Genomic DNA, 144,179 nt, shown 5'->3' with positions numbered 1-144,179 from the left:
TCACATCAAACATGGGCTGATCAACCTTCTCTTTTCCTTTTCGTAATACCTACATACCACTATCTGCATTGCTTTGAGAAGATTCTCCTGATCTCAATCTACCTGTCCATGGCGAAGAATGTGAACCACTACTAGAGGACGCTCCAGGTCCACTAATATTTTGTGACTGCTGCTGTGAATTCTGTGCAGCATTACCATTTTGTGTATCTACATCATCAATCACATTTACTGGTTTATACCAACTACTCATCTCATCAAAAACAACATCTCTGCTTACTGTAAACTTACGAGTAGAAGGGTTATAGCATCTATACCCTTTTTGCTGCAGAGAGTAACCAATAAAGATGCACTTCTCAGCTTTTGGATCCAACTTGGATCTTAGGTCATCTGGCACATATACATAGGCAATGCAACCAAGAATTTTCAAATGAGAAATATCTGGTTTCCTACCAGTATACCTCTCCTCTAGAGTCATCCCATGTATTGCTGCAGTGGGAGTCCTGTTCATTATATAGACTGCTGTAGCAACTGCTTCAGCCCAATAAAAATCAGGCAGGTCTTTTTCATTGAGCATGGCACGAGATACCTCTCCAATATGCCTGTTTTTCCTTTCTACAATTCTATTTTGTTGTGGGGTATGACTGCATGAATATTGATGCTTTATGGCATGCTCCTGCAAGAACTTTGCAAACTCATTTGAGAGGTACTCTCCCCCTCCATCTGACCTTAGGCATTTTATTTGCAGGCCTGTTTCTTTTTCAACCATAGCTTTAAGGGTTTTGAAATGCCCAAAAACTTCACTTTTCTTTTTCATAAAATACACCCAAACTTTTTTGCTATAGTCATCAATAAAAGTAATAAAATAATTACAGCCTCCAAGAGATGCAGCTTTAGTAGTCCACACATCAGAGTGGATTAATTCCAATGGCTTCTCACTCTCTTGAACATGTCTAGGAAATGGTTTCCTTGCCTGTTTTCCAAACTGACAGGCTTCACATACCTTATGCATTTCTGCAACCTTGAATTTAGGCAATCCTGCAATAATATTTTGGGCCTGCATTGATTTAAGTCGCTGTATATTAACATGACCAATGCGTTTATGCCAGATATCAATATCTGCAACTACACCGGTCCCATGTGTAAACATTGCTGCACTCAATTCAGGCATGTCTGCATCCAATGTAAACATTGTGCCCTTTTTCTTTTCTTTTGCTATCAAGCAACCTTTATTTTTCATATCCTCAATTAAGCATCCATGAGGATTAAATCTGACCTGCAAGCCTTGCTCAACCATTTGACCAATAGAAACCAGATTCTTGGTGATATTCGGGACATGAAATACATCGGACAGGTATTTCTTTTTCCCATCCTGCATAGACAAATGAATTTTTCCAATCTGCACAATAGGATGTGCAGTATCATCACCAGTCTCCACAAATTCTGATTTTTCCATTTTCCTTGCATCCTCCATCCATTCTGCATGACCTATCATGTGGTTTGATGCACCTGAGTCAATATACCATACATCGTTGCTTTCTTCTGCACTTGTCACAGAATTGTTCATGTGCTGCATCATAAACAAATGCTCATTTCTGTCATCACCCTGTCTACTAGAAGATGCATAATTCCCTTGTTGTAGTTTTCCATTCATGATGTCATTTTGCTTTTTATAGCAGTCTTTAGCCATATGACCCATTTTACCACAATAGTAGCATTCAACATTACTGTTTGCATTTTGGCCTCTTTGCCATCCACCACGACCTCTTTGGCTCCTCCTGCCTCTAGAGTTACCACATCCTCCTCCATAGGACTGGTTTTCTTGAGTTTGTTGCATATTTTGATTTCTACCACAGCCTCCATATCGGCCTCATCTACCTCTACCTCTACCTCTTCCAGCATTTGAGTAGAAGACAGCTTCTTTTGAAGTTCCTCCTGAAGAAGATGCACCACCATTTCTCTGCTCCTCAGAAATTAGAAGAGCAATCAACTCCTCAAAATCAGGAAATCTTTCACGGACAGAAATGGATGTTCGGAACTGTGCATAATCCTTTCCTAGACCATTCAAGGTCACAGAAACTAGATCATCATCTTCCATTGGCAACCCAATGGAAGCAAGTGCATCTGCAATCTTCTTCACCTTCATGTGGTAGTCATTGATGCTCATATTTTCTCTTTGCACATTATGCAACTCTTGCTTGAGCTGCATTTTCCTGGCTTGCGTATTTGTGCTATACATTTTTGACAAAGTATCCCATGCCTCCTTTGGTGTACTTGCATCTTGAATATGCACAATCATAGAGTCTGAAATGCTGATAGACAGCCAATACATAACTTTCCTGGCTCTCTCATGCCATACTTTAAATGCTTGCATTTGCTGTTGATTGGGAACATCAGGAAGAACTGGTTCTTCTTCATTTCCTGCAACAAATTCCCAATATCCTTTTCCCATAAGGAAATTCGTCATTCTAAACTTCCATGCTTGGAAGTTGTTCTTGTCAAGCTTTTCAGTGACAATCTGTGAAAGAGAATCAGACGCCATTATAGAACACTGCAAAAAATTCTGTCACTGCAAAAAACACAGCTTCACCCTCACAAGGGAAAATCTACAAAACTGGCGAAAGTGGTATTTGACCACACAGTCACTTCCTTGTGATGATTTTGCATAAACAGGAACCAAGGATGATTTGTAACTCCCAATGTCTTTGCGCACAAGCATACGATGCAATTTCTACAGTAACTTTTCACCGACCTGTAGAACAGTGGCTGCACAGCATAAAACTGGGCCTTTTCCTGAGTGCGTGCAGAAAACTTCCGCCTCCAAAACAGGCCCCGAAATGGCCTCAAATAAAAAAAAACAAGGTCGCCAAGGGCTAAAGCCCTCTCCCGCAGCATATACTGCCCTCTTGCTTCACCGCGAAGGGCGTCTCAACCTGAGACAATGCACTCCTGCACTTTCCGGCTATGCTACCTGCAGAGATCTGCTCCCAAAATAGAAAATGAAAGCAACACTGCTCCTCTTACCAGAGTACCGCGAGCTTGGCTTGCTTTCTTGAGCTCCTTACCACGAACAAGGCTCTGATACCATATCAAGATTGTGGGAGAGAAGGAAGGAGTCTCACTTGAAGCTTTCTTGCTTGCACAATGGGGGAATACACACAAAGGTGGAGGCTGAAAACAGTTTTCCTCTTCTTAGTTGTGTAAGCCAAAAGAACTCTCATACAAAGAAATAGAAGAACCCTATATATGGGTCTCAAACCAAACTCAACTAACTAAGGTGGCATACTAACTGAGCCACGAACTAGAGTAGATAAGGATAGCTGTCATGTAGCTATTATTCATGGGCGGTGTACCAACCGCATCTGCAACTGACACGTCGGTGACATAAATGCACAACGGTCACCCTGGCATATCAGAGTGGAGCTCGATATCTCAACACTTGGGATAGAGAAGATCTACATCTTCATTTTTCTTTTTTTCTTCTTATTCCCATTCATGATAAGAAGTTTTAGTCTACAGTTGAGATTACAAGAGAGAAAACAAGTAGGCATAAGATACTCTTCTCCATCTCTCTTCTCTCATTCTTCTTCTTCTTCTTTTTCTCTCATCATTGGAATACTTGGTGCTCAAGGCAAATGAGCACCAACATTGGATCATGTTGCTTGGATTATGGAATCAACTCTGAGTCTTCATCAAACTATAATATAGGAAGGTAAGTTGGTTAGTTTACTACACATGAAAGCTAGTCTTATGTTCTTGGCTTTTAGGAATAGAGAGAAGGACACATAGTTAGTTAGAGTGAATTCTCTAGAAGACAAGGTGAGAAATTATCGCCAAAGCGAGTTGCAACTTCTAAAAGAATAGAAGTTCGTCCAAAGTCCCAATTATTGTCATTCAAGACTAGGAAATGAATCTTTACCAAGATTTCTAAGAATGATTGTATGCATAAAATCTATGAAGGATTGGCTTAGAGCACACAAAGTGGATAGGATATCCAAGAGAGAATACTAATTCTAATCTAGGGTCGAGGAAACCCTAAAATATAAAAGGAGTACAAATCCTAGTCCTATTTTTTGGCCTTTATAAGGGAGGAAGGTCTTGGCTGTAATCATTTTATTGATGTGTCCATGCTATAGAAGCTCTATTAGTGTAACTTTATAAGCAACCATTCACTTCTTTTATTGTATCATTCTATCTCCATTGTCAATTAGAGAGAGAGACACATATAGAATGTGTGTGTCTATGTGAGTGAATGAGTGAGAGTTGTGTTGAAGAGTGAGGAACATGGGATCGAGAAGCTCTATATCTTCTTTTTTCTTTTATTATTCTTCTTCCCGTTCGTGGCAAGAGGTTTTAGTCTACAGTCGAGATTACAAGAGAGAAAACAACTAGGCATAAGAGGTTCTTCTCCATCTCAGTTCTCTCATTCTTATTCCTCATCTTCTTCTCTCATCATTGGAATACTTGGTACTCGAGGCAAAGAAGAAACAACATTGGATCATGTTGCTTGAATTATGGAATCAACTCTGAGTCTTCAAGCTTTCAGACTAAAATATGGGAAGTTAAGTTGGTGAGTTTACTATACATGAAAGCTAGTTATATCTTCTCGACTTTTGGGAATAGAGAGAAGTACATGTATTAGTTAAAGTGAAGTCTCTAGAAGACAAGGTGAGAGATTGTGGCCGAATCAAGTTGCAACTTCTAAAGGAATAGGAGTCCATCCAAAATCCCAATAATTGTCATTTGGCGCAGCACTGAGAAATGAATGTTTACCAAAATTTCCAAGTATAATTGTCTGCATAAAATCTATGATTAGTTGCCTAGTGTACTCACCTAAAGATTTTTCCTATCTTAAAAGAACATTCATTTTTATGCTTATAGATTTTTTCAATAATAAATAGCAACACTATTTGATCTAAGGCTTGAAACTATTGCCTCAAAAAATCCAAGTACCCATGATATCATATATGTGTTCACATTATAACAAAATCTCACCCCCTAAAAAAGAATAGGAAACTATGTTTCTCTGAAGTAATCTTACATCAATTCCCAATAATTCTAGTTTTTGCATCATTTTAGTACTCTATGTTGTCATAAACTTGTTATACTTTCCAATTAGTCACAACATGGCACCTTTTAATATCAATGCGCATGTAGGGTGAGTGTCCTTGCAAGATGAAAGCAACTAAACTTGAGCCAAACCAAGGTCATCATAATGTTGTGTTCAAATAAGTCAATGTACTAGTATTTTTCATACAACTTTTAATTGAAAACATACTATCAAACTAGCAAATAAGTATTCTAAACTAATGACTTCTATTATTTTACAATTTTAGTGAGATCAAACTATGCGAGTTGAATAACCTTGCACAAGGGTTGAAGGTTTTGATTGGAATGTAGCTCCAACTCACTACATTGTTAATTATTTCCTTTTGACTTTGTAACATGGACAGATTTCTTCTAGGACCCTTTCTATAACTCTTAGAGGTTTACTTTTCATTGTAAAATTTACATTGAGGATCATTTTTATTTCTAAGATCGAGAATAATTTAGTATGTAAGAGACTCTTTGGATAGTAACGGTCTCAATAGGCATAGTAGGCCCTCTCAATATACCCTGTGTTTTTACCTTTTTATGGAGTTAATAATATAAAAGGTATCTATTACCACTACGTCCTCATCTATTTATTAATTCACATGGTTGTTTTTTTCTCTATGCTTTTACCACAAATACTTGTACATGTAGAAACTGGTGGCCTTTGCATTGCAAGGGATCGTACTTGTAATAAACCATGCTAAAATGAAATTATTGAATCTAAAAGACTAGCAGAAAGCCACAAATTCGTTAAAAGCTAATGAAAGATGTGTATACTACATGTCCGAAGTCTTAGGAATGCCTAGAATAACTCTAGTAGGTTAGAAGGAGACATATGCATGTAAGGTGTTTTGACATGATTGGAAGTATGCATGTCCTTCTTTGTAATAGATATTTGGATGGGCATTTAAAAGTAACAACTAGAGAATGTTTCAGTGCATCTTTATTCTATAGTGAAGAATCTTGATTCTTCAACATATATATATTGCATAGGATGAAACATTTGAGGCGCACTACTTCCCTATAATGTATGACTGAACAATGCTCTTGCTTCTTGCTCCATGTGCATAGAAGGCATATTCATGGTCAGAGAACATGACCTCCTTGTATAGTGGCCCTTGTTTGAGCTCTTGCGATGGGCCAATTATTGCAGTAGGAGCTGCATCATGGAAGAGTGCAATGGAGATTCGTGACATATCTTTATTGACGACAGCACGATGTTCTACACTTTTGTACATTCCATTAGTCAAGATCTGCAAGAGATAGGTGACTTGTCAAGTGTTTAACAAAGGAACCTTGTGAAATCACTACATCAAAGTTAATACAAATCATTTTGGAATATCAATACAAAAAGGCTCTGCTGCTAAAGCTTAAAAGCTCTATTAATAGTTTGCTTATAATAGTGTACATATTTGATGATTAACACTAAAAAAGAATAAGATTTGTCATTCTTACTATCAAAATGCTCCTCATTTAATTAATATCCAAATGAACTTGTAAGTCCATTATTTAGAGTCAGAATGCTATTTTATAGGGCCCTCATTTTTATATTACTAGTTGTGATATTTCATTGTCATGGGTGCCTTTGTACATATTCTCTATGCATGCGTGTGTGTGTGTGTGTGCTTGTTGTATCTACAAGGGACAAGACAAAGATATTACTCCTATAGGCTCTAGGTAGACATACTTAACATACACATGCAAGTATTTGCTTCTATAGGCCTCAAATATGAAAGTTGCATTAGCCTTCAAAAGGGGCTTTATCCTTCTCTTTGTAGTATTAGCATTCAAAAAATTATAGGTTGTCACTATCTAGAACGAGTGCTACTCTATGCTGGTGTTTATATATATCACATATCACAAGAAATTCTTACCATAACTTACACATTATGAGCTCGTGAGTCGTGATGAACATTATAGATAATAGGGGAAATTTCACAAGGGTAAAGACTCCTAAAGAGCCCCCTTGCCCACATGGGAAAATGTGAAAAACTCATCGTGCTCTCTTTGTCTATGTCAGAAGATAAGAAAGAGCAGTGAAGCGATGGGGGTCGAGAGAGAGAGAGAGAGAGAGAGTTGAGACCTCGATCTGGTCGGCGACGTTGCAGACGAAGGAGTGCTTGAGGGTCTCGACGGGGATCCAGCGGCCGGACTGATAGTGCCTCACGTGCAGCCCCACCACCCCCTCCTCCTGCAGGAGCACCGTGGTCCGTCAGGGCGCCGATGTCCGAGTGCTTGTGGAAGCCCGCCGTGAGGTCCGGCTGAGGGCACGCCGGGTAGTAGTTGATGAGCATTTTCTGCACCAAATCAGGCTCCGGCCCCCGCAGAGCCTTCTCGATGAACCCGTCGTCCATCCCCAGGCTCCGCGACATCACCCGCAGCAGCCTCCCCGCCAGCTGCCTCACCTCCCTGCTGTATTCCTCCATCGTCTCCCTGCAGGCAGGCAGGCAGGCAGGTGAAGATCGATAGATATCCGAATAATGCATGTAATTATAAACTTATCCTTGGTAATTTCATGGCTGATGGCATGGCATGGCATTAGCTAGCTAATATTAAGCCCAGTACCTGAAGGAGGGAGGGCTGGCCGGCCAGTGACTGTAGTTTCTGATAGAAGGCGGCTGCAGGAGAAGGTACAAGTAATCTCGCCAGTCCCGCACCTTATCTTCTTCCAGTATGTACTTGCTCCCATAGCCTTGAGTTATGCCCCCGGGCTCAGCAGCATAGCCAGCCTTCTCCTCCACGGGCAAGGCCATGAACTCCCGGGCCACCTCCATCATCCTGTCCATGAGCAGAGGAGGCACGCCGTGGTTCACAATCCGGAAGAACCCCCAGGTCTCGCAGGCTCTCTTCATTTCTGCAACTACCTCCTCCATGTGGGACTCATCCCACCCTCTCAGGTCTATCACAGGGATACTCAGCTTCTCCCCGTCAATTATGTCATGATCAGTACAGCTACTGATATCAGGCGTGACTAGGTCTGAGGCAGAGAACTCTCTCTTGTACTTCTCCGGCACCACCTGGACCCCGTTCTTCACCAGCAGCTCCACAGGCTCGACACCCCACGGCCTGCCTGGAGCTGCAATGGCGATGGGGCCGGTGGGGGGAACTGGTGAGTGGGCAAAGGCAGCCATGATGGATGTAACTAATGTTGCCAAGCTAGCGAGTACAAAGGGCGCGCTAGCGAGTACAAAGGGCGAGGCTCTCTCAGAAGCGAGTCTGCGATATTCTGAATCTGAAGGCTTTATGTAAGCTAACATCACACCTGAATAGTTAAGATATGATGATGGGCTCGTGAGTCATGAGTCATTGACATGTATGTAGTGAAATCCAACAATCTAGCCTGCTTAAATCAAACAAGAAGCATTATTTAGATTTTAGAGGGAAGTATTTGAGAGAGAATCTATTTCAGACGAGTAAAACGTGCCACTCTACCTTTGTCACCTCGTGGTACTAACCCCTCTGTCTCTCTCCAGAACAAGTAAAAAGAGTACCACCAACTTACAGAGTCAAAAGTGGTCTAATAATACAAACCATATATAATTGTAATGTAATAAAAACATTTGAGGCTTATGTCAACTCAAGTCATGAATTGTAATAAACCGATGAGGAATGTGTCACATGCGGATCATGGATTGTAATAAACATTAGAATTTGGAAGGCTATGCCACATGCAAGTCACAACTCAATTTTTTTTAATGTCAAGAAAGTTAAATAAGACCATTTATTAGCAAGTATAATGCCTAAAAAGGTGCCACATGCAACCTACTTTTTTACTTGCTATACATCTAGAAAGTAGAGAAAGTAGTACATATGACATCGCCCTCGTGAGGTGCATGGAAAGAGGGCGGAAAGAATTAGAGCCAAGGTCACTATTGCATTGTTTAGGAATTATAGAAAAGAAAGAGATACAAGCCTTATTGTGCACTCACTTCCTCTCAAATTAATGTAAATGTAGTAGACAATAATATGTAAGTGACATGATAAAAGGAGAAAAACAGTAAAAACCATTGAATGAAAAAAACTGTATAAAAAGATGCACATGCATGTTTCTACGTGTAATAGCCCTCCATTGCAAGCCTTACTTAGATGTAAGAGGTATGTTTATACACTTTTATGTAAATTTTAAGGATTCGATTTAAATACTTTATAAATAGTAACAACAGTAACCCTACGTTCTTATACGAAGATTTCGATACACGTCTCTCATAGCCTTTATGAGTACATTGGCTCAATAATTGGGAGGTTGGGCTTACATGCTACCTTGTTGGCAAAGCTAGTAAAGAGTTAAGGATCTCATGTTCCTTTTAAGGTTTAGAAGCATGAAGTAATATGTAAACATATTAACTAAAAGCAGGATAAAATTGAAATCCTATAGGAGGAATAAGAAGGTAAATAAGAAGATACAACTCCCATAATATAGACAAAATCCAAAATGTTGGATATGGAAGTCCATTGCCTTCTTATGGCATGAAAGAGTTAAATCTCAAGAGGTAACTTATATGTGTTGCTAATAAAGTCAACTACGTGTGAAATTCTAAAAGTAAACTGTCATCATGTTTGGGGTGTAGAACCTTTCTCTTTTCACGAGACATAGACCATCTTTACCAAGCCAAGTGTGTTTACACATAGACGTGTTCATTAGAGTTGATGCACGTCTCGTTATTTTTAGCAATGCAACTCATAAAACTTCTTGCTATTGGTGGCAAGAAGTTTAAATTTAAGGTACACATGAATATAAATTCCAATTTCAACAAGTAACAAAATTTTGAGGTTGAAGTGATACAAAATTTATAAGCTTGTCCACCCTCTTCAGATGGGGATGAGATGGCAAATGAACCTAACATAAACATCCTACACTATGGAAGATGGTTGCAAATTTAGAGATCATATATAGCACAAATACTCTTTAAAGTCCTGGTTATGGAATCATATTTATTGATATATTTTTATTGTGAATTTTGTCTAGTTATTGTATAATCTATGACTTGTCGTGCAAACATGTATGTATGGCACTAGTCTTACTACTATTATATTATTTTTGTTGTAGGTTTGGAAAGCCCCGAACCTCTAGAGGGCTTCCTGAACCTACACCCTTTTCCAAACCTCCCTTTTTCAATCAAAACCCCCTCCCCTTCCCTCTTTCTCACATGTAATCTCTCCTTTTCTCTTCCCCCTCCCCCCTCTCTCTCTCTCACCTCCTTTTTTAAAATTAAAACCCCCTCCCCTCTCTTTCACTTATAATCTCTCTCTTTTTTTTCTTCCTCCTCTTTTTAATTATATTCATCCCCCCTCCCCCCTCTCTCTCTCATGTGAAAAAGACGGAAAGGGATGAAAGAGGAAAGAGAATAGTCTTTTTTAAATTAAACATTTTTCTTCTCCCCTCCCCCCTCTATCTCTCATGTGTAGGGCCTAGGCTCTCTCTCTCTCTCTCTCTCTATGTGTTAGATTAATTTTTTAATATATTTTTAATTAAATATTTTAAAAATATTTTTTAACTTTAAAGTTTTTGTAACATAGTTTTTCACACACTTTGAGAGGGAGGTATAAGAAAAAGAAGAAGGAGAATGATAAAAAGAAGAAAAAGAAAGAGAAAAAGATGGAGAGGGGAGGAAAAGAGAAAAGAGAATAGACTTTCTTACATTAAACTTTTTTTAATATAGCTTTTGACTTAGAGAGAGATAGAAAGGAAACATATAATTTGAAAGAGAGAGAAATTAAGGGGAGAGAAATGAAAAGAGAAAAAAATAGAAAAATAGAGAGAGAAGAAAAAAAATATATATAGAGAAAAGAGAACGAGTGAAAAAAACTTGAAAGAAAAAGAGAGAGGAAAATAAAAATAGGAAGAGAGAGAGAGAGAGAGATACAAAGAGCAAAAGAAAGAAGAGGAGAGGAAGGGAGAGAGAGGGGGAACATAGAGAAAGAGAATTATAGAGAGAGAAAATATAAAATTTAACAGAGAGAGAGAGAAAGAGAGAGAGGAAAAGAAAAATGGAAAGGAGAGGAGAGGGGGAGAGAGAGGCAGAGAGATGAAAAGAAGAAGAGAGAGAGAGAGAGAATTATGGAGAGAGAAAAGATAAAATTTAAAACAAAGTGAAAAGAAAAAAATTTAAAGAGAGAGAAGGAGAAAAAATGACAAAATAGAATAGAGAAGTAAAAGAGAGGAGAGGGACAAATTTTTGAGGTTGAAGTGATACAAAATTAATAAGCTTGTCCACCCTCTTCAGATGGAAATGAGATGGCAAATGAACCTAACATAAACATCCTACACTATGGAAGATGGTTGCAAATTTAGAGATCATATATATATAGCACAAATACTCTTTAAAGTCTTTGTTATGGAATCATATTTATTGATATATTTTTATTGTGAAATTTGTCCATTTATTGTATAATCTATGACTTATCGTGCAAATATGTATGTATGGTACTAGTCTTACTACTACTATATTATTTTTGTTGTAGGTTTGGAAAGCCCTGAACCTCTAGCGGGCTTCCTGAACCTACCCCCTTTTCCAAACCTCCCTTTTTCAATCAAAACCCCCTCCCCTCCCATCTTTCTCACGTGTAATCTCTCCTTTTCTCTTCCTCCTCCCCCTCTTTCTCTCTCTCTCATCTTTTTTTTAAATTAAAACCCCCTCCCCTCTCTTTCACTTCTAATCTCTCTCTTTTTTTTCTTCATTCTCTTTTTAATTAAATTCATCCCCCCTCCCCCCTCTCTCTCTCATGTGAAAAAGACGGAAAGGGATGAAAGAGGAAAGAGAATAGTCTTTTTTAAATTAAACATTTTTCTTCTCCCCCTCCCCCCTCTCTCTCTCATGTGTACGGCCTAGGTTTTGTCTTTCTCTCTCTCCCTCTCTCTCTCAATGTTAGTTAAAACCTTTTAATTTAAACTTTTTAATTGAATATTTTTAAAATCTTTTTTTAATTTAAAGTTTTTTTGGCATAGTTTTTCACACACTTTGAGAGGAAGATAGAACAAAGAGAATGATTAAAAAAAAGAAGAAGAAAGAGAAAAAGACGAAGAGTGGGGGGAAAGAGAAAAGAGAACATTATTTTTTAAATTAAACCATTTTTAATGTAGTTTTTGACTTAGAGAGAGAGAGAAAGAAAGAGAAAATATATAATTTGAAAGAGAGAAAATAATGTGAGAGAAAAGAAAAGAGAGAAAATAGAAAAATAGAGAGAGAAGAAAAAATATATAGAGAGAAAAGAGAGTGAGAGAAAAATACTTGAAAGAGAAAGAGAGAGGGAAAGAAAAATAAGGAGAGAGAGAGAGAGAGAAAGACGGAAAGAGAAAAAGACGGAAAGGGGGGGAAAGAGGAAAGAGACACTACAAGATATAGGCCTTATACCGACGTTAAAAGCAACAAAAATGTAAATAACAAAATTTGCCCCCGTTGTCGCAAAAAGCATCGTTATTGGCGACGCCATAGAATAGTTGGTATTAGCATCAGTATCAGTGTCGCTATTTGTGTCGGTATGATACCGGCGCAAATAGCAACGTTGATAATGACACTCCATGAAGCTAATAACGACGCATGCAGGTAAATTTGCGACACTAATAGCGGTGGTAACAAGGGAAAAAAAGAATTTGTGGCACATATAGCACTGTGTGCTTTATTTGGGCCATACAAAATAGTTTCTGCACTATGTATAATGCTCGTGTAAACAAAAACAAAATATACTTAAATAATAACATTGATACATGAAATAAATACATGATCGCATAATGAAAGCGACTGATACAATCATGACAAGATATTACTACTACATAGAAAATGTCTACACATATTAGGCGACCAAAAAAGAAGGGTGTGTGAGCTCCAGGGATCCAAGGGCGAGCTATATATCCTCGCCATCCGGAAGCTCGTCCCATTGCAAAGGAGCATCGAATGGACTCTGCAAAAAAAGAAAAAATTACACATCAGTCCACCATACAATAATGCATTCTAATTAAACATGGTAACTACGGACAAGAAAGACGAGTGACTTATAGGGCCGTCGCGTCTATCGGTCGATCAATGCAGTGAGATCGTGCCTCTCTGCATATCGAGTCTCAAGGCCAGTCGGATCGCGATTTGTAACGGAGTGCTGCAAAGAAAACAAAATACTAATAGTTAGAAACATGATTTTCAGTACAAAGGACATTACAAAAAAATAAACAAGCAAAACAAAAGAAAAACTTACAAAGTCATCCAAATATGTCCTGTGGCCGCCACTCCCAAGATGATGGACCACTCCGGCCTCGAGTCATGCCCTTGCCACCTCGGACTGCTGACTCCAACGTCCTGGAGAATCTGTAGCCTCCTCCCTCAGTCGGTGCCAGTCATCCGTGTCTAGCCACTCGGGCTTTGTAGCCCCACTCTTGAGTACCTTGCATGCGTCCGATCGCCTGTGTGACATATATGCACGCATGCAGTTCATCATCCAGCCTGTAGAAAATCTATCTGCTCTGGCTGGAACCAGAAGCTCCTCATACAAGGATGCTACTATGTACTCCTTACTCCCCTCTGGTATGTTTTTCCAAAGATCTAAGACGTTGTGCCGAAAAACTTGTTGGCACAACTCTCTCATGCGAGCCATCGCCCTCCTCCCCTCATCATTCATGATGATGACTCCTGACCTATCATCGACAAGATAGACATATCCCTTTGGGGTATGCCTAAGATGGGTCCTCTCGCACCTGGGTCTACGCTCCTGGGCATATCCAGGAGACCCCTGTACATCCGATGTATCAACCGGGGTAGTATCTATCGGTGTAGCACCCATAGGGGTGCCACCTGCAGACGGCTGAGCAAAAGCCGGAGTAATTGGAGTAGACGTTCCCATAGGTGTGACAAATCTTGGAGGTGATGCAACTCCAGTAGAATGACGAGACGGAGACACTGCGTCTGTACATCCACAATAACCACCTGAGCCACGCTCCCTGGAACCACCACGAGAGTGAGGAGTTGCACCTATATCCTATGCCAACCGTGGGCTCATTGCCTCCGTATCTCTACAGCATCCCCCTGACCCTGAAGTACTCCCTCCCTTGGCCCAAGTCTAGAGCGTCGACCTTGTCTGCTCGAAGCTGAAGCATCTGATCGCGCCGAAGTAGATCTAGTCTGCCATGTCTCAGAATCTCACCATCTGATCTGGAGACATGTGCGTGAAGATATCCTACAACTCCTCATCGCTCATCCCTCGACTCATCTTGAAAAGGTCACATGTACAGACAAAAAATGATGTTAGCATAATCAATTTAAATCATACAAAGCATGGTAATATAAATCCTAAAAAATGATCTCACTTGAATGCATATCTTATGTACCCTTATAAGCAATTAGTCAACGAATTGAGTAAGTGGATGCTCCAAGTATGAAGTATCCTATGGTCCCATGTCAATCTCTTGACACAACTCCGCATACACTAGAAGGTCGATAGACATGTCACCACAAAAGGATGAGTCCACCTCGTTCTCAAAGAATTCTTAGACTCCTGTATTTCCATCATTGTTAGCCGATGTTGTCTCTTCTACATGCTCCAAGCTTTCGGTGGCCTCCACCCCTTGTAATATCGACCCCTCTATTTGCATATCGTCCTTGTCTATGCTCAGAGCATCGCTTTGATTATAAACTCTCGCACTTCAAGAAGCTGAAGGTATAACATACCACCATCGAGGTTGTCGGGGATTTGGATAGAAGATTACATGTTCACAAACACGTACAAGAGAGATTAAACTATTGTGACATGTACCATGTCATAATACAATTAACAAACAAAAGCTAGCTCAAGAATTGGGTTGTTTGGCATTGATATCTTTGTGGCTAGAGATCTTTCTATTGATGGATCTTGCAAAATAAGAGAATCTAGAAATGCCTTGCGACTGAGTGCATCGGCAACTACATTCTCTTTTCTAGGCCTATATTTGATTTCAAAATCATACTCTTCCAGCACTTCGATCCATCGGCGTTGCCTCATATTGAGCTCATTCTGGGTGAAGATCCATTTAAGACTCTTGTGGTCCGTCACTAATGAAAATTTGTTACCTAGCAAGTAATGTATCCAAGGTTTGAGAGCATGGATGATAGCCAACAGCTCCAGATCATGAGTAGCATAATTCCTTTCATGGCCCTTCAATTTTCTTGAAGAATATGCTACGGGATGACCTTCTTGTATAAGCACACATCCTAAAGCAAGTGTGCTAGCATCAGTTACCACTTCAAACTCCTTACTAAGATAAGGGAATTTTAGGATGGGTCCTGATACTAAGCTTTGCTTTAGTTTATCAAAGCTGGCCTGTTCGGCAGGTGACCATACAATTGCTACTTGCTTCTTTAGTAGATCAGTCAGAGGTATTGCAATCAAAGCATAATCTTTTATGAAAATCTTGTGCCATCCCGTCAATCCAACAAAGCTACGTATTTCTTTGACAGAAGTTGGTGTTGGCCATTCCAGAACGTCTCTGACCTTAGTTGGGTCTACTGAAATTCCTTCCGCTGATACAATGAATCCCAAATATTCAATCTGTCGCTTGAAAAATGCACACTTCTTCTTCTTGGCATAAAGCTTGTGTGCTCTCATTGTTTCAAGAACAATGCGAAGCTGGGGTTCATGATATTTTTCTTGTTTAGAGTAGACTAGGGTATCATAAAAAAAGACGAGTATGAAGTCATCAAGATAGAGCCTAAAGATATCCTACATTAACCTGTTGAAGGTAGCAGGAGCATTCGTTAGCTCGAATGACATCACTAGTAATTCAAAGTGTCCATACCTTGTGCTGAATGCAGTTTTCAGGATATCTTCTTCCTTGATCCTTATCTGATAATATCCAGATCTGAGATCTATCTTAGAGAAGATCTTCGCACCTTGAAGAGAGTCAAGTAATTCATCTATTCTTGGAATGGGGTATTTATTTTTGAATGTTGATTGATTCAACCCCCTGTAGTCAATACATAGACGAAGCATTCCATCTTTCTTCTTTTGGAACAGCACTGGAGCTCCCCATGGTGAAATGCTAGGACAGATGTAGCCTTGGTCTAACAGTTGCCTGAGTTACTCTTTCAGTTCGATAGCTTCCGGGATGGACATCTTATAGGACCTCTTTGCGACTGGTGCAGCTCCTAGCGCCAGTTTGATTTCACGGTCGACTTCCCTTTGAGGAGGAAGTTCTGTCAGCTCTTCAGGAAATATGTCTGCGTATTCCCTTAACCATGAAGGTTCTTTCCCAAATTCCTGATTCTGATCTAGCTTATTCAGTTTAATCAGATAGACAGGTAGGCCTTTTCTAACTCCTTTTATTATCTATGTTGCTTTTGCCAGCTGTATTTTTGGCTTACCAGCCTCTCCTTGAGTCGTGACGAGTTCCCCTTCAAAATTTCGGAAGGAGACTTGGCCCTTTCCATAGTGGATGTGAGCATCATTGGGTATTAGCCAATCCATTCCGAGTAAACATTCGTGGATACCTAGGTTCATTACCCTGAATTTCACCGAAGTCAGCTTCCCACCCAGTAGGAATTTCACCTTAGCAGTTTGTGAGAGCGGAATTTTCATGCCGAGAAGTGCTTAAAAATAGCTAAAAATTACAAATATCAGGGGAAAAATATTCAACGTCAAAGGCGACGGCTCGATCTAGGACGATTTTAAGCGCCAAAGTGCTTTAAAGGCGCCCGAGCGACACTTGTTGATTTTTCATAAATTTTCAGACTGTCGTGCAGGTTGACAAGAGTTACCGGCCAATGTGGGATGTCGAACCGGATGCCCAGGATTTTTCAGAGCTCAATTCGGAGTCCGGACGGGGAAATGGCCAAGAAACCGGTCAAGATACGAAGAGGTAGACAAAATTTGGCCAAAATGGGCAAGTGACCCTTGGGAGCCCAAAATTAAAATGTAGCATGAAACTTTTGATGAGAGAGAGAGCAAAAAATGTGATGCAAGCGAGGAGGAACAGGGCGCCGATTTTCACGCCATGATGATGGAGAGGCCATCTCCTGCCTGTGAGCAATCATGCCAATTGACATTGGGCCTTCAATCCCCCCCTGGATGCCAATCATTTCGCCGTGCTTCGCTCCTCCAATGGTGATCTCTATGAAGATCTCTGAAATCAGTCTTTCTCTCTCCTCCCTCTCTCTCCCCTAAAGGCAGATTCATGTAGTGAAGAAGAAGAAGAAGAATGGATGACGGATGCTTGTCCAATGAAGACCGGATTGCTCCGTGGTTCAAGAGGAAGGAAGATTGCTGATTGTGGACTATCATGGGCATTAATGGTTGCTGGAAATCAGTCCCGAGATATGGCAAATAAAAACCCGCAACCCGCAAAGAAGGGTAATCTCATTTTTACAAAGGAAATTGATGTTTTATGCCATTTGCTTCATGAATACTTGTTCCCATGGGATGATTATGCATTATAATGTTGTTTGCAATGTCTTCCAACAGTTTATGCTTAGAAAATCAGAAAATCATAAGTGTTGTGGATGAAATTAATAGTGTAAAACCTGTAAAACACGCGAAATATGGGAAATTTGGGTGTTTTTGATATATAAATGGAAAATATAGTAAGACACACCAACTAAATTTCTGTTTTTGCTGCAAATGAACCTAAGGGCCACAACCCATAACTCATTTTGAATTTTCAGTCATTTAATATTGTAAAAAATACAAGAAAAATAGGGAAAATTGGTAAAAATAGGGAAAAAATGGATTTCGTGTGCCGAAAATTAAGGAAAAATAAGATTCATGTTTGTGTATGTATGGAGGGTCTGAAGTATGAGGTTTAGCCTCAGTTCGGCCCTATCTTTACGTTTTAGTGAGTTTTTATTACTTTTCATACAATAAAAACGTGGAAAATGAACCCTAAACCTATGCACCATGCACAATCTAAATGGGTGAGGGGGTAGAGTGTATGAAAGGTATTTAAATGTTGAATGAAATGATAAAAAGATTGTTGGTTTTTATGCATACAATTTATATCGATCGTTAATTTAAATTAAGAACCTAGTAGCATGAGGGTTTCTCGGTGCTAGGTTCATGCAATGCCGCATACGAGCAATAGTCAAATTTATTGAAAGAATGCTTTTGCACTAAACACAAATGCTGATTTTCTTAATTGTTTGAGCACGGAGACATGCACAATTTGCATGAAGCATGAAATGATAAAAGGTATCAGATAATACCTCTTGGATGCATGGCAATTGCTTTCTAGAAGATTGTGACCAACGTTGAGAGAGTAAGGTTGTCCAAGCTGCAGGCTAGGCGTTGGGTCTAGGGGAAAGAAAGTGAGATAAGGTACATTCCTGGATATGAATAATTGGTACCTTGAGTGGAAATATGTGCGCTATTATGTTATATATGTTTAGCGACGCATCGAGAGGCCAATCCCCAAGGTGTAGGAAAGTCGGAGTGAGGTAGCGGCAGTCAGCCGTGGGAGGACCTCCTATGTTTGTACTTCGTGCTATTTGGCAATGTACTGGGACCCCCTTTGAGGAGTGTTAATTGGGTTAGAGTTGGACTACGAGATGTGTACAAGCACAAGATGTTTAGGAAGATGATGTATGTGTCATCCACGCTCCTGGCCGCAAGGCCGTGGGGTTGTTGAGCGCATGATAGAGGTCCGACTAGTGCATGAGCTAGTGCCGGCTCATTTTAGGTCCCATCAGTGGTGCGTCTGCCGGGAGCCGCTTAGAAGTGGCGGTCCTCGAATCCTGGTTGTCTAGGGACCAGTTAGCAGTTTATGCCAAAGGATACTGAGATTGACCCATTATTCATCGATAAGCATCGCCTAGCCGAAATCCAAAAGCAAGAGAGACGAAAGAGCTAGGCGACATGCTGAAATTTTTAGGAGGTATTCCCCTAAGTGTAGCGGTGCTGAACCCTTACAAGGGAGTGGATCTAGTGGTCTTGGTACCACAAGCAGTAAGTTAGGAGAAGGTGGAAGCTCTAGTGCTCCCCATTCTTCCATAAGCCAGTCTACATCAAGTGCGGGAGGTGTAACCCCACCGTCCCCTATTCCTAGTGCAAACCCAATTCTCGTTATGGCGCAGTCTATTGCAATTCCTACAGGAACGACAGATTTTCCAGCTTTAGGTTACCCGCTACCCATTTTTAATGGGCTCGTTGAGGAAGATGCGGAGCTCCATATTAGGGAGTTTCAAAAGCTGATGTTTAACTGTCACATCCAAGAAGAAGGACATTTAATGATGTTCTTCAACATGACTCTCAAAGGAAGAGCTACCATATGGTATCATGGTTTAGAAGCCGAAACCATATTGAATATTGATTCATTTTATGGAGCTTTTCGAAGGGAGTTTGCCCCTGAAAGGGGTGGGCAATATTGGTTGCGTATACTCAACATGACCCGCCAAGAACCACACGAGGATATTCGTGCTTATGCGAAGAAACTAAAAGAGGTTTTCTGTAAGTTGGACACCTCTATTCCTATCCCCGCAGCGGCCCAATTGCAATATTTTCTACATGGTTTGGACTTCAATATTCAGTTGCAGTTGAGTAATTGTCCCTTTGGGGGATATAGATATCGCCGTTACACGAGCACAAGAAGTGGAATCCCGACTACAAGCAGCCTATGCCTCTCGTGGCAATCCGAATATGGGTCTAGCATTGGGAAATAATATGGCGATAGCCGATGGCAGTGGTAGCCAAGGGATAGCGATGGCTAATCCTAATGGGAGAGGAAACATGATGCAGAATGTGCCTTTATTACTAGCTCCCCCTAGCATGTCGATGCCTATGGGGAGTCAATTGGCTCCAAATGGTGGAGGCCAGGCAGTTAATCCTAATACCATGCATGTGGTTCAACAACCAATGCCTAATCGAATTGTTAGGCTGATGGAACTACAGGGTAATGATCAAGGCTACGAGTCGAGCGCTTCCAATGTTATTGGCGAGGTTAAGGACATGATGAAGCATTATACCGACATGATTACGAAGCAGTATTGACAAATAGCCGTTGATGTCAACTTTCTTAAAAAACAACAAAATTTGATAGGAAGTAGATACCCAGATGAGGGTGCACCTTCGAGGTTTAGCTGCAAATGGTGTGGCGGGCAACATTATCCACGAAATTGCCCAAATGTCAAGTGCAATATTTGTGGAAAATCCGGCCATTTAGCAGCCACTTGATGGAGTAAGATTAGTTCCCTCCAGCGAGGTAGTCGACAACCAGGGCCTGTTAATCATCATGTGCAAGGAAATGATTCCCAGTGAGAGGACGAACCTAAACAAATACTTCAACGACAAAAGACTACAATGGAGGAGCTGTCTAGTGGTAGTGGGGTTAGTTTGATTGAGGCTGTGCGTGTTAATGACCTAAAACCTCTAATCTGCGAGATGTCCTTACAAGAGGTCAAAAGGGTAGAGAGGCCGACAAGGATAAGCCTGTCGACAGAAACCCTAAACAGGGCGACAAAAGAATGCAAGTTCTGGACCCTGCCATGGAAGGGGGACCTCTGAAGCCCATGGAGAGTAAAGCCGATGTTAAGAAGGATAATGAACCACTGAGGAAGAAGGTGAAAGTTAAAAAAGAGGCAATAGAGCCGGTTCAGTGACCTAAAGAGCGGATGGTTTGGCGTGAAAAGCGAACTCTACCGAACTGTCATGAATTCGATCTAGCGAGCTCTCTTTGCGAAGTCAAGCCGGATGTGAACCTTTTACAGCTTATTAAGCTTTCCCCAGGAGTACGCAAGGAATTTAGAAAGATCCTGCGTACCGGGTATATCGTAGAACCTTTGGGTATTGCGCGAGTTGGCGATGACTGGTTCGAGCATGCTGAGAAGCATTGCCCAAAGGTTGCAGCCTATGTAGATGGGATATTAGTAGATTATGCCATTGTCGACACAGGATCATTTGTTAACATTATGAGTTCTGAATTGATGGAAAGATTGGGTCTTGCGATCCAGAAAGATACCTCCACAATTCTCAGAATGGCGGATGATAGTTTGAGATAGCCGGAAGGCTGCATTACTAAGGTCCATGTCACAGTTGCAAATGTAGAATGCCTATTGGACTTTAGGGTAATTCGTTTTGCAGGGCGTCCAAGTTACCAAGTATTACTTGGACGACCTTGGATCTTGCAAGCAGAGTGCCAAGTGGATATACCCACCGGTCGATTGATATTCGGCAGAGGTGCCCAGCGCGTGGTGATTGATGCCTATCCTGAGTCCCCCGCAGAGTGAGAGAGCTCCTCTATCTTCCACAGAATTGGAGACATTAGAAGATGTATCCGCCAGTGAGACACCATCGAGTGATGAGTCCAAAGAGGGATCCACCACAAAGGACATCTATCAGATCACTCTGAACGAGCCGATAGAGGCCCAAGATCGTATAAGAGATGCAAATGTTATCGAGCTAGACCTTGGTACGCCTGATGAGTCGTGACCAATCAAATTAGGTTCTATGCTCAGTTCAGCAGAAAGGGAGGACTATGTGTCCCTAATTCAAGAATTCCGTGATATCTTTGCCTGGAGTTATGATGAGCTAAGAGGCATTCCTCCCAGCCTGGCTATTCATACTATTCCTGTAAAAGAGGGCAGTCGTCCTGTACGATAGAAAGTAAGGCGTATGCCTTTCGAATTGAGGGACGAGCTGTTTGAAGAGTTACAGAAGCTTCGGAGAGCGGGTTTGATCTTCCCTGTTCAACACACAGAATGGTGTTCACCAGTTGTGATCAAAAAGAAGAAAAATAATCAAATTCGATTATGTGTAGATTTTAGAGAGCTAAATAAGCAGACAGTTAAGGATTACTACCCGTTGCCATTCATTGACCAGATTTTGGATCAATTAGCGGGTAGGGAGATATATTTGTTTATGGATTGCTTCACAGGATATAACCAGATGGCAATTGCAGAAGAGGACAAGTTGAAAACGACTTTTATTACTGTCTTTGGTACTTTTGCGTACCATGTGATGGCCTTTGGTTTATGCAATGCGCCTGGTTCGTTACAACGAACAACAGATAAGACATTTGGTGATATATCCCCTGAAGAGTTGAAGGTGTTTATTGATGACTTAGGGGCAGCCACCGTGAGAGAAAGGCAGTTGATTATTTTGCGAAGATGTTTTGAGCGGTGTAGGAAATTTTGCATCGCTCTAAACCCACGGAAGTGTGTTTTTGGTGTACCTTATGGGCTACTACTGGGCATGTGGTCAGTTCGGTAGGTATTGCGACAGATCCTGAGAAGGTCAAAGTCATAGTTGCCATGGGTCCACCACGCACTCCGAAAGAAGTTCATAGCTTTCTGTCTTTGGTTGGGTATTACCGTAGATTCATAAACTCCTTGGCAGAAAGAACATTGCCACTTACAAATCTATTGTCCTTTAGCTGTTTGTTTGTATGGAGTGACCCTTGTAAGGTAGCATTCGAGGATGTGAAACAGGAGCTAGTAAAATCTCCTGTTTTAAAAGCACCTAAAAGAGGTGAGGTGTTCTATATATTTTTAGCAGCCACCATGCATAGTATTAGCTGTCTGTTGTTTAGCCCAAATCTGGGAGGAAAAGTGGTATCATCTGATAGCCTTTGCTAGTCGAAAATTGGGCATTTTAGAGATCAATTATACCTACATGGAGAAGTTGTATCTTGCGATGGTCTTTGGGACCAAGAAATTCAGGCATTATATTCTCTATGAGAAAGTTGTGCTTTATACGAAGGCGGAGGGGCTTCAATTATTGATGAATAAGATGCAGCCGCCTGATCGTCTAGCGAAATGGTTAATCACTTTGCAGGAGTTTGATTATGAAATCAGGAGTAAGCCACCAAGGTTACAGGGTATTGTGGAATGTCTTGTGGACTTTGGGGAGCCAAAAGAATCTGTGGCTAAAGGTAGTGACATGAAGTCATTATTTAAGATAGATACGACGTCGATTCCCTCCTGGTATGCTGCAATAACGCATTATTTATCGACATGAGAGGCTGGATCCGAACTATCTAAAGCCGAGAGAAGGAAAATTAAGCAACAGGCATTAAAGTTTGCCTTGATCATAGGTACATTATATTGGCAAGGGGTTGATGACATCTATTGCCGATGTGTGATGCCTGACGAGGTGCCATTCATTTTGGAAGAGTGCCATGATTCCGCTTGCGGAGGTCATTTTGCTAGACGGCTTACAGCACAAAAGGCTTTAAGAGCAGGTTACTGGTGGCCTGCCATTTTCCAGGATGTGTTTGCGTATGTTAAGAGATGTGATATTTGTCAACGACATGATAGTCGAGAGAATAGGAAAAGGCCACTCACCCCTATTATGGCGATACTTCCATTTGAGAAGTGGGGAATAGACTTTGTGGGTCCTATTACTCCGTCATCGACTGCACAAAAGAGGTATATTATTGTAGCAACTGACTACTTCACAAAGTGGTCAGAAGCACGTGCAACAAGGAAAGATGATGCTAAAGAAACTGCTAGTTTCCTTTTAGAGCAGATAATATGCCGTTTTGATCCCCCGAAAGAATTGGTGTCGGACCGTGGAAGCCATTTCCTGAATAAGGTGATCAAAAGCTTGACTGAGACTTGGCAAATCAAGCACAATAAAACGACTCCTTATAATCCGCAAGCAAATGAACAAGTTGAAAGTACTAATAAACAGCTTGTGGGTATCTTGTCTAAGATAGTCTCTGAGAAGAAACGAGACTGGGACAAGAAGCTGTATGTGGCAGTATGGGCATATAATACCACGTTTAAGCGAGCCACTGGCCATACGCCGTTCAAACTAGTTTATGGTGAAGAGTGCATTTTACCCTTAGAAATTGAGTTGCCGACCATTAGATTCGCAATAAACCATTCTTTGGGTAATGAGGACGCCCTAGTAGAGCGATTTACGACCTTAGCACACCTAGATGAAATTAAGTTGCAAAGCCTATTACACCAAGAGGTGGCTAAACGTCGCATGAAACAGTTGCATGACCTAAAAGCGAAGAAGTATACCTTTAAGAAAGGACAACTGGTTTTGTATTATGATGCATGTAGGGAGTTGTTTCCAGGGAAGCTGGAACCTAAATGGGATGGCCCCTACAAGATTGTCAGGTTAGGGAAGAACATGTCTACGGCCCTATTAGCTGATCTACAGGGAGTAGATTTTAAGAATAAGGTTAATCTTAATAAGATTAAACCTTACTATTTCTAAGTATGCTAATACAAAAGAAATGCATTCCAGGTCCATGCTGGGGATGATCTGAGACTTGCAAAAGAGCTTAAAGCTGGTTGATGGGTCGGTTAATCCCTTATTTGGAGCACCCATATCTGGAGCAAAGATACCATTAGGGGAAACTCATCTGGTGGAGCAAAGGGTATAAAGTGATTGAGCAAGAAGACGGAACCTTTGTGTGGGAGATCAAAGTCTTCTGCCATCATTGCTTACGGCTGTTGACAAGTATCCCTGTTGAGTTCAATGAAGAAGGTGGGATGGAGCTGTCAGTTCATCCTCTCAACATGCTAAACTTTGATTACCATAATTACGAATAGAGGAGTTCGCGATGGCCGGCTGTGTAAACCCATTGTGGACGTATACATTATACTTTGACGGAGCGTCCAGGGGCCCTAATAGAAAAGGAAGTGTTGGAGTAGTAATCCGAGATCCCCGATGCAGAGTTACGATGAAGTTAGCTGCTTATCTCGGGGTAGGATTCACTAACAATATGGGGGAGTATAAAGCCTTGATTATGGGATTGTATATTGCCAAGCAAGGTGGTATTCGTCGGTTGTTAGTAAAAGGGGATTCCCAGTTGATCCTGAATCAGCTAGATGGTACATATACCGTGCGGAATCCCATTCTTTGTATGTATCATCGGACTGCGACGACCCTACTAGAGGAGTTTGAGAGAGTGTCTTTTCAGCTGATTCCACGTTACTGGAATCAGTTTGTGGATTCATTAGCAAATCTTGCTTACGAAGAAGACCTCTTCTTTAATTGTGGTCCTAGTATGGATATTGTTATCAATTATGAAACAGGACCCTATCACTTGTGGGGTATGTTATCAGAACATGCGATATATGGCAGACGATGGTTGATATGGGTGATGCAAAGACTGGCCGAGACCAATTTGCCGTTATTATCTGGGACCCATAGGTTAATTAGACAACATATTATGCGTACGCCTCTTGCTATATATGCAGGAGGGATGGGTCATAACCTTATGCATTTAGTTTAGGGCTACGAGCCTGTTTTTCCTCCTTGGAGGGAGCCTATTATTGTATATATGTGCTCTTCTAGGGAAGGATGTGCCAGTACTATCTTGTTTGATCTCGTTAGGCCAAGAGGGCTAGTGTTGCGAGGTTTTGAATGCTTTATTTCATTAGGCCAAGAGGGCCGATCAAGTTTTGTAGTGAAATGTTTTATTTCATTAGGCCAAGAGGGCCAGTTGTCTGTTTAGTGCAGGTGCGGTTAATGGTTTCTTGTTTTAGTTTTGTGCTAGACAAGTTTGACGAAGAGCTTGGGAGGAGCCTTTTGTTGCGTGGAGGCTTCTTGTGGCCCTATCCAGGTGATAACTTTCCTTTATGAGTACTATGGTTGTTATGTTATATGTGTTTGTGTACTTGTTAAGGGGGGTTTTTCGTTTCTTATTGGGGACCGGCGTCCAAGCCATGAAGTCCCAAGTTTTGGTTTAATATGTTTGAGGGAGGTCTGAGTAGTCGTTGCCTCCTGTAAAGACATTGTCAAGCATTGAAAGACCTGCTTTAGAAGGGAGTCCTAGTGACCCTGTTCTGCTAGCCTGCTAGGCAGCCGTTCTAGGAGCTGTTGTTAGTTGTGAGGCCGTTAGAGAAGCCTGCAGAAGACACAATAAAGATGATAAAGGAAAAGAAACCCTGAATATCTTAAAGCTAATAAAAATATACAAAGGTGTGTAAAAAGGGGTTCTAACCCCTATCAGAGAAAAGAAAAGAAAATTTTATAAGCAGTTGATCATCGCCTTGCAAAGGCCTGGTAGGTTCCTGGGGACGAGTCAGACCTGGGGCCGATACCTTGTCTTCCTAGGGGTGGCATCTTGCTGAAAAAAGGAAACAAGGAAAGTTGGAGTGAAAATAAAAGTGAGCATCAGAAAAGGATTAAGTGTCGCCTTGCAAGGGCTTGGTAGGTTCTTAGGTACTGAGACAGGACCTGAGGCCGATGCCCTGTTCTCCTTGGGTCACTACGCTCAGCTCCCTCCTTTTTACATGCCAGAGTATGTTAACAAAATAAAACCCTAACAGAAGAAATGTGTTACAAGAAAATACTTCTTGATCAAGCTATAGGAGTCCTCGCCTAGTAGGAGCTCCTGGTTGTGTTGTCCTTAGTTAGGTAGGTAGTTTAGACCACCACTTAGGGCAACCTCTTTGATAGTTCTTTTTAGTTTGGCCATGTTGGAGCAGTGGGTCAGTGACTAGCTTTGAACTTTTATCAGATTATGCTAGGCCTACTTCTTGTGGATGTCATGCATTGGTTCTGTCAGGGGGTAGGGTAAGCATTATGCTGTGTTTAGTATATATCTACTTTGTATCAGCTTGATGCTTCCTTTGGTTGCTTTGTGCAGATCTATTGTGGGATTCGACGGGCTGAGTCGCCCTATCCCGTGGTCGCCAATGAGAGCAGAATTTTGATGCCGAGAAGTGCTTAAAAATAGCTAAAAATTACGAATATCAAGGGAAAAATATTCAACGTCAAAGGCGGCGGCTCGATCTAGGACGATTTTAAGCGTCAAAGTGCTTTAAAGGTGCCCGAGCGACCCTTGTTGATTTTTCATAATTTTTCAGACTATTGTGCGGGTTGACAAGAGTTACCGACCAATGTGAGATGCTGAGCCGGACACGCAGGATTTTTCAGAGCTCAATTCAGAGTCCGGACGGGGAAATGGCCAAGAAACCGGTCAAGATATGAAGAGGTGGACAAAATTTGGCCAAAATGGGCAAGTGACCCTTGGGAGCCCAAAATTAAAATGTAGCATGAAACTTTTGATGAGAGAGAGAGCAAAAAACGTGATGCAAGCATGGAGGAATAGGATGCCAATTTTCACGCCATGATGATGGAGAGGCCATCTCCTGCCTGTGAGTAATCATTCCAATTGATATTAGGCCTTCAATCCCCCCTGGATGCCAATCATTTCGCCGTGCTTCGCTCCTCCAATGGCGGTCTCTATGAAGATCTCTAAACCTGTTCTTCTCATAGCACCCTAACACTTTGATCCTGTCAGCAAAGATCACCCGTGTCACTTCTTCATAAACATACTTGTTCTGCTTGACTTGCCGATCGCCAACATGCAAGATTGTGTTTGCATGAGCTTCGACAAAGATGAACACCTTCACAATCTTTAAATCCTCCATCCACTTGATTCTCTTCAAGTTGGTCTGAAGGTACGCGAGTCGGTGGTCTGCTACGTAGTATATTCCAGATTCTCCCGTCCATCTCCATTCCGCATACAGGGGTGAAGGATTATAGATGCGGTCCAGAATATTCATCATGCCTAGCCTCTAACGATAATCCGAAGCACGCATTGCAGTCATGAACATGACATGGAACACCAAGAACTTGCTCCATGCTTCGTGACTCTGCAACCCAGCATCCATAAGTGAGTAAAGAAATGCTTTCAACAAAAAACATTGCTATGTTCCACTCACCTTCCCCTGACTATCCCCTTATTCTCTTTATTTTCCTCCATTAAGTTTTCTTGTAATCTTTGAATCTTGTCGGTTCGCTCTGATACCAACTGTAACATATCCGCTTGTTCGCTTGTGGGACACATCTTAGCAGCCCATCGGGAGGAGGGTCTAGAAGACTCCGCCTGGCACTCGCAAGGAATGGCACAAGGTTTGCGATCTAGGTCTTCCCGAGCCTGCCTTGAGCGGAAGTGTCCAGCCGTTCCCACTTGGGATCGACCTGAGGTCAGGGTTCCTTTCCTATCAGCAAAGTCTCTAGGAAGAAGCTAGCGTCGAGCTCCAGATGTACCACTTTGCTTAGGAACAATAGATTCGAAGCGGACTCATGGTGCACTTGGTTCATGGAGAATGGAAAACGAGAGGGATATGAAGCTCAACCTCTCTACCGTACGGCATAGTCCCATTCCTTTCCCCTAAAACAAAATAAACTGGGATTCTACATCTAGTGACACTGGGTCTTCATAGTCTTGTTATCTCGTCATTTGAGAAAAGTTCCCAACTAACCGGGACCACCCTTCCGTAGAACGGACCTAAGTCACATCTACCATAGTTTCCTCAATTTGCTTTAGTTATCTAATTACCTACCACATTATGTATTGACATGCAAAAGTGGCTTCCTTAATTAATCAAATTAATCATGGGCTCCTTCACGCAACTTAGGCACTGGCACAAAAACAATGTAAAGCAGGTTTCTTTATCTCCAATATTTGTTCTCTATTTATCATAATCCTGGAGTACATCCAATATCATGCCCAAAGACTATCCCAACAATATATAGGATTGTTGCTCCAAGTTCCGCCCGTTGACTAGTACATAGGCCTCCAGATCCCATCTCGAGTCATGTTGACCTCTTGTGCGGGATCCCGAGACAAGGGATTTACAGCCAAAGCCTCCCCTGGCACCCAAACATCCTCTCACTCCAAGCAGCACCCACGGAGAGACCTCTGGTGGCAGGTTAGGTCCATATACTTGGTGTGGCTAACAACCCCCTTGGATAGGGCCAGGCAGACAGTCGGAGGTAACTGTTCCTGCCTCTCCCTCCAGGCTTTTAACCTGAAGCATTAAGTGTTTTTTTCCCTGAATTAGTTCCTTGAACAAAGAGATCAAATAATGTACCTAAGTGTACAATCACAAACACTTCGGAGGTCGTTCATATGACCACCAACTACTAAGGTGTGACTCCTTTTGTTTCCGGATGCTCCCAGCATCCGATCCTGGGTCTTTTTCTCGAACACTCCCAGCATCCAATCCTGGATCGTTCGTGACTTGGTGAGATCCCAATAATCTCAATCAAGATTACGCAAGCAAATGTTATTGGTAAGTTAACTTATTTTGACTTACCCTTTTTCCTTGGGTTTTACCTTATGGTATCCTAACCTAACCCAAGCATTAACTGGACAATCAAGGCAACGGACATGCCTTCATTCGCAACCCAATCAAAGGTCTTTTATTCTTCCAATTCTAACCATCCAATTCTAACCAAGTTAACACATGACTCTTCATTTAGGCCTTTAAGATACAGTCTAGATGCATGCGTTTCTTCCATTTCTCTTAGTGTGGCTCTATGCAGAATTTTCCAATCAACCTTATCCATCATGCACATGGTGCGTTTAGTATAGTTGTACATCCTGAATGACCTTTATCTTTCTTCATTCCTGGCAATGAGTACTTATTCTTGATGCACCGGATCACATGTGACTTGTGTATATGAAAGTCTAGGTTTTTGTCCAACGGTGCAAGTGTATCTCATGAACGGAAACTAACATTTCATGTGTTTCTTTTAATCATGATTGCGAAACATGAATTCTAAATGACTATTCATTCACTGAACTGGTTAAAAAGCTATCATTTTATGTGAAAGTAAGGCAATAACCTTATCATTTCTTGTGTGTAAAAGCTATCATTTCATGCATATAAACTTATGCGAATTCGATACTCTACCATTTCATGCATGCAACTTAGCGCTTAGAGTAAACAAAAACCCTAAGACTCGTTCTTGTTCCATCCACGTAGCTAACCCTTTCATCTCTTCCATGAGAAATAATACATAATTAGTTATAATGCTTAAATAACCTGGGTTTGATTCGTGTTCGCAGGGGCATTTATTGGGTTGGTCGCTCCACTCACCTCTCTCGCATTTTCGCCAATGCTTCCCGCGATTTTCTTCTTGGGAGCCATTTCTACTCGAGGTTTGGGTAGTCCGGGCCTTAGCGGCCTTCAGGATGACCGGTTCGGGAGGGAAAGGTCGCGGGAAGGGAATCCTTTGTCGATGAGGGGGTGACTTGTCTCCAACTCTCTTCCTTTCTATTTCTCCTTCTCTCTCTCTCCCTCTCTTCTTTCTCTTCTCTTCTCCTTCTTTCTCTCTCTCCTTCCTCTTCTTCGTCTTTTTCTGCTTCTCTCTTCTCTTCTTCTACCTCTTCTACTTCTTCTTCTCCTTCTTTCTCTTTCCTCTTTCTCTCCTTCCCTTTCTCTCTTCTCTCTCTCCTTCTCCTCTTCTCTCTCTCTGCTCTTCTTTTTCTTCTCTTCTTCTTCTTCTTCTCCCTTCTCTCTCTCCTTCTCTTCTTCTCTCCCTCTCCTCTTCCTCTTCTACCTCTTCTCCTTCTCTCCCTCTTTCTCTCCTCTTCTCTTCTCTATCCGTCTCCTTCTCTCCCTCTTCTTCTCTTCTCTCTCCCTCTCCTTCTTCTCCTCTCCTTCTCCTTCTCTCCCTCTTCCTTCTCTTCTCTCTCTCCCTCCTTCTTCCTCTTCTTCTTCTCTTCTTCTCTCTCTCTCTCCCCTTCTCTCCCTCTACTTCTCTTGTTCTCTTCTCTCTCCCTCTCCTTCTTCTTCTCACCTTCTCCTTCTCTCCCTCTTCTTCTCTTCTCCCTCTCTCTCTCTTCTTCTCTCCTTCTCCTCTTCTCTTCTCTCTCTTATTCCTCTTCTCTTCTTCTCCTTCTCTCCCTCTACTTCTCTTCTTCTCTTCTCTCTCCTGATCCTTCTTCTTCTCTCCTTCTCCTTCTCTCCCTCTTCTTCTCTTCTCCCTCTCTCTCTCTTCTTCTCTCCTTCTCGTCTTCTCTTCTCTTTCCGCTCCTCTTCTTCTTTCCCTCTCCTCTCTTCTATCTCTTTTTCTCCTCATGGGCCGGCAACTAGCTGGTAATCAGGGGGTGGCTTGAATCGTAGGCCCCAGGGGGCACTATCACGGCAGGTCGGAGGGGGGGTTTAAGACTCAATGGAAGGACCAGGGGGAGGCGCAGCTAATGCATGAGCGAGGAGGGGGGAGAGTTGCTGACGGGAGCCCAAGACTATGCAGCTACCGACGATGGAGGGAGAGGGTGAAGCAGCAAGGAGGGGGCGCTCTCTCTGTCTATCAGGGAGGGGGAGGGGCCTCCCCTTTTATAGGAGGGGGAGGAGGTGGGTGGCATGGCCACCCCTCCCACCTGGGGGCCTGCATGCCCCCCCCATTACACCACATCACTCCCTCTCTCTCTCTCCCCGACATGCTGTCGACAGGGAGAGAGAGAGGGAAAAAATTTTGAGCTAACCATAATATATATATATAGAAATTAAAAAGGGGGGAGTTCCTATGGGGGGAAAACACGAGAATGTTACATTTAGGGTTAAAAAAGAACATTTATTTAAAACCCTAGATACATAAATGCTATAACTCCAAACTCATTCTCACTTTCATTCTCTACTTCCCTACACTTGTGCTCTCCTTCCTTCTCTCTTTGTGTGCCATGGCTACCACTCCCGCCTGCACTGCATGGATTATCTCCACATGCTACGCACACATAGGAGACTAGATATACCCTAGGTTTTGCATGACCTTCAGTCTAGAGAGCTCACTTTCCATCGTAGACCCTAGCTATAGTATAGTGGCATGGTTTTGTGATGCGACAAAGCCTCTCATCTGCTCTATTTTGGACTCTACTCTTAGATGGGTCCCCATAGATTTCTTATATAGTTTATGTGATGGATTGAGCCATGCAAAGGTGATTAATCAAGCCCTCGTGCATGTGGGGCAACATCTCCACAACGTTAGAGCAGTGTCCACCTCATCCCCCTAGGACTATGCCACGATGGATCTCATCGAGCATGATGCAGCATCTGCCATATATGTTTTGTGCACTGAGGTGCACGAGGATAGTGACGAAGAGATCGACGTACCCTCTTGGCCACAATTAGAGTATTTCAAGAGGGAGCCCGAAGAGATCACACTTGATCCAAGCATAGAGGCAGAACAAAGCTTAGCCATTGTGCACCCACCTCCTTGCCATGATGAGACGCCGACAAGCAATGAGCTACCCCTCGCTTCTCTCCATGCTATCATCATCAAGGGGGTGGAATATCTACTCATGCAGGATGTACTAGAAAATTTGGAGCTAAGAGAAGAAGAACTATATTGTATCATGGTGCGTGATGCACCTAATGATTTTATAGATTTTGATATATAAGATGCCCCAACACATGTTGATGAGGTGGCTTGATATGATGGCACGAGTGTCGATGACATCTCTGCCATTGTGAGCATCCAAGAGTAGATTGAGGATGTGGTGCCATAGTATGATGTCTTAGATGAGGAGTTCAAGCGGTTACAAGAAAGCATTTGTGAACCTCGACCCGGCTACACAGTACCTTCCCAAGAGAGAGACGAGGGTGGCCCAGTTACAGGAGCAAACCTAGATGCTCCATTACAGCAACATATAGATGATGCAGAGAAGGTAATGTTATCAAATTAATGTTATCAAATTTTTGTGGAAATTTACTCTAGGGCATCAAGACATCCTTTGGCCACAACCTCTAGCCAGGGCTTCTCTGGGGGCCCAATCTCGGCAAACATTAATCCCAATGGTCTTGATGTCCTAGAGGCCCTACTGGTAAATTTGCACGTGAATCCGATGTATATATCTTTAGAACATTCCATGCATAATGAGTTTGACACATTGGGTCAACACTGAACTCTTGTGATACAAGACATTGTCTATATAGATGAATTTTCATCTAGACAAGGTTGGAAATTTGGTAGCCAAGGAAGGGTGCAGGACTCAACATTGAAGGAGTATATCGACTAGCTTGTGAGCAACATTATTGTATTTCATAAGACATGCTCTCTGGCTTTACTAAGAACTTCAAGACCATCCCAATGAACTCTAGCTTGGCAAAAGTAGTGTTGCTTTGACATTTGAAGCTCCTCTACTTATTCTCTAGTATTAGGTTTGGGCCACTTTTTTCCATGGTGGCCCCTACCATCATTGTTGGTATTCAAGACACAATGTCATTAGGCAGGAACTACTAGGGCAAAATATTTTGCTGCCTATGCTCAAGAATAGCTCTGACCATGGAGAGTATAGCTTGAAGAAGCCTAGGAGAGTATAGATGTAGTTATTTCCAAATGATATCTCATCACCAATGTTTTACATTTTGTAATCTTCTCTTGAAGTAATGAAAACCTATATTTGTTGGATTTTCATGCAATGTAATTTGTCATTTGCGTCGTTTATTATTGTTTTTTACTTGAATGCTACATTTATTTATCAGATTTATATGCAACACAATTTGTACTCTAAATTTAATACGTAGTGCTTTATTGAGTTCGTGCGTAACATATATTCATTCGAACACATGTAATGATAACTTTAAGACATAAATAAAATAAATAACAAGCGAATAAATAAAAATAAGATGCACTAAAAAATTTGTATTCATACTCATAACATTTAACATGGGATCCATTACAACCAGGGTTTTACAAAATCTCTTTGGAAGCTACATTCCGTATATGTTTTAGTTAGTACACCCCTATCATTGTTGATCTCCATGAGGACTATCCTTCCATTGCCAAAATAACCTCACTATCCGCAAATCCCTATCTATGGCGGTGACTCTCCTTGCATGCACTGTTGCATAGACTGAGTCTCCGAATAAGTTGATGAGGTAAGCTTTTCCATCTTCATGTAGTGCAAGGAGGGCTTGGGTAGTCTATGATCGGGTTGTTACAAGTGTGATCCATTTGGGAAGTGCCTTTTGTTATTCTTCATCAGTATGCCGTTCATAATCTCTTGCACTAGCTTCTAGAATGTAGCCTTTGGTATCACGAGGTGTGTGGTCTCCTAGTAATGGTGGATCTCATGAAGAGCCAATGTGCCTGGCCTCCATCAATGCTTGCGATGCTGGCATGGTGGTGGTGGAGCTGGGGGAGGTGGCCTGTGCATGGGATTTCTAGGGGGTGTCTCCATGCCACTTGCTTGGTGCGTGCCATGTCTTCTATGAGAGAAAACTCAAAACTCAAAAGTGAAATGTGTAAAATAAGTTAAAACTTTAAACTTATAGAAAAAAATTCAAAAAGCCTTAAACTTGAATTAATGTATCTAGGCTTTGGAAAAATATGACCATTGATATGGGATTCAAGGCCCCAAATGCAAGCCTTTGGTGGACGAGTGTCCTAGAGGCTTTTGATGGGGCCAATTTTTTAATATCCATGAGTTCTTATGATGCTCGACATGTGGGTGAAGTTTCACCCGATTTTGACTTATAAAATTGACGGTTCAATCATGTTTTGAAAATGCATTAACTGAATTATAATTCACTGATAACAAAAAACTCACCACTGAGTGTGCGCAATTGTATATTAAATGTGTTGTCAACCAAACTATGTGAAATATTGGAAACTTAAAAATTCACAAAAAATAAGTTAACATGGGTCAAATGGAATATTGTGTATTGGATATAATGTTGCCAAACTGCTAAATATAGTAAAGATATAGTGCATCAACCCATGTACAACTAATCACTGATGTGTGCGTGATTGTGCATTTAATTTATCATCAATGAAACTACTTTGAAACTTAGAAACTTGGAAATATACACAATGCAAATCATGGCAAAATAGAATATCAAATATTGGATTTGGCATTATGAAACCATGAAATATATGGTAGATAGTGCATTGCACCAAGTACAACTAGAGCTAGGCAAAATTTAGCTCCATTTTGGAGGCCACTGCTATCAAATACTTGAAGGTCTACTGGAAAGATAACCCAAAACTAAGCTCCTTACAATCTAAAACCAAATCTGAGCTAAAAACATAGATCCAAATTATAAGGTATCTTCTCAAAGCATATTGTTGACACTAAGATTAAATGTATCCTTGTTGTTGCAGATCCTACGAACAAGAACCATATCTATGGGCTTAATAGTGATACGTCGGGAATGAATGGCTAAAAGTTGACAATCACTCATTAGATCAATCAAGTAACTTTCAGCTGCTTCTTGGAGAGCAAGCAAGGCTTGGCTTGACCATCGCCCCACATTCCTTGTATGGTTCTTTGAAAAGAACTTGTGATGATACCCTAACTACAGATCTTGCAGTATTTCTTGCACCAACCTAGAGAATGGTGCCTTAGGAATAATCAAGTTGACACTCTTCTAAAATTTCCTTATCTCACATAGCACAGTTGTGCATGGTCTCCATCTTTGCTTCTTATGTGTTGGAGGATGTGTATTACCACCTGCAACAGTAGTGGGAGGTGGAGCAACTGGAGCATGTGAATCACCATTTTTGGACAATGGCAAACCATCATTATTGACCACACTAGGACCACCATTGTTGGACATAGTAGCGCCACCATTATTAGTTGCAGTAGGCCCACTGTTGCCAGCCCCACTAGGGGACCTTTGTCACTCACAGTATGCTAACTAGATTCAAAAGAGTGTTGAGCTCTTGCTCTTGTAGGTGCCTTCTTGATAGGGAGTTTAGAACGTGCCATGGTTGTGATGATGAAGAATAGAAAGGTGGAGGGTAGAGTGAAGAGTAATGGAAAAAAATGAAAGGAGAGACTTGACTTAAGTACAAAACTTTTAAACTTACTATGGTGTAAATGAACTTTAAAATTATTATTTCATTTCATTTCTCCACCCCATCCTTGCCTCTCTCTCTCTCCTACCACCCCCTCATACCTCTCTCTGTTTAGGCCAGTGAATGTTCCAAGGTTTGGAATTTTCATATCTTTGTCTTAGGATTTCAAAATTGAATTTTCATAATTAAAAAACATAGTTCAAAATTGACTTTGAAAAGCATAGTGAAAAACCTTCAAAAATTTAAACAAAATTTGCAAGACATCTCACGTTAAAGATAGGAGTATTGATGTGTCATATCCTTAGTACCTGTGCTCTCTCGTGGACCCTAAATGCATCAAAATTATTATCTCTATCTAGGTCTCCATTTCTTTCTATCTCTCTCTTGGGGGTTGCCAATCATTCTATGTGGCATTGTCTAGTTGTGTTTTTTTAATATCTTTCTTTTCTCACTTCATATATTACCCTACTTATAAATTATGCTTGAGAGGTTTTGGACTTCTTTTCTTTTTCATCATATCATATCTCTAATCTCCTATACCACAATTATAATAATTGCCTCATAGAATTGGAATCATTGATGCCACCTCCATGCTCAGTTGCCTTTTGAAAAGCATAGGGAGCTTGCCAACCATGAGATCTTCCATGCCTTGAGTTGACCATACTGCCAAACTTCCTTGATTTGCAAAGTATGGACCATGTGCTTCAAGTATATGCTACATAAGAAGAGAGATTAGAAACACAAACTAATTAGACATGATGATATTTTTTTGTAATGGTGGCAATACTAACCATGTAGTGTGTTATGTTGTTTGTAGTCCATGCCTCCACCATGGACTTATGAAATTTAGCAAGTGTCTCTTTAAATGTATTGGCATCACTATCCCTAAACCTCAACTTTTGTAAGAGAGCTGCTAATCTATCTAGGTGTATCCATATTTCTGCCTTTGCAATCCTCATTTGTCCCCCATGGCTCCAATCTAGAACAAGGTGCAACTTTTTCCATACTTCATACCTCTTTGGTTGTTTTACAAGTATATTGCATTCCTCATCTCGAGGTGGAGATATAAACTTCCTAGCCTTGGGTCCACCAAAGCATGGTTTACACGGGATATTTCCACTCTTTCTCGACTTTTTCTCGTCCTTTTTTATTTCTACTTGGAACCCATGCAATCCAACTTCAGAGAGGACTTGCTCTGCCTTCTTGCATGTAGCATCAGCTTCTGACACAGGATGCATCTTGTATGCAAAGCATATGTATTCATATACTAGCTTCTCAATTATTCTAACAAAACAATGCAATGTGCAAAAGTGAACCCTTGTTAGTGGTATTTCCAAAATAGGGTGCTAGCTTGGTTCCATTGGAACTAGCATTTCATTTTTCATGACTTTTTTATCATGTGTTGGAGCACCTTATTGTCCTACCTTGGCAAGCCATTCTTTCTTTTCATCTTTCCCTTTCTTCCTAGTTTGCATGTAGTATATGCATGGAAGTTTTGCATGCGTTGCATTTGATAAACCAAACATACACTTCAATGTTTTTAAATCACTTGCAAGATTCCATTCAACTTGATAGTCCCCAAACCCCTTGATGTGTAAAATTACTCCATTATTTTGTTGTTGAATAACACTAGGTCTATTAGTGAGGTTAAAAAAAACTTTAAGTGCTTCATGGTCCTCGTTTAGTACTTCAAATGTTGCAAGCCACCATATTTTATTCTATGATTGTACACTAAAGTATAAAGGATTGTTTTCATCGATGTTGGGATTCAATGCTCGATTCATAAGTGTTATACTCACATGTTCAAGTTTTTTTCCCTTAATAATCGCATCTCATTAATTTTGAGGACAAACTTAAGCTTGCCTCTACATTCTTCCATAGACATATTGTAGAACTTGACCATAGCAATCTGAACCCTACATATATCCAATACAAAGTTGTTGGAATCATTCAATACAAATGCAACTTCTTTGGAATCCTACTTCAATATGTGTGTATTTTCCATATGCGGTGGCTCTCTAATTAGTTCTAAAACTTTCTCATTTAGTTATTTTTTAGCCTTCTTCACGTGAAATGGTTTTGGCAGAGGCATTACTTGCTTAGTTTTGAAGACTTGATTAAAACATGTATCCAATTGTTGATAGAGCATATTGTATGACTCAGAACTCATTCTCACCTTGTTACATAATCCTTGAGCATCTGTAGCAATAAACAAGTTGTTCACATCCCTACGATGTTCACTTGTGACACCATCTACAATGTCCCTGAATTTATGATTTTCCAATGAATTTTTTAATCATATCTTTGCTTAGGACTTTGGCAATAGTATCATTCTTTGCATAAGGGAACATATTTCTCATTGTAGCAAATTGAGCACATATCCATCTATGATATTGTCCACTTCCTTTGGTTAATTGTGAATTGGTTTAAATAACTGGATGCGCCGACGTGCTTCTTTGGTTTTTAAAGTGGGCCCAATCTCCAAAGTTTTTGTGAGCATCCTCTTTATGTTTCGATTCTCTTTCTCCAAGTCCATAACTTTAGACTATAACTCCATATTCTGCACGTGTGTAGCATGCATAACATCTTCAATGACAGACATTACTTGTTGTAGGCTCTAGTTCTCTCTATCCTTCTTAGCCAATATTCTATCATTTTCCATCAAAGACTGCATATTTCCTTGTAATCTTGTATGCATATTTGTCAAGACTTGATGAACCCCTGCTAATCCTTGTGTGACATGTCTACATGTGTATCCATATAATCCTTCATTGCCTTCTTAAACAAACTTTACAAATGATGGCCCTTCAAATTGTGGTGGACTTTGAGTGATTGAATCGGGTAGATAATTGCACAAATCAACCCAAAGGTCCACATTTTTTTTCCTTGCATTTCTTTCTTGTTGCATCCTGTATCTTTTTGCATCATCCCTTTTCGCAATTCTTTTGAACATTGGTGCATATTCATCCTCCAATCGAAAGTGAATATCTCTCTTTCTCTTGGTATGTCATGCACCTGCATCTTGTAAAGAAAAATATAATATGCCAATTTTAACTTGGATTAGTATTCAAATCACACAATTACACCCCTTTGATTCACTATATCTGTGTTCTTTTTTACCTAGTTGGATCTTGTCTCTTTCTCCTGATTTTAGTCATGATAGACTCGAATTAATCCCTAATCTACCTATAATCTTAGCTTTTAATCTACCTCTAATTAGCATCCAATCTTATCTTCTATTCTATCCAAAATATTCTCTCTCTCTCTCTCTCTCTCTCTCTCTCTCTCTCTCTCTCAAGAAGAATTGATCAAAGATATTTAAACACATTTATACAGAAGCTTGGCTAGTGGAGAACAATAACATCATCTTATCTTCTACCCTAATTTACACTTTGTCACTCTATCACTTATTTTATTAGTTCATCTCACACAGTCCTCTCTCTTTCCCCCCTTCTCCCTCCCTCTCTCCCCCCTCTCTCTCTCTCTATGAATTGACACTTAAGGATTAAAAAACAATTATGAAGAATAATAACATCACAAAGATTAAAAAAATAAAGATACCTCTAGTATCACCTGATTGCTTGTAGTATAGAGTGTTGAAGAGGAAGATATCTTATAGCATAGTACTAAAGAGGGAGATTGCTTGTAGCACGGTACAGAGTGTTGTAGATAGAGATTATTTGATTTTGGCAAATGCTATCAAAACCACTCCTAAGATTTCTTGTAGCAAGCTAGAGAGTGTTATAGATAGTACTTAGTGTTGCTTTAGAAGAATTTGTATTCAAGAAACCATATTCTAGAGGGAAGGAGAAAAGTACACAAGATTTCGGACAAAACTAGAGCTTTGAGAGGGAATGAAAAAATACCTAGAACTAGGTATATACTTGTCCAAAAAAGATAACAATTTACAACAAAACTCTTGAGTCAAAAAGGTGTATTTGGGTAAAAAATAATCTTAAAATATGATGTGTACATCATTTTATATTGTTTTTTAACTTCGCTCCTTTTAAGAAGCAAGAATGAGAATGATTCTAATATATTTTCATATTGAAAAGTCATGAGGGCATTAAAGAGTTGTATATTAATGATTGGCTCCATTTTTAAAGAAAAAAGAGTTGTATTTTTTTAGTTATGAGGATTTTGAGAAAAAGTAACCTTATCCTACAGTTTGAGAATAAAATAATAGGTGAAATCTATTGACAATACAAATATGAGATTTACTTGATCGTAGAAGATCTCTTGTTATGATATCATTTTGAAATCTCTTTTTAGAGAGAGAGGTGAGAGAAACCCCTTAAGGGGCAAAAAAGAGAGTCCATATTTCTCCTAATGTTTGACATGTTTCTATGCAAGAAAATTATGGTGATGTTTTGAGTAGCTTTGCATGATCTTTGGAGCTCAATCTCAGTTAGTCTAAGAGGTTATTTTAGTTTTGAATTTTCAAAATAGGTTTTTCTTGAATGTTAGGATTGCACTCCTAAATTGTAGGACAACCATCTATATTGTCAGGAATTTCAGGACTGCAATCTATTTATTGTCAAGAAATTGGTATGTTTACTATCATTGAATGCTTTTGAGGCATTTTGGGAAATGAACTGATGTACGTTCTTGCTGCTACATACTTGGGGATATTCCTAACATACTAGTGAGTGGATTTTGGAGCTCCCATTGATTGGCGTTAGCTATCATTTACTGTCATACAGTTATTTGGCTGTGAATCATGGCTAGCAGTGTGACAATCATCTTATGCATATCAAGAAGCTTGAAGGAGCACACAACTTTGCAGTTTGGGAAAAGTAGTGCTATAATATCTTGTTGTAGAAGAAGCAAGCAAAGTCAATTAAAGTAAAGGAAAGAAAACTAGCTGATGTAGAGCAGGACAATTGGGATGAGCTGAATGAGCTTGCACGCTCGACCATTGAGCTATCAACACCATATTGGGGAATATGGGAATTTTCCATAAGTTTGGGACATGTGGTCAAATCTTTGGATTTATCATAACTTGAACACTATGACTCCAGATCGAGCAGTCTATAGCTCAATAGATTCCATTTTTCAAAAGCTTTCAATGATAGGTCATATCATATGGTTTTGAGAAACTTATGGGCGTGTTATCTGGGTGTCACCTTTTTAGTATTCAAAAAATGGGAGTTGGGAGATTTCCAAACTCACTAATATTGTGTTTAACGATTTTTGACGTCTTGTTGTTTAACATTTGAAGGGTTGGATTGTGCTTATGACATTTGGAAGTGACAAAAAGAATTGTATGCCTAGAAGAGTGTTGCAAGCAAAGTCTACTGGCTGAAGAAACTCGTGGATTTTCGTATGAAAGAGGGTACCGCAATGTCTACTCACCTTAGTGAGTTTAACTCCACTTTCAGCTAGCTTTCTACTTTGAAGTTCAATATTGATTATGAGTTCAAAGCTACGTTCTTGCTTTGCACTCTAAAGAGATAGGATACCTTCATGATTGCTATGAGAAATTCTAATGCTATGCTTTTGTATATGCTGATGTATGAGAGTGCTCTACTCATGGAAAAAATGAATCAAAAGAACAATGCATCCAGTAAGTCTTCCAGTGCTTTGCATACTAGAGGCAGATCACAACAGAAAGGCAAAACTGATAGTAAGGGACACAATAAATCACGTAATAAGGATGTTGAATGCCATCACTATGGCAAGGGTCACTTCAAATTTGACTACTATAAATGGAAGAAAGAGAAAGGGAAGGGAAAGAAGATAGATGACAACAAGGAAGAGAAGAAAGAGAGTTAGCCTCTGCTAAGAAGAGCCGTGTAAAGATTGAAGAGGTGAATATAGTCAGCCATGAGAGCAGTAATGGGAATGGTGTACTCTTTGCCTCTTCTTGTTTTAGTGCACATGCCTTGATTGTAGATATGGATGATGACATGCATACTTGGATTTTAGATTCAGGTGTCTCTTTTCATGTCACCCCTCATCGTGAGTGGTTTACAATCGACATGGTGTTGTCGATCTTGGGGACAATTATGCATGTGACATTGCAGGCATTGGCAATGTGCAACTACAGTTTAGCATGGATATGCTTTCACTCTTCAGAATGTAAGGCATATACTACAGCTCAAGAAGAGCTTGATTAGTACTGGTCATCTAGATGATGATGGTTTTCATACCATCTTTGGTGATGGAAAATGGAAGATCTATAAGGGATCTAGGGTTATTGCCAGATGTTGCAAGAGTGATACTTTGTATCCACTCCATGTATCTATTCAAGATTCAAAGGAAGAGAGAGAGACAAAGACATGGAGCTATAATAGAGAGTAGTGAACTCTCTTGTTTTCTTATTCTCATTCTTCCATAATGCTTATTAAAGTCTAATCACACATAACTGAAAAACACACTAGGCCACTAATTGACCATATCACTAACTGTAGTTGAGTCTAACCCACTTAGTTATTACAACACACATGTAGAGTGACAGCTAAGACAATAACTGTCTAGATAAGGTTGGTCATGTCGGTGATACTAATCACCAACTTGATTCTCAACACTCCCACTCAAGCTCAAGCTAACTACTGTACTCCAAGCAGCTCCTTGAAATGCACAAACGTCTCTTTACCAAGTGATTTGGTAAAGATATCTGCTACCTGGACCTCTGTCTTCACATGGAGTAGATCAATCTTTCTAGCAAGTACCATCTCCTTGATAAAATGGTAATGAACTTCTATTTATTTGGATCTAGCATGATAGATGGGGTTGCTAGCCTACTGAGATTGTCACAATGTGTAACGTGTCCCCTAAGTATCATCCAGGACACGTCTTAGCAGTCCATCGGAAAGGATGTCTAGAAAGCTCCGCCCGGCACTCCCATGGAATGTTACGGGATTTGCGATCTAGGTCTTCCCGCGTCTGCCACGTAGCGGAAGTATCCTGGCCGTTCCCACTTAGGATCGACTGGAATTAGGGTTTTCTTGACTGGTCATTAACTAACAGCACCTAGCGTCAGACCCAAGCGAACTACTTTACGCAGAAACACCAGGTCTGAAGCGGATTTACGTTGCACTTGGTTCAAGGAGAATGGGAAACGAGAGGGATGCAAAGCTCAACCTCTCTGCCATAAGGCATAGTCCCGTTCCGTTCCCCTAAAACATCGTAAATCGGGTAAGACATAACTTTAGGTCATTGCTTCCGTTATTCGTTTTCTTTTACGCTCATCCTGTTGTTCTTTGAGAAAAGTTCTCGGCTAACCGGGACCACCCAACCGTAGGACGGATCCATGGCCCATCCTCCGCACTTTCCTTGGTTTGTTTTGGTTATGTAATTACCTAATATATTAGTTGGCATATAACAACCTGCTTCTTTAATTAATCTGTTAAACACTGGTTCCTTAACGTAATCTTATCACGTGACAAAGAAAAACAATATCAATCAATTTCTTTATTAACATTTCATCATTTTATCTTTGAAATACAATGAGTTCCGCGCGTAGGCTTGTCCATAATCCGCCCGAAGGTTATCCAGTAATCCGCAGGGATCACTATTCCAAGCTTCCGCCCATAAACTAGTATGCGGGCCTCGAGATCCAACCCCGAGTCACGTTAGCCTCTTGTGCAGGACCTGGAAGGCGAGGGATTTACGGCTAGAGCCCCCCTAGCACCCAAGCGCCCTCCTGCTCCAAGTAGAGCTCAACGGAGAGACCTCTCGCTGCGGGTTCGGTCCACATTCCCGGCGCGGTCAACAACCCCCTTGGTTAGGGTTAGGCAGGCAGTCAGGGGTAACTGAAATTGCCTCTTCCTTCAGGCCTTTAACCTGAAGTATAGGTATTCATTTAATTTGTAATTCATAATTCAAACAGAGCTCTAAAATCTATAGCAAGCACAAACATTTCCATTAATCAACCGTGTTGTTTGGCAAACTGCTAAGGAAGTGTTTTTTCCTTTTGAGTGTATCAGCACTCGTTCCCAAGATGTCTTGTAACTTGGCGAGAACCTTTATAGTCCAGGTTAGGGCGTACCTTGTTAACCCAACATGGTCAACCCTAAAGTTCATTAGATATTTTAGTTTCCGGATTATAACTTCCCTTATTTAGAAGGATATTCTCGAATACGTCCTTTTGCAAGATAACTTGCGTAAGGATCTGTCGTCCTTGTTGAGGTTATTTACCCTTTTCGTCTTGTGAACCAGTCACAAGACTACATGACTTCATACTTGTTGCGCAAGGCCCGTGTTGAAATAATCTGTTTAAGTTTGTTTTTTGTATGTCAAACCTAGGGTTTCTCTTTTTTTTAATTTTAAGAACCTCAGGGACAAACCCTAGTTCCTTATCTTTACGAATTTATTGACCTACAATAAGGAAAGTAGTCAAGTGCTTAAGGTATAAACGTTTCTTTGGTCTTTAAATCATTTCTAAGGCATATTTTTCACCTCAGCATGGTATTTCTAAGTTTGGTTTGTTTATCTTTTGAAAGGTAATATTGATCGCCTTGTCCCAGTCGATACAGTTCAATTTAATCTTCCTTTTTTTCTTGGAGATGAACTCATGCAAAATAACAATCATTTCCCTTGCTAAGATGTGCAATTAGCAATGATAACCTCCTAGTAATTTGAGCAACGAAAGAAACCTTTCATGAATTTAATCATTTACAATGATTCGTTGCAAAAAGGAATAGGACTAATGACGCAAGATACAATTTCTATACCTTCAGAATTTAACTGAAATATACTACTATAGTAAATAAATAATCTTGCTCGAAATTTATAATGCATGATGCTATTTGAAGGAAACTATATTCTATATATTATCATTCATTCAATTAAGCTAAATTCCTTTATTACTAATAACTCGGACAAGTATATCCTATCCCTAACAATTTCTCTTTGTATGATTGACTTAAAACCGAATTAAAGCCAAGAAGAAAAACCTGGTTTTGGGGTGAGATATCCACATGGATACTGGAAGATGCACCTCCCGCAGCTACTCCTTGGACTTTCTTAGGAGGCATCACAGTTGTAGTCCTTCGAACGTGGAAGCAGCTTTACACTCCTTTTCAGAATTCCACCGTCGCTCCCTTGCATGTCAATACTCTTCTTCTCTTTTTCGAGTAGGGGAAAAACCAATTCCCAAGGGTATTTTGGGAAGGCAAGGAACCGTTAAGGGTTTAACCACGAGGAGGGGGTAATAAGACCTTTAAGGCCTTAATTTTTTTGGGGGGGAAAGGCCTACAAAGCCCAAGGAAAAGGCCCTATAGGGGTTTATACATGGGGGGAAAAGGGTGTGTGTGTGTGGTTCTAAAAGGCATAAGAAGAGGCCTTGGAAGAACTTTGGACACGGGAGTGAAAAGGACTTAGGGGTTTTAAAACCTAGGGGGGGAAAGATGAAAGGCAACACAAGGGAGAAAAAGGGGCTTAGGAGGATTTACAAAAAAAATACGGAAGGGGAGGGTGGGTTCAAAGGCTCAAGAGAAAGGGCTTATAGGGGTTAACCAGGGGAAAAAAAAAGGGGTGAATAGTTTTGAAGCCCAAATAAAAGGGGTTTATAGGGGGTTACATCCGGGGAGGATAAGGGTCTTTAAGGCCTAAGGAAAAGGCTTAATGAGTAAAATATGGGGGTTCTAACACCCATCAGAAAGGGGGTTTGGACACGGGGGAATGTAGTTTCGAGGTCAAGGGAATGGGAGCTTAAGGTTTTAAACACGGCGGGGGGGGGGGGAAAAGGAACTTATAAAGGTCTAATGATTTTAACACGAGGGGGGGGGGGGTATAAGTTCCAAGCCAAGGGGAAAGGGGGCTTAAGGTTTTTAAAAACATGGGGGGGGGGGGGGGGGGGGGGGGGGGGTGTGGGGGTATCAAGTGCACAAAAAGGGGGAATAGGACTAATGACGCAAGATACAAAAAGGCCTCTTGAAGCAGCACGTGGCAGGTGTGGAAGGCGTCGATGACGTCGGCTGGGCGCGCGTGCACTGACGGCAGAAGTGATGTCGTCCTGGCTCAGCAGCAGCCAATACCTCAGCCCTTCCTCTTCATAGCATCGACTGCTTCCCTCCACTCCAACAAACGGGCGGCGACCCTCTTCTGTCTACACGGCGGCCAACCCTTGTCTCCTCCCCCCTCGGCGGTCAGTTGGACGACTTCCCTCCCCTTGCCTTACGGTAGCATGGCGTCTTGAATCTCTGCTTCCCTCACATAACCTTATTTTCACACCTTCTTGAATTTCGATCCTCCTCCCTCCCCTAGCGGCAGCAACGCAGGGTTTAAATAGGGGAGGGGAGGGGGATCCTCCCTCTTCTTCGTGTCAGCATGCATGGCACTACTCCCTGGGAGCTCCCACCGAGGAGCTTCCGACTCCTTTCTATTCCCCTCCCCTTCCAGCACAATAGTCGGCTGGGGAGGGGAATAAAAAAATTTGCATTTATCCATTTGATATTTTACATTCTCTCCCCCTTAGAAGAATCGAGATGTCCTCATCTCAAGATAAACTAGGGATACTGATGGTTGAGAGTGCCTTCATCTACCCAGGTGGCATCCTCTTCGGAATAATCTTTCCACTAGACGAGGCATTCTCTCAAGGTTCTAGATCTTAACTGTCTCTCCCTATCATCTAAGATCCTATCCGGCCTTAGTTCAAGGACTCCTTGACTAGGCATTACAATTTTTTGGTCATCAAGTACATGATTAGGGTTGGGTACATATTTTTTCAATAGGCTGATATGGAATACATTGTGAACCTTTAGGTTCTCAGGGAGTTGCAATCTATAAGCATTGGGTCCTAAGCATTTGAGGATTTTGTATGGCCCACAATACCTTGGACTTAGCTTCTTGCACTCTCCTAGGGATAGAGAACTCTTTTTAGGGTGTACACGAATGAAGACCATGTCTCATTCTTTGAAGACTCTTTCTTGACGTTTCAAATCTGTGTATGCCTTTTGTCTATCCTTGGCCGCCTGTATGTCTTGTCTTATTGACTTTATTTGATCATCCATGTCTTCCAACATCTGTCTTGACACTTCAACCCTTAGGGTTGGATCAGAAAAGTTTAGGGGACTTCGACAATCATGACCATACAATGCTTGGAGAGGAGTCATCAGAATGCTCTGCTAGTAAGAAGCATTGTAGGCAAATTCAACTAATGGCAAGTATTGAATCCACCTCTTCGGCTCTCGACAGAAGTATGCCCTAAGCATATCTTCGATCAACATGCTATGCAGGGTGGCTTGGCAGTATTTCTTTTCATGAGGTGCATGGAATTGAGTTGGGAATAAGGAGAGGGCTTACAGAGCAGTGACTCACTGCTAACTCACCTCATTTACAATGGATTTTAGAGATTAATATTTGCTCAAGAAATCATCACAAGTCAAGAGGTTAGGGTGAGGTAATTAGTAAATAATAGTGAGATTTTTCAGCGTAGAATGGATCATTCTGAATGCAAGGAAGCCTAAGAGAGAACTGAAATTAAATTGGCAGCATGTAAGCATTGAAATCTAGAAGAAAATGCATGATTGACTACTTGAATCTCTTCCAACAATAGGCTTTTTCTAGGCTCAACAAGAGGATGAAATTAGAAGAGAGTTCAAGAGTCAATTACCTCTTAGATTGGTGAAAACGGGCTAAGAATCAATGGTCAGTGTCCCCATGATCGGCCTCCAATGCTCCCGTTAGCTCCATGATGACAACTTCAGCCAAGAATTGAGTCTTCAAGCTTGATTCTTCAATGGCGGAATGAAAGGTTGAACTTCAGTAGTTCTCAGCATGCCTTGAAGATCATAGAAGAAGAATGCCCCAAAATCTCACCCCATAATGCCTTCTTGTGCTCCAAAGCTCTTCCCATTGAGTAAACAAGCTCCATTGATGACAAGGAGTCCAATCTTGAAGCCCCAGGACCCAATATTGAAGGGAACTTGAAGAAATTGAAGGTTGTGGTCTATGGCTATGGCTGCCCCAAATGTCCAGCTTGCAACCTTGCCTCCATCTTCAAATACGGGCCTCTTGATGCTTGCTTCTTCAAGGATTCCTGTAGCTACAAGTTCCTGGGACCAAGGAAGGCAAAAGCCCTCAAGAATTAGTGAATGCTGAAGGAGAATCCATGGCTGTCCATGGCTTGTACTTGTTAGGGTTTCAGACGTTGAAGGATGTTCAAGAGGATGAAAAGGGAACTTCAATCTTGCAAGAATTAATTGCCAAATGATGAGGAAGAAGGCCAAGATGAAGGAGAGGCCTGGTATACTGTTGGTTTTGCTCAGGATGCTGCCCGAAATTTGCGCCGAAATTTAAGGGCTTCTTCCTGGAGAGAAAGGGAGGGTCAAACCAGTCCCTAGACAGCTTGAATTGACGGCTGTGATCCCTGTGAGGCTCTGGAAGAGTAATGAAGATCACTAGGGCTAAGGTTGAGAAGATCCAAGGTGTTTCTCCTCCATGGGATCTTGACACGAGCTTGAGAATTAGGAGAGAGAAGACTGCATATGAAAAGTAACCAAGACTAACTCTTCCCTACTTCTTGTGACCACTGTTTCTAAATTTTTACCTTCAAATTTGGCCGAGAATGACCCACGATCTGCTAAATGTGGTGTTCCAGCCTCTAATCTTGGTCCAAGGACTCGTCTTGACTGTTGTTCTCTTGGTCTTTGACCTCTGGCTCTTTAGTGCTCCTCAATTTTTGTGCATGTCACTGTGTACCTGAAGCTTCTTGGATTTTTAAACTGAAAAGGATGGTAATTGAGCATGTAAAGTAACTAAATGGATCAGAACTAGAGCTCTGATACGACTTGTAATGAAGGAGGCAGGAGAGAGAGGGTGCAAAAGAGAGAGAAAGACTGTACAAAGCGAGAGAAAGAGAGTGATGAGGAGAGAGAAAGACTAGAAAAGGAGAGAAAAAGACAGAAAGAAAGATAAAGAAGCCATGAGAGCTTGGAGAAGGAGATGAAGATGAAAGGAGACTTGTATTATAATCTGATGGTGAAAAATCAAGTCCCTAACACCTTATATACTAGCCAGTGTAGCTAGTATTTCCCCATTATTAAATCCCCCTCTCTTACAATCTTACATCACTTCCTTCTAGTAAAATTTGTATGAGACATCTACTACATGAGACGAGCTACTGCAAACTTGATTATGTGGAAATTTGTCTCCTCATCAAATTCATCAGCTTTAGATATAGTTGTTAATCCTACTCCTTGAATGTTATATGTATGCACTCTTTTAATTCTCTTTTTCTCTTTCTTTGCTATTCTTCCTCAACTTCCAAAACTAGGCATTTGCATTCATTGGTAGATTTGTGCAAATAACTATTGGGATGTCAAGCTCCACACGAACTAGCATCCACTATACACCTTTTTGATGTGGCTAGACTTTACTCACTAGTGTGGTAGGTGATTGACATGGAGAATATGCTAGTGATTCTACAACTCAATTATACCTAGATAGTCCACTCTTGATTATGTCTTATTCATTATACCATCTGACAGATGATTTTTGATGCCGAGAAGTGCATAAAAATAGCCAAAAATTACGAATATCAGGAAAAAAATAGACTTCATCGAAGGCAGCGGTGGCAATCAGTAGGATTTTAAGTGGCAAGTCCCTAAAGCGCTAGTACTAGTTTTCATGGAAATCAAATGGTGGTGGATGGCTGAGCTGGAGTTTTCCTAGATGTAAAATGGCATCAGGAATCCAAGGCAAGTCTCCGATCTCCATTCTGAGGTCATTTGATCCCCCATTTAATCCCCGCAAGGTTCGGGGTTGTGAAGTGGCTATTGGATCTCGAAGTCGAGAAGAGCGTGACAGAGCCCAGCTTTGTAGATTTCGATGCCACGGAGCCAGCCGTCCAATTGGATCGCGAATCGGAGTCCGTTTGCACCCCCAAACAGGCAGAAAACCCTTCAATAATAGTGTGAAAGTGGTTTTTTTTAAAGTGGACATTTTATAAATGAAATGAAATGAAACTCTAAATGAAGAAAATATGCAAAAACATGTCATGATGCAAGGAGGGGCGTTTTTTGATTGACGCTCCATTTTTTGGGGATGTATATGCCTCTTGGATACTCAATCATGTAGAGAGAGAATGGAAAATCTCTGATCCATGTAGAGAGGGCAAGATTTTGATGGTAACTACGTGCAATATGATGAAGGGAATGAAATTCTGATTTTTAGTATTTCTCTCTCCTCCCTCTCTCTCCTACATAGAGGCTATTCATGTGCAAGAAATCAAGAAGAAGAGGGGCAGAAGAATGCTTGTCCGGCTATGATCGGATTGCTTCAAGATAAAGAGGAGGCTGAGGAAAGCAGTTCAACACTGAAGAATGGTTGTTGGTCAGTCTATGGGCTGCTCAGAATAATCATTAAAAAACTTGCAACATACAAGACACACGGTATACTTCAATTTTACAAAGAAATTTGATTGTTTTTGTTGTTTCATGGTCCAAATGTTGTTCATATGCAATGAAATTTTGTTTGAACATTGTTTACATCATGATTGAGGGTTGTAACTATAGAAATGCAGAACCCGTAATGAGCTGTGATGTGTATTTTTTTTGTATCAGCTTGATGCTCCTTTTTGTTTTTTTGTGTAGATCTATTCGTGGGATTCGACGGGCCTAGTCGCCCTATCCCGTGGTCGCCAATGACAAATGATTTTTGATGTTGAGAAGTGCTTAATAATAATAAAAAATTACGAATATCAGGGAAAAAATAGACTTCGTCGAAGGTGGCGGTGGCAATCAGTACGATTTTAATCGGCAAGTCCCTAAAGCAGTAGTATTAATTTTCATGGAAATCAAATGGTGGTAGATCACCGAGCTGGAGTTTTCCTAGATGCAAAATGGCATCAGGAATCCAACACAAGTCTCAGATCTCCATTCCGAGGTCATTTGATCCCCCATTTAATCCTTGCAAGGTTCGGGGTTGTGAAGTGACTACTAGATTTGGAAGTCGAGAAGAGCGTGACGGAGTCGAGATTTGTAGATTTTGATGCCACGGAGCCGACTATCCAATCGGATTGCGAATCGGAGGAGTTCGTATGCATCCCCAAACAGGCTGAAAACCCTTCCATAGTAGTGTGAAAGTGGTTTTTTTTTAAGTGGACATTTTATAAATGAAATGAAATGAAACTCTAAATGAAGAAAACATGAAAAAACATGTCGTGATGCAAGGAGGGGCGTTTTTTGATTGACGCCCTATTTTTTGGGGATGTATGTGCCTCTTGGATACTCAATCATCTAGAGAGGGAAGGAAAGATCTCTGATCCATGCAGAGAGGGCAAGATTTTGATGGTAACCATGTGCATTATGATGAAGGGAAAGAAATTTTGATTTTTAGTCTTTCTCTCTCCTTCCTCTCTCTCCTGCTAGAGGCTATTCATGTGCAAGAAATAAAGAAGAAGAGGGGCAGAAGAATGCTTGTCCGACTGTGATCGGATTGCTTCAAGATGAAGAGGAGGCTGAGAAAAGAGGTTTAGCACTGAAGAATGGTGGTTGCTGGTCGGTCTGTGGGTTGCTCAGAATAATCATTAAAAAGCCCGCAACACGCAAGACACGTGGTATAATTCAATTTTACAAAGAATTTTGATTGTTTTTGTTGTTTCATGGTCCAAATGTTGTTCATATGCAATGAAATTTTTTTGAACCTTTTTTAAATCATGATTGAGGGCTGTAATTATTGAAATGCAGAACTCGTAATGATTTAGAGCCGTTATTAATTCTTTAAAACCCGTAAAATGTCATTTTTAATGGAAATTAGTGGTTTTTTCCAGTTTTGAGTTTGGAAAAAGGAGTGGAAATGGGATAAACTCAGAGAAAATGTTAAGTTTCAGTCAAAATGATAAGTCAATACAAATAAATCAGAAAATACCTATTTTTCGTGAATAATAAATTGAAAAAATAGCAAAAAATAGGAAAAGTTGGGATTTTCGCGCTCAAAAAATATGAAAAAATAGGATTTATGTGCAGGAATGTTTGGCAAGGTTAAAGCATGAGGTAAAGCCTTTGTTTGGCCTTGTCTTTTGTGTTATAGTCCATGTTTAATGTTTTTTATATACAAAAAATGATACAAAACAACCATTTACACCTATGCACCGCAGCAATACTTAAATGGAGGGGGGAGGGATACAATTTGTGCGATGATCTAATTGTTGGAAAGATACAAATTATGATTTCCTTCTTTGTGCATAGCATTTAGGGATCGTTCCATAATTAAATATAGGCGACTAGTAGCATGAAAATTTCGGTGCTAGTCCCTAAAGTAGTGCAACACATAACACTTAGTTAAAATTTATAAAAGGGCTATTTTCCGCACCTCACATGGCTATTTTTTTAAATCATAAAATGGTTGTGTGCAATTGTCATACACCTTGCATCAAGCATGCCATGTGGTATCTCTTGGAATGCATTTCACTTGTTTGATAAACTTTGACCAACGTTGAGAGGACAGGAAACCTAAGATGTAGGTTTAAACGGGTGCTTCCATTGGGGAAAGTCTTGTGAGGCAAATAAAAAACTCCTGGAACACTGAATTATGAAAGAGTGGAGTTTGTGTGAATGTCATATGCGTTAGCGACGCATCTTGGGGCCAATCCCTGAGGTGTAGGAGAGTCACAGTGGAGCCATGACAATTAGCCGAGAGGTGCTTCCCTATGTGTGTATTACGAGGCGTTATGCTTATATGCTATGGGATCTCCCTCTGAGGAGAAGGGAAGGTGAACATTGGACTATATATTGGATACAAATGCAAAATCGTCATAAGGATTTAGTGCAAAGTGAGTTTTAGATGCTCCTGGCCCGTGAAGCCATGTGGTGGGGTTGTCTATCGTATGCATGAGGTATGGCTAGTGCCATAGCCAGTGCCAACCCATTTTAGGTCCCATCACCATCTCATCTATCCTTAGTGGGCTCACACTTAGTGATTGCATGTACATGTGTTCTAGTGCTTTCATAGTATAGGTGTGATTGCATATAGATATGTTCTAGATCTTTTGTATTAGTTTTTAATAATATTGTAAATTAATATCTTTTGTGTGGAAGAAGAAGAAAGAACAAGAAGAAGATATCGGCCCTACTTCTTTGGGTGCTCAAGTCTCCATTGTGTATCTATACTCTTATTTGCTTCATCTCTCTCTCCTCTTATCTATTTACATGGTATTAGAGAAATCCCATGGGTATGGAGAGCTCAATCAAAGGCCGAGGTAAAAGTGATAGAGTGTGAAAGAAAGCAAGCAAGGAATGGGGAATAAGATTTTTTATCTTATCCAATTTGGCTTGGAATATAGTCATAGGAGGCTCTCGAGGTTAGCAAGGTCATAATATCCAATTGTAGTAAAACTTGGTGAGCTCAAAGAATAGTGTACATATTATAGATAAGCCTTTTAGGCTTTTCTCTAGTGATTTTTTCCATCTAAGATCACTTTGGTCTCCATTCTAGTCCTATTGGTTGGTAGAAGGCAATTTTTTGGGTGTATTGTTTATTTGGCTATGTTTGTTATTTATAAGTGTAAAGGTTATATATTTTAGATTTGTTAGTTTTTGAGGTGTTTGCTAGGTTGTAGGCATAGATGGCATTTGAATATAGATTACAAATTGCATCTACTATTGTGTAGTTAAAGAAAATGGTGATATATTTTGATTATAGTGCATTTGGTATTGACTTGGTTGTAGATTGTAGCTTTTGTAAGGTTTCTTGTCTTATCAAAATCTCTAGTAATTTTAACAATTATTTGCAAGAATTTGAAATCCCCACTATTTCTTCAAGGAACTTGGCAAGATTGTTTGAGGTAAGTATAAAAGCTAGAAAGCTATAGCTCAAGTCAAAGCCAAAAGTTAAAAGTGGAAACATATCCATCAATGACTACATTAAAGATTAAGAGTATTATGGAAGCTCTTGGATCTTTAGTGTAGTAACTGATGATGATAATGTTGTGTAAGCATGTTTAGATGAACTTAGAGATGAGTACAAGAGCTTCAAATCATCTATGAATACCAAGGATGATATCAGTCACTTTGCACATTTGGTTTCTATGCTGACACTTAAGAAGAAGAACGGTTAGATTGATTGGAATCCTCTTCTTCTCAAAGTAAGGGCAAGTATGAATGTTTATTTTCACTCTACTAGCAAAGGTAGAGATCATAGTGGAGGTGGTGGTTGTGATGAAAGTAATGTTGCAAAAAAAATAGAAAATGACAATTATAGGTTTATTTAATTCTTGAGAAAAGTGAGGTATTCACTTACTTTAAAAGATTTAAAGATTTGGTTGAGAAAGGGACATGATTACATATTAAATTCCTAGATCGAATGGAAGGAGATAGTACTTTTCCAATGAGTTTTCTAATTTTCTACAAAAGAATGGTATTCGTAGGCAGTTCACATATAAGTACACTCTTAACATTATGGATTTGTTTTGCAAAAAATTAGGTATATTGAGAGGTGGCTTGAGCATTGATGTCTGAAAGAGATTTTCCTCATTACTATTAGGTTGAAATAGCTTCTGTTGGTTGATGTTTATTTTATGAACAGGACACCTACAGATGTTGTATATGGTATGACACTTGAGGAGAAGTATACAAGTAAAAAGCTAAATACATCCCATCTAAAAGTTTTTGGATATATTTCTCTATACATATTCTTGATATTCCAAAGTAAAAAGTATGTATTTGTGGGATATTCTCTTAAGAAAAAGAGAGATAGATGTTATTAACTATGTTGTATGTAACTTAAGAGTTAGTATGGATATGATCTTTGATATGAAATGAATAATCGGTATAGCAATGTGCATGATATAGTTGGAGCTAATGTGCATTAGATTGTGGTTGTGTAGAAAATAGGTCAATGGTGGTCATCACAAATAATAAGTGGGCTGCAAGAGTCTCCTAGTCATGTGTCTATTAATAGACCTTGGAGTGGTAGATTACAATTGTAATAACTCCACCAAGTACATTACAAGTGTCAAGGAGAGGCAAGGTAAATATTGGGGACTCACCTATTGTGATTGATGTATCATCAAGCTTCTCTCATGTTGATGACAAAAAGACCATATAGTTAGTTAAATATGATAATTATGTAGCTTATCACTATGGATACATGGCTAAGGTTGTGTAGGATATAGAGCCCACTAGTTTTGAGGATGCAATGCATAATGTGCATTGGGATAGTGCTATAGATGAAGAGATGGTTGCACTTAAGGAAAATGACACATGAGATTGGTGCCTTTACCCCAAAAGGCAAAGCTATTGGTAGCAAATGGGGTTTTAAAGTGAAGCATAAGTCTAATGGATCACTTGAGCACTAGAAGGCGAGGATGGTTGCTGTATGAATTTTAACGTATAGCAACTAGATGCAATTTACTAAACTCCAATCTTGAATATTTGAGATGAAATTTATCCTTTCCAATGACCTATTCTTGTGCGACATAGTACGGCCCTGATGTGTCTCATGCGAAACCAAAGCAAGTAGCTAACAACTTAGAAATGTATTATTCTCATCTCGTACTGTAGTTGTATTGGTGGTGATACCCTTTCATAGACTCATGATTTGATTATGAGGAGACTTTTTCTCTAGTGGATAAAATGGCTATTGCGAGGGCTATCATAATAGTGGCTACATCAAAGGGCTAGATCATGTGTTAGATTGATGTTAAAAATTCCTTCTTGCATAGGAAGTTTCAATAATAAGGATTTTGTATTGAGAATCCATCTCCTTATGTGGATGACAATTATCCTATCATGGGTGTGGTGAGATAGCAATTGGCGATGTGAAGAGTTTTGTAACATGCCCGCTTATCGACTGCCCAGGCACACTTTTAGTAGTCTATCGAGAAATGAATCTAGGCGTCGCTGCCTAGCACTCCCATGGAATGTTCCAAGGTTTGTCACCTATGTAAGAAGTTGGGAATAACAAATTAGTGTAATAACATTGATATTATGCCATGTCACACTGACATTGGTATAAAAGGAGAGATGTAATTTTTCATATCTTTTTGGACACTAATACAATTACAAACTTTCTCTCCCTTCTTGCTCACAGCTTCTATGGCTTCCCCTTCTTTCTTGTCTTTCTCTCTCTCAATCTAGTCTTTCTCTCTCCTTGTCACTCTTCTTCTCTCTCTTTCTACAGTCTTTCTCTCTCTTCTACAGTATTCTCTCTCCTCTTTCTCTCTCCCTAGTTCTCTCTCTGACACGGTGGTATCAGAGCTTGAGTCTTTGATCCATTCTTTTCTTCCATTTTCAGTCTCATTTTCCTATTTCAAAATCAATTTCAGACAAAAATGGTACAAGAAAGTGACTAGTGGAGTGCTGCAGATCATGTACAGTTAGTAAAAGACTACATCTGGTCAGATATGGTGGATAATGGCTTAAATGGCAAGACGTCATCAAACTTCATGCAAAAATAGAGGTAACTAGGGTAAAGGATGGTTAACCGGGCTTAGTTAGAGGCTAAAATACAATTACTTTTCAAAAGAGAGCTTCTTTTCTCTCTCTTTCAAGCGTTTGGCTGAAGCTTCCATGGTGGCTGTCAAGAAATTCCCAAATACCTCTCTCTGCTGATGAACATTTCACACTGCCAAAGCATGGGGCAAAGGTTCTTTGTTGCATGAGCTTCAGGAGGAGTACCATAGTTGATGCATGCTGCAGATTACCAACCAGACAACAGCCCGAAATTTGCACCAAAATTTGTGCTGAGTTTCATGCTCTTTCTCCCTACTCAGTCTGCTCCAAACCTTCAGCTCATTGATCAAAGACTTTGAAGGCTTCATCAAACACTTGTTTACAATCATCTTCATCCACAGAGAAACTCTGATCAGTCATTTCTTGCTCAAAACCCTAATACACAGCAGGGCAGCCATAGCCACAGACCTGGAAGCTCAAATTTCTCTAAATTTTGGACTTCCCTGACCTTCAAGGCTTCTCTAATGCTAAGTGCAAGCCGGATAGACTTCAATATTGAAGACATTGAAGAGATTTCAGCCCGTGCATGACATTGGAGCTCAAATGGAAGGATTATTTTGGGGCTTTTCATCAAGGGGCTTGAATCTTTGATGTTCAAGTGTTCAAGCAAGGCTGGAGCATTGATTCTTCAAGGATTTCATCATATTGGAGTTTGTATGGGTTGATTCTATGGAGATTTCAAGCTTTATTACGGATTTATGATGGATTATGAGAAACTTTTGCATCAATGGGATTGAAGCTAACATTCATCATACTCTACAAGCTTAATGGAGGTATTCTCTTTTACTAATCTCTGAAATCTCTCAATAATCCAATTGCTAATGGCTTTTCCACTTGTTGATGGGAGATTATTGATTAATTAATTCACTGGATTGATCAATAAATTAGAGATTAGTGTTATTTCTCATTGATTCCAGCCTATTCCATTGAATTTCATTTTGATTCAATCATTACTTCATCATAGGTATCATTTGATCAGCTTGATGCATAACCTTGATTTGTTTTGTTGAATTTCTTTTACCCAAGCTGAAATATTGTAAAAGGATAAGTACTAGCAATCAGTGAGTCACTGAATTGCATTGGTAAGACCCTTCTCCTATCCCAAATTTTCAAAATCTCATTCAATTGTATCTCATGAAAGGCCGAATGAATATTTCAGAAATGCATATCATGCTGATTGATTAGAACACTATTCTCTGCCATGTTGATATTCCCACTGAGGAAAAAGGTGGATGCCAGGGGAGATAGTGGGACAAAAGAGAGGTGACCCTCCCTCACTATTGAAGATCTTGAAGGGGTGCAACCAACCGACCCGGGGGGAACTTTGCCCACCTCTCAGTGATTCAAAGCCCGTGTAGGAATCCTATCATGCCATTTTATCCCTCACACAGGTACAGTGAGTAGAGAATTGAAGATTGAAGACTTTCCAAGGGCTCAAGTACCTACAGGACCAAAACAGGGTAAAACAGGGGATTTATAGGACACTTACAGGGTACTTACAGGTGGTTATAGGTACACCCTTCATTACTGAAGCACAGGTGCAGGTACTACAAGGTACCCATAGGTCCTATATACCCTTTTGCAGGGTTTGGTAGTCATTTAGGGTTACTATCTTGCACTACAAGGTCAAAATAGGGCACTTACAGGTCCAGACAGGGTGTAGGACTGGACAGTTCAGACTCTGAAATTCAACTACAGAATTTTATGTCCTAAACCTGTTATAGCATGCTATAGCTCATCTCAAAGAGGGCATTCTTAGCTTCGATTTTCACTAAAAAATTTTGAAATCAGAGCTCCCTAGCAAAAGTTATAGCCGTTTTTCTGACAGGGGGTACTGTAGGATTGCACTAATATGGCAGGACATAAAGGAAAAAATAAGATCCATGAAGATTATGCTTAGCAAATCAGGGATTCTATGATGGATAGTACAATTCAAGAGAGCCCTAAAGAGCTTCAACAACAAGGAGAAGTCAGTATACTCAATAATACTTTGTGTGCCCATGAACAAAGACATAGGGAACGACATGAGGCCATCTTGTCAAGAATGGAGCAGATGGTTCTATCTACTGATCAAACCAAGGCTTCTATTGATAAGTTGGTGGAATCCAATGAACAACTTATGGCACAAATTTCTAAATTCATGCAGTTGCAAGTGGCATAAAAAAAAGCTAATGAAAAGGTTTGTTCAAACAGTGGCCCTTCAGCCCCATTTCAACCATCTAACCAAAATGGTCATGGAAATGGGATTATTGGAAGAAGAGGCATTCCAAATAGTCAGTATGAAGTAGGAGAGGCTTCATAGAGGCATGATGACTATTCGGGTAGTTTGAATGGGGCCAATACTCAAACTTTTTGACTGCATACTCAAAATTCTAGGGGTGCTCTACCAACAGGAAGATTACATAGTAATTCTCAGCCACCTGTTGGAAGATTTCCGTCTCAATTTGGAGGCTCCCTACTTGGTAATCCTGATTAGCCAATTTTGGGACAACAACCCTTTCATGAAAGGGAGTTTAAGGACAAAATTGTTTTAGCCAAATTTAATGGCCAGTCATCTTCACCATTTGATTTAGAGGAATGGACCTCTAAGATGGAGTTCTACTTTGATATATACCCTAAAACTAATGATATGAAGATTCACTTTGCTTCCTTGCATCTGGAGGGATTTTCCCATACTTGGTGGAGGTATATCAAGAAAGAAAATATACTTGTAGAGAATTGGGAAGCTTTCAAGGCACTTATGGCTGAAGTCTTTGTTTCGCCTCTTGAGAAAGAGAAGTTAGCACGGAGATGGTATGGTTTGGAACAAAGGGGCCTAAGTGTAAGAGAGTATACAAACCAATTTCTCAACCTGACCATGTATGTGGAAAGCATTAGTGATGAGGCTAAGCTTCACAAGTTTATGCAGCTGATGTTATGGCACAAAATCCTACTTCACTTTTTAAGGCTATTGAGCTTGCGGAGCGCTATGGAAGAAAGTATAGAAAATAATCTTCATTTCGGTCTAGTTTTGGACAGCCAAGGACTGTTTTAAAGCAGGGACAAGTTGGTAACACTTATGGTAGTAATCATGTGCCCAATGGAAGCTCACGAGTGCCAACTTATCCTCCATTCAATGCTTCTAGGCCTCAAAGTAATTTCAGGATAGCAAACAGTCCAAGAGTTGATTTCAAACAGGGGGACAACAAGCCTAAGTCCATCTCAGCTAATACAAATCCTAAATCTATTCCTATGGATCTTTACAAAGAAAGGAAAGACAAAGGCTTATGTTTCAAGTGCAAGGAAAAGTATATACCTGATCATGCTTCAAAGTGTGTATACCAAAATGCCAAACCTAAGCTTCAGAGTATGTTGGTTTTTGAGGATTTTGAAGATGACGTAGATGAAGCTAATGCAGTGGCACTTAATGCTGAAAATGAAGATCTTGAGGAGGAAGTTGGGCAGGAGTATTTTTATGATCCAGCCAACTCTTTTCCTTTTGATCCAGGTGGAAGCGTTCCGTTTGACCCTGGTGGATCTTGTGATGAGTCACTTGTTGCCACTAATTGTTCTATCTCTATGGATGCTTGGACGGGATCTAAGAGCCCTAATACACTTCGTATGAAGGGAAGCATATGTGGAAAGCTAGTGTTCATTTTGATAGACAGTGGCAGTGCTCATAGTTTTGTGAATAAGTCCATCATGGACAAGCTAAATTGTGTTCCCACAGACTTACAACAGCCCATTAGAGTTCAAGTGGCTAATGGTGAAGAAAAAATCAACACACAGATTTCCCCACAGGTTTCTTTACAGTTGGCTGAAAATTTTGAAGCCAAGGTAAACCTGATCACTTTGGAAATGGGGCCTATAGATATTGTACTCGGTTGTGATTAGTTGATGACATTAGGTAGGATCACTATGGATTTCTCACAGTTATATATGGAGTTTATCTCCAATGGACAGCTTATCCATTTACAGGGGACTCCTAATAGATCAGATTTTCAGCTTATCACCATCCAACAACTCAAAAGAGAGTACAAGAAGCACTCACAAATATTTGTTTTGCATTTGAATAAAGAAACACATCATCAGCCCAATAATTCAGCAAACCATCCAGCCTTGACAGCTCTTCTTGAGGAGTATAGAGATTTGTTTGAAGTACCTACTTCATTGCCTCCTAAGAGAGTAGTGGACCACCCCATTGATTTGGAGCTCAAATCAAAGACAATCAATAAGCCACCTTACAGATTATCAAAGTGTGAATGAGAGGAAGTAGCCAAGCAAATCAAAGTACTTCTTGAAATAGGATTCATTGAACCAAGTTCTTCACCTTATGCATCTCCAGTCCTGTTAGTCAAAAAGAAAGATGGATCTTTTAGAATGTGCATTGACTATAGGGATCTCAATAAGATAACAGTGAAAAACATGTATCCTATACCCAAGATTGATGATTTTCTTGATGAGCTTAAGGGGGCTCGATTCTTTACGAAGATTGATTTGAGATCAGGGTATCATCAGATTCACATGCGAGAGGGTGATGAAGTCAAGACTGCTTTCAGGACTGATCATGGGCTCTATCATTTCTTGGTGATGCCATTTGGGCTTACAAACGCTCCAGCTACCTTCCAAAGCCTGATGAATAAGATCTTACAACCTTTCCTCTTTCAGTTTGTCTTGGTGTTCTTTGATGACATCTTGATCTATAACAAGACTTTACGGGATCACTTGGCACATATGAGGAAGGTTTTTGATGTATTGAAACATCATAGGCTTTTTGCTAAGGAGAAAAAGTGCTCTTTCATGCAGACTGAAGTGGAATACTTAGGACATATTGTCAGTGAAAAAGGAATACAGGCTGATCCCAAGAAGGTGCAATGTATAAGAGATTGGCCAACGCCTACTACTACTATCTCTCTTAGAGGATTCCTTAGTTTATCTTCATTCTACCATCGATTTATTAAGCATTATGTGGCAATTGCAGCTCCTTTGACTGACAAGTTGAAGAAGGAGGTCTTTTTTTGGGATGCTCTTGCAAATAGCAGCTTCAACCAGTTAAAGGAACTCCTTACCTCTGCTCCTATCTTAGTATGCCTGGATTTCTCCAAAGAGTTTACTATACAGTGTGATGCTAGTGGCCGTGGGATTGGGGCTGTTTTTCTTTAGGAGCATGGAGTAATTGCATTTGAGAGCCATAAGCTTACATATAAGGAAATGGCCATGAATGTTTATGACCAGGAGATGTTGGCTATCTTGCATGCAATCAAGAAGTGGCACCATTACTTATATGGCAGCCAATTCAGAGTACATAGTGATCACAGGGTACTCAAGTATTTCCTTACTCAAACAAATCTCACTCCAAAGCAACGTCGTTGGATAGCTACATTACAGAATTAAGATTTTGACATCACTCATAAAAGGGGTAAATATAACATAGTGGCTGATTCTCTTTCTCGTATGTGGGCTTGGAAAGTTTCAGCTATGACAGAATTACATAATGACTGGACTGAAGAATTACAGGAGGCCTATCTTTTAGATGAGGAATTCAGCCAAATCTTTCAGAAATTACAGCAAGGTCTTATGGAAGAAAACTTGCATTACCAGCTTAAAAATGGTCTTATTTGGTGGAAAGGCAAGATTGTTATTCCCTCTACTTCTTCTTTTAAGCGGAAAATTATGAAGGAGTTACATTCTTCGCCTCTAGCTGGACACTTAGGAGTTTTCAAGACCTATGACAGGATCAGCAAAAGTTTTTATTGGAAAGGATAGTGGAAAGATGTCAAGGATTTTGTTATGAAGTGTATGCGTTGTTAGCAAAATAAGGATAGCACACATAAGCCAGGAGGTTTGTTACAGCCATTGCCTATTCCTACAGGTAAATGGACTCATATTACTATGGATCTCATTACTGGCTTACCTACTACCAAGAAGGGATGGAATAGTATTTATGTGGTGGTAGACAGACTCACCAAGGCAGCTCATTTTATCCCAACCAAGATTCAGTTTACTACTTCTCAAGTGGCCAACCAGTTTATGGAGCATATTTTTAGACTACATGGATTACCGCAGGTGATTGTCCATGATAGAGACTCAAAATTTATGAGTAACTTTTGGTAGGCAGTATTTACATCTATGGGCACTAAATTGGCTCCATCTACAGCTTATCATCCTCAAACTGATGGACAGACAGAGAGAGTTAATAAATGGTTGGAGACTTATCTTCGCCATTTTTGCTATGATTTCCAAACCTCATGGGATTCTTGGTTACACTTGGCTGAGTTTGCTTATAACAATTCCACTCATGCGAGCATAGGAGTTTCACCCTTTGAGGCTTTGTATGGTTACAAGGTACTCTTACCCACATTCATCTTTAATGAAAAGATAAATCATCATGGGAAGGAGGAGTTGGAAAGAATGCAGATCCTTCTTCAGCAATGCAAAGTGAATCTAAGGAAGACTCAAGATCAAATGAAGATTTATGTTGATGAGAAGAGGAGGCCTTTAGAGTTCCAAGAAGGAGAGCTGGTTTTGTTGAAGGTGCCCAAATCCAAGTACTCTACGTTAAAAGATGGATCTAGTAATAAGCTTGCCCACAGGTTTTATGGCCCTTACCGGATCCTTAAGCGGATTGGAGATTTGGCATACAAACTAGAGCTTTCCTCTTCTACAAAGATTCATAATGTCTTCCATGTTAGTCAGCTCAAGCCCTATTATGGTAATCCAGTGGATATAGTTGATGAGCTGCCACCCATTGATGAAGATGGTCTTATTCAGTACATCCTAGAGGCTGTTATAGGTCAACGTGAAAAGAAGCTTCAATCACATTCTATTGTGGAATATTTGATCAAATGGAGAGGTTTACCTCCTGAAGAGGCTTCTTGGAGACCTGATTCTATATTGGATGAGTATCCATACTTGAGGGAGACATTGGTGGGGCTGAAACCTATTGCTTATGGAGCTAGTAATGATGCAGACTAGTTCAGGACAACACACTGTTTTAGAATAGTTTTTATCATGCCTAATTTACAGAGTTAAGCTTTCTATATGGGCTTAAAGTACTCTTCAAGAGCTTCGTTTTGATATATGATACGTCCCATTTGGGCACTCCTATCAAAAGTTATGGCAGATTTGGTCTAGTAGGGTCTGTTTACTCAGCAAGCTATCTACCTTATTTCGGGATTATTTGTTGAAGACTTTATGGCTCCATTTGCTTCTGAAGTATTCCAAATCCTGTATATAGTTGGGGCTTACTTCCGTTCTTCAATTTCAGCTCATGTAGTGATCTTACTTCATTCAATTTCCATTTGTAAAGCTGTAAAAACAGAGTAGTACTTTGTTCTATCCATCTTTTTCTAGACATTAGCAGGTTTTTTTTTAGGACAAAAACTTTTGGGAAGGGATGGATTGTAAGAAGTTGGGAATAACAAATTAGTGTAATAATATTGATATTGTGCCATGTCATACTAACATTGGTATAAAAGGAGAGGAGATGTAATTTTTCATATCTTTTTGGACACAATAATACAATTACAGACTTTCTCTCCCTTCTCGCTCACAGCTGTCAGAGAGAGAGAACCAGGGAGAGAGAAAGAGGAGAGAGAAGACTGCAGAGGAGAGAGAAAATAAGAATGATGAGGAGAGAGAAAGACTAGATTTAGAGAGAGAAAGACAAGAAAGAAGGGGAAGCCATATAAGCTGTGAGCAAGAAGGGAGAGAAAGACTGTAATTGTATTAATGTATCAAAAAGATGTGAAAAATCACATCTTCTCTCCTTTTATACCAATGTTAGTGTGACATGGCATAATATCAACATTATTAACACTTATTTATTATTCCCACTTATTTGTTATTCCTAGCTTCTTACAATCCATCCCTTCCCAAAAGTTTTTGTCCTAAAAAACAAACCTAGAAACAACTAGAAAGGAGATGGATAGAACAGAGTACTACTCTGTTTTACAGCTTTACAAATGGGAAATGAATGAAGAATGACCATTACAAGAGCTGAATTTGAAGAACGGAAGTAAGGCCCAACTATATACATGATTTGAAATACTTCAGAAGCAAATGGAGCCATAAAGTCTTCAACAAATAGTCCTAGAACAAAGTAGACAGCTTGCTGAATAAACAGTGCTAGACCAAATCTGCCATAACTTTTGATAGAAGTATCCAAATGAGATGTACCATATATCAAAACGAAGCTCTTGAAGAGTACTTTAAGCCCATATAGATAGCTTAATTCTAAAAATTAGGTGCGATAAAAACTATTCTAAAACAGCATGCTGTCCTGAACCAGTCTGCATCAATACTAGCTCCATAAGCAATAGGCTTCAGCCACCACCAATGTCTCCCTCAAGTATGGATACTCATCCAATATAGAATTAGGTCTCCAAGAAGCCTCTTCAGATGGTAAACCTCTTTTCACTACATATGTGTTTCACCACTTTTTCTTATTACGTGTGTGCATTTGTTGCCTGAGAGATTTATCCCATGTAGTAGCCTTACCATTCCCCAATGTGATGGAGTGAGAGAAGGTGCATCTATAAAACTAATCAAATATTTCTAGAAGGTATATTTTCTTGACACGACCACCTTTATGACAAGTGTTCTTGACATATGCACTAGAGCATGGTAATAAGACTTTTTCATACCTTGGATGCTCCATATTTTCAAAGACCCATGTTTCTCCAAAAAATATGATCCATAAGTATATAATATGTGTTGCAAAGATATGGATCATTGACATTAGATTTGAAGCATCAACATATCATCTAAATACTAAAGAACATACAAGTACTAGAGTTAAAGGTGTATCATATAGTGGGTGATGTTGGTTTCTTCCCATGCATTGACAACTAGCTTTGTAAAATCATTGACTACTATATGAAATCTAACTTGAATGGAACAATTTGTTGATGATTTTAGAAATATACACACTAGCTTATCAAAATAATGCTAGCCAGAGACATTCTTAAGACTAGGGTCTATTTCCAAGTCTGTACTGCATTCGCATAAATCTTTCCATAGCTTCCACTTTAGCTTTGATAGCTTGCTAGTTATATTGCTTAGGAATTTATCTACCTTCATTCCATTCATTGGTATTTTTAATGCTATGTTATAAGTTAGACCTGGTCCTTTTTAATATTTCCCTTGCTTCCATGTACACCTAATGAATTTAAAAGCTCATCGACTTTTTTAATAAGCTGATTCATGTCTGGAGAGAGGCTTCATTGTGTATACATAATAGATATACAACTTCAATAACTTGTCAAATATATGCATGAGGCAAGGCAACGTGCAGAAATGGACATTCTCAATGTTAATTAAAAATATAGCTTTTTAATTCTTGTCAAGATGTGACCTATTTGGTAGCACCTTTCTATTGTAGGACAATGCTCCTCCCTTTCATGCAACATTATCTACAGCCTCAAAAGAATTGTTTGTTTCCATGAAAAATGGACAAGGCAATGATGCTAGTGCCTTAGTGTCACAACTAAACATACACCTTGGAGTCTTGAGATTGCCACACAAGTGCTAATCAACATTGAATTCTCTGACTCCTTCCACATAGAGCTTCTCCCCACTTGTTTGCTTGGAAATTATATCTGAATATGGAGTACGTTGAAAGATCCAAGAGAGAAAATTATGGGTCTCTTGGGCACTTCGGCTACTACTAGCCACCAAACCTTACTTGCATCCCTTTATGACTTGGCTTTCGTCAAGCTTGATAATAAACTCCATGGTTGAAAAAAACTTGGCAATCGTAGTTGGTACAAACTTAAGAGAAACAAGTGTATTATATTGAGTCCATAATGTTAGATTAGGACAAGTCAATGCTTTCCAAGCATTGCACATTGTAGAAATGAGCCATGGCACATTGTAACTTAACTAGGTCAACAAAAATATTAGTGAAGTTATCATAGTCATCAAAAATCTTTCCAACTTTAGTTCCCTCCACTTTCATTTTGTCGGTGATTAAAAAATATTTCCTTATTGTATCTGTTGAGATATTTGCAATCACACCTACTATGGCCTCTTTGTATGAGGCAATTCTGGGCTTACGACATGCAAGCATCCCGAATCCCATAAGCACAATGGTGCTGAGTAGACCCATCCAGCTTCTATATAACACTGTACTTGACTATCACTTTCATATAGAATGAATACAATGTCATGATGCTTTGTATTTTCAGTTAAGTGTCTTGTCTTTGTCAGTCCATTACACAAGATTGTCTTTATGAGTCCAAGCTTCCATCTTGGAACCTAATTCACTTGTGTAATAGTTGGTCTCTCCTTGTCTATGTCAACATGATTCTTGTCTTCATCTTCCATCCTCCATAGCTCCAAACATGCTCTAAATTTGTGTGTTTCTCAACATGGTATCAGAGCCCAGTTAGGTATGGCATAACTACCTTCTCTACTCTCTTAGTCCCTCTTAACCTCAGGTTAGCTCAAGTCCAGCTCATGGTTCCATTTCTCACCTCCATCTCTACTTGACCTTCCTTGGCAGCCATAGCTAGGCTGCACCCTCTCTACTTTGAACTACTGGATCTCTCTCCATAGGTCATATCTCACTGCGATTCCTTCTATGAACTTCTTCTCCTACTCATAAAACTTCTCTGTGGCACCTCAGTGCCTAACATTGGTAGCCAATAGCTTCATCATTGCTCAAACTCTTAGTCTCACTGCCATAGCCTAAATCTGTGACCTGCAGGACATACCTTGATTGGAGTCCCTAGATCTCCCAATACTAAGCATATTTCCTCTTGCTCTCTTCTAGAGGATCATTCCTCTGGTCAAGGCGCTTCATCCCAGCACCAACAACCACGACATTGGTCACTCTTTGCTACGACATTATGAAATTTCGTCATTACTGTCCAAGATTGCACCTACCAGCGTTCGTTTGCTCTGCACATGACGAGTCTGCATTGATCTAGATGATTATCATAGGGATTTTATAGAGCATGAAGAGAGCTTCATTTCTATTAAAAAAATTTCAAAAATGATCAAGTATAGCTCCTGAAATCTGAAAAAAACCAGGCATGGGTCAAAAACCCTAATTGTGACTCCATAGCCATTTCAACTTCAAGCATCTCTTCTACTTCATTTTCTCTCTCCTTTCACTCAGATAAGGCTAGTATCACTCAGATCTAAAGGTTCCAACATCAAACCAAGGAGGAGAATATTGTTGAAGTTTTTTTTTTGGCCGAGCATCAACATCAGGCTCTTCAAGAAAGTATCTATTGATACTTATCACATGTTATTTGACACTAATCTTCTTATACACTTAAGTACACTACTCTTACTGATTTATCTTGGATTTGAAGCTCATTCTTAGTCATATCAATGACAATCAAGAATATTTCTATGTGGATACACTTCATGAAGAGTAACATGACTTGTGTTGCTTATCTACACGACATAGAAGATGTTCTTACTCTACTTGTAGGAGGAAATGGAGCTGCCTATACCAAAGAGAAATCAATGAATCCATTTGCAGATTTTGAAGACATTTATGCCACCTTGGACATCATGCAAAGCCTAATGAAGATGATATTTTTGCTTGAGGGGGACAACTGGAAGAGAAAACTCAAAGATGTTGCAAGTAAAGTGAATGAAGAAGCAGACCAGGTGGACCTAGAAGAGGAGGACCAAACGATTAAAGTGAAGAACAAGTATCGGATTAAAAAGAGTAAGTTGGACTACATCGACATCAACAAGAAGACCTACAATGAACAAAAGATCTATGTCAAAAGAAATGCTGAAAACTGTAAGGGCCTCACGATCCTTGACCCAATTTTTTACTGAATTTTTTAGCCTTGTATTGCCTAGCCCAAAATGTTTTTGTCATAAGCCTGTAAACTCCTCATGTAGCCTTGTAGCACAGCCTCTGTACACTTTGTGAGGCCCCTATTATAGCCTCTAGATGTCCACCATGTTTGTGGTGCCCACACTTATCCTTTTCTACGACAGCCTCTGGTGCTTTGCCATGTTTATGGTGTGCCTACACTTTGCAGGTGTTTCTCTTACTAAAGCCTCTACACACTTTGTACTTCTGGTTGTGATTGAGGAGGGGTGTTGAGATATTTGCAATTACACCTACTATGGCCTCTTTGTATGCGGCATTTTTGGGCTTAGGACATCCAAGCATCTTGAATCCCATAAGCACAGTTGTGCTGAGTAGAACCATCCAGCTTCTATATAACATTGTACTTGACTATCACTTTCATATAGAATGAATACAATTTCATGATGCTTTGTACTTTCATTTAAGTGTCTTGTCTTTGTTAGTCCATTACACAAGATTGTCTTTATGAGTCCAAGCTTCCATCTTGGAACCTAATTCACTTGTGTAACAGTTGGTCTCTCCTTGTCTATGTCAACATGATTCTTGTCTTCATCTTCCATCCTCCATAGCTCCAAACATGCTCTAGATCTGTGTATTTAACAGTATCAGCAATGGATATATTTCATGCTCCGACTTATAGCTCTGCACCAAAATGAATGAGACAAAATCATGTGCTTTACTTTGCTATGAGCCACTAGAGTTGCTACAATATTGTATATGGCCTCATAGCCTTGTTGACTAACCCTAACTATACCACATGCTATTTTAACTTCTTCTACGAATAAAATATTACAAATATATATAAGAACCTCATTCAAAGTAGGAGGCTAGAGGGCTTAACGTCAAGGGTCTCTAAAAAATCCAATCAAATGCTTGCATTTTAAGAATGTCTTTAGATGCTCCATTTTTGCTGACCCTTCCTTATATATATATAAGGAATTTGATATATATATATATATAAGAAATAAGGTAGATTTATATTTTCCTTGAATAGAAAATAACAAACCTTAATACTTGTACATGTCTTTTCGATGCTCCACCATTCAAGGATAGTGATAGCACTAGAAGTAATCAGTGTTTTTTTTTCCTTATAGTCCATGGGAGTTTGCTTGCACATTTGATTCTACAATGTTCTTATTCTTCTCCATTTTCTCCAAAAGCAAATTTAATGAAGCATTTTCCTCCTCCAAGGTTGAATTTCTTTGCAGGCCCATTGCCATGTCTTGTTCCTTATCTTTATATTGCTTTAAATCTTCTTCAAGCTTCTACACTTTGATTTGTTGAACTTGCAGAGCTTTTGCAACACATTTAAAGAATAGTCGGATTGTAATAAATATTGATGAGTGTTATATAACATTGGTTGAGAATATTGATGCATATGAATATTTCCATCTATGTGTTTGCAATAACCTAGTAGACCATTTTTTCCATCCCCAACAAATGTAAGCAATGAAGAAGTGGAATTGAAAGGTGATTTAGCTTAGTGCTAGAATCATTCGGATATAAGAAACCATCCATCCAAAGATCAATATTTTTCTTTCCCTCTAAACAATATTGGGAAGCAGTTGTTGCATCTTGCCCATGCTTACTATTTGGGGACTTTGTAATATCATACTCTTCATCTACATGAACATGCAAACCCAACTTTCTCTTACAATTGCTTATGTCCCTAAGTGGTTCCAATAAAGCATTAGAGGAAATGGAGTATATTAAGTTTTCATGGGATAGTAGTGATTTGAAAGGGCTAGAGGGCAAAAGAGAGCATGAAAAATACTTTGATAGATATATAATACGGTTAGGCACCACTAAAGATAGAAAATACCATGTTTTGAGAAAGGAGGAAAAAAGTCACTTTTTGGGATTAAAATTGGTTTTCCTTATTGATGTGGCAATTAGGAGGAGTAATGGAGTATAAAGTAGGTATGTAACTATCTCTACAAGAAGGTCCTAGGTATTAAAAAATATGAGCTAATTTTAAGGGCCTTTAATGTAAAAAAGTGTACAGAAAATGAATATTTCAACTTGCAATATGATTGGGTACATTTTGAGAAAAAGAAACCAAAATTTTATAATTTTTTTTTAAAAAAATCATTTTTGGGTATATAAAATGAATCCGAGTTACTGATGTGGTACTTTTGGAAGAGTGGTGGTCCCTTCTTGGAGGATGAGTTGATGTCATGGGTCTTTAATGCAAATTTTAAAAAAAGAAAATGAGTATCTCAACTTGCAATAATCTTTTGGGAAAAAGAATGTGGGGGTCATTTCACTAGACTGTTTTACTGACCAAAAAGCTTTATGGCTATTTGGCCAATGATTTTTCAGGATACTTTTGTATACGTTAAGAGTTGTGATATTTGTTAGAGACAATGCTAGGAAAAATTGTAAGAGGCCACTAAATTCCATTTTGGTGACCTTTCTCTTTGAGAATTCGGGCATTGACTTTTTTGGACTTGTGCATTCGTCTACTATATGAAGGAATTATATCATTGTGGTGATAGACTATTTTAGGAAGTGGTCTCAAGCCTATGCTATAATGAAGGATAATACCAAGAAAACATCTAGTTTCATTTTGGAACAACTTATTTGCTGTTTTGGTCCACCTAAAGAGCTTGTGTCTAACCTTGGAACACATTTTTTGAATAAAGTGATTGAGGCTTTGATGAAAGCTCTAAAGATTAAACACAGTAAGACCACACTTTTTTATAACCCTTAAGTAAATGGGAATGTAGAGAGTATTAATAAGTAGCTTGTGGAATTTATCTAAGATGGTATGCGAAGGTAAGCACGAATGGGATAAAAAGTTGTGAAATTTTATAAAAAGTTATTTTTTGTGGCAAAAATAAATCCAAGTTGGTGATATGGTACTTTTGGAAGAGTGATGGTTCCAACTTGGAGAATGAAAAGGGCTAGTAACAAGGGTGAAAAGAAAGGGAGACCCTCTCCTTTCTAGGTAGGGTTTGAATCATGGCATTTCTCTAAAAAATGAATGGTGCCTCATGAGGCACCATGCAACGACAATACATCTCATCCACTCCCCTTCTGTACAAGACACTTGCTATAATGGAAAAGCAAAGTGCTTATTGCTTAATCTTTCTCTTCTTAAATTTAGAAAGAGTTTCCATTTGGTGATAATGTGTAATAGATGCATACCATGACGGGATTGACGCTGCATTAATCTTGCATAGCTTCTCATAGTCACTAATATCAACCCACTCTTCCTTAGGCTCACCAAAATCTACTAAACATTCAATAATTCCCTATAATTTTGGTGGCTTACCTTGAATCTCATAGTAAAACTCTTGAAAAGAGATTAACCACTTGGCTATGTGATCATGGGGTTGAAGTTTGCAACAATAATTGTAGACCCTCAACCTTGGTGAAAAACCCCACCTTCTCATAGAGAATGTAAGGCCTAAACTTCTTGATGGTGAACACCATAGCTAAACATCCTTTTCCTAAATAACAAAAATGACGCTTCAAAAAGCCTAATTTTTGGTTTGTAGAAGTGATCAGATGATAATGTTGCGCCTCCCAAATTGGTGATAGGAAACAACTTATACTATGCCTTGTTGTAGCTATAAAAATATAGAAAACCTCACCTCTTTTTGGAGATTTTAACACTGGAATTTTGGATGATTCCATCTTAACGTCCCCATTCAAAAATATGGTCGTGCGCTAGTAGATTCATCAAAGGTGATGAGCACTTGGCCAATGCATTAATAAATTGATGATAAAGTCCATAGATGAAATAAAGCTGTGAATATCTCTAAGGTTGGTGGGTGGGCTCATGGCCATAATAACACTTACTTTCTCAAGATCAGTGGCAATGCCAGCCACACTCATAACATGACCCAATAATAAGCTGTAAGGAACCCCCAATATACACTTTTGAGGATTTAACACTATGCAATACTTACAACAACGCTCAAAGAACTTATGTAGAACAATAAGTTGTCTATCACGGGTTGTGATAGCCGCCCCCAAATCATCTATAAAAACCTTAAGTTCTTCAAGGGAGATATCGAAAAACACCTTGTGAGCTATCCTTTTCCAAGACCTAGAAGCATTACATAAACCAGAAGCCATGACATGGTATGCAAAGGCACTAAAGATTGTAATGAATGTTGTTTTAGCACATAAAGAAATTCGTGAAGGAGTACATTTCTCGCCCTACCAACTGATCTAAAGTCTAGTCAATAAAGAGAAAAGGCTAATAGTCCTTTCCTATCTTCTTTTTTAACTCCTTAACATTTACACATAGGAAAATTTGATTGTTCTTCTTATTTCTTATCACAACTGATGCATAATATTTGTTCAATAGGAAATATCACACCTACCTTCCTTAGATGCATCAATTCCTTAAAAAGAGACTCTCTTAGCTCAAAATGCATTTGTCTAACCTTTTGCCTTATTGGATTACTGCCTTCTTTCAATGGGATTGTATGCATGGCAATAGAGGGGGGAATTCCTTTCAATTCATCATAGCTCCACCTGAATATATTCCTAAACTCCTACAGAAATAATACATAGTTTATATGCTCCTAATTAGATAATATATTGGACGGGGATCATTAGGAGTCCCAAGATCCCACTCTATTACATTGACATCACATATCCAATATTTTGCCCCTATTGGCTCATTCAAACACACTTGATAGACCTTCTCTATTGTGGAATCCTCATCAAACTCATTGGAGCTTAAAGCTCCCATGGTAGAGGTACCCTTAAGTACCTCCCATTGTGTAGTGGGAGGTGGTGCCCTTTCATTTAGTTGGCATTCAGGGTAAAAATTTAAAAGTGCTCTCCTTGACTGTAATATCCCCACCTCACTGGATAGAACCCCCTCCCCCCCCTTTGTAATTAAAAAGGCAAAATTTTTAATTCATTTCCCCCCACCATCGCCGAGACAGGTGGCGAGGGGGGAAAGAAGAAGTTGAGGTGGCAGGGAGAGAGAATGACATCAACGGAAAGAAGGAAAATGATGCCAAACGAGGAAGTTGATGTGAGTGATGACAATGAGAGGAAGAACGTGTCGACGTAAAGGGGAAGAAGGCGATGATGGAGAGAGGCTATGGGCCTATTACCTTCTCCCCTCCTCTTGAGTTGCCATGCTTATGACAGGTGGTGGGTGGGGAAAGACCACCACCACACCTCTTCCACATGCCCCCCCAATAATACCCCCCTTACCACCTATAAAATCCCCCCCCCTCGCCCCCATCGTAAAGAAGGACAGGTGACACTACTTCTTTGCCCCCCCTTTTGCTACCATGAGAGAGAGGTGGAGCCCCCTTGCTACCAAAAAGAGAGAGAGAGGGTGAGAGAGAGAAAGAGGGAGAGAAAGAAGAGAGGTGAGAAGAGAGAGAAGAAGAAGAATAAGAAGAAGAGAGAGAGAGAGAGAGAGAGAGAGAGAGAGAGAGAGAGAGAGGGAGAGAAACCTTGTGAAGGATCTCCTTCTCTTCTCCTCCTTAGAGGGTGTCCATACGTCCTTTCTTCTCCCATTGCCCATGAAACCACACCCCATTTTCCTGAGATTACCTTTCAATCGCAAGCTCATTTTGCTCCCCAATTAGCCCTCACTAATTGCGTACAAGGCGCGGAAGTCTTGTGTGAAGCGTGTCTAAAAGAGAAGAAGATCAGGGATGGCACCCAAGCAAAAATTTTCACACATAGATGGAAATCCCTCAAAGAGCAACAAAGCCTTAGGCAAGGGCATCACTGCTAATCCAACTGTGATACCGGCCGTAAGTAATATATTTTCAAATTAATGGATGCTTGTTTCGATTCTCACATGAAGTACATTAGATGCCACATGAGAATAGGTCATGGAAAGGGATGGGTTTCATCTCATACATTTGAAAGATGGAGTTGCAAAGCATGGATATCAAGAGAAGTTAATTGTATTTAGATGCTATGTGACAAGCTCGCACATAGCATAATAGCATTTCAAGGTATTGTTGACTCTCCTTTTTTGTGAAAGTAATAGTTAGGTATTTCACAACATTGAAAGTATGTTGCATGCTTGAAAGATTGCATGGTAATTAATCTAGCCTAGGGGAAATTCAATCTCGAAACTCTAAGATCTTTGCCCAAGCTCTCACTAATATCACGAAACTGTTAGTTCATTGGGATCTTGATTATGTGCGTAGTTAACACAAACAACGATCATAAGGATTAAAACTAAGATGCCTTGAGATCCGTCTGACAATGACTATTTTTATCAATCCTATTCGGGGTTTGGCTAGATGCAACAACAACTCTAGGGCAAGCGAGGAGCTCAAGGATTAGGAAACCCTAAGTTGAAGGAAAGACTGATGCTTTTGTACTTGTTGGAAAGAAAGCTGGGCTATCAAACAATGCAAATGATTACTAGAACTTATGTCTTGTACAATGTTTGAGACCTTAACATATGCCTTAGCCAAAATAAGGGTATGTTAAGTAAATTTTACATAGAACTTCTCCTGATCCCAAGGGGGAGAGCAAATACATGATGGAAAGGTTATCACGACTATTCTTGCAATGTTTGGAAAAGGATACCGTTGTTTCTGTTGATTCATGAAACAATGTCCTAAATGCTTTTGCATTAAATTGATTGTTGGGATGTGATTTGGATGATTATTCCAAGTGCTTGTGATTGATGGTAAATTCATGGCAGGGGTTTGTGATGACTAGGTGCCATGGGAATAAAGGAATGTTTTCTTGGAATATGATATTAGGCTGATTGCCTTGTTTATGCTCAATTATTAATTGGATTAATTAAGGAAGGATATTTTGCATGGATGGATCATCTCCAAGGTCACATTGCATTTCAACTCAAGAGGGCACTGCTCGATTCACGAGCCGAAGTTCGAGTGGTGAAAAGGCCAACCATGGAAGTTGTGTCTCACTCCTAGGTCGCTTGGGGGTCAGGTGGAGCTCTGGACATCCCTTGCTTACTTTGGAACAGAGTCAAAGACTGCCGTGAGCCCAAGGTCTAGAGGCATTGGAAGATCCTTTTCTAGATAATGGATGGAAATTATGGTGCCATGTGATTTGGACTGGGGACTTCTATTGGTGGACAGAAGGGATACATAATTTCTCCTATATGGGTAGGAGGCAAATATTAACTTGAATATAAGTTAAGGAACTTGTTTGTCAAAGGGACTTCTTGCTTTGTTTTTGTGTCTGTGTTGTAAATTATGTGAAATAAGTGTGTTATCTAAAAAGGATTAATTAAGGAAGTTGATTTTAAACATCACACATAAATGTGATAGGATCTAATTAGAAAACTAAAGCTATCAAGGAGAGCGGGTGGGTGGAACCCCAACAGGTCGTCTTATGGCATGGTGGTCCCAGAGAACTAGAAGGCTTCTCACAAGGTTTTACCGATGATCGCGACTGTTAGGTATTATCAAGTTAGAACTTGATTCATGTCGTTTTAGGGGACCAGAATGGGACTATGCCCTCTGGGCAGAGAGGTTGAGTGGCGCATCCCTCTCGTTTCCCATTCTACCAAGTGCGCTACGGGTCAGCTTTGGCTTGGGTATCTCTGCGTAAAGTAGGATGTCCAGGACCCAACACTAGAATGCTGTCAGGAGACCTTGACCACCATGAACCCACATTTCAGGTCGATCCTAGTGGGTTCGACCGCGCAAATGTTCCATTGCAAGGCGGAATCAGGAAACCCTAGGTGACAAACCCTGTAACATTCCATGGGAGTGCCGGGCAACGACGGTTATATTCATTTCTCGATGGACCACTAAAACGTGCTTGGATAGTTGATAGGCGGGCACGTTACAGTTGGTATCAGAGCAAAACTTTGTAATGATACATGATTGATTTATGTATGGTTCATAGACATATCCTTAACAGAGTAACCTAAGTGATATGTCTTGATTGTCAGGCACCTTATGCATCCACGAATGCTGACATGCAAGAGAAGAAATTCATTCTCAGGAAAATTAAGGCACCCGATTTTGATGGAAAAGGATAACACGTTGCATCAGAGGCGAAGATATGGATTGAGTTGGATAATTATTTCTCTGCTTTAGGAACCACTTTCTCCAATCAAGCAATGATAGGCAAACTAAAGTTAGTTTGCCAAGCTTGGATATGGTGGAAGCAATGGTGCAAAGATCAAGGTATTTTGGAAGTGGCTATCACTTGGGCTAAGCTGAAAGATGGTGTATGCAGACGATACCTTCCGCCAACTTACCAGACCTTGAAGATGAATGAATTCTTCAAGATCAAGTAGCTGGAATTAACCTTGGAAGCTTACTACTCAAAGTTTGTAAATCTACTAAAATACGCACCGCCTATGGATATCGCATAGCAAGTATCCAAGTTTTGCCATGGCTTGAACACTCCTCTAAACCAGGCAATGTGTCCAATGGACTTGCAAGATGCATTACTTTGAGAAAAACCAATCATCCAATAACTTAAACTAGGAAATTGTGACAAAGATGATTCTCAAGATCAGGGCAAGAGATGCCACACGCACGGAGAGATAGGGCTACATCTGTAGGAGATGTCCCTACCATCAATGCTTCCATTGCAATGAGCTAGGACATGTCCAAGCAAACTGCCCTGATCTAAGTCCAGAAGACATTGAGCCACCAAGGAAACGAGGCTACACAAGTGCAATCTATGGATACATAGAGGAATCAGATGAAGACGAAAGCCTAGAACCCACTACACCTTTCCAGGATGATTAGCAATCCTAGAAATTCTATCGACATATAATACAACTCGTATTGGAATAAATCCTACTCTTGTACCTATGGTTAATTGCAATAATATCAGCTACACTACTTGAGTCATTAAGAGTAGCCTAGTAGATGCATGGTGGGACCTAACCCACAAGCCTTAAGCCCCATTAATGCTTATCTTCCCCAGTTCTTCCGAGATGAGGACATCTTGAGTTCTCTAAGGAGGAGAGGATGTAATATCCCTGCCTCGCTGTATAGAACCCCCCCTCCTTTGTAATAAAAAATGAAAATTTTAAAATTCCTTCGATACTAGAATGCTCTCAAGAGACCTCGAACATTCACGACCGAACCCACTAGGATTGAGGTCTCTCAAAACATTCCACGGGAGTGCTCGGCACTAACACTTAGATTCGTTTCGCGATGGACCGCTAAAACATGCTTGGCCAGCTGATAGGAGGGCACGTTACATTGACCCATGCCCAAAGATCGACTAACCAATTGGAATGTCTACCAAATAATTAGAGTTTAATATCAATGGCCATCCTAGTAGCAACTATGATAGCTTGGTCACCTAGCAAATCAGATAACATGAAAATCAAGAACACACTCAATATGCACTATTGTCACATATACTTGAGAGACTATTCCTTTTAGCTATCTTAAATAGTCATTAACCATTTTTAAAATAGTTGTAACATCTTGTCAAATGGGAAAATCAAGCCTCTCTAATAAATCCATACTTGTGATGTTTACGAAGGAGCATGGGTCTACTACAACACTTTTTATCAAGGTGCCATCGACATATACTTGAACCCTAGGGTAGTGTTTCTCCACGTGTTCCCACCATTCATTGGCCACTTGATTGACATCAACAAGTTCTACAACATAATCCATTTGTAGGGTTTTCTTGAACTCCTTGTGAATGTTAAGTAACAATCATATTAATTGTAGCAAGTTCACATCCGGCTTAATCTATGTGAGAGGGGGATGGGTTGAAGAGATAGATTTTGGACATGTGATGATGTTGGAGTACTATGGAGCATAAATCCAAGGTTTGGAATGCATTAGCATCCATGGAAGGTGTCAATGGTTTCCTGACTTTGAAATACATGCGGATTTCTATTAAATTAAAAATATAAGTACTCGATTTTGTCGTTTTATGATGATTTTTTTGTGCATATTATGGAAAATGGTCTAGAATATTTGAATATGATTTCTAATGCTTGAAAAATTTTAATTCTCAGTTGGTTCTTGTTGTTTGTATAACTAAAATGAAAATTGAGAAAATTCGCAATGTAAGAATTGCGAGATTTTAGGGAAATTGAGGATTTTATGCATTTTCATGGTTCTTTTGGAAGTCATATGGGGTCATATGAAGTGTAATGTTGTATCGTAGTTCATGCAAGATCATTATCCTTAGAAAACTTAGGTGTAGGCTTGATAGGATGTGAAGAATGATTAGACTTCACCTTCCACCCCCCCTTCACACCCAAGTTTGATATACATGTATTACCATCATCACTCTTTCGCTTTGCCTTTATAATAGCCTTAATATTCTAGGATTTGGTAAGATATGCATAGACAAAGAAACAATCTAGTGGAGTATCCCATCTAGTTTTTGCCCAAATAAGATTACCACCTTATTCAATCCGTCTCTAGAGATCTTTCCTTTCTCTACAACATGCATCACATGGGTCTAGAGTTTTGTTTTCTTGCCAAGCCTAGTCACACAATGAAGGTTCTTTCCAATTTGAAAACCAAAGGTTCTAGCTTCAACTACACCATATTTATTTTTCATAGCCATGTCATCTACCAATTTTTGCATACCACCCTTCACAAAGTTTGGATTAAGTAGTAATCCTATCTCACATACTTGAAAATTTCCATCTTTCAAGAAAACCAACTTTTTTTCCAAACCATCCTTATATATCTTGCAATCTATGTGTTCATGCTTTGTGCTATCACACAATACACATACGCACAAAGCCTTAATGAGTTTGAGTCCTTGGTCTTGTAAACCACCCTTTTTCTTCTAGATTTGCAAGTAGTACTTGTAAGTTACACACCTTGTACCAAGTCACCATCACATCATCTTTCACTAGAGTTCCTATAGAAACTAGTTGCATACTTACTCAATTGCCTTGTTTGAAAATGAAGGCATAACCCGCTTCATTCCTTGCTTCGTGCATTCATCCTCCAAGAGCTCTTTAAGGCTCAACTCTAGTACTCAATTGTGATGAAGCCTATTGTGTAGGATCTATCAACTCAAGAAATAGCTCAACTTTTTTCAAATCTAGAGATTTATGCTCTAGATCATCCAATTAATCATATTTTCATTTAAACTCACGCAATTAATTTGTAGGCAACCATCCCTTTGTTAGCTTTGCAACCCACTCCATGAAATTTCTTTTAGTGACCAAAGGTGCATCTTCAATAAAGTATTCTTCTTTAAGTACTTTCTTGAAAATGTTCCATGGGGGCCCTTTTGTATGGTTTCTATTTATGTGTGAGCTCAATCTATGAAATGCAAGCCAAACAAAATATTGACTCATCTGCTTTGCAGGTATCTGAAGGAAATTCAATTTCTTTGCATAAGCCTTCAAGTGATTCCATCCATCAAACAACTTTATCTAGTTTTCAATGGCTTGTAAAGCTTTTGTCACAACTAATTCGTGCTTAGAAAAAGACTATTGTTGTTGTTGTTATGCTATTGCTACTATAAATATATTATAAAAGTCTGAATCAATTACTTCAAATCATCTAATTGACCTATATTATCCCCCATACCGCAGAATTCTTCCTTTGGCCTTTCACATCAGGTTCACAAAGATGTTGAGGTATTTAGCATGTAAGACCAAAACTCATTGGGACTCAAGTAAGAAGAGTTCTGGCACAAAGAGAAGATCTTTTGTAGAAAAAGATAGTATGGAATAGCAAAAATCCATTGCAACTGTAGACTATGACTGTGGCATAAAAGCTTATTCTTAACCCATATCCATACATAAGTATGCGGCCAATGAACTAAGGCTATGGCCTTGTATGAACCTGAATATATTTAGCGTGTATGCATTAGAATCACCATATATGAGTTTGACAACAAAACATATGTCTGTGGCTCAAACACACTCCCTACATTGGCATTCTAGAGCTAAAAAACTATATAGTCCTTATAGACAAGAACAACCCTATTCTATATCACAAAATTATGCTTCTTTTAGCTTCAAACAACATCAATATTGCCTTCCATAATAGGAGTAGAGTAGCATACACTAGATTAGTCCACAAAACCCTTGCTTTTGGGACATCCAAGAGCAATCTTGAGACATAGATTAGTAAGAGATCTATATCAATAGCAATAGACTACATAAAATTCCTATTTCTCACTCACTTTTATTTTTTCTCCAACCTTCCTTATTTCTTTATTTTGGCTAGTTGCTCCCCAAGAATGACAAGGCATTGGCCTCAGGTCCACGAACTTACTAGGTCTCCACAAGGTGATAATCAACTGCTCAAAAGATTTGTTCTTTCTTTTTATTTCTTTGCTAGGTTAAGGGGTTAGAACCCCTTTTTACACACCTATGTATTACTTTATTTTTCAAGCATATTCAACTTTTCCTCTTCTTTATTATTTAGCAAGCTTCTCTAACTACCTCGCACAAACACAGGGACTCCAAGAAAAACTGCCTAACAAGCTAGGAAGGACAGAGTCACTAGGACAACCTTCTAAAACAGGTCTTTAATGCTGGGGACAATGTCTTAGTAGGAGGTAGACAACTACTCGAATCTCCCCTAGATATAACTAACCTAACCCTAGGACTTCATGCCTTGATTGTCAGTCCCCAACAAATGAAAAGAAAATAATCCCCACATACATATATCATTATCAACTTAAGGAAAAAACTCAGAAAGGTGACGACACCACCTAGAATGGCCACAAGAAGCTCCTGCACAGCAAAGGATCCCTTTGGGCACTTCATCAAACCTCTCTTTTGCAATCACTAAAATGGAAAACCATTAAACATACCCACACCAAATAAACACATGGCCCTCTTGGCCGTATGAAATAAAAAATTAGAACCTAGCAGAGACAACCCTCTTGGCCTTACAAAATAAAACACTTTACTACTATTCAGCAATATAGTATTGAAACAAACCTTGGTCCTAATCATAACTCTACTAAAGCACAAAACCAATGAAGGATAAGGGCTCCTCATGCCCTATACCAAGTGCATCAGCTTATTAGCTAACCCCCTACATAAATAGCAAGGGGTGTTGATGAATATGATGATACACAATCCTATGCGTCCATCACAAAGTAGAAAGGTATTCACTTCCTACTTGAATCATAACCCACACTAACCATCGATGGCCGAAATATGATGTGTCAGGAAGAAGACCCCGAAGTAGTCTAGGAGGGCTCATATTATGAGGCAATTGTAAAGGCTTCGTTGGACCACAATTGAAAAAGACATCTTCAACAAAAGCATAATTGGACAAAGAATCCACAAAGTGATTCCACTTAGAGGAACTAACTAACAAGTCACCATCTCAAAGACATGCAACATATCCAAGGATACATGACACTACATCCGTAAGATGGGATCCCGCATATTGTAAGTCCCATTCAGTTGACTAATTACTAACTACGAATCACCTTTAACCAATAATTGGCCAATACCACCACATCAGGCTACATTCAACCCCATGATCAAGGCCTTATATTCTACCATATTATTAGTAAAAGAAGGTCCTAAATAGACTCCCATCTTCATAATAACCTGACATTAGGGATCTTTAGTGACCACTCCAATGCTTGCATGTTTAGCTGGCTCTTTAGAAGCTCCATCAAAATACAGGGTATAAACGTAACTTTGATTGATAGGCCACACCATAATAATTAGCTCACTCATACTTACGATAATCAAAATCAAGCCGAGAGAGAGGATGTATAACAAGCACAATTCCCCCCTCCTCATTGAACTCAATAGGAACACTAGTTAGAATTCTTTGGCAATGGTGGTAGCAGACCTTAATCTCCCACGTAAAAGATCCATCTTGCCACTCAATAACCTGATACCCTTTACTCCACTAGATTACTCAACCTTGGTGGTAACGTTTCTCAAGATATGAATACTCAAAATATGGAATGATTCATCCCATCGGTTCATCTTGGTACCTACTACACGTTAAAGCTGAATCAGGAAGGACCTACACAGGCACCAAGCCCAACGTCAGCCCTTACACATAGTAAGTCTTCATCTTATTAAAGTTAATATTAGTCTCAAACACTATCCCCTGCAAATTTGCTAGAAGGGTTATAAAGCCATTCTTTTCCAAACTTACAATCTTGTATAGTCCATCCCATTTAGGTTCCAAGTTACCTGGTAAGAGCTCACAAGGAGCATCATAATACAACACCAACTGACATTTTACAAATTTGTATTTGGGATTTCATTCTCCTCTTCTCTACTTCTTAATGTAGTAAATCTTGCAACCAAATTTCATCAAGATGTACTAGAGAAGTATACCTTTCCCGTAATGCTTCTGCCTCTCCCAACAAATGATTGAGGGCAAAACACACAGTGGGCAGCTCTATTTCCAATGGCAAAACACACTCTTCCCCATACACTAGCTTGAATGGGGTGTGGCTTGTAGCTCTCTTAAATGTCCTATTGTGATCCCACATTACCACATATAATTTCTTATCTCAATCACGCTTACTTTTCGATATGATCTTGCAACTGTTTATTCGTACTCTCAACTTAACCGTTTGCTTGAGGATTATACGAGGTAGTCTTATTGTGCTTAATCTTCAAAGCTTCAGTCAAAGTTACTATAAATTTTTTCAAGAAGTGTGTCCCTTGATCAAACAAAATCTCCTTCAGTGGACCAAAATAGTAAACAATTTTCTCCATAATGAAATTGGTCATCTCCTTTAGCATTGTCCTTCACCATGGCTCGAGCTTCAGACCACTTTGTAAAGTAGTTTGTCCCTACAATAATATACCACTTAAGCATAGTTGATGAAGGGTATATTGGTCCCCCAAAATCAATACCCCATTTCTCAAAAGGTAACCTAACCAAAATAGGGTTTAGAGGCTACTTGTGATTCTCCCTGGTATCGTGTTTTAGAAGACATGACAATGCTTAACATAACTAAAAGCATCTTGGAAAATCAATGGCCACCAATAGCCAGCATGAAGATCTTTTTGGGTGGTAAGCCATCTAACAAAATGTCCCCCATATGCTGAAGCATGGCACTACTCAAGAATGAATGGTACCTCATCAGGTACTACACATTGGCCATAGATATCATCTACTCCTTTTCGATATAAAACACCCACTATAATAAAAATTCATAATGCTTGTTGCTTGATATTTCTCTTCTCAGACTTTGATAAGATAGCCCCAAATCCTCTTGTAGATAGACAATTGCATTATAGCTGCATACAAAGAGGGAACGAAAGCAATATCAATCTTAAATATACTTTCAATATCACTTCCTTCAGCCAAAACTTCTTTTGGCTCTCCAAAATCCACAAGACATTCCACAATACCCTGCACCTTTGGTGGCTTATTCCTAATCTCATAATCAAACTCTTGCAAAGTGATTAACCACTTTGCTAAATGGTAAGGCAGTTGCAACTTGTTCACAAAAACAGTCTAAGTCCTTTCACCTTTGTAAAGAATACTACCTTCTCATAGAGGATATAATGCCTAAATTTCTTCGTCGCAAAGACCATTCCAAGGCACAATTTCTCCATGTACATATAGTTGACTTTAGATATCCCCAACTTCCTATTAGCAAAGGCAATTGGATAATACCATTTCTTTTCCCAAGTTTGGGCTAAACACAAGTTGATACTATATATTGTGGCTGCCAAAAATATATAAAAAACTTCTCCTCTACTGTGTGCTTTTAGGATTAGTGATGTTGCTAATTCGTGCTTCACATCCAGGCTTCATTGCACTCAAACAGACACTTGAAAGATAAGAGGTTTTTGAACGGCAATGCTCTTTCTGCCAATGCATTGATAAATCTTCGATAATATCCCACCAATGATAGAAAGCTGTACACCTCTTTTGGAGTGCGAGGTAGGCTCATAACAACTATAACCTTTATCTTTTCAGGGTTAGTGACAATACCAACTGAACTAACCACATGACTTAGTAACAACCCATAGGGCACTCCTCCAAAGATGCACTTTCTAGGGTTGAGAGCAATGCAAAATTGTCCAAAACACTCAAAATATTTTCTTAGAATGATCAATTGTCTTTCCCTTGTGGTGGCTGCCCCTAGATCGTCAATAAAAACTTTTAACCCTTGTAGGGAGATATCACCAAAGGTCTTATCAGCTATTTGTTTCCAAGAACTAGGTGCATTGCAAAGACTAAAGGCCATCACATGATACACGAAGGTACTGAAGATAGTGATAAAAATCATTTTTAATTTTTCTTCCTCTACAATAGCCATTTTATTGTATATCAAGCAAAGAAAACCATGAATGAATAGATTTTCCTATCTGCTAATTGATCCAAAATTTGATCAATTAATGGCAACAGATAGTAATCCTTAACAGTCTACTTATTAAGCTCTTTGAAATCTATGCAAAGCCAAATCTAATTATTATTCTTCTTCCTGATAACAACTAGTGAACACCATTCTGTGTGTTGAACCGAAAATATCAAACCAACTTTCTGTGGCTGTCAATTCTTCGAATAGCCCATTCCTTAATTCGAAAGGCATACGCCTTACTTTTTGTCGCATAGGGTGGCTACCTTCCTTTAAGGAGGGGATAGTATGAACAATCAGGTTGGGAGGAATGCCTCTCAACTCATCATAACTCCAAGAAAAGATGTCACAAAATTCCTAAATCAAGGAGACATAGTCATTTCTTTTGTCCAAATTTAGCATGGATCCTAATTTTATTGGCCATGAATCATTCAACATACCAAGGTCAATCTCAATTACATTCACATCTCTTATCCTCTCCTGAGTCTCTGTTGGCTCATTCAAGGTTACTTGGTAGATATCCTCTATAGTGTATCCCTCATTGGATTTGTCACTTGATGACAACTCATGGAGCATCTAATGTATCAAACTTGGACTAAGATAAAGGAACTCTCTCAATTTGAGGAGATTTAGGATAGGTATCTACTACTACTAGTCTAGCACCTCGACCAAAGATCAATCAACTAGCGTGTATATCAACATGAGAGTTTGCTTGTAAAATCCATGGCCTACCTAGCAATACTTGATAGCTAGGTTGCCATGCAATCCTAATGACTCTAAAGTCTAGAATGCATTCCACATTGGCAACGGTCACATGGACTTTAGTAATGCAACCTTCAGGTTGTCTTAAACTATCATGAGCCATTCAGAGAGTCGCAAAGGCATCCTTTTTTATTTCTAATACCAACATCTCCATCAATTTTGAACTCATAATATTGACGAAGGATCCTATGTCCACAATAGCATGGTCCACTAATATTCCATCAACATATGCTGCTACCCTTAGGCAATGCTTTTCAGTATGTTCAAACCAATCATCACTGGCTTGCACTATCCTTAAGGATTCAATGATATACCCCATGTGAAGAATCTTCTTAAATTATTTATGCACTCCTGGAGACAACTTAATCAAGTGCAAAAGGTTTACATCTCGATTAGCTTCACAAAGAGAACTTGCTAAATTTAATTCATGATAACTAGCAAGAGCTCACTTTTCTTGCTAGACCATTCTCTCATTTGGTCTTTGAAATGGCTTTGGTGCTTCTTTCTTGGATTTTTCCTTCTTCTGGGCTACTCCTTATCCTTCTTGGGGTCAACTTTACCATCGCCTTAAGAGGTCCACCTTCCATATCGGGATTAAGGACTTTTGTCCCCTTATAATCTTGCTTAGGGTTTCCCTTGACAGGTATTACCTCATCTTTATCAGCTTATTTACCCAAGTTTTTTCATCTCGTAGCAGCCCTAGGTTAAAAGCTTCAATGCTATTGACACAAATGGCTTCTATAAGGCTAGCTCCACTACCACTAGGTAGCTCCTCTACCATGGCTTTCCTTCTTCGTAGTATTTGTTTCAATCCTTCATCTTGTTGGAGATTCATTAGGAGAAATATGGACTCTCTTTTTCTCCCGTTAAGGGGTTTCTCTCATCTCTCTCTCTCTACAAAGAGATTCCAAAATAATATTATAATAAGAGATCTTCTACAAAGAAAATCTTGTATGTGTATTTTCAATAGATTTCACCTATTATTTTATTCTCAAACTATAGGATAAGGTCACTTTTTCTCAAAATCCTCATAACTAAAAAAATACAATTATATTTCCTCTAAAAATAGAGCCAATCGTTAATATACAACTCTTTAATGCCCTCATGACTTTTCAACATGACAATATATTAGAATCATTGTCATTCTTGCTTCTTAAGATGGCAAAAGTTAAAAAATGATATAAATTGATGTATACATCATATTTTAAGATTATTTTTTACGTAGAGACACCTTTTTGACTCGAGAGTTTCCTTGTAAATTTTTATAATTTTTGGACAAGTATACACCTATTTCTGGGCATTTCTTCATTTCCTCTCAAAGCTCTAGTTTTGTCCAAATTTTTGTGTACTCTTCTCCTTTCCTTCAGAGTATGGTTTCTTGCATACGTATTCTTCTGAAGCAACACTCAGTACTATCTACAACACTCTCTACCCTGCTACAAGCAATCTCAAGAGTGGTTTTGATAGCATTTGCTGAAATCAAATAATCTCTATCTACAATACTCTCTACCGTGCTACAAGCAATCTCCCTCTTCAATAATGTGCTATAAGATATCTTCCTCTTCAGCGCTCTATACTACAAGCAATCAAGTGATAATAGGGATTATGTGACAAGGTGGGAATGAGTTTTGAGTCATATAGTATACTCTACCATTTCACATGAAGTTGATTTTCAACTTTTAGCCATTCATGCCCGACGTATCACTATTAAGCCCATAGATATGGTTCTTGTTTGTAGGATCGACAACAACAAGGATGCATTTAATCTTAAGGTCAACAATATGCTTTGAGAAGCTACATTGTAATTGAATCTATGTTTTTAGCTCAGATTCGGTTATAGATTGTAAGGAGCTTAGTTTTGGTCTATCTTTCTAGTAGACCTTCAAGTATTTGATAGCAGTGGTCTACAAAATGGAGCTAAATTTTTCCTAGCACTAGTTCTACTTGGTGCAATGCACTATCTATTGTGTATTTCATGGTTTCGTAATGCCAAATCTAATATTTGATATTCTATTTTGCCAGGCACATCTACACTATGTGAGACAAGGAAATTCCAAAAGAGTGTCAAATTGATTATTCCTAAGGTACCATTCTCTAGGTTGGTGTGAGAAATACTGCAAGATCTGCAATTAGGGCATCATCACAAGTTCTTTTCAAGGAACTAGGCAAGGAATGTGGGGCAATGGTCAAGCCAAGCCTTGCTTGCTCTCCAAGAAGTAGCTGAAAGTTACTTGATTGATCTAATGGTTGATTTTCAACTTTTAGCCATTCATGCCCGACGTATCACTATTAAGCCCATAGATATGGTTCTTGTTTGTAGGATCCACAACAAGGATGCATTTAATCTTAAGGTCAACAATATTCTTTGAGAAGCTACATTGTAATTGAATCTATGTCTTTAGCTGAGATTCGGTTGTAGATTGTAAGGAGCTTAGTTTTGGTCTATCTTTCTAGTAGACCTTCGAGTATTTGATAGCAATGGTCTACAAAATGGAGCTAAATTTTTCCTAGCTCTAGTTCTACTTGGTGCAATGCACTATCTACGGTGTATTTCATGGTTTTGTAATGCCAAGTCTAATATTTGATATTCTATTTTGCCATGATTTGCATTGTGCGTATTTTCAAGTCTCTAATTTTGAAAGTAGTTTTGTTGAGCATAAATTCAATACGGAATCATGCACACATCAATGATCAGTTGTACTACATGGACCGATGCACTATATCTTTGTTGTATTTAATAGTTTGGTAACACTATATCCAATATGTGATATTCCATTTGACCCATGACTTATTTTTTTGTGAATTTTTAAGTTTTCAATATTTCAAGTAGGATGGTTGACATCACATTTAATATGCGATTTCGTACACTCTGTGTGGTGGTGAGTTTTTCTGTTATCAGTGAAGTATAATCCAATTAATGCATTTTCAAAAAATGATTGAGCCATCAATTTTTTAAATCAAAATATTGTGAAACTTTACCCACATGCCATGCATCATAAAAACTCATGGATATTAAAAAATTGCCCCCATCAAAAGTCTCTGAAACACCTGTCTAGAGGCTCGTATCTGGGGCCCTAAATCTGGGGATTTAGGGCTCCAAACGCCAGCCTCTGAATAGGTATCCCTGAGACTTCTGATGAGGCCAATTTTTTTTTGGGTAGTTGATATACCCTAGTGGAGTCCACATGTAAAATTTCACGTCAGTTGGATCACTGGTCATAAATTTTCCAAAGCCTGGATACGTTAATTCAGGTTTAAAAGTTTTTTGAAAGTTTTGGTGAAAGTTTTGCTATAATTTTAAAGTTTCACTCATTTTACACATTTAACTTTTGAGTTTTGAGTTTTCTCTCCTAGAAGGGGCCCGGAGACACCCCCTAGAAATCCTATGTAAAGGCCACCTCCTCTAGCTCCACCACCACCACGCCACCATTGCAAGCATCGATGGAAGCAAGGCATAGTGGCTCTTCATGAGATCCGCCATTACCAAAAGACCACGCACTTCCTGATACCAAAGGCTCCATTCCAGAAGCTAGTGCCTGAGATTATGGATAGTATACTCAATAATAATAGCAAGAGGCACTTCTCAGATGGAACATGGTTGCAAAAACTCGATTGCTAGACTGCCCAAGCCCTCCTTGCACTACAGGAAGTTGCCGAAGCTTACGTCATCATCTTGTTCGAAGACTGGGTCTATGCAGTAGTACATGCAAGGAGAGTCACCCTCACTGATAGGGATTTGCAGATAGTGAGGTTCTTCCGATGATGGAAGGATAGTCCTCGCGGAGATCAACAACGATAAGGATTTACTACCAAAACATATACGGAATGTAGCTTCCAAAGAGATTTTGTAAAACCCTGGTTGTAATGAATCCCATGTAAAATGTTATGAATATGAATACAAAATTTTTGGTGCCTCTTATTTTTGTTTATTTGCTTGTTATTTTTTTAATTTATGTCTTTGAGTTATTGTTACATGCGTTCGAATGAATACATGTTGCGCACAAACTCGATAAAGCACTACATGTTAAATTTAGGGTACAAATCATGTTGCATATAAATTTGATAAATAAATGTAATATTCAAGTAAAAAATAATAATAAATGACATGTATGACAAACTACATTGTATGTAAATCCAACAAATATTGGTTTTCATTACTTCAAGAGAAGATTACAAATTACATTACATTGGTGATGAGATATCATTTAGAACTAAGTATACCTACTCTTTCCTTGGCTTCTTTGAGCTAGACTCCCCATGGTCAGAGCTATTCTTGATCATATGCAGCAACACATTTTACCCTATTAGTTCCTGCCTAATGACATTGGGGTCTTCAACACCAGTAACCATACCACGGGCCACCATGGAAAAAAGTGGCCCAAACCTAGTACTAGAGAATAAGTAGAGGAGCTTCGAACGTCGAAGAAACACTACTTTATCCAAGCTAGATTTCATTGGGATGGTCTTGAAGAGCCCAGCTTTCGTTAGTGCCCTCAACTTTGAGAAGTTCTAAGCAAAAGCCGGAGAGCATGTCTTATGGAGTACAATAATATCACTCACAAGCTGGTCGATATACTCCTTCAATGCTGAGTCCTGCACCCTGTCAGAGAGAGAACTAGGGAGAGAGAAAGAGGAGAGAGAAAGACTGCAGAGGAGAGAGAAAGACTGCAGGAAGAGAGAGAAATAGAGTGACGGGGAGAGAGAAAGACTAGAATTGGAGAGAGAAAGACTGGAAAGATGAAGAAGCCATGGAAGCTTGGAGCAAGAAGGGAGAGAAAGATTGTAAATGTATTGATTTGTCAAAAGATATGAAAAATTACAACTTCTCTCCTTATATACCAGTGTTAATGTGACATGGCATATTAATAGCATTCTAAGTATTCCCAGCTTCTTACAATCCATCCCTTCCCAAAAGTTTTTGTCCTAAAAAACAAACCTAGAAAGAACTAAAGAAGAGATGGATAGAACAGAGTACTACTCTGTTTTACAGCTTTACAAATGGGGAATGAGTGAAGAATTATCATTACAAGGGCTGAATTTGAAGAACGGAAAGAGGACCCCACTATATACATGATTTGAAGAACTTTAGAAGCCATTGGAGCCATAGAATCTTCAACAAGTAGTTCCAGAAGAAAGTAGACTGCTTGCTGAAATAACAGTCCCTGCTGGACCAAATCTGCCATAACTTTTGATAGAAGTGTCCAAATGAGATGTATCACATATCAAAATGAAGCTCTTGAAGAGTACTTTAATCTCATGTAGATAGCTCAATTCTGAAAATGAAGTACGACAAAAACTGTTCTAAAACAGCGTGTTGTCCTGAACCAGTCTGCACCAATACTAGCTCCATAAGCAATAGGCTTCAGCCACCAATGTATCCTTCAAGTATGAATACTCATCCAATATTGAATCAGGTCTCCAAGAAGCCTCTTCAGAAACCTCTCCATTTAATCAAATATTCCACAATAGAACGTGATCGAAGCTTCTTTTCACGCTGACCTATAACTGCCTCTGGGATGTACTGAACGATACCATCTTCATCAATAGGTGCCAGCTCATCAACTAAATCCACTGGATCACCATAATAGGGCTTGAGCTGACTAACATGGAAGACGTTATGAATCTTTGTAGAAGAGGGAAGCTCTAGTCTGTATGCCAAATCTCCAATCCGCTTAAGGATCCTGTAAGGGCCATAGAATCTGTGGGCAAGCTTATTACTGGATCCATCTTTCAATGTAGAGTACTTGGATTTGGGCACCTTCAACAAAACCAGCTCTTCTTCCTGGAACTCTAAAGGCCTCCTCTTCTCATCAGCATACAACTTCATCTGATCTTGAGCCTTCCTTAGATTCACCTTGCATTGCTGAAGAAGGGTCTGCATTCTTTCCAACTCTTCCTTCCCATGAGGGTTGATCTTTTCGTTAAAAATGACAATGGGTAGGGGCACCTTGTAACCATACAAAGCCTCAAAGGGTGAAACTCCTATGCTCGCATGAGTGGAATTATTATAAGCAAACTCAGCCAGGTGTAACCAAGAATCCCACGAGGTTTGGACATCATAGCAAAAATGGCGAAGATAAGTCTCCAACCATTTATTAACTCTCTCTGTCTGTCCATCAGTTTGGGGATGATAAGCCGTAGATGGAGCCAACTTGGTACCCATAGATGTAAATACTGCTTGCCAAAAGTTACTCATAAACTTTGAGTCCCTATCATGGACAATCACCTACGGTAATCTATGTAATCTGAAAATATGCTCCATAAACTGGTTGGCCACCTGAGAAGCAGTAAACTGAATTTTTGTTGGGATAAAATGAGCTGCTTTGGTGAGTCTGTCAACCACCACATAAATACTATTCCACCCCTTCTTGGTAGTAGGTAAGCCAGTGATAAAGTCCATAGTAATATGAGTCCATTTACCCGTAGGAATAGGCAATGGCTACAACAAACCTCCTGGCTTATGAGTGCTATCCTTATTTTGCTGACAAGGCATACACTTCATAACGAAGTCCTTGACATCTTTCCACAGTCCTTTCCAATAAAAGCTCTTACTGATCCTGTCATAAGTCTTGAAAACTCCCAAGTGTCCAGCTAAAGGCGAAGAATGCAACTCCTCCATAATTTTTCACTTGAAAGAAGAAGTAGAGGGAATAACAATCTTGCCCTTCCACCAAATAAGACCATTTTTAAGCTGGTAATGTGAGTTTTCTTCCATAAGACCTTGCTGTAATTTCTGAAAGATTTGGCTGAATTCCTCATCTAAGAGATATGCCTCTTGTAGCTCTTCAATCCAATCACTATGTAATTCCGTCATGGCTGATACTTTGTAGGCCCACATACGAGAGAGAGAATCAGCCACTATGTTATCTTTGCCCCTTGTATGAGTAATGTCAAAGTCATAATTTTGTAATGTTGCTACCCATCGTCGTTGCTTTGGAGTAAGATTTGACTGAGTAAGGAAATACTTGAGTACACGATGATCACTATGTACTCTGAATCGGCTGCCATATAAGTAATGGTGCCATTTCTTGATTGCATGCAGAATAGCCAACATTTCCTGATCATAAACATTCATGGCCATCTCCTTATCAGTAAGCTTACGGCTTTCAAATGCAATTACTCCATGCTCCTGAAGTAAAACAGCCCCAATGCCACGGCCACTAGCATCACACTGTATAGTAAACTCTTTAGAGAAATCCGGGCATACAAGAATAGGAGCAGTGGTAAGTAATTCCTTTAACTGGTTGAAGCTGCTATCTGCAAGAGCATCCCAAAAGAAAGCCTCTTTCTTCAACCTGTCAGTTAAAGGGGCTGCAATTGCCGCATAATGCTTTATAAATCTGCGATAGAATGAAGATAGACCAAGAAATCCTCTAAGAGAGGTAGTAGTAGTAGGCGTTGGCCAATCTTTTATGCATTGCACCTTCTTGGGATCAACCTGAATTCCTTTTTCACTGACTATATGTCCCAAGTATTCCACTTCAGTCTGCATGAAAGAACACTTCTTCTCCTTAGCAAAAAGCCTATGATATCATGGAATGGTTGCTGTCCCAAAACTGGCTGATCGGGATTTCTAAGTACAGAACCCCCAAAATGAGACTAAAATCTTTCAACAGGTGGCTGAGAATTACCATGTAATCTTCCTATTGGTAAAGCACCCCTAGAATTCTGAGTATGCAGTCCAAAAGTTTGAGTATTGGCTCCATTCAAACTGCCCAAATAGTCATCATGCCTTTGTGAAGCTTCCCCCACTTCATATTGACTATTTGGTATTCCTTTTCTTCCTATGATCCCATCTCCATAACCATTTTGGTTGGATGGCTGAAGTGGGACTGAGGGGTCACTGTTTGAACAAGCCTTCTCATTTGCTTCTTTTGTTCCCTTTTGTGACTAGATGAGTTGAGAAAATTGTGCCATAAGTTGAGCATTAGATTCTACCAACTTATCAATGGAAGCATTGGTTCGGTTAGTTGATTCCATCATCTTCTCAACAGTAGACTTCGTTTGATCAAATGATAAAATCATATGCTCCATTGCTGACAAAATAGTCTCATGACGTTCCTTATGTCTTAGTTCATGGGCACACAAAGTGTCATTGAGTATACTAGTCTCTCCTTGTTGAGGCTCTTCAAGGTTCTCTTGAAGTGTGCTTTCCATCATGGAATCCCTGTTTTGCTGTGCATAGTCCTCCTGGACCTTATTTTTGCCTTTATGTCCTGCCATACTAGTGCAGTCCTACAGTACCCCCTGTCAGTAAAACGGCTATAACTTTGGCTAGAAAACTCCGATTGCAATTTTTTTTTGTGCGAATCGAAGCTTACAATGCCCTCTTCGAGATGAGCTATAGCACGCTATAACAGGTTTAGGACAGAAAATTCTGTAACTGAATTCTAGAGTCTGAACTGTCCAGTCTTGCACCCTGTTTAGACCTGTAAGTGCCCTGTTTTGACCCTGTAATGCAAGAAAGTAATCTCAAATGGCTACCAAACCCTGCAAAGGGGTATATAGGACCTGTGGGTACCCTGTAGTACCTGCACCTGTGCTTCAGTATCAAAGGGTGTACATGTATCCACCTGTAAATACCCTGTGGGTAACCTGAAAATGCCCTGTTTTACCCTGTTTTAATCCAGTAGGTACTTGAGTCGTTGGAAAGTCTTTAATCTTCAATTCTCCACTCGTTGTACCTGTGTGAGGGATAAAACGGCAGGACGGGCTCCCTACACGGGCTCCGAATCACTGGGAGGTGGGCAAAGTTCCCCCCGGGTCGGTTGGTTGCACCCCTTCGGGATCTTTGATAGTGAGGGAGGGTCACCTCTCTTTTGTCCCACTATCTCCCCCGGCATCCACCTTTTTCCTCGGTCGGAATATCAACATGGTAGAGGCTAGTGTGCTAAGCAATCAGCATGATATGCAATTGAAAAATATACATTCAGCCTTTCATGAGATGCAATTGATTGAGATAAGAAAACTTGAGATGGGAGAAGGGTTTTACCTATGCAATTCAGTGACTCACTGATTGCTAGTACTTATCCTTTTACAATTTTCCAATTTAGGCAAAAGAGAATCAACCAATCAATTGGATTAGAGTAAACAAAGGAATCAATCAATGTATTCAATCAATAAGATTCAAATGCTATGCTGAAATCTCAGATTGAGGCCTTTCATTCACTGATTGAAGCTAATATGCATTAGGCAAGCATTGCATTCTTGAATAGATGAATTCAAGCAAAGGTTGGCTGAGAATTTGATGAAAATGTTCAATTCTTTAATCTCTCAGTCAAATGGCTTAAGCTCAGCAATTGGATTAATGAGAGAGATTAAAAATTGAAGAGAAATACCTTGACATGGCTGAAAATAACTTGCCAAATGCTTGATAGGGCTCCCGGTTGTCCAATGTTAGCAAAATAATCCATAAGGCTTGCTTATCTGATGGTTGAGACCAATCTTGAAGCTTCAAATGCTTGAAATTGAAGCATCAAACCCGTTTCCCCCAAATTTTTGCTCCATAGAAGCTCTTGATCTTCAATCTTAAGCCATCCCGTGCTTAATCCTTGCAATTTGTTGAAGAATCCTTGCTGAAATGATTCCACGGGCCAAAAGGATGAAGAATCTTCAAGAAATTGTCAAGAAATAGAAGCTTGGGCTGAAGCTTTCATGGCTGCCCATGGACTGTTCACCTAGGGTTCAAGAGATGCTAAAGAATCATGAATGGAGCTGAATCCTCCCTTATTTGCTGAAGATTTCTCTTGCCAAGGACCAAGGAGAGTGTCAAGAGCTGGAGGTGAGGCAGGCTGAGCAAGGGCAGGGCTGGAATCAGCCCGAAAATTGCGCCGCAATTTTCGGGGCTGCTTCTGGCTCCATGGCAGTGAAAAGCTTGAGCAATCCTATGCTCATTCTGAAGGTCTTGAACTGAGGAATCATTTCCATGTGGTACTTGACCAAGAAACTCAAGGATAAGAAAGATATGAGCTGATCTTCAGGGCTGAACTTCCATGAAGCCTGCAGGAAACTCCAGGAAAGGGGAAAGAGAAACCCCTCTTTTCAAAGTAACCACAGTTTGTTCTCAAACTAAGCCCGGTTAACCATCCTTTACCCTAGTTACCTCCATTTTTGCATAAAATTTGATGACGTCCAGCCATTTAAGCCTTTACCCGCCATATCTGACCTTGAATATCTCCAGATGTAGTCATTACTATCTGTAGTTGTCCTGCAGCACTCCACTAGTCACTGTCTTGTACCATTTTTGTCTGAAATTGGTTTTGAAATAGAAAAATGGGAGTGAAAATGAAAGAAAATAATGGATCAAAGACTGAAGCTCTGATACCACTTGTCAGAGAGAGAACTAGGGAGAGAGAAAGAGGAGAGAGAAAGACTGCAGAGGAGAGAGAAAGACTGTAGGAAGAGAGAGAAATAGAGTGACAGGGAGAGAGAAAGACTAGAATTGGAGAGAGAAAGACAGGAAAGATGAAGAAGCCATGGAAGCTTGGAGCAAGAAGGGAGAGAAAGATTGTAAATGTATTGATTTGTCAAAAGATGTGAAAATTTACAACTTCTCTCCTTATATACCAGTGTCAATGTGACATGGCATATTAATAGCATTCTAAGTATTCCCAGCTTCTTACACACCCTTCCTTGGCTACCAGATCAGCCACCTTGTCTAGATGAAAATTCATCTATATAGACAATGTTCTACATCACACAAGTTCAGTGTCAGACTCACTGTGTCAAACTCACTAGGCACGGAGTGTGCTGAAGTTATATACATTGGATTCGCATAAAAAATTACCAGTAGGGCCTCTAGGGCACCAGGAGTGTGCACATAAGATTTTGTCAGGATCGGGCCCCTAGAGATGCCCTAGCCGGAGGCTCGCATCTTGGGGCAGCATCCAGGTCTGCTCCTAAAATTAGGCCACCCTCGTCTCTCTCTTGGGAGGTACTGCGTAGTCGGGTCAAGGTCCAAAAATTCTTTCTTGCAATCACTCGAACTCCTCATTTGAGATCTCATACTGTGGTACCACATTCTCAATCTGCTCTTAGATGCTCATAATGGCAGAGATGTCATCAACACTCATGCCATTATATCTAGCCACCTCATCAACATGTGCTGGCGCATCTTGTATATAAAAATCTATAAAATCATTAGGTGCATGACACACCATGATACAATATATCTCTTCTTCCCTTAGCTCCAAAATTTCTAGTACATCCTGCATAAGTAAATATTCCACACCCTCGATGCTGATAGCATGGAGAGAAGCGAGGGGTGGCTCATCACTTGTCGGTGTCTCAACACGGCAAGGAGGTGGATACACAATGGCTAAGCTTTGTGCTGCCTCTACTCTCGGATTGAGTGCGATCTCCTCAGGATCCCTCTCGAAATACCCTAGTTGTGGCCGAGAGGGTGTGTCGATGTCTTCCTCAGTGTCCTCTTAAACCTCACTACACAAAACATATATGGCAAATGCTACATCGCATTCAATGAGATCCATCATGGCATGGTCCCGGGATGAGGTGGGTACTGCTCTGGCATGGAGATGCTACCCCACATGCACGAGGGCTTGATTTATTACCTTTGCATGGCTTGATCTAGCATGTAAACTATATAAGAAATCTATGGGGACCCATCTGAGAGCAGAGCCCAGAATAGAGCAGGTGAGAGGGTTTGCCACATCACAAAACGATGCTAGTATATTAGAGCTAGGGTGTACAGCAAAAAGCGAGCTCTCTAGACTCAAGGTCATGCAAAACCTAGGGTATATCTAGTCTCCTATGTGTGCGTAGCATGTGTGGAGCTAATCCATGCGGCGAAGGCGGAAGTGGTAGCCATGGCACACAAAGAGAGAAGGAAGAAAAGAACAAGTTTAGGGAAGTAGAGGATGAAAGTGAAAATGAGTTTGGGGTTATAGCTTTTATGTATCTAGGGTTTTAAATAAATGTTCTTTTTTAACCCTAAAGTTTCAAATTAAAACTCTTACCTTAGTTTCTTTATTTCAATACTTTAAAGTAAGTGTTAAAGTAACTCATACAGACAAATGCTTTGTTCTACATTATTATGTCCTTGAATATACTTGGATCGCTAATTATATTCAAGTCCAACTACATAGAATATAGAAAATTTTTAAGTCTAAAAGAGATCTAAAATATCTTCAAAATCATTTGGGATCCAATTTAATATTTAATTGTAAGAAATAAGTAAAAGAGATGCGCTACAATATATCATTATAGATGCAAAGACAATATTGCATATATTATAGAACTCTAGGCTTGCAATTTAATTATGATTTTAACCAGCACGATTGACTAATTATACTATGTATTATCGCACACTTGGATCATAGTAAACTAAGATTATTTAAATGGAAAGTACTCATAAGTTTTTAAAAAGTTTATATCCGTTCTTTATTTAAAAAATTTACAAGGATTCCACTATCTCAAGGATATGTGGAGAAGCACATTGTTTACATGTTATGGATTGCTCACTATGAATCCTGACTTTTCTATTATCTAACTTGAAATAGAAGTTGGAGAGGGGCTCATTGGACATTAATTGGATTTCTTGTCTCAGAAAAGAAATGGGCCAATGTCTCTCTACGTGACCACAAAATAATTATGACCATTCCACAAGATAACCACATCTATGAGAGCACTATGTGTCTCATCTCGGGTATCTTAATCCAAGCTGATGCACTCCCCTCGCAAAAGTTACCATTTTCTATATCAAAAGTGAATGCACAGAGTTTGTCTAGCAATGAAATACCTGTAATAAAAACAAAAATAATGGTAAGTAAATGCGAATAACACAACAATTTATCTAAGCAAGACCTATGTCGATTAAATCAAGGAATTCAAAGTAGTAAAAAAGATTTATCTAAATGTGAGATCAAATTGGTTGACCCTGCACTCAATCATCTCATCAAAATGTGTTCTTTTGACTTGCCAAGTCTCACCCAATAGTAGCTGACTCATCCATTCCTCATATGGACACTTACATTGATAAGTAATCTTTGTTTTCTTCATAACATCACATGAACCAAACAAATGTGCAAACAATGAGAATGGAATAAACCAACTAAGATACACATCTTTGGAGCTTGTGGTGGGTTTCATAGCACTATTGATATCAGATTTTGTCTTCGACTTACATGCTCCTGACAACTCCAAGTTACCAATCCACCATTCATCACTAGATAGTGGCGGCAATGGGACATGCTGTAATCTCTGGCTTTCTACTACATACAATGAATTATAAAAAAAAAAAATTTGAGTTGCAAGTTGACTTGCAGAGTTATTATCATATATCAAAGAACCTATATCTTCATGCCAAACATGTATCTTGCCACTCAAACATTTCACATTTTTCCATTCATGCAAAGTTGATGGATATAGAGTTGTCAGTAAAACAAGATTGAATTAGAGCACTGCAAAGATTTTTAAAAACAACTCTCATGCAAAAGAATAAACAATGATAAAATTTAAAAACTTACTGTTTTGTTTATAATTTGCAATGTAGTTCTTGTCGTGTACAGAGATTTGTTTGTGCGTATAAACATGTTGGGTCAACACTTCTAATATTGTACTTTTTCCATTAAACACTTTTCTAAACTCTAAAATTCTACCATTCCAATGTTTGCTAGGGTTTACAACATCCTTACGCTTGACCTTGAAACTCCCTCGAGTACTTGGGTGCATCAAAATATAACCCAACTTATAGTACTTATCACAAATCCAATTACCGCCACTATCTTTCCTATTGAAGACCTCCACTACAAGTATGTTACTGATGTTTTTCCTCCGTGAAGACATCTATGATAACCAAATAGAAAAGTTTCCTATCAGCATGTGTATAATTTGCAAACGTTCTCTCCAGACCCACTGACAGTTTGGTCACATCCAATTGCATGCATTTTTTATGTTGTAATCCACTGCAATCATTCCCTTTAGCAATCTCCACTCTTATCACTGCAACTGACATTCAAGGTTCTTGGTTTATGGCTATGGTTACCCCAAATGTCAAGCCTCGCCCCACCTGTGATTCGCTTTGGCTCGCCATAACCACATCCCACCAATAGTTTGGTCACATCCAACTATTGGCCCTTTTTCTGTTATAATCCACTGCAATCAATCCCTTTAGCAATCTCCACTCCTATTGCTGCAATTAACGAATTCCTTCCCTATAGCACCCATCAAATTCTTTCAATATTTGGTGAGGCCATCTGACTAACCATAGGCATGGTCACACTAGGAGGAGCTTGCAACATGGAAAATTTTGGAATTATGCTTCCTCTCCCATTAGGAGGACTCATAGGCATCCCTTGACCTCCATTCGTCAATGCTAATGTATTCTCAGACCCTAAACTTGGGTTCCATTTTTCCCTAGAGGTATAAGCCACTTGCAATTGCGATTCTACATCCTCTACTCTTGTAATATCCGTATCAATGTCGGGAAAAGCAACATTACTCAACTACACTTGAATGTTAAAATCTAGCCCATTCAAAAAGTATTGCAATGAAGTAGTAGTAGCCAGAATAGAATATAGGTTTGCAACTTATGGAATACTTCCTTGAGTTTCTTGGCATACCCACAAACATTCTCATGAGGTTCTTGACATGTGACATTAAGAACACGTAGCCAATACTGACCTCCTCTTTCAAGGGAAAACTCTCTTCGAAAGGCTGCAAAGAATAGATCAATCGTAGTTATGGTTTGAACCTCTAGGCTATGATACCATACTATAGCTCGTCCTTTCAGAGTCATATTTAAAAAATCATCAATCGTCCTTCATCTTGAATTCGACAGTTAAGCATTAACTTTTGGAATTCATTGATATGAAGTTCTACATATTCCTTTGCTAACCCATTAAAAATGGATAGAGGGAACCCTAAGGCTGGCAAGTCCGGCATCCTTCTAGAATTGCAATGGGTTGTGCCATGGTAACAACCAAACTCACTAAAGACGTTTGAAAAATTGGAACTACTACTTTCTCCTACCGGACTATGTGTTGAGCTAGGGTTACTAAGACCTCACCCTTGTAAGGATATTAGACCACTCTTTTTTTCAAAGAACATCTTCTAATTATTTCAGCCCATCATCTAGCCCATTCAACTCTTTCTTGCTTCTGAGGCTCGGCTTGACATTCTTTTGACTCCATCTCACTGCCTTTTGGTATACACTAATGAATTGGTCCCTATTGATTGACATTCAGAAACTGTCACTTATTAGCAGCTCCCAAAAAATGCACCACCCGTCGAGACCTAAAATCTGCTTGACACTGGCTCTAAGACACTAGTCCATGGCATCTACCACTTGCCTAAAACCACCCCACATGGCCTCATGGCTAGGAGTGTCAAAGAACTTTGCGTTTGTAGCATTTTTTATAGTCCAACAGATAACTCTTTCCCCCACTCCTCAAAGGGAGTCTCTAAACATGCTGGTGTTATATACCACATAGCACACACACAAGGAGCACCCCTCGATTGATCACCACAGCTCAACTATAGTTCTCTTACACCTCGGGGATTGGCCTCGAGGTGCGCTGTGAACATAAAACACTTTTGAACAAAAGTCTACTCATTTGATAAATCGATCCAAGAGATGGTATATAAACCTCACCAAATAAACCCCAATGAACTGAATATCTAGCCCTATGGCTTGGAATACCTCACACTCTTAGCATCGGATCATTATGTGCTATACATCCAAGTTTTGATACCATGAGATGCCTCAATGCAAGTGTGAGTATGAGCATCATGTTCAAACAAATATTCAAAGCTATAGAAACTCACTCTAGCAAAGAAATGGGACTAAATTGAGACCAAATCTCATGCTTCATCTCCATTATATGATCACATATATTAATATTACTTTTCCTTACTTTTATGGTGTGAAAATTTTTTCTCTATTTATTTATAGAAATTTATAACAAATTATTGATTTCCTGATGTAGACTAATTACTCTTATAGAAAATGATTTTCTTAGCATATTTCATTCCATGGGAATGGCAAATGCACGCCAAAAATCCCAAAATTGCATATTTTTTCTAAAACTGCCTAGTATAGGGTTTTACATATTTTGCATACAACTATTATATGACTAATTTTTTATGATTCTTTGAACATGACTGATCAAATAGAGAATTGATAATCAAATCCAAGCATTACTAACCATTTCCAACAAGAATTCATCATAAAATGGTAAAATCTATGTTTTTATCATAAAATAGCCCATTATGACGCTCATTTTTTGACATTGGAGGCTTGTTGATGCTCTTCCATGGCCATTGACAATCTCTCCAACTCCGATTCATGTGTCTCTCCACTTTCGCTTCATCGTTTGATAAAAAACATCCATCTCAGCCCATCCCTCTCTCTTTTACATTGATCCATAAGAACAATCCACAAGAGGAGAGAGGAGAGAGGAGAGAGAAATACTAGAATGAGATCTTACTGAATAGTGCATCAAATTCAACAATTTCTAGAGCGATGACAAGCAAAAAAATGGAGCACCTCATAGACAAGATGGTTTCTTTGATGGTTGCAATCTTAGAAAATCATTTTTTAATGATTGGAGAGGAAAAATATGGCACCTTCTCCTCCCCCCCCAAAGAAAACATTTTTTCTTCATGCCCTTTCATTCCACAAGCTTAAACCAAGCTTAAAGTTGAAACCCCAAAAAAATGGTTCAGTTTGGGGGTTTCACACTATGGGGAAAGTGGGTTTTTCGCTTTTGAGAGGCAAACGTGCTAAGAATTGAGATCCATCTAAACGGTTGGCTTCGTGATGTTGAAATCTATAAAGTTGGCAACTGCCATGCACTTTCTGGTTCCTGAATTTTGTAGCTGCTTCACAATGCAAAACCTTGCAAGGATTAAATGGGAGGTCAAATGAACTTCGATCGACAAATCCAGACTTGCATTGGGTTCCTGGCATTGAACTCCATCTAGAAAAACTCTAGCTCATCGATCCGCAACTATTTCATTTTGCAAGAAAATTTGGTCTTTACGGCCTTTTGGGCTCTTTTTCGCTTAAAAAATGGTCTTTAAAGTCTACTCTCAGTGCGGCTCATGCCGTACACTAAATGCATCAAATTATTTGCTAGTCTCCCTATATAAATGGCAAGGGGCATCTTACAAATATACAATTGAATGATTCTATGCATCCATGAAACAAAACAAAGATGGTCAATCACTACTAGGCTCAATCCCCACAATAGTCATGGGCTAATAAGATCAAACAATTCTAATAACCCCTCGGGACCATAGTTGAGAAATACACCCTCAACAAAGGTATAATTTGCCAACAAATTAGCAAAGTGGTTCCACTAATGAGGAACCAGCTGACAAGTCACTATCTCAAAAATCTAAAGTATATCCAAGGCCGCATGATGATACATCCGCAGAATGGAATCCCTCACACTATAGATCCCATTTAATTGGTTGATCACTGGTCGTGAATCACCTTTCACCCAAGAAGCAATGGACACCACCACGTTCAGCCCCATGATTCAGGCCATGTATTCTACCATGTTATTAGTAAAAGCAATGTCTAAATAGACTCCCATTTTTATAACGACTCTATATCAAGTATCTTTAATAACCATACGGATATTCACATGCTTCGTGGATCCTCGTGAAGCTTCATCAAAATACAAAGTATAGAACCATTCTTCATTGGCAAGCCACTCCATATCAATAAGCTTACTTGTACTTCTGATAGTCAAAGTTGAGCCAAAAGAGAGGATTCATGACAAGTACAATCCCTCCTTCCTCAGTAAACTCAATAGGGATGCTAATAAGAACCCTATGATAATGGTGGTAGTAGTCCTCAATATCCCACATGAAATATATGTCTTGCCACTCAGTAACATGATAACCCTTACTCCACCAGATCACTCGACCTTGGTGGTAACATTACTCTAAATATAGATGTTCAAGATAAGGAATGATTCTATCTATCGGATTGCCGTGGCACCTACTACAAGTTTAAGCTAGATCCTTGAAGACCTGCAAGGGCACCAAGTCCAACGTCTGTCCCTATACATAACTTATTAAAGTTTATTTTTAAACTCTATCCCCTGCAAATTTGCTAAAGGGCTATAAAGCCATTCTTTCCTATACGGACAATCTTATAAGAGCCATCTCATTTGGGTTCTAACTTGCAAGGAAATAACTCACGATGTACATCATAAGAAAGGACCAACTGACCCTTCACCTTCCCTATCTCTTGATGCAACAAAGCCTACAATTGAAGCTCATAAAGATCTGCTAGGGAGGTTAACCTTTCTTGCAATGCTTCCTCTTCACCCAAAGAATAGGTCAACACAAACCTCACATTGGGTAACTCAATTTCCAAGGGTAAGATGACATGCTCTTCTCCATATACCAACTTAAATGGGGTGTGGCCTGTTACTCTCTTGAATGTAGTATTATAAGCCTAGACAACTACATAAAGTTTATTGTCCTAGTCCCTCTTACCCTTAGATATAGTCTTAGATAGATTCCCTACAAGCTACTTATTGGTACTCTCTACTTATCCATTCACTTAGAGATTATATGGGGTGGTTATATTATGTTTAATTTTCATAGCTTTAGTCAAGACTTCTATAACCTTATTCAGAAAGTGTGTCCCATGATTGGACACAAGTTATTTAGGTGAACTGAAACAATAGATAATTTGTTCCATACTAAAACTAGCTATTTCCTTGGCATTGTCCTTCATTGTAGCTCAAGTTTCAAACCATTTTGTAAAGGATTCCATCACCACAATGATATATTGCTTTTGCATAGTAAATGAAGGATGCACAAGTCTAACAAAATTGATGTATTAACCCTAGTGCAAGATAGAGAAAAAAGAAGAAAAAGAAAGTTTAAGAAATTTCAAAAATACAGAAAAAGGCAGCCAGACGGAAGAAATAAGAGGAGAAAAGGTCAAAAACACAAGGGCAATCTTTAAAGTTCAAGGCAAATGAAAAAGGGGAAAGGCACATTTTAAAATGCAATAGCACCCCTAAACTTTTGTAAATGAGTACCAGGCTCCCTCCTATGCAATTTGTAACGTGTAGATAAGCATAAGTGAAGGGAAAATATAAATATAAGGGAATATGAAAAGAGGACCTAGGCAAGATAGCCGATCATGTAAAAAAGGGGATGGGTGTCCCAAAGGGATTAGGGCATGTATAAAAGCCAAAAAGTGAATAGAAAAGCTCATTCTTAGTGTGTGGAAAAAGAAGCTCTCCTCTTCTTCTTATCTTCTTATCTTCTTCTTGTTCTTGCTTGTGAGAGAGTGAGGGTGAGAGACTATGGTGGAGAAGCTCTCCATCTTCTCCTCTCTTCTTCTTCTTCTTCCCTTCTTATTCTCATCTCTTATCTCGCGTCACTGTGAAGCATGGAACTTGAAGGTGGAGGATTGAGATTGTTTGAGCTCACATCTTGAATCATGGATCTATCGAAAGGTTTAAGAGAGAAGGGTACTTGATTAGGCATGGAGGTAAGCTCACTATAATCATAGGGTAGAGGGTGTGCATAGCTATGTGAGAGGTAGCCATTAACATTCGACTTGAAATGCTTGAACAATAAGCAGGCCGTGGGTCTTGATGGTTGAGCGAAATCTCCCACATTTTGGTTCCATTGTGCCGAGGCTAATTGATTCGAGCCTTGAGTGCTTACATGCCCAAATCAAGCATTGGAGTAGGGTTTTCCCTAAAGTGGTGCTTGAAGTAGATAGGTAGGAAGAAAGGGCATTTGATCTTCATTGCAAGTAGTATTTTGGATTCTTGAAGTTTAGATAGGTTGATTTGACTAGCATCGGTATTTTCTTGTGATTTGTAAGCATCTGTAGGCATTTAGGTAGGAAAAATAAGGGAAGAAAAAAGAAAAACACAATAGGATTTTGCTGTAACAGCAAGCCTAAATCAAGGTTCAAAAGAGAAAAATGGGGTTGGAATCCGCGAAGAAAGAGAAAGGGGCATCAAAGGAGTGTTGGAAAGGGGGTTTAAGACTGTGAGGAAAGGAGAGAGAGCTCATTTTCACTTGCAGGGTTTGAGAAAAGGGAGTGGAGATTGCATTGATTTTGCACGATTGGAGTGCATTCAATGCCTACAAGTGAGCTACCTCAATTGTTTATATGTCACAAATTGTGTTTGGAGTTTGCAAGACCCTAAGGTTGAGGATTGAACCCAAATGCATCGATTTAGTGCCATGTTGTGTGTTTGTGTAGAGATGGGATTGGATCGTCCGATTCCCAAAATCGGATGGTCTGATCAGATCAGGAACATTAGATTTTCCAAATCAGAATCAGACTAGGCTAGTTGTCCTCGATCAAACATCCACACCAAAATCGGATCAGAGACTCCAAAATTGAAAATTATAATCAAAGTTAAAAAAAAAAAACAGAAATCAGACACCCAATTCTGTGAATCAGACAAAAAATGTCAACATCAGACGGATGAACAGAACACAAATTTAGACCGCTCTGATTTGACCAAACCCAGATAAGGGCCACCTAGTTGTAGGATACCCTAGTGCACTTCCACACAAGTAAATAGGACAAATAGTGGATTCCTCCAAGTACTTGGTACCCAACTATCCAAGAGTGACTGCAATTGCTAATTGTTCCCAATAGAGACCCGGAGCAGACCAAGAGGGCAGTCGCAATTCATGCCTTAGAGCCACGTTGGGCCAAAACCAAATGAAGGGGGGGGGGGGGGACTTGCATTAAATTCGTTGCATTTACACATCATAATACTCAATCACTTGAAATGCATATAAAAAGTTGAAACCCTTATTTGGCACAGTGCACAATTAAGAGTACTATTCACAAGAAGGCAATTGCTTTAATAAGAGGACTTTTTGGAATAATAAGAAACTCATACAAGATAATGTAAATTGAAGGAACCCACCATTAGGAGAAGAACCCATACTTTCATGTAGGAGACTCGAGGAGCCAAACTACTTGGGAAAAAAGAGGAGCAACACCATTAGGGACTCGTTGTTGCCTGACTTGATTAACCTCATCGACATTGACAAATGATTTTTGATGCCGAGAAGTGCTAAAAAATAGCCAAAAATTACGAATATCAGGGAAAAGATAGACCTCGTCGAAGGCGGCAGTTGCAATCAGTACGGTTTTAAGCGGCAAGTTTCTAAAGTGCTCGTGCTTATTTTCATGGAAAATCAAATGATGGCGGATGGCCGAGCTGGAGTTTTCCTAGATGCAAAATGACGTCAAGAATCCAACACAAGTCTGGGATCTCCATTATGAGGTCGTTTGATCCCTCATTTAATCCCTGCAAGGTTCGAGGTTGTGAAGCAGCTACTAGATCTGGAAGTCTAGAAGAGCATGAGGGCCCCCAGCTTTGTAGATTTCGATGCCACAAAACCACCCGTCCAGACCGATTTTGAATCCGATGTCGTTTGCCCCTCCAAAAGCGAAAAACCCACTTGCTAGAAGTGTGAAAGCAAAAGGCATGAAATAGATAATTTAATTAAGAGCTTAAAAGCTCTTAACAACCAAGAAGCCACGAAATGAAATGTTGGGGGGGGGGGGGGGATGTCAGTTTTTTGTGCCCCAATTTTCCCCATTCTTTATGGATTTTCTGATCGGTGGAGGCAGGAGGAATCCTCCTGGCCCTGAGATGCTTCTATCCTTCACCCTCCATCGCCACAAACAGATCAAGGAATGATGCACTGAGCAAAGAGATAAAAAACCAGTCTTTCTCTCTCCTCCCTCTCTCTCCTGCATAGAGGCAATTCCTGTGCAAGAAATCAAGAAGAAGAATGGCTGAAGAATGCTTGTCCGGTTGTGATCGGATTGCTTCAAGATGAAGAGGAGGCTGAGGAAAGAGGTTCAGAACTGAAGAATGGTTGCTGGTCGGTCCATGGGCTGCCCAGAATAATTATTAGAAAACCGGCAACACGCAAGACACGCGGTATGCTCTAATTTTATGAAGAAATTTGCTTGTTTTTGTTGTTTCATGGTCCAAATGTTGTTCATATGCGATGAATTTTTGTTTGAATCTTGTTTGCATCATGTTTGAGGGCTGTAATGACAAAAATATAGGACTCCTAATGATTTAGAGCCGCTATTAATTCTTTAAACCGTAAAATATCATTTTTAATGGAAAATTAGTGGTTTTTTCGATTTTTTGAGTTGGGAGAAAGGAGTGGAAATGGGATAAAATCAGAGAAAATGTTAAGTTTCAGTAAAAATAATAAGCCAATACAAATAAGTAAAAAAATACCTATATTCCATGAGTAATAAATAGAAAAAATAGCAAAAATAGAGAAAATTGGGGTTTTCACGCTAAAAAAATATGAAAAAATAAGATTTATGTGTGTGAATGTTTGGCAAGGTTAAAGCATGAGGTCAAGCCTCAGTTTGGCCTTGTCCTTTGTGTTATAGTAAGTGTTTATTGTTTTTGCATACAAAAATGATACAAAATAACCATTTACACCTATGCACTGCAGCAACACCTAAACGATAAGGGGGGGAGGAAGTTTGTGAGACGATCTAATTGCTGAAAAGATACAAATTTTTATTTCCCTCTTTGTACGTAGCATGGAAGTTCCAGTGCTAGTCCCTAAAGCAGTGCAGCACGTAACGCTTAGTTAAAATTCATGAAAGGGCTGTTTTCCACACCTCACATGGCTAGTTTTTTAAATCATAAAATGGTTGTGCACAATCATCATACACCTTGCATCAAGCATGCTACATGGTATCTCCTAGAATGCATTGTGATTGATTGATAAACTTTGACCAACGCTGAGAGGACAGGAAACCCAAGCTGTAGGTTTAGATTGGTGCTTTCGTTGGGGAAAGTTTTGTGAGGAAAATCAAAATCTCCTGGAACGCTGAATTATGAAAGAGTGGAGTTTGTGCGAATGTTATATGTGTTAGCGACGCATCTTGGGGCCAATCCCCGAGGTGTTGGAGAGTCACAGTAGAGCCGCGACAATTAGCTAAGAGATGCTTCTCTATGTGTGTATTGCCAGGCATTATGCCTATATGTTATGGGATCTCCCTCTAAGGAGAAGGGAATGTGAACATTGGACTACATATTGGATACAAACGTAAAATCGTCATAAGCATTTAGTGCAAAGTGAGTTTTAGACGCTCTTGGCCCGCGAGGCCGTGTGGGGGGGTTGTCTATTGTATGCATGAGGTTTGGCTAGTGCCATAGCCAGTGCCGGCCCATTTTAGGTCCCATCAGTGGTGTGTCTACTGGGAGCCGCCAACAAGAGTGATTGCAATTGCTATTTGTGCCCAATAGAGACCTGGAGCAGACCAAGAGGGTAACCAGGTGCATACTATAAATTGAATATTTAAATTTTAACTATTGATTTTTACTAGTCTACTTTTTAAAAAAAGAGACCTATTGGATTGATTGGTGTAGCTGAAATAATGATTGTAAAAACTAGTTGGTTACCTTGTGTATGTGGGATTTCGATAATAGTTCAATAGTGTTGCTTGTTGCTGACTATATATTGAAGACTTCGTTATTTGAAAACCTATATAAAATCATACAAGATGTTTATTAGAGCTTAGTCATGGTGCTCAACTCTTAATCCTAAGAGAGAGAGAGGGGGGAGGGAGAGAGAGTAGTCCGATGCATTAACCAAAATAAAAATATAATGTGATTCCATGGGAGATGAGAGTTTGTGTGCATATCTATGTGTGTGTGTGTGTGTGTGTGTGACTACAAGGATTTGAGCTAGTAGCGACACCGATTAGTGACGGCGGATAGCGGCGTCGCTATTGGAGTCGCTATTTGCATCTCTAATAGCGTCGCTATTTGTGTCGCATTTGTGTCGCAAATAGCGACGGGCCACAGGGAAAAAACGCGGCCGAAACCGAGCGTAGTTTTCATTTCGTGTTTGCTCCATTGTGATTTTTGAGAGTGAGAGCGAGGGAGAGAGCGACCGTCGTGAGAGAAGGAGAGGAAAAGACTTGCCGCCGCCGCCGCCGCCGTTGTTCGCAAAGGAGAGGAGGAGCCTTCATCGCAAAGAGGAGCCGCCCCACGCTCGCCATATCTCATCGGTGAGTCTCCCTCTCTCTTTCTTTTGCTTGTTCAAGGTTTAAATCACTCTCTTTTGCTTGTTTAGGAGAGGAAATGAAAGAGAAAGAGAGGGAGAGGGAGAGAGAGGGAGAGAAAGAGAAAGAGAGGGAGAGGGAGAGGGAGAGAAAGAAAAAGAGAAAGAGAGGGAGAGGGAGGGAGAGGGAGAGTGCATTCTCTCTCTCCCTCTCCCTTTTGCTTGTTTAATGTTTAAATCACTTTCTTTTTTGCTTGTTTAGGAGAGGAAACGAGAGAGTAAGAGAGAAAGAGAGGGAGAGGGAGAGGGAGAGAGAGAAAGAGAAAGAGAAAGAGAAAGAGAGGGAGAGGGAGAGGGAGGGGGAGGAAATGAGACAGGGAGAGAAAGAGGGAGAGAAAGAGAAAGAGAGGGAGAGGGAGGGAGAGTACATTCTCTCTCTCCCTCTCCCTTTTGCTTATTTAATGTTTAAATCACTTTATTTTTTGCTTGTTTAGGAGAGGAAATGAGAGAGAAAGAGAGGGAGAGAAAAAGAGGGAGAGGGAGAGGGAGGGGAAGGAAATGAGAGAGGGAGAGAAAGAGAAAGAGAGGGAGAGTGCATTGTCTCTCTCTCCCTCTCCCTTTTGCTTGTTTAATGTTTAAATCACTTTATTTTTTGCTTGTTTAGGAAATGAGAGATAGAGAGGGAGAGAAAGAGAGGGAGAGGGAGAGGGAGGGGAAGGAAATGAGAGAGGGAGAGAAAGAGAAAGAGAGGGTGAGGGTGAGGGTGAGGGAGAGGGAGAGGGAGGGAGAGTGCATTCTCTCTCTCACTCTCCCTCTTGCTTGTTTAATGTTTGAATCACTTTCTTTTTTGCTTGTTTAGGAGAGGAAATGAGAGAGAAAGAGAGAAAGAGAGAAAGAGAGGGAGAGGGAGAGAGAGGGAGAGAAAGAGAGGGAGAGGGAGGGGAAGGAAATTTAAGATAATAGACTTATCGATAATGGTATGCAATGTGCTTTGCCATGGGCCACGTACATTGGTGACTCTTTAAGATGGCTTAAAATTGGTCATGTCCTTCATAATGTCCAAGTATGGGATCTAATTGTGATATGCATAATTCATTGTTTTTGTATTAACTTTATAGGCATAACAAATTAGAAATCATGCCAACTAGTCAACGGAAGGACTAAAAGAAAATGATACCCTAGCTAATGGTCATTACGGTACTTCATTAAAATGAACCCAAAAGTATTGTTATAGAAGAAGAATCCCTTAAATTGAGTATAGGATATTTTCTCTCAGGTCTTATGACTATGAGTAGAATTGATTGAAATAAATTTTATTACTATAGTTGATAAATTTCATAGATGGCATTAATTTTAATACGCGATCCTAGGACAAAAAAACCACATTTCTAAGATGCTTTTTGTTGAGAATGATTTATTATTAGACTAAGAGATCCTCAATGATGCTCAAAATGGATTACTTATACTCAAAGCCCTCTAGTGCAGTTTTTTACAATAACGAATAATTATCTACCGGGACAAACAAATCCTTGAGCATGATACAAGGCCGAGATATAACATCGGAAAATCTGTGGACAGCTTGCTATGGGACCACATCACAGGAAAGAGAGACACTATAGGGTCACGAAAGGATTTGAAGGAGGTAGGTAAGATGGAGGCGCTTTGGCCGCAGTCGAGTGCTGAAGGGGGAGTGCAGCTTCCTCGCGCTCCCTGGGTTTTGTCTACCAAAGAAGAGCGCATTGTGAAGCAAGTAATTATATCTATCCGCACTGCGACGGGTATTATGCATTCTCTCAGGTCCTCATTTTCTAAAGATGACCAATTGTCTGGGCTAAAATCCCATGATTGGCATAAGATATGTCAGGTTTGTGAACAAAATGGATTGTAATTAGCGTGGGCATTTTGCAATTTGAAAAGTGGCCATTATTCATAATGCTTTCTTATTTGTGGCAGTTTGTCCTACCGATCGCGATCGCAGGATGCCTTACTCCAGAAATTCGCGGGGCCATTTACAAGTTGTCGACTTTGGTGCAATGGATCTCACAGAAAGAGATTAAGACGTCCTCTATTGAATCCGCAAGGCGGGGAGCAGTTAAGACGGTCTGTCTCTTTGAGAAATACCTGCCTACTAGCATGCTCACGATACAAGTTCACCTTCTTGTGCATCTTGTGGACGAAGTGGAGATTGCTGGACCTGTCCATAAGCGATGGATGTTCTTCCTGGAGCGCTTCATGAAAATCCTGAAAGGCTTTGTGCGACAACGAGCTCGTCCAGAAGGTAGCATGGTGGAAGGTTGGTTGGTGTCAGAGGCGTTAGTGCATATCTCACAATGGCTACCAACGGTGGAACCAGACAATGAAATGCTATGGACGCTGAAGGACGATGATAGACTGACTGGAGATGTGGTGGTTGGAAATGGGGTAGAAAAAAGAATGGATGCCTCAATGGAAGAGAAGGTGAATCGCTTTTGTATGTTGCACCATGCCTCCATGGAGATGTGGCTCACCAAGTACCAGATTGCAAGGCAAGATCGAGAGGAAGCGCGAGCTGAATTCCGATGCAGTACGCGTCACAAACCGATTCGATATCCCGAAGGCATGGAGGAGATGCCGCGGTTTATGTCAACATGATGGTTGCATGGAGCCTTGACCGCAGCATCGAGCGAAGGGACAGAGGTCTTAATGGAGGAGTGGGAGTTCTTGAGGGGATGTAGTCCAAAGGTGATGAGGGGTTTAGAATGTGTTGTATCTAAATTTGCTTGCTACATTTAATTTGAGTGTTTCAATGTACAGTACAAAATATATAGTGCAGCGTGGTCGCGCGGACGGCATTTTTGCGTGGAGCATATTGACAAAATGCGCTCCACAATGGATTGTGGTGTCATGGCAAGGTTTGAGCAAGAGAGCCGGCGACGAGCAACGGATCCGAACACGGTTGTGGATGAGATGGAGTATTTTGGGAACTTACAAAGTATTATTACAGTGGATTACCGTAGCTTCTCTATGATACTATTCGATGTGCAGTAGTTCAAAGTGGTACTTGGAGGAGCTGGAGCAACAGTTCGACAAGGTCCATCTTGATTTCTCGAAATAGATTCCGAAAAAAAATGGACGGATTTGCGCGACACCTTTGTGTTGCCGGCCCATTGTGAATAGGTGCAAAGATTCATTTGCTTGCTAATTGTAATATGACATGGTTTATGTCACAATGGTTTGAACTCGCTTTGTACGTGTTTGTGAATAGGTAATCTTCTATCCAAACCCCCGACAACCTCGATGGTGGTATGTTATACCTTCAACTCCTCGAAGTGCGAGAGTATATGATCAAAGCGATGTTCCAGGCATAGATGAAGAAAATATGCAAATAGAGGGGTCGATATTACAAGGGGTGGAGGCCACTGCAAGTTTGGAGCCCGCATCGGCTAACAATGATGGAAATACAGAAGTCCAAGAATTTTTTGAGAACGAGGCAGACTCGTTCTTTTGTGGTGACATGTCTATCGACCTTCCAGTGTATGCAGAGTTGTGTCAGGAGATTAACATGGGACCATAGAATACTTCATTCTTGGAGAATTGTATTACTCAATTCGTTGTTTAGATCTTCCATAAAGGTACATAAGATATGTATTTTAAGAGGGATTTTTCAAAAATGATTTATATTACTGTGCTTTGTATAGTTTAAATTGATTATTCTAACGCCATTTTTTATCTGTGTAGGTGACATTTTCGGGATGAGTCGAGGGATGAGCGATGAGGAGTTTCAGGACATGATGGTACGCATGTCTCCAGATCAGCTCACGAGATTCAAAGAGATGGCAGACCAGGAGCTGTCTTGTTCTTCGTCAGGGCGCTCTGCTAGATCTGCTTCAGCGCGATCAGCTGCTTCAGCTTCGAGCAGACGATCTCGACGCTCACGACTTGGGCCAGAGGGAGGGACTGCATCGGGATCAGGGGGTGCTGCTGTGGAGACACGGACGTGGTGTCTCCGTCTCGTCGTTCAGCTAGAGCTGCGTCACCTCCAGGATTTGTCACACCTGTGGGGATGTCTACTCCAGTTACTCCGGCTTTTGCGCAGCCGTCAGCAGGGTGGCACCCCTTTTGGTGGCACCCCTTTGAGTGGCACTCTGAGAGAGGATACCCCCGTCGGTACACCGGATGTACAGGGGTCTCCTGGATATGCCCAGGAGCATGGACGGAGATGGGAGAGGACCCATCTTAGGCAGACTCCTAGGGGTTATGGATACCTAGTTGATAGTAGGTCAGGAGCCATCATCATGAATGATGAGGGGAGGAGGGTGATGACTCGCATGAGGGAGTTGTGCCAACAAGTTTTTCGGCACAACGTCCTGGATCATTGGAAGAACATACCGGAGGGGAGCAAGGACTACATAGTAGCATCCTTGCACGAGGAGTTTCCGGTGCCAGCTACAGTAGATAGATTCTCTACGGGTTGGATGATGGATTGCATACGTGCATACATGTCACATAGATGATCCGACGCACGCAAGGCAATCAAGAGTGGGGCTGCAAAGCCCGAGTGGTTAGATACAGACGACTGGCGCCGACTGAGGGAGGAGGCTACAGATTCGCCAGGACGTTGGAGTCAGCAGCGGGAGGCGGCGAGGGCACGACTCGAGGCCGGAGTGGTGCATCATCTTGGGAGTGGCGGCCATATGATATATTTGGAGGAGTTTGTAAGTTTCTCTTTTGTTTTGCTTATTTGTTTTGTTGAAATATTCTTTGTACTGACAATCATGTTTCTAACAAATAGCATTTTGTTTTCTTTGCAGCACTCCATTACAAATTGTGATCTGCAAGGCCTTGAGACTCGATATGCAGAGAGGCACGGTCTCAATGCATTGATCGACCGATTGTATAGACGCGGCGGCCTTGTAAGTCACTCATCTTTCTTGTCCGTAGTTACCATGAGATATTTGAATGCATTATTGTATGGTGGATTGATATGTTATTTCTTTTTCTACAGAATTCATTCGATGCTCCTTTGCGGCAGGACGAGCTTTCGGGGGACGAGGATTTCTAGCTCGCCCTTGGATCCTTGGAGCTCACACACCTTTAGTGTTTAGTCGCCCGATCTATGTAGACATTTTCTATCTATTAGTGATATCCTTTCATGATTGTACCAATCACATTTTATGCGATCATGTATTTATTTCATGTATCAGTTTTATGATTTCAGTATACATTCTTTTTGTTTGCAGGTGCAGAAACTATTTTGTATGGCTCTCATACAGCACACAGTGCTATATGTGGCTGCCTTGCCACAATTTTTTTTCCCTATTACCATCGCTATTTGCGTCGCAAATTTACTGCTCACGTCGCTATTGGCCTCGCTATGAGCGTCGCAAATTTACTGGTTGCGTCGCTATTTGCGTATAGCGATGCATATAGCGACGTTTCTATGGCGTCGTCAATAACGACGCTTTTTGCGACGACGGGGGCAAATTTTGTTGTTTGTATTTTCGTCGCTTTAAACGTCGGTATAAGGTCTATATCTTGTAGTGTGTGCGACTAATAGAGAGGGAGTACAAAGTAGACTGAGTGTGGGTGTTAGAGGAGAAGAGAGAAAGAGTTCATGGGACATAGAGAGATTATACGAGAGAGAGAGAGAGAGAGAGAGAGAGAGAGAGAGAGAGAGAGAGAGAGAGAGAGAGAGAGAAAGTAGTTTGTATTTGGTAAAAAGAGATAGCAAGAAATACATACACTGTCAGAGAGAAGATAAAGGACTGATGAAACCTTACTGAAGATTGGTGACGACTGAGAGGAGCTCACAGTAGATTTTTCTGAGTTATGAAGAAGACTGAGAGGAGCTTCCTGTCTCCTCGATGGAGTCGAGAAGAAGAAGAGGAGGAAAAAGGACGATATAAAAAGGTTTTTATTATAAAGGATTTTTTTGGGGTCCGACACCCTAGAATCCATTTTTTCATTTTTCAAAACGAAATGATGGTGATACTAAATCTTCTGAATCGTAAATCTCATCGTATCCGTGAATTGTCTTAATTGGATATTAATTCGGATATTAATTTTTTTGACATATTAATAGTCATTTTAATTAAAACATTTTACAGGTTAATGGATGTGTTAATCCTTATTTTAATTAATTCATTTTAATTAAAAGTTAATTGATGTGTTAATGGTCTTTAATTAAAACGTTTTAATCGTCATTTTAATAAGTACAACGTTTTATTAATAATAACATTTAATTTTATTGAACGTTTTATTTATTTATTATATTAAACGTTTTTGTTAAAAGTTTTTTAATTTAAGTTTAATTTTTTAATAAAACGTGTTAATAAAAACGTTTATTTATTATTAAACGTTTTTATTAACGTTTTCATGTTTTATTAAAACATTTTTATTAAAGCATTTATTTAACATTATTAAAAGGTTTTTAACAAAACATCTATTTAACGTTATTTTATTGAAATTTTTTATTAAAACTTTTATTTAATGTATTAAATTTTTTAATTAAAATATTTATTTAAGTTTTTTAAAACTAATGTTTATATTAAAACGTTTAATAAAACGTTCTATTAAACATTAAAATACGTAAAAACGTTTTAATATTAAAATGTTTAAGAAACATTTTTAAATGTTTAAAAAAATGTAAAAGTTTTTAAAATATTTTATCAAAACGTTTTTAATTATTATTTTTTTTAATAAAACTAAAAAATTAATTAAATAAAATTTTATATAAAATAATTAAAATGAATCTATTGTTTATATAAATGTATGAGCTATAGGGTCATTGATCCTTGGAAGCATCCTTTGTTGTGATTTGAATATTCTTCTCTTTACGTTGAGCAACTTTACTAGATCACTGCTACTAGACCTTTCGTTTTTGCTTTAGGGATAGAGGTGCTTTGGCTATGGGAGATTTAAGATGCTCACAAGTACTAGTAACTACCTTAGGTTATTTCTTGGAAATTATAGGCAAATTGCTTGTGTCCTTCCTAGGATTTTCTTTATTAACTTAAAGGGTGTCATTAGGAGGAGGTTGCTTTATGCTTCTGGTTTGTATTAATGTCGTTTCAAGAGCCCTCAGCTTCTCATCTATATGAACAACTCGCTTATGTTGTTGCATCTTAGTCAACACAAACTTAAGAGTCTTTTGTTGATTGAGAAGATTTGGCCTTTTGGTCTCTAACTTGATTGGATTAAGTCTCTTTATTGGTTTTGGTCCCAGAATTTGATCTACATTTCAATCTTTTTCTTCATTTCTTTACTTATTGAGAAGACTTGGCCTTTTGGTCTCTAAGTTGATTGGATTAAGTCTCCTTATTGGTTTTGGTCCTAGAATTTGATCTACATTTCAATCTTTTTCTTAATTTCTTTACTTTAGGTGAGACTTGGGCTATGATCAGTAGAGATGGTGGTGTGGATTGTTTAGGCAATAAAATTCATCGAGTTCATGTGTAATACCCTTGAGCATGTATAACACTTTGGAGACCCATCACACATTATGTTGACTCTTCATTGATGTTGATAATAATGTTTGCAAGACCTTTGTTTCCTATAGTGTAGGGGTCTTTTCTTGGTAGTCTTAGAGGTTGTTTTGTGGATTTTAGCAACTTTAGACTGGAGGATTCCTATGAGTGATACTCACATTTTCTTGTGATTTGAACAATTCTTTAATAGCTTTATTTTTGTCCTCACTAGGGACTCTCAGAGATCGGTCTCTTGCTCTTCCCTTGAGAGTCAACAAGGTTTTCATTGTTGAAATCTTTGATTAACTTGGCACATGGGAGAATCAAGTGTATTCGGAGTGCTTTATAGTCCACTTTGCATTTGGTTGCATATCGAAAGGTCTTCCAAGTAGGATGTCCTTCCCTACATCTTCTTAATTTGGAAGCGCAAAACATGATGGGCAAGCCTTCACTTTCCAAGGTCATTAAATATTATGCATTTTCCTGAGAGAGGATATGGAGATCCCTCGTATTGCATTGATTGTTGCATTAGTTAACACAAGTTCGAGTTGTTTGATTTGAGTGCATGCTTCATAGGTAAGGATGTTATAATCCACTCCATCAATGAGGGCCTCAATGATGTTCTCTCATTTTGTAGTTAGATTGACCCTAAGATATAGAGGTGGTATGAGCTCTTCATTTTTGGAATCGATGGTTATAGCCTTGACCATTCAAATTGAGATGTTACATCCCATGGACTCATTTTGTGCGCTATCAAGTGTATGATATTTTAGGAAAATATCAATACATGTGAGTAAAGTTACACTCAATGTATTGAGGGTCACTTGTGATGGATCAAGTCAATTCTTATTGTTTTGGGTAGTAGCAAGTCATGGGTCCTGGTGGGTGGTTGATGGTAATTCCAACAAGTTATAGGTTTACATTATTATGGGAGTACTAGACTATGCTCAAGAGACTAGACTTGATGCAGGATTTATTATAATAATTCTAATTACAAGATAATCCCATGTAGGGGCACAAGGTACAATGATAACAAGATACAAAAAATCCCACAACCCAAGACTGGAGGTATAGACAACAAGACTCGATAGGATATGAAGGATCCCACAACCCAGAACTGTAGGTATAAATACAAGATATCAAAATTACAAGATCTCCCTCTTGATAGGGATGAACAAGATACAAGACAATACTAGACAAGATCTCGTACTATGATATTACAAGGTGACGAGACAACATGAGTATAATGGAAGACAAGACAAGACTAGATACCATGACTAGACAGGAACTAGAATTGGAACTCAAAATTACTTGGAGGTCTCGACTTTTTGAGCTCCCAAGACTAGCATTAGCAAGACTAAGGAGCTCTATGCTGATCCCCTCTCTTTATAGGTGTGAAAGGGTGGCTAAAGATATTCTACAATGTTCCATGATGATATCATCAATGATGCAAGCAATGACATCGTAATATTCTAGAAGGTTCTATGATGACACGGCAATCATGGGTTGGCATGATTAGCTCGAGGATGTCATGTTAAGAGCACATTCACATGGAGCATGGATTCATATGGCATGAGCAAGAATCAACACCATATTAGAGATATTGGAAATATCCCAAGTCCCACTTTCAAATAAGGGGTAAAGATTTGGCCATGTGGCTAAATCCTAACAACCTATGCTTCAAAGTGGGACTTAGAAAGACAACCTATATAGTAATTAAGGGTAGACTCGACTTTTAAGTAAGGGGACAAGATTTGATCTTGGCCAAATATTAACTATAGAATTCTCAAACTACATGAGAATTCCAAATTCTCTAATACAGTGTTAATTAATCCACATACTTAATCATGGCATGTCCGTCAAATTCTTTAACTTTGAGAGGTGCTCTTTGGAGATATTCTGCAGGTTTCCAAGAGTGATCATTGATGTCATATCCTTTTTAGTGAATAAGATATTCCAATCAACCTCAGGAGATCCTCGAGTCTAAGACATGCTCAATCTCAAATACTTCATGATCTTCAATTTGGATAGGTGATGGGGGATTAGATCTCTCCGCCCTTAGTGGTGAGCTATGGTATAGCTCAAGCAAGGAGACATGGAAGATCGAGTGGATCTTCATGGTGATGGGGAGTTGGAGTCGGTAAGCAACTAGTTTGATTTGGGCTATGATAGTGAAGGGCCCAAATATTTGGTGGTCTAGCTTGGTGGTGGGCCTTGCTATTTGGAGGTTATCTCTGCGTAACCATACTTTATCACCGATTTTGTATACTAGATGTTGGAGATGATACTAGTCGGCATAGTACTTGTATTGATTTTGAGCCTTTTGGATTTGTTTCTTGAGTTCTTGGTGTATATTTGCTAGGTGTTAAGCTTTATCTCAGGCAGCATGGTTCTTTACTTGATTGGAGAGATGTGCATCTATCCTTGGATGATGGTCATAGTTTGCAAAGAAAGGAGTTTGCTTGGTAGATGCATGGATATTATTATTATAAACAAACTATGCAAAAAGCAAGAGCTCAAACCAATAATTATGATGGTAGTTGATGGTGTAGTGGAGATATTGTTCTTGTGGATGACTTAAATTGGACTCCAAGGAGATTGCAAAGGCTCTTATCATTGATAATATTGTCTAGGAGTCCATGTAATCTAAAAATGTATCTGAAAAATAGTCTAGTGGTAGTTGTGCCTATGATGTCTTGGTGGTAGGGATGAAATGTGCCATTTTTGTGAAACCTGTCTACTACAACAAGAATAGAGTCATACTTGTCTGATCTAGGAAGGTCTATTATGAAATCCATGGATAGAGAAGACTAGGGTCGTGCTAGAATGGGTAAGGTTTTTTTAATTAAATGTTTTTACTAAAGCTATTTTAGCATCAAAACTAACTAACATTAGTTTCTATGTGCATGAAGTTTGACAAATGCTAGTTTAAACCAATACTAGTTTTGTTAAATTGTCATTAGTTTTAAATTAGTGTCATTTTATTCATCTTTCTTTTATGTTAGTTCAACTAATACTAGATTAGATAAGACTAACATTAGCTCAATATTAATTTAACTATAAGTAGTATCTTAAGCATTCTAGATTTAAGATATACATTTATTATCTTACCCTTTAAAAACCTAAAAACCCTAAACCTTAGACTTTAAACCTTAAGTGATAAACCATAAATCCTATATCCCTAAACCCTTGACGATAAACCCCAAACATATATCCTCTATCCTAAGCTTGAGTACATCGAAGTGCTTGGGTGATGCTTGTACGGACACATTCGAGCTCTTCTTACTAGATACATGCGGTCCAATGGTTGGACTTTTGTCTTTGAGGTGGCTAGATGGGTTGTCAATTCATGCATATCTTGGTCAAGTCAGTAGCAAGGGATCCATTGTCAATAAAATAATATCTCTTTTTTACCCACACTAGCTAAAAATGGGGTTCTGTTGTGTCAATAGGAAGTTATCCACTACAAGAAAGCATCCCCCTTTTTCCCATGCTAGCCATTTTTAGCTTGCTCCTCATGGGACACATTGCAAACTCTCGTGGTCTTTTAGACTTCCACTACTAGCAATGCAATGTCTTTGGAAATAATTCTAAATAAATGCAAAAGGTGGCGCCATATTTAATTTGTGGAAGTTGATATCTAACATAAGTGACCTAAGATGTATGACTACAGTGACCCATTATGCAATCCTTATTTGTAGTGCAAGGTGTGAGGTATGTGTCAAAGGTTATGCCTCAATAGATAATGGTTTTCTATGCACAAGGACTAGAGATGAACCTAAATGTGCCTAGGTTCATGAACTCTTTGCACTTGTGAATCATGGAAAGTCAATTATGCAGGGTGGAATGCTAGTCATCAAACACGTTATCCATGAAATGCTAGACATCTTCTTATACCCACGTTCCTTATGACTCACATCCACTTGACTTTTGTAATACTTATTGCAAAAATAATGGCAATTATGTAAGCATTAGACCAAGCTTTGACTATGGTAATTTAAAAGATAAAAAGGAAAGTCATATGATGTAAATCTTCTTTGTGTGGTATGACTTTAAGGTGTCTGTAGCACACAAGGGATGGTAGCTTGGTGAGATAATGGGAGCTTGAGGTCTCTTTTATGTGAAGTTGAGGTCTCTTTAGGACAAAGCTTGAGCACATGCTCAAGCTTGTATCAACCCGCTTTGCCAAGGAGGAGCTTGATAATATTGTTTCCCATCTACCTCTGTGCTGATGATGACATGATAATTTCCCCCTCTCTCATTGAGCTTGAGCACGTGCTCAAGATGGTACCAATAGTGTCTCTTTTATATTGACTTCCTTTCTATTCTAGATGTATTTGAGAGGGATCGTGAGCATATGATCAAGCCTATAGTAGCCTTTAGTGTTTCATATGACTTTGAGGTGTTTCTGAGATGCAGGGGAGGGAAACTTGGGAAGATAACGGGACATAGCTTGAGCATGTGTCCAAGCTTTTATAAACCCTCTCCATTTTTATGTGGCTTTGAGTTCTCTTTAGGGAAAAGCTTGAACATGTGCTCAAGATGGTATCAAAACTATCTTTTTTGTGTTGACTTCCTTTCTCTTTTAGATGTTTTTGAGAGGAGCTCGAGCGCATGATTAGGCCAATAGTAGACTTTTTTGTTTCACATGACTTTGAGATGTCTTTTAGACACAAGGGAGGGAAAATTGGAAAGATAATGGGACACAACTTGAGTATGTGCTCACATCTATATAGATCCTCTCAACTTTTATGTGGCTTTGAGATCTCTTTAGGATAGAGCTTGAGCACATGCTCAATCTTGTATCCGCCCTGTCTCTATCGGGAAGGAGCTTGGTAATATTATTTTCCCTCTATATTTGAGATTGAGCACATGGTCACACTTATATCAATCCTCTCACACTTTGAAACAAGTTTGAGGTACCTCTCAAAAAAATCTTGAGCATGCTCAAGCTTTTATCAACCTTGTATTTAAGTGGGAGGACAAGCAGCTTGACAATATAGTGACATGCTATGGTTTGGTCAAGCTTGTATCAATCCTCTATTTAAGTGGGAGGGCAAGGAGCTTGGAAAGAAAGTGAGACAATAGAGCTTGCTAGTATCGATTCTCTCTTTATTATGTGACTTGAGTTGTCTTTGCGACAGAACTTGAGCACATGCTCTAGGCTTGTATCAACCCTCTCCTTATTATGAGCTTGAGCATGCGCTTGAGCTTGTATCAACCCTCTGCTTATGGGGAAGGAGCTTGTTAATAGGGTTTCTCCCTTTTCCTTTGAGGGCATGGAAAAATAATTTATCCTCTCTCATTGAGATTGCCTAAGGTAGTATTAATACTATTTTTTAAATATTGAATTTCTTTCTCTTTTCGGTGTATTTGAGAGGGAGCTTGAGCATGTGATCAAGCCTATAGTATCATGATATTTTTCATATGATTTTGAGGTGTCTTTGAGACATAGAGGAAGGATACTTGGAAAGATAATGGGACATGGCTTGAGCATGCTCAAGCTTGCATCAGCCCTCCATCTACAGGAAGAGCTTGATACTATTGTTTGCCCTCTACCTTTGAGGTCATGGAAAAATAGTACATCTTCTCTCATTGAGATGGCTATGGGACAACATGCTCTCGATCTTGGATCCACTATTCACCGAGGAGGAGCTTGGTAATATTGTTTCCCTCCATCTCTATGGGCAATACAATAGTTTTCCCTTTCTTGTTGAGCTTGAGCACGTGCTCAAGTTGGTATCAACACTATCTTTTTTATATTGCCTGACTTCCTCTTTTAGATGTATTTGAGAGGGAGCTTGAGCATGTGATCAAGCCTATAGGAGCCCTTTATGTCTCATATGACTTTGTGAGGTGTCTTTGACACATAGAGGAAGCAAACATGGCAAGATAATAGGAAATATCTTGAGCATATGCTCAAGCTTATATCAACCTTCTATCTAACATAAAGAGCTTGATAATATTGTTTCCCATATGTCTTTGAGGGCATGGAAAAATAGTACCTCCTCTCTCATTGAGATGGCTATGAGACAACATGCTCTCAATGTTGGATCCACTCTTCACTGGAAATGAGCTTGGTAATATTGTTTTCCTCCATCTCTAAGGAAAATGCCATAGTTTTCCAGATCTAATTGAGCTTGAGCACATGCTCAAGCTGGTATCAACACTGTATTTTTTTGTATATTAACTTCCTTATCTTTTAGATGCATTTGAAAGGGAGTTTGAGCATGTGATCAAGTCCATAGCAGCCTTTTATGTTTCGTATGACTTTGAGGTGTCTTTAAGACATATAGGGAGGAAACTTGGCAAGATAATGGGACACAACTTGAGCACATGATCGAGCTTATATCAACCCTCTACCTATGAGGAAGATCTTGATAATATTGTTTTCCATCTATCTTTGTTGAGGGCATGGAAAAATAGTACCTCCTCTCTTATTGATATGCTCATCTTCTTATATCCATGTTCATTATGACTCACATCCACCTTACCTTTTATAACCCTTATGGAAGAAATAATATCAATGAGATAGTGCTTCAGTATGTGCTCAAGCTTGTATTAACACTATCTATTTGGTATGTCTTTGATATGACTCAACACTCTCTTCATCAGGGAGAACCTGGGCAATACACATTCATGGTATCTCATTTTCCTCTTTCATATGCATTTGAATTAGAGCTTGAGCATGTATGCAAGCTTGTCTCAACCATCTCCTTTTGGCAATAATTTTGGGATACCTTTAAAAAAGAGCTTAAGTGTGTGGTCCAATTTGTATCAATCCTCTCCTCATGAAGGTATAACTCTCTCAAGATTTTTTTGGGGCAAAGATTGGCCATATTGTGGTCAAACTGATATCTCCCCTTTCTTTATGAGATATATCCCATAATAGAGATAGTTGAAATAGGTGTGCCATATGGCCAATAGCTTAAGGAGATATAATTCATGATGTGGCAAGGATTTCAAATCAAAATAAATCATTTATTAAGTTTCAAATTGGTCATGTGGTTGAGCTTAATACATTAACTCTCTTTGAGCTTAGCAAACTCTCGTTGAGATGGATATTTTCCATGTTTGATAGTAAACCTTTTCTTCATCACATTAGATAGAGGTTTGATATGCTCAATTGGTTGTATTTTGATATTCTACGTTTGGTTATCTAGGAGTTTTGCATATCTCTATTAGTTTCATTCTAGCATAGTCTAAGACTATTATTTGTGTTTTATAGATTATATCTTACAAGGTGGAGACTACGTCTATTTGCTATTGGATAATGTAGAAGTTGGTTGTGGTTCCATATGCTCAACTTGTCCAAATGCAATCTGTGGTGGATCAAAGATTGGGATGGGAAATGTTTCTATGATAGTGCATGCATGCTTCAAAAATGTCATGGTTCCTTTTCCTACTTTGGATGTAAAAGAGTTGAAACATGCTGCGTGGAGAGCTATTTAATGGCGATTATCGGGTGTAAGGCTATTAGTTGATAAAGAGAATACTACAATACAACTTCAACATCTCTAATTGATGATTGTGAACAAATAAAGCAATGTGGTGTTACTCAAAATGTGGATGTCTTACATATGTATGGAGAAAGTACACCCTCTAATGGTTCTATACTGCTTGATGCAATGTCACCTATCTCAGACCATGATGATGCAATGTCATCTATCTCACTCCAAGAAGATGATTTAAGGATTTTTCAATCATGGAAGGATCAGCATGTCACCTTCTGGGATGAAAGTAAGGTTAAGAAATGCCATTAAGGTGTTATACTATTTGTGCATCCTGATAATGCTATACATTTTGACCGCTTGGGAGAGAGTTGTATTGGGGTTAGCATAGAGTATACTTTCATTGAAGGTTCTCAGAAGAACTTGCATGCTGTGAATAGTCTTGACATAATTAGATGGTCAATTGATCAAGTGACTTTGTTGGATGGTAGTCCACTACCACATTCTTCTTTGGACCAATCACCAGTAGAAAACTTAAGTACTTCAACAGGTGGAATCCTAGATATGGTTTCTAATAAACCATTCTCTAAGAAAAGGAAGTATACTTTCATCAAGAGGGTTCCAAGAGACATGTATCCAATAATTGCTAGCACATATACTTCACTTGGTTCAATACAACAAGTAGCAACTATAGATTGTTGCTCTAATAGATGTTGCCGATATGCAAATCGTGATAGTGTGATGCAAATACGTAGACAATTTTGGGGGCAAAACTCTGAAGATCAAGTACACTTTCAAGATAGATGGTTCCACAGTATGTTGCAAGGCATGGTACACAGTGCATGGAATTCCTAAAACAACATTTTATCATTATAGAAGCAAATTTGAGAGTGGAGCAAGGTGTTATGTCCATGGAAATACAAAAAAAACTAAATAGAATTCAAGCACATTTGGGAATGGCACGGTCATTTCTTAAAGATTTTGTTGAAAAAAATAGAGAACATGTGCCAAATAGAAGTAGGACATTTCTTGATGGGGTTAGAGAAACTCAACTGGTTATTCCAGATACATATAAGCAAGTTCACATTTTACGTGAGGTGAATTCATCACTACAACAATTAGGTTAGAAAGAAGGGATGTCAAAGTCAACATTCAATAGAATTTGGAATAAAGAGTATCCACATGTGGCATTGAGTAGGTCTGGTAAATTTTCCAAGTGCACCATTTGTAGCTCTTGAAAAGCTCAACTCGAAGCCACAAAGGATATCCAGGAGAGACAAAGAATATCCAGAAATAGACAACTTCATATGACACAACAAGTAAGCTGTAGAAACCTCTAATACACATAGCGTAGGTACTCAAAGGTTCAACCAAAAAAATATGTGCATAATTCATTATAAAATGGATCAAAAGAAGAGTGCAATCCCTAGATTGACTCAAGTTCCAAAAGAGTTGGATTTAGCATGGCAACTCCAAGTATCACTTATTGGAGCAATCACTCATAATCATGGAGAAGGTCACTATGGGCACTTTGTGCTAAATGGTCTATGGTCTTCTAATCCTAATATCACAATTGGATCTCTTACATTTTGTTTACATAACTTAGAGAGAGCAGATATGCATGAGCTTGGGGATCTAGCGACCAATGGTCTAACAAGGGGTAAAAATTCCTTGTTTAATGCTTTGAATTATAGAAATGCACTAGATTACCATATAGCTCATGGTGGCAAATGACAACTACAACCACCCAATAAACATCCTTGTAGTACTAAGTTGTATATAAATGGCTCTTCATCAAATGGAGAGGATATGGTGATTGATATCAACAAAGATCAACAACAACAGCAAAGTACTTCCTCTACCTTGAAGCACTCATTTCCTAAGCTCCCAGAAAATTTGTTACTACAAATGGACAATTGTGCATCAAAGAATAAGAATAGATATGTATTCGCATATCTCTCACTTCTTGTTGTAAGGGGGTTTTCAAAACTATACATCTTGGTTTTTTGATGGTGGGTCATACACATGAGGACGTAGATCCAATGTTTGGTTGATATTCAGAAGCCTTGAGAACAGAAATTGTATACACATTCCCACATTTGATGGAGGTACTACAAACATCTACATCATCAATGCCAGCCCCATTTTTACTTACACGAGTTCCCAACTTTAAGAATTTTATTGATGGATACCTTTGTGATGGACCCGATGCCCTTGTTGGCCACTCAAAGCCACTCCAATTTTGGTTTTTTATGCACAGAACTAGTCCAATCATGCAATATAAAGTGCATCCAAAAATAGTTGATTGGATACCTAAGGATGGAGGTATAGAGTTATGGAAGAAGGATGCCCAAGGTAGATCACTACTTTTGAGCGGATGTCCTAAATTGTTGCCAATGGCTAGTTGATCTACTTTTGAGCGGATGCCCTAAATTGTTGCCAATGGCTAGTTTTGTCAAAGATCATGAGTTAGTGATACTAGGAATAAAGGCTCATATGAGGTTTTGGGAGAACACAGTAAAGGGTCATGATATCCCTTTGTACTTCAAGCATGTTGTTGACTATTGGGATAATGTTATTAAAGAGATTGAAAGTCATGTTAGTCAAGCAAAGCAAAATTTTGCATCATATGCAGACTTTTGGCCAAGGGCATGCCAAATAAATGATTTTAACATCGCATCAGAAAATGGAGACTCCAAAAGAGACAAAAAATGGTTAGGATTTGAGCAATGGAATGAATACTATTGTGGATCACGTTCTTTGAAACCAAAGCAATAATTCAAGCAGTATATTGATGTGCAGCATGGAGACTTCCTTCTACTCCGTCCAAATGACAACAATATCTATCCCATTTGGCTTTCAGTTTGCTGAGTCAAATGTTGAGGTGGATAGGACATCACCAAACCACCAACTTTTTTGTATCTAGTATTGGGCACCATGTCAAAAAAGGAAGGGTATGACTGATGCAGAGGTTTATCACGATTGTTGGAATAAGTATTGGATGGAGAATAAGGCAGACCAAAAGGTATGGGAACATGTTGATTCAATTTTTTGGGCATGGAAATCAAATGGACAAGTTTAGCATAAAAAAGTGAAGATACCAAAGGCCGCTTGTGAGAAGGCACAATCAAGCCTACGAAACATGCAAATTTAGTTTATAAGTATATGAAGGGTAAGTAACAGTGCCTTCAATATCACATTTCCTTAAATTATATTTTCTTAACTATTGAGTTTTGACTACAATGATGACAATAACATTCAAATTTCATTAAATATATTTTAGTTTTCATTTGAATTTATGCAGGTTTTATTTGTTCTTTTATCTTGTGAAGACTTTGTACTATGACATGGTCTAGTAATGTAACCCTAAACCAGTACTTGCGATGACTAATTGGAAGGAGTTCCAATGGTGTTTTAAAACACCATCCACTTTTTCTTGAGAGTTATTTACTAAAAGATAGAGTTACCAAGTCTTGCCAGTCCAACATACTTCTCATCATATACTATCATTAGTGATATTGCTAATATTGATATTCACCATAAAATAACAATATTACCTAGTAACAGTCAAGTGGGCTAATCATATTCAAAGCATAGATGTATGACTTGGTCACATAGCCAAGCTCAAAATCAAAAGAGAATAATAAGCATACTAAAAATGATACTTCTCAACCATATTATCCCTTCCTAGACTCATAAAACTAGACAAACTTACTATAAAAAAATGTTGACCTTGGAAATTTTAATTTTCCCATTAAATGGGATTTTTCCCATTTTACCTAGAATACTCTTTTAGCCATTTACTTTATTGTAAATTGAACCTTTGTTGGGATGAAATGGAACTGATTTAGTCAGTTGGTCTATAACTACATAAATTTTATTCCACCCATGCTTTGTTGTAGGTAGCCCTGTAATAAAATCCATGCTAATGTCGGTCCACTTCCCATGAGGAAAAGGTAGTGGTTGAAGCAATCCACTGAATAGAAGTGTGGAATCCTTGTTTTGTTGATATGGAAGACATATCATGAGATAATCTTTAACATCCCTCCAAATTTCTTTCCAATAAAAAATCTTATGGATATTATCAAATTTCTTGAACAAACCATGATGACCCGCTATAGGTGAAGAGTGTATCTCTTACAAAATATGCTCTATGAAAGATGAATGAGGAGTCAAATAGACCTGTCCATGGTACCAAAGAAGACATTATGCCACTTATAATTTGGATACTCTTCTCCTTTGCCTTGCTGAAACTCCTTCATCATTTTGGATGCTTGCTCATCAAGCAAGTACTCTTCTTGAATGTCATAGATCCAATCTTTATGCATGGTGAAAATAGTGGAAATGGAATATTCCCACATTCTTGATAAGGCATCTGCTATTGCATTATCTTTTCCAACCATATATGATATCTCAATGTCATATCCTTGAAGAGTGGCCAACCACCTTCGTTGCTTGGGAGACAAATTTGGTTGTAAAAGAAAGTATCTTAGCACATCATGATTGCTTTTGACTTTGAAATGACTTCCATAGATATAGTGATACCACTTTCTAATAGTATACAATATTGCTAACATCTCTTGTTCATAAACATGTAGTTGGTGCTCCTTGTCATCAAGCTTTTGGCTCTCATAAGCTATGACTCCATGATCTTGATATAAAACAACCCCTACTCCTCTTCCACGAGCATCTATAAAAATGATAAACTCCTTACAGAAGTTTGAGCATGCAAGAATAGCTGCTAAATTTAGAAGAGATTTTAGCTCATTAAAGCTTTTGTAGACTATGGAGTCCCAATAGAAAGATTCTTTTTTAAGCCTATCTCTTAATGAAGCCACAACATGAGCATAATTCTTGATGAACCTCTTATAAAATAAATATAATCCAAGGAATCCTCTCAAAGATGTCAAATTTGTAGGGGTAAGCCATCCTTTGATACATTTTACATTGTTTGGATCCACTTTGATTCCTTACTCCCCCACAATATAACCTAATTATTCCACTTCATCTTCCATGAAAGAACACTTCGTCATCTTAACGAAGAGTGCATGTCTTCTTAGGGTATCAAGGACCTCCCCTACATGCTTCATATGCACATTTTGGACTTAGCTATAGATAAGGATGTCATCAAAGAATACAATGACTATTTTGAACAAAAATGGTGACAATATTTTGTTCACAAGGGCTAGAAAAGTAGTGAGTGCATTGGAAAGCCTAAATGGCATAACCAAAAAGTGATATAATTCCCTTTCATTTTGAAATGTTGTTTTGAAGTCATCCCCTTCATTTAAATTTGATGGTAATCTGAACGAAGATCTATTTTTGTGAAGACTTTTGCATCTTTAAGCTCATCCAAAAGATTGACAATGGTGGTTGGAACAAATCTTTATATTCTTCTAATATCTCTTCAAATTTGGGATCCTTTTTCTTTGGAAAAGAAGATGGTTGATCTTCATTTACATTTTCATGCAAAAGAGTGAAGACACATGACTTGGTTGATGCCAGGAGGCATATTCCATGGTGGATTCTGTGAGGTTTTGCGGTGGATTCCATAAAACTATATTTATTTATTGGGGCTCATACACAAGGTGGATTCCTTGTGCGAGAAGTTGACGAGGATGCCTATCCTTTTTGAGCATCATGTTAATTTAATGTGCACATGGGTGACTCCATAATGGGTGATTCCGCAAAATACATATTTAAATTAATGGACGTTTATGAGTTTAGAGTGCATCCGTATTAAACTAAGGTTAGGACAAAGTTTCAACCTATTTATTTTGTAGCTAAATACTGCTAGGTATTCAGTTTTGCAGATTTAATTTTATTATTTTCTAACAATTGTGAATGCTTTAGTTGATGTATAGAGTAGGCGGTGGTGGCATTGGGAACCACTCGGCGATAGCATGTATTCAATTTATCTAGAAGAAATTATCATTTTTGATAGGTGTGTGCCTTATCATTAAAGGCATGGTGCTAATATTTATTTAGGTGTGCTTATTTATTGAAGCACTTGACAAATATTTATTATTTTTTATACGCATGGGCGCACGGTTTAAATATTTCATTATTGGACATTGTATTTGGGCACAACACGATTTTTGGGCCGCCCAACTGCTTTATTCTTTATTTGGACAAAAGCAAACACAAAAGTTAAAGCATGTTTATTGTAAAATTGGGTTATTTTTTAGCTTTGAGATGAATAAATTTATAAATACATGCCTTCTTATGAAGCACTCACACAAGGCATGGGGAAAGATTGTACCCAATTGATCTTTTTGCCTCATGTTGTGCAAGTCTATCTTCTTGTTTTTTGAGCTTAAAGTAGAGTTCTTTGTTCTTGGGACCTTCCGGTGCTTGCTACATACGCATCCATTATCCAATTTGCATACCAGTGGTATTAAAGCAAAGCTAAGATCAAGGGCTTCCAATCGCTTAATATCTCACATGAAGGCAGAGCTCTTGGAATGAACAGGCTCTACAGTCACACTGAACCATCAATACTAGCATGTTCCTGGCAGTGAAGAACCCCCTATTGTGATATTGGATCACAAAGGACTACTTAGAGACAGCGGAGGACTACTTCCAAAGATCCTTCATCAACACGTTTTTTCCTCAGAGTAGCAGAGAAGAGAGATAAGTTATTTGAAGCTTAAAGCTCAATAAGCTTTTAAAAAAAAGCTTAATCCCATAATTCAAGCGACTGTGGCAGCAGCACGTATTGAATGCAGTGTCGAATGCGGCATCAACGTCCTCTCGTCCTAGCCGTTTGTTGGTGATTTGCATAAGATTTTAATTCAAAATCTTAATACAAAGCTTAATTAAAGCTTAAAAGTTTCATTAATAGCCTCCTATATAGCATTTGTTCTCATTGCTATATTCTCAAACCGGCTTTCAACCTTCAGCAAGCCCCTGTTCATATCTGCACTTTGATAGAGACAGTTTCCAGCAAGCAAATTGATACATGTAGTATATTTTCCGCTTGGAAGAAGGATTTCATCAACTTCTGTATCTGCAAAAAGAAGAAATATTGCAAAAACCCATATTAAAAAAAAAAAAAAGAAGCAAGCCTTGTAAACCCAACTTTGAGCTACGCTCATCCCGCTAACAAGATTTCAAGTGTGTGAGGTTGTTTGAAATTTTGCAAGATGTCCGATCAAAATATGGAAGATTTCATGGCCGAATGTGATTTACTAGAACCAACGATGGAGCAAAAACTGGACCTAATTATGACGCAACTTCAAGAGGAAAAAGAGCACGTCAAAATTTGCAAGCTCAACTGGCTACTCTTCAACGATCTATTATCGAACAAGATGGATCACAACCTAAAGAGAAGCTAAGATAAGTAAAAGAAATTTCAAATTCTATACTTTTAATAGGCTATGTGATAGAAAGACTGTTCTCACTTTTATCAGTCAGTTTGATGATTATTTCCATGAAGAACAGTATGCCGAAAAAGACAAACTCAAGTATGTCACTAACCATTTAGTGGACACAGCATTGCTATGGTGGACAGTTGTCCACAAAAGTATTGATTGTCCTACTACTTGGGAGGATTTTCAAAAGAAATTTTTGTAGAATTTTCTTCCACCTCAATTCCACGAAAAAGCAATCAAAAAGTGGGATCTTCTGTAACAAAGAGATTGTAAGCCTATTTCACAATATATTGAGCCTTTCTGGGAATGCCTTATTGCAACTTCGAATGCTTGAATATGTATGTACCTGAGGCAATCCATAAGTGCAAGTTTATGTCTGGTTTGCTTGGTCACTTTTATGCGGAGGTGAACATGTTCAAGCCAATGACTCTCGAGGATGCGATTTCTTTGGCCCATGATGCTGAAGACAAAATTCGAGGACGAGAGAAGCGACCACAAAAATTCCCAACTAATGGTAACTTTACCATCTTTCTAGCCAAATCCCAACATACCCAAATTCCCAGCTATCACCAATAATGTTTCCAAAGCCAAGCCCATAGTCTGCTACAAGTGCCATCAAATTGGATATCTAGCGGTGAATTGTCAATCCAAAAAGCCAACTATTCACATCAACTACTTGGGAGTGACTGAAGATGAAGACCTTGAAGAAATGCTAGATTTCACAGAAGACGATGATGATATCGGTACTACTTCAGATACTTTACCAAGTATGCCAAATTCTTATTCATTATTAACGATCAAATGTCTTGTGCATGGTAAAGAAAAGATTGTTTCACATGATGACGAGAGCACACATGATTTTATTTCTGCAAAATTGGTCAATGAATTGAATTTACATACTATTTCAACTCATTATTGCATCAAGGCTGCATTCTTAGGTACTAGATATAATGGTACACAAGAAGTTCATAACTTAAAAATTAAAATTGGTGATTATGTTGAGCACAAGAATTTCTTAGTTGTACCTTTGCAATCTAGTGACATTATTTTAGGAATGCTTTGGTGCCATAAATATAATCCCGATATAAATTATTCCACACATTCAATGAAGATTCATTCTAATGGAAAACAAATCACATTACATGGTACACACACTTTTGATAACTTTCCATTACTTAGTCATACACATGCTAAGTGTGCATTAAGAAAAGATAGCAAATCATACTTAATATGGATGAATGAAATTGAAGCTAAGGAAAATCAGATGCATCCTAGGAACTCACAATTTCTTTCACAATTTACAAATTGTTTTTCTATTGACTTACCACCTGGCTTACCATCGACACATCTTGAAGATCATAAAATGGACTCAGTTCTAAGTTCTCAACCACCATGTGAAGCACCTTATCAACATAATCAAATTGAACAGAAAGAAATTCAAACCCAAGTTGAAGAATTGTTAACCCGAGGACGTATTAGGCCCAGTGGTTCTCCTTTTGGTGCACATGTCCTATTAGTTAAAAAGATAAATAATACCTATAGGATGTGCATTGATTATCGTGTCCTAAACAAGATTACTATCAAGAATAGATATCCAATTCCTAAGGTAGACGACCTCATGGATAAACTACAATGGGCCACAATATTTAGCAAGATAGATCTTAAATCTGGATATCATCAAGTACAATTGGATACACTAGACATTTTCAAAACTGCATTGAGAACTCAATTCGATGATTATGAATTCCTTTTTATGCCTTTTGGTTTAACTAATGCACCAGTCACATTCAGTCGTATGATTAATTGCATATTTTTAAAGCATCAGCATTGTGTCAATGTTTTCTTTGATGACATTTTGGTTTTGAGTAAGAATGAGAACGAGCATCATGAACATTTATACTTGGTTTTCAAATTGTTAAAAGAGATTCAATTATATGCTAATCCTGAAAAGAGTGAAATTTTCCAAATCCAAATTGAATACTTAGGACATATTGTTTCATTTGACGGTATTAAAGTTGATTCTAAAAAGATAGAAGCAATTTTGAATTGGCAGATATCTAAAAATGTGTATGAATTACGTTCTTAAGTCTTGCCAGGTTTTACAGAAAATTTGTGAGAAATTTTTCATTGCTTCCATTGCCTTTGACAAAATTATTAAAGAAAGGTATTGTATATCATTGGTTTGATCATCAGTAAAAGTCTTTTGATTTATTGAAACATGCTTTAACACATGCCCCTATTTTGCAATTACCTGAATTTAATAGACCATTCTTTCTAGTAGTCACTAATGCTAGTGGATCTAGAATAGGAGCCGTCCTTATGAAAGATTCACATCCCATAGCCTACTCTAGCTCTGCAAACTTAAACCATCTGAACTGCCCTTCAATTCTATGTGCTACTCTTACCAATTAAATTCCATTCACTTTTGTTCCAAGTCCAAAGCAAATTTACCAAGACTTTTTAGCCAATTATAGCCAATTATAGCAATAATAACATCCATTAGCCCCATATCCAAAGTGATCAAATCTACTTTTATTGTGTAATTCAATAAAAGTACATGAACACACTTCTTTACTAGACTCATAGACACGATTTGCAACTTGTATCTGCAAGGATGATTCCCTATCAATGGATAGTAACTTCAATCCATTCAAGGAGTTGGTATTAACAAAGCTATGAGAGTTGCCCATATCCATAAGAATATGTGTAATCTTGCCATTAATGACTTCTTTGAGTTTGAGTGTATTTTCTCCTTTGCAGCCTATCCATGCATCATGTGAAATAGCACATAAGGAAGAATGAGAATCATTGGTGCCACCCAGATCAAATGGTCCATTGGATCATATAATTCCTCATTGGTGATATTCTCTTCTTCATGCATTTCTTCCACCATTAGATAAACATCAATATACAATAGATTTTCCTCTTATTTTTCTTATTCCTCAACTTCTACATCTTGAGTAATTACTATGTTGATCTTGGAATTTTTGGCTTTACACTTCAGCTTGTAATCTTGGGACCACTCCTCTCCACATTTAAAGCATAATCCTTTGGTATGCATTTTCCAATGTTTTTCATGAGGAAGGAAGTTGCTATTGGAACTATTTTGGGCATATTTTGGAGCAATTTTAGCCCTTGAAATTTTTCATTTTGCCTCAACTATGTTTTTGAAAAATTTTCATTGTTTTGGAGCATAATTCTCACTTTATTTTGAAGCATAAACAATAGGAAAAGGGGAACTTGACTATAACCACTATTATAACTACTAAAACCCTTGTTTTCTTACTTGAAACCCTCTCTCTATTAGCTAGAAACTTGTGCATATCTTATAGTTGACTGGAGGAATTACTCCTCAAACTTCTTTGCTAAAAATTTCATGCAACTCTCTTGTATTTTAGAGAACATCTTTTAGCCAACTGAAACTTTTCTTCATGTAAAGTTTTGGGTTGTTGATGTAACATGTCTGCCTATCGACTGTCAAAGCACGTTTTAGCGGTCCATCAAGAAACGATTCTAGGCATTGCCGCCTGACAATCCCATGGAATTTTTCGGGGTTTCTCACCTCGGGTTTCCCCAGTCCGCCTCGCAACGGAACGTCCACGGCCAAACCCACTAGGATCAACCTGAAATTTGGGTTCCTAGTAGACCAAGTCTCCTAACAGCATCCTAACATCGAGTTTCAGACATCCTACTTTATGCAAAAATGCCCAATCCAAAGTAGATCCATACCGCACTCGGTTCAAAGAGAATGTGAAGCGAGAGGGATGTGCCGCTCAACCTCTCTGCCCCTAGGGCATAGTCCCATTCCGGTCCCCTAAGACGGCATGAAAAATGTTCTAACTTAACAATACCTAAAGTCGAATGGTGAAAAATCCTTGTGAAAAGCCTTCCAATTTCCTATGACCACCCTGTCATAGGGCGGACCCGTCGAGGATTCTGTCCATCCGCTTCCCTTAATAGCTTTAGTTTTCTAATTAGGTCCTACCACATTTATGTGCGACACTTAAAATCAGCTTCATTAATTAAGCCTTTTAGGAAACATGATTCATTCGTGTAACTTACAGCACAGACACGAAAACAAAAAAAACACTCCCTTTTACAAACAAGTTCCTTAACTTATCTTCAAGTTAATCTTTGTCTCCTACCCATACAGAAGAATCATGTATCCCTTCTATCCAACAGAAGTACCTGGTCCAAATCACATGGCACCAAAATTTCCATCCTTCATTTAGAATAGGATTTTCCAACGCCTCCAGACATTGGGCTCACGTCAGTCTAGAACTTCGTTTCGGACTTGGCAAGGGGTGTCCAGAGCTCCACTGACCCCAAGCGACCTAGGAGTGAGACACAAATTTCATGGTTGGCCTTTTCACCACTCACTTTCGGCTTGTGAATCAAGAAGTGCCCTTTTGGGGTAATCCACGGTGCGATCTTGGAGATAATCCACCCGTGCAAATATCCTTCCTTAATTAACCAATTAAGAATCAAGCATAATCAAGGCAATCAGCCCTAATATTATCTTCTAGGAAAACATTCATTTATTTCCATGGCAACTTGTCATTATAGACCCCTGCCATGCCTTTGCCATCAACACAAGCCTTGAAATATTTATCCAAATCACAACACAACAATCAATCGATTGAAAGAAAAACATTTAGGGTGTTTTTCAATTAACCAATAAAACTAATTGGATTTTTCCCAATCAATACAAGAATAGACGTTATAATAATTCCATCACATATTTGCTCTCCCCCTTGGGATCAAAGAGTGATTCTATGAGAAATTTACTTAATACTTGTATGCACAATTCCTAATGTTATTCTTTTTATGGTTATGCTATTCATAACCCCTAACGGATTTCTCTATCAACGAATAAGCCATACCCAACTTAGTGCAATTAACTTTCCTTAATACATGCACTTTGCAAGCTCCATCTTTCAAATATGTGAGAAGAGACCTATCCCTTCCCATGACCTATTCTTGTACATCATAGTATGGAGCCTAATGTATCTCATGTGAGATCAAAGCAAGCATCTATCAATCTAGAAATACATTACTTAGGATCGAAACCGTAGTTGGATTGACAGTGATACCTTTTCCCAAAGCTTCGTTGTTGGTTGTAAGATTTCCATCCGCACACGACATTCTTCGCTTGGAGGCCATCGTCCGTAAGTAGAGTCAAGCGATTAATAAGGTGGAATAGATTCGAGATGGAAGAGGGTAAGAGAAGACGGCTAAGTCGAGGATCGAGATAGAGGGAATTGTGTAGCTTCTTGGGGTCACTCTTCTCTCTCTCTCTCTCTCTCTCTCTCAAGGTCTCTCTCACAATCTCTTGGAGGGGGTATCCTTCTCTCTACCTCTCACTCACAGCCTCTCGGGGTCTCCTTATGCTCTCTTGTGCCTCCCCATGCCTCATATTTATAATGAATTAGAGAGAAGGGGATAAGGTTGAGAACAAGAGTGGAGGGGCTCTTGGAAGACTCAATGATCTGACACTCAAATCATCAAATTGATGGTTTCATTAGCTCCAAAAGGGGGATGAAACTCCAAGACACTTGCTTAGAAAGCTCTCACTTTACTCCTTCTTCTTTCCTCTGTTCGAAGTGTTGTCTATTGCCTGTAGACTGCGATTGAGGCGTGCTCGATTTTTCCAATCAGCTTTCTTTATTTATTTCTTTTTATAAAATCTCCAAAAATAACTAAAACATCATTTGTCTTTTCTCTTAAATGACTTTTAGCTCTATCGGTTTAGGATAATATCTAAAATATACATTTTTTTTAAAACCATCTAAACTATACACATTAATACTAGTGATTAATATGGCTCATAAGTCTCGTTCACATTGTAACTTTTGTGAAGGGTTGCTACGGTCCTTATCAATCTGGGAAAAATGTCAGATTATGGCTCTTAGTTTATTTTAAAATATATTTTTAATTAAAAAAAATTATTAGTTATTAATGTTAGTTAGTTTTTACATTAGTTAGTCTTTAATTAGTAATCTTCCTAACTTATTAATTGACTAACTAACTTTTGAACTCACCAACTAACTTTTATTGCGTGGAAATATGACATCCTCCTCCCCTTAGAGAAATTGAGATGTCCTCATCTCGAGAGAAACTGGGGAAGACAAGTATTAATGGGGCTTAGGGCTTGTGGGTTAGGACCCACCATGCATCCCGTTGTGCTACTCTTAATGTTTCAAGTAGTGCACTCATATTACTTCAATTAACCATATGTACAAGGGTAGGATTTATTCTCAATTGTGTTGCATGTCGACTAAGCTTCTAGGATTTTTGGTCATCCTGATATGGTGTAGTGGGTTCTAGGTCTTTGATTCCCTTATATATCCATAGACTGCACCTGTGTAGCTTTGTTTTCTTGGAGGCTCAATGTCTTCTAGACTTAGATTAGGGTAGTCTTCTTGGATGTGTCCTAGCTTGTTACAATGGAAGTATTGACGGTAGGGACATCTCCTACGGATGTGCCCTATCTCTTCGCACGTATGGCATCTCTTACCCTGATCTCGGGAGTCATCTTTGCTACAATTGCCAGATTTAAGCTCTTAGACAATTAGATTTTCTTGGAGTAATGCATCTTGCAAGTCCATTGGATGCATTGCTTCAAGACGGTGGTTCAAAGGAGTGTTCAGGCCATGGCAAAACTCGGATACTTGCTGCACAATATCCATAAGTGGCGCATATTTTAGTAGGGTTACAAACTTTGATTAGTAAGCTTCCAGGGTTAATTCTAGCTACTTGAGCTTGAAGAATTCATTCATCTTCAAAGTTTGGTAGGTTGGCGAAAGGTATCATCTGCATACATCATCTTTCAACTGAGTCCATGCAATAACGGCTTCAGAAACACCTTGATCCTTGCACCATTGCTTCGATCATAATAGAGCCTCGCCAACTAGCTTAAGTTTGGCTATCATTGCTTGATTCATGGAGGCAGTTCCCAAAGCAGAGAAATAATCATCCATCAACTCAATCCATATATTCACCTCTGTTGCGACGTCTATTCCTTCTCCATCACACTCGGGTGCCTTAATTTGCTTGAGAAGATATTTATTCTCTTGCATGTCAGCATTTGTGGGTGCAAGAGGTGCCTGACAATAAAGCCATACCACTCAGGTTATTTCTATTTAGGATATATCTATGAACCAAACATTAATCAATCATGCATCATCATGAAGTTTCGCTCTGATACCAATTGTAACGTGCCCGTCTATCTGCTATTCAAGCATGTTTTAGTGGTCCATCGAGAAACAATTCTAGGCATCGCTACCCGGCACTCCCATGGAATGTTTCAGGGTTTGTCACCTAGGGTTTCCTGAGTCCGCCTTGCAACGGAACGTCCACGGTCGAACCCACTAGGATCAACCTAAAATTTGGATTCCTAGTAGACAAAGTCTCCGACAGCATCCTAGCATCAGGTTTCGGACATCCTACTTTACGGAGAGATACCCAATCCGAAGCAGATCCATACCGCATTTTGTTCAAAGAGAATGTGAAATGAGAGGGATGTGCCACTCAACCTCTTTGCCCGTAGGGCATAGTCCTATTCTGGTCTCCTAAAACGGCATGGATCGGGTTCTAACTTAACAATACCTAAAGTCGAATGGTGATAAATCCTTGTGAGAAGCCTCTCAGTTTCCTAGGACCACCCTACCATAGGACGGACCCGTCGAGGATTTTGTCCACCCGCTTCCCTTGATAGCTTTAGTTTTCTAATTAGGTCCTACCACATTTATGTGCGACACTTAAAATCATCTTCATTAATTAAGCCTTTTAGGAAACATGATTCATTTTCGTAACTTACAGCACAGACATGAAAACAAAACAAACACTCCGTTTGACAAAAAAGTTCCTTAACTTATCTTCAAGTTAATCTTTGTCACCTACCCATACAGAAGAATTATGTATCCCTTTTGTCCTATAGAAGTACCTGGTCCAAATCACATGGCACCAAAATTTCCATCCTTGATTTAGAATAGGATCTTCCAACACCTCTAGACGTTGGGCTCACGACAGTCTACAACTCCGTTTTCCTGACTCGGCAAGGGGTGTCTAGAGCTCCACTGACTCCAAGTGACCTACGTCTAAGACACAACTTCCGTGGTTGGCCTTTTCACAACTCAACCTTCGGCCTGGGAATTGAGAAGCGCCCTCTTGGGGTAATCCACGGTGCGATCTGGAAGATGATCCACCTGTGCAAATATCCTTCCTTAATTAACTAATTAAGAATCAAGCATAATCAAGGTAATCGGTCCTAATATGATCTTCTAGGAAAACATTCATTTATTCCCATGGCAACTTGTCATTACAGACCCCTGCCATTCATTTGCCATCAACACAAACCTTGGAATATTTATCCAAATCACAATGCAACAATCAATTGATTGAAAGAAAAACATTTAGGATGTTGTTCAATCAACCAATAAAACTAATTGGATTTTTCCAATCAATACAAGAATAGACGCAATAATAATCCAATCGCATATTCGCTCTCCCCCTTGGGATCAAAGAGTGATTTTATGCAAAATTTACTTAATACTTGTATGCACAATTACTAATTTTATTCTTTTTATGGTTATGCTATTCATAACCCCTGACGGATTGCTCTATCAAGGAATAAGCCATACGCAACTAAGTGCAATTAACTTTCCTTAATACATGCACTTTGCAAACTCCATCTTTTAAATATGTGAGAAGAGACCTATCCCTTCCCATGACCTATTCTTGTACATCATAGTATGGAGCCTAATGTATCTCATGCGAGAATCAAAGCAAGCATCTATCAATCTAGAAATACATTACTTATGATTGGAACCACAATTGGATTGGCAGTGATGCCTTCGCCCAAAGCTTCGTTGTTGGTTGTAAGATTGCCATCCACACGCTGTCATACTGCTGTGCATCCGAGGTGTGGAATCCACCAAAATGTTGTGTGTGTGACATTTGTTACTTTGTACATACTTAGTCGTTGTGTTTACATTTATTTTCTGCATGCGAGTATAGTGGAGAGAAGTTTGGAAGCATAGTAATGGATATGTTTGGGAAGTTTGGATCAGTTTAAGAAGCATTAGAAGATCAATTACCATCTACCTTGGATTTTGCAATGGAGGTTTCTGCAGTTGAAATGTTAAGGGTCTGGCAAGCAGTGCGGTTTTTAGGACTCCTATTTTAAGACACATATGGACTTGGTTGGGACTAGTGTCTACTTCAAGAAAGGTTCTTTGCGATTTATTAAAAGATGGTTGTTGCTATGTTCTGATTCCTGGAGGTGTTAGAGAGATGCTCTTTATGGAACATGACCGTGAGGTAGCTTATCTGAAGTAGAGAGTTGGTTTCATACGTGTAGCAATTGAGACAGGAGCTCCTTTAGTGCCTTGTTTTATATTTGGGCAGACCCATGTTTACAAGTGGTGGAAACCCAAGGGCAGGGTATACAATCAGATCTGTCGACTGCTTTGCTTTGTGCCACTTATGTTTTGGGGAATGTTTGGGTCCCTATACCTTTTTGTCGTCCGATGCATGTTATTGTTGGGAAGCCCATTGATGTGAAGAAAAAGCCAAGCCCGTCTGCCAAATTGCCAATTTTGAAACGGATGGCTATTTTCAAATGGGGCTTTTTGGGGGGAAAGAAAAAGCTTGCGGATCAGAAGGACGGAGAGCTCTACTGAGGAAAAAGGGAGATTTTTCGCCAATCGGAGGATGCTGTAATAACGGCAGTAATGAACAATGAAGAAGGAAAGAAATGAAGAGTACCTACACCTTGCAACAAGGAAGCTGATGTGATGCAGAAAAGAGGAAGATCAAATCAAAGAACTGATGAAAAGAAGACAGACAGATGAAGAAAGCAAAGTCGAAGGTGACTATCTATAACGAAAGGGAGGAGATCTATCAAAACGGGAGCTTGCAGAGTGTGACTGGGAGGACTTCAAACCATAGTTTAATCAGGGATTTAAAACTCGATTGGGGCTGATTTCTGAAGATGATGATGGAGACTGAAGACGGTGGATCGAGTTGCAGCTACGATGGGAGATGCTTATCACAATCACAGAGTGGGGGGGGCGCAATTGACAGAAAGTAACGATCAACGAAGGAGGAAGAACTGGTCATAACGTCTACCATAAAGCTCGAGGGAAAAAAAAAGATCGAATGTCTGGGGAGAAAAAGCATGGAAAACAAGTTGGAGAAGAAAAAGAGGGAATAGAGATTTAAGGAGTCGCATGTCTAGGCGACCACACTGGATCGGATTAGGCCATCGTGGAATGCGTTAACGGCATTGATGGTGCTAAAGAGGCCTTGAGGCCGAGTATTACAATTCTGCTGCCAAGTACGTGGAGGCATTCTTGCATGGATTTCCTCAGCATAGTCACACAGAAAGAAGGAGACGAAGAGTTTGAACAGCTGTTCTCAGCCAATTCTGGTTATGATTGATTCTTCTCTGTGGAAGGGAGGTTGCTCCATTAACATAACTGCTGAGAACAAAGCACAGATTCATGCGATTATGTCTCATTAATTTCGATGATGATGAGTGATGTCGTCATACATTGACAAATGTCCTTTCAATTAACCAGAGAATCTACCTAATTCCCACCATTACTAGAAGTGCAGAGAGAGATAAGTTGGGGTCACTCTAACTTGTTCTGCTGCTCATTCAAGAGTCGCAGCAGTAAAACTTATCTTTGCCCACTATTAATAGTTGTGCTCATTCAAGAATTACAGCAGAACTTCAGGTGATCTATTTTGAGTCAAATTGCTCATGCATTGAAGTCCAGAAATGCTATCGATCAACATCACGTGAACTACGAAGACTTGTCAGTACTTCATGCTCCCCAGTCTACAGCTCCTTCATAGAAGCACTCGATGGATCACCCACTATACGAGCCTTTAAACTTTAAAACATGTTTAATGCCACAAATGAGGACCTCATTGCAATAACTCAACGAACTTCATATTCAGAGATTGCAGCAAGCCTTTGGTTCTCTATTTGTCTTCAGTTATTGGCAGCTTACATTATCTTTTTCATCAGCATCATAGCTTTTGTGGAGCACAACACAACAGAGAAAAAGAGATGGCCTGCTGAAGGATTGTTCAAAGGGAGGACTATTACATAACACTGACAGGACTGCAATTCTTTATTAAAAGAAAATCACACAGAGATACAACTTTTGGTTACTCTATTTTAACAATAGTAGACATCAGTAAATAAGAACAGTTCACTCATGACTTGAGGGTACATTGAATGAAGTTTGAATGTGCTTGATTGATCTTTCATCTTGAAATTTATCAAGGTCTTCTGTAGACACGACTTTGCTTTCGAAAACCCTGCGACATCTTTGATGAACCCAACGTGAAAGCGTCGCATAAATTTCAGGATGGGAGATACTTCAGCATCCATTTCAGCCTCTTCTACGATTCCTGCTGTGTCCTCTACTTCAGCTCCATCATTGACTACTGCTTCAAGTACTTCAACAGATGATTTAAAGCAGATTTTGCAGAATATGTCTATGTATATGCAGCTTCAAAATCAACAGACACAATTGTATATGCAGCAGCAGCAGCAATGGCATCAACAACAGTTGTCTCAACAAAGGCAACTATATTCGGAGTAGGAAAATGCAATCAGCGTGACTAAGGCGATTGAAGCAGTTGAGAATGAGAAGAAGCTATTTGATGGCCGTAATGTTTCAGCATATTTGAAGACATATGAGATCAAGATGGGATTTTTTGGAGTACCAGCTGGACTTATGATTAAGTATTTCCTTCGTCTTGTCACACCTGCCTTGAGGGCAAAAGTGACTGATCTTTTTATTCAAAATTTGCATTGGCAAGATTTTAAGAAGGCTCTGAAAGAAGAGTATTTCCTTGAGGACTTTGGGATCATGGCTACACGGCGGTCATTCCGAGAGTGGGTCTACATGCTAAACAAAGGTCTAGCTGCTTGAGAGTTGATAAGAGAATTCGAAGAGAGGTATAGTCAGCTTGATGCCATTGAACAAAGAGCATTGGATGTTGAGAAAGTTGAGCTTTTCTTGCAAGTTGCAGATCCTGCTCTTCAGGAAGAATTAGGAGAGCCTCTTGAGGATCGCACGAAACCTATGGGTCTTAAAACGGATTGGCAAGATGCCCAGGATGCAGTCTCGACTTTGACCAAGAGGAGGATATGGAAGACCCGCCTACAGAATGGATCTATGACACTGACGCCGTCTTCTGCTCCTATGCCTACTTCTATCCCTGTTATTTCTTCTCTTTCTCGGCCAGATTCTTGGCCTATGCCAGTGCCTACTGTTTCTACTCCTCATGTTCCTCCTGTTCCAAGACTGATGCCGGCTCCTTCTGCTCCAAAACTATCCACTCCGTCGGTGCCTTCCTCTCTTGATGATATAATCAAAGGCATAACGGATTTGACACTAGAGTCAGTTAAAGCAGAATTGGTGGGAAATTTGAAAGAGCAGTTTGCTTCGACTGCGCCTACTATTTCTTCTAGTGCTCCTACTGCACCTAGGAGTGCTCCTACTGCACCTAGGAGAGATCGAAGATGTATTTGGTGTGATAGTACGGACCATCATCATTGCAGGGATTGTGAATCTTTTCAGGATGCAAGGAGGAAGAATTTGGTATTTTGGGGGCAAGATGGTAAGATTTGGTTGACTAAAACAGGAGCTCCGCTTGCTACCAACTTTGGGAAAGGCGGAATGAAGAAGTTAGTGGATGAAATGGCTGCGCGTACTTCTTATGTGGCAGCTAAAGGAGATGCTTCTGCATATGGAGTCTAGATTGAGAAAGGATCAGAGAATCAATCAGTATTATGGACTTATGCTATGGAGATGGCAAACAAGGGAAAAATTCAGCAAACTGTTTTGACCAGTGCAGGCTCTAGCATCAGATCTGAGACAGGTTGGGATTTGCCTATTGACAGGTACACTATTTATGCCTACTTGGCTAAGTCTCAGGGAGCATATATACTTGTTGAGGAGAAGCATAAGAGGGATGAAGAAAATCCAAGTGCAGCTAAAAAGACTAGAGGGGGTGAGTTTGTTACTCCACCTACTATAGGACCGTCTTTGAGACTAGGGCCAGAACGACAGATGGAAGATGCTCAAAAGAAAGAAAAGAGGCAAGAGCCTAGAGAGAGAAAGCAGCCAGGGTTTAGATTGATGTCC

At 39.4% G+C, this 144,179-nt stretch overlaps 2 pseudogenes across 1 annotated transcript; one reads left to right on the top strand and one right to left on the bottom strand.

Moving 5' to 3' along the window:
* Nucleotides 1–5,820: 5,820 nt before the first annotated feature.
* On the bottom strand, nucleotides 5,821–8,315 carry LOC148014210 (jasmonate-induced oxygenase 4-like; annotated as a pseudogene). The gene is made up of 3 exons (XR_015688658.1): nucleotides 7,657–8,315; nucleotides 7,175–7,524; nucleotides 5,821–6,344 (listed from the first exon to the last, which is right to left on the bottom strand). The product of XR_015688658.1 is annotated as a jasmonate-induced oxygenase 4-like (transcript).
* Nucleotides 8,316–45,448: 37,133 nt separating this feature from the next.
* LOC148014209 (diacylglycerol O-acyltransferase 2 pseudogene) lies at nucleotides 45,449–140,690 on the top strand (annotated as a pseudogene).
* Nucleotides 140,691–144,179: the final 3,489 nt, after the last annotated feature.

Source organism: Lygodium microphyllum, chromosome 25 (assembly GCF_053477565.2).
Source record: "Lygodium microphyllum isolate KBCC chromosome 25, Lygodium_microphyllum_v1.1.10, whole genome shotgun sequence".
Classification (NCBI taxonomy): Eukaryota; Viridiplantae; Streptophyta; class Polypodiopsida; order Schizaeales; family Lygodiaceae; genus Lygodium; species Lygodium microphyllum.
The sequence above is the reverse complement of the archived record's forward strand: the minus strand, read 5'-3'. Positions and strand labels throughout refer to the sequence as shown.